The sequence below is a fragment of the Mesoplodon mirus genome (genome assembly GCF_964341445.2).
Source record: "Mesoplodon mirus genome assembly, chromosome: 14".
Lineage (NCBI taxonomy): Eukaryota > Metazoa > Chordata > Mammalia > Artiodactyla > Ziphiidae > Mesoplodon > Mesoplodon mirus.
Genome location: NC_138990.1, coordinates 15,424,264 through 15,542,292, shown reverse-complemented (window position 1 = coordinate 15,542,292; position 118,029 = coordinate 15,424,264). Strand labels below are relative to the sequence as shown.

Genomic DNA, 118,029 nt, shown 5'->3' with positions numbered 1-118,029 from the left:
GGGGAAAGGGGATAAGTTGTTCCTGGAAGAGCAACTAGAAATACAAAAGGCCACTTGTGTCCCACGAGGGTCACTGCTCCAAGGTTCTCATTATCAGTTTTGTTTAAAAGCTATTGCATAGCAAAGGAAACCATTGACAAAAAGAAAAGACAACCTACTGAATGGAAGACAATATTCGCAAACTCTATGACCAATAAGGGATTAATATCCAACATATATAAATAGCTCAAACAACTCAACAACAAAAAAAACAACCTGATTTTAAAATGGGCAGAAGAGCTAAAGAGATATTTTTTCTAAAGAGGAAATGCAGATGGCCAATGGGCCATGTGAAAATCTGCTCAACATCGGTAATCATCAGGGAAATGTAAATCGAAACCACAATGAGATATCACCTCACACCTGTCAGAATGGTATCATCAAAAGAACACAAATAAGAAACATTGGTGAAGATGTGGAGAAAGGAAACTCTCATACACATACATGGTTGACGAAATGTAAATCGGTGCAATCACTATGCAGAACAGTATAGAGGGTTCTCAGAAAACTAAATATAGAACTACCATATGATCCAGCAATTCCACTCCTGGGCATATATCTAAAAAAAAAAAAAAAAAAAAAAATTTCAAAAAGTTAAGGTAGCCCAATGTTCATAGTAGCATTATTTATAATTACCAAGATATGGAATGGAATCAACCTAAGGATCCATCAACAGATGAATGGATAAAGAAGATGGGATATATATATATATACACACACAAGGGAATCCCATTAAGTCATAGAAAAAAAGAATGAAATCTTGCCATTTGCATGAACAGGGATGGACTTAGTGGGCATTATGCTAAGTGAACTGTCAGACAGAGAAAAACAAATACTGTACAATGTCAGTTATATGTGGAATCTAAAAAGTACAACAAACTAGCGAATATAACAAAAAAGAAGCAGACTCACAGATATAGAGAACAAGCTAGAGGTTACCAGTGGGGAGAGGGGAGCAGGGAGGGGCAGGATGGGGGAGGGGAGTAAGAGGTACAAATACTATACATAAAATAAGCTACAGACTCCCTCTTGCAAGAACACCAGAATCACAACTAACTGCTAAACAATCACTGGCAGGAAGACACTGGAACTCACCAAAAAAGACACCCCACATCCAAAGACAAAGGAGAAGCCACAATGAGGTGGTATCAGGGGCGCAATCACAGTAAAATCAAATCCCTTAACTGCTGGGTGGGTGACTCACAGAGTGGCGAACACTTATACCACAGGAGTCCACCCACTGGAGGGAAGGTTCTGAGCCACAAGTCAGGCTTCCCAACCTGGGGGTCCAGCAACGGGAGGAGGAATTCCTAGAGAATCAGACTTTGAAGACTAGCGGGATTTGATTGCAGGACTTCAACAGGACTGGGGGAAACAGAGACTCCACTCCTGGAGGTCACACACAAAGTAGTGTACACATCAGGACCCAGGGGGAAGGAGCAGTGACCCCATAGGAGACTCAACCAGACCTACCTGCTAGTGTTGGAGGGTCTCCTGCAGAGGTGGGGGGTGGCTGTGGCTCACCGTGAGGACAAGGACACTGGCAGCGGAAGTTCTGGGAAGTACTCCTTGGCGTGAGGCCTCCCAGAGTCCACCATTAACCCCACCAAAAAGCCTGGGTAGGCTCCAGTGTTGGGATTCCTCAGGCCAAACAACCAACAGGGAGGGAACCCAGCCCCACGGATCAGCAGTCAAGCGGATTAAAGTTTTACTGAGCTCTGACAAGGAGAGCAACAGCCAGCTCTACCCACCACCAGTCCCTTCTATCAGGAAACTTGCACAAGCCTCTCAGAGGGCTCATCAACCAGAGAGCAGACAGCAGAAGCGAGAAAAACTACAATTCTGCAGCCAGTGAAACAAAAACCACATTCATAGAAAGATAGACAAGATGAAAAGGCAGAGGGCTATGTACCAGATGAAGGAACAAGATAAAGTCCTAGAAAAACAATTAAATGAAGTGGAGATAGGCAACTTTGCAGAAAAAGAATTCAGAATAATGATAGTGAACATGATCCAGGACTTCGGAAAACGAATGGAGGAAGAGATCGAGAAGATGCAAGAAATGTTTTAAAAAGACCTAGAAGAATGAAAGAACAAGCAAACAGAGATGAACAATACAATAACTGAAAAGAAAACTACACTTGAAGGAATCAATAGCAGAATAACTGAGGCAGAAGAACGGAGAAGGGACCTGGAAGACAGAATGGTGGAATTCACTGCTTCGGAACAGAAGAAAGAAAAAAGAATGAAAAGAAGTGAAGACAGCCTAAGAGACCTCTGGCACAACATTAAACGCAACAACATTCGCATTATAGGGGTCCCAGAAGGAGAAGAGAGAGAGAAAGGACCTGAGAAAATATATGAAGAGATTATAGTCGAAAACTTCCCTAACATGGGAAACAAAATAGCCACCCAAGTGCAGGAAGCACAGAGACTCCCATGCAGGATAAACCTAAGGAGAAACAGGGTGAGACACATAGTACTCAAATTGGCAAAAATAAAAGACAAAGAAAAATTACTGAAAGCAGCAACACAAAAACATAAATAACATACAAGGAAACTCCCATAAGGTTAACAGCTGATTTCTCAGCAGAAACTCTACAAGCCAGAAGGGAGTGGAATGATATACTGAAAGTGATGAAAAGGAAGAAACTACAACCAAGATTACTCTAACTGGCAAAGATCTCATTCAGATTCTACAGAGAAATCTAAAGCTTTACAGACAAGGAAAAGCTAAGAGAATTCAGAACCACCAAACCAGCTCTACAACAAAGGCTAAAGGAACTTCTCTAAGTGGGAAACACAGGTGAAGAAAAGGACCTACAAAAACAAACCCAAACAATTAAGAAAATGGTCATAGGAACATACATATCGATAATTATCTTGAACGTGAATGGATTAAATGCTCCAAACAAAAGACACAGCCTTGCTGAATGGATACAGAAACAAGACCCATTATATATGCTGTCTACAAGAGACCCACTTCAGACCTAGGGACACATACAGACTGAAAGTGAGGGGATGGAAAAAGATATTCCATGCAAATGGAAATCAAAAGAAAGCTGGAGTAGCAGTACTCATATCAGATAAAATAGACTTTAAAATAAAGAATGTTACAAGAGACAAGGAAGGACACTACATAATGATCAAGGAAGCAATCCAAGAAGAAGATAGAACAATTAAAAATATATATGTACCCAACATAGGAGCACCTCAATACATAAGGCAACTGCTAACAGCTATAAAAGAGGAAATCGACAGGAACACAGTAATAGTGGGAGAGTTTAACACCTCACTTACACCAATGGACAGAAGATCCAAAATGAAAATAAATAAGGAAACAGAAGCTTTAAATGATACAACAGACATATAGATTTAATTGATATTTATAGGACATTCTATCCAAAAACAGCAGATTACACTTTATTCTCAAGTGCACACGGAACATTCTCCAGGTTATATTACATCTTGGGTCACAAATCAAGCCTCAGTAAATTTAAGAAAACTGAAATCATATCAAGCATCTTTTCTGACCACGACGCTATGAGATTAGAAATGAATTACAGGGAAAAATATGTAAAAAACACAAACACATGGAAGCTAAACAATACGTTACTAAATAACCAAGAGATCACTGAAGAAATCAAAGAGGAAATCAAAAAATACCTAGAGACAAATGACAATGAAAACACGACGATCCAAAACCTATGGGATGCACCAAAAGCTGTTCTAAGAGCGAAGTTTATAGCTGTACAAGCCTACCTCAAGAAACAAGAAAAATCTCAAATAAACAATCTAACCTTACACCTAAGGAATTAGACAAAGAAGAACAAACAAAACCCAAGTTACCAGAAGGAAAGAAATCATAAAGAGCAGAGCAGAAATAAATGAAATAGAAACAAGGAAAACAATAAAAAGATCAATAAAACTAAAAGCTGGTTCTTTGAGAAGATAAACAAAATTGATAAACCATTAGCCAGATTCATCACGAAAAAGAGGGAGAGTACTCAAATAAATAAAATTAGAAATGAAAAAGAAGAAGTTACAACAGACACCACAGAAATACAAAGCATCCTAAGAGACTAATACAAGCAACTCTCTGCCAATAAAATGGACAACCTGGAAAAATGGACAAATTTTAGAAAGGTGAAGACTGAAGCAGGAAGAAATAAAAAATATGAACAGACCAATCACAAGTAATGAAATTGAAACTGTGATTAAACATCTTCCAACAAACAAAAGTCCAGGACCAGATGGCTTCACAGGTGAACTCTATCAAACATTTACAGAAGAGCTAACACCCATCCTTCTCAAACTCCTCCAGAAAACTGCAGAGGAAGGAATACTCCCAAACTCAATCTATGAGGCCACCATCACCCTGATACCCAAACCAGACAAAGATACTACATGAAAAGAGAATTACAGAACAATATCCCTGATGAATATAGATGCAAAAATCCTCAACAAAATACTAGCAAACAGAATCCAACAACACATTAAAGGATCATTCACCATGATCAAGTGGGATTTATCCCAGAGATGCAAGGATTTTTCAATATATGCAAATCAATCAATGTGATAACCATATTAACAAATTGAACAATAAAAACCATATGATCATCTCAATAGATGCAGAAAAAGCTTTTGACAAAATTCAACACAATTTATGATAAAAAACTCTCCAGAAAGTAGGCATAGAGGGAATCTACCTCAACATAATAAAGGCCGTATACAACAAACCCACAGCAAACATCATTCTCAATGGTGAAAAACTGAAAGCATTTCCACTAAGATCAGGAACAAGACAAGGATGTCCACTCTCACCAGTCCCATTCAACATAGTTTGGAAGGCCTAGCCATGGCAATCAGAAAAGAAAAAGAAATAAAAGGAATACAAATCGGAAAAGAAGAAGTAAAACTGTCACTGTTTGCAGATGACATGATACTATATGTAGAAAATCTTAAAGATGCCACCAGAAAACTACTAGAGCTAATCAATGAATTTGGTAAAGTTGCAGGATACAAAATTAATGCACAGAAAACTCTTGCATTCCTACACACTAAGGATGAAAAATCTGAAAGAGAAATGAAGGCAACACTCCCATTTACCATGGCAACAAAAAGAATATAACACCTAGGAATAAATCAACCTAGGGAGACAAAAGACCTGTATGCAGCAAACTATAAGACACAGATGAAGGAAATTAAAGATGATACCAACAGATGGAGAGATATACCATGTTCGTGGCTTGAAAGAATCAGTATTGTAAAAATGACTATACTACCCAAAGCAATCTACAGATTTAATGCAATCCCTATCAAATTACCAATGGCATTTTTTATGGAACTAGAACAAAAAATCTTAATATTTGTATGGAAACACAAAAGACCCTGAATAGACAAAGCAGTCTTGAGGGAAAAAAAAGGAACTGGAGGAATCACATTCCATGACTTCAGACTATACTACAAAGCTACAGTAGTCAAAACAATATGGTACTGGCACAAAAACAGAAATATAGACCAATTGAACAGGATATAAAGCCCAGAGATAAACCCACGCTCCTATGGTCAACTAATCTGTGACCAAGGAGGCAAGGATATACAATGGCGAAAAGACAGTCTCTTCAATAAGTGGTGCTGGGAAAACTGGACAGCTACATGTAAAAGAATAAAATCAGAACACTCCCTAACACCATACACAAAAGTAAACTCAAAATGCATTAGAGACCTAAATGTAAAACCAGACACTACAAATCCCTTAGAGGAAATTATAGGAAGAACACTCTTTGACATAAATCACAGCAAGTTTTCTTTGATCCACCTCCTAGAGTAATGGAAATTAAAACAAAAATAAACAAATGGGATCTAATGAAACTTAAAATCTTTTGCACAGCAAAGGAAACCATAAACAAGATGAAAAGACAACCCTCAGAATGGGATAAAATATTTGCAAATGAATAAAACAACAAAGGATTAATCTCCAAAATATATAAACAGCTCATGTAGCTCAATCCTAAAAAAAACGAACAACCCAATCCAAAAATGGGCAGAAGACCTAAACAGACATTTCTCCAAAGAAGACATAAAGATGGCCAAGAAGCACATGAAAAGCTGCTCAACATCACTAACTATTAGAGAAATGCAAATGAAAACTACAATGCGGTATCAACTCACACTAGTTAGAATGGGCATCATCAGAAAATCTACAAACAACAAATGCTAGAGAGGGTGTGGACAAAAGGGAACCCTCCTGCACTGTTGGAGGGAATGTAAACTGATACAGCCACTATGGAGAACAGTACGGAGGTTCCTTAAAAAATTAAAAATAGAATTACCATGTGACCCAGCAATCCCACTGCTGGGCATATACCCAGGGAAAACCATAATTCAAACAAGACACATGCACTCTAGTGTTCACTGCAGAACTATTTACAATAGCCAGGTCATGGAAGCAACCTAAATGCCCAGTGACAGTCGAATGGATAAAGAAGATGTGATACATATATACAATGGAATATTACACAGCCATAAAAAGGAAAGAAATTGGGTCATTTGTTGAGACGTGGATGAATGTAGAGACTGTCATACAGAGTGAAGTAAGTCAGAAAGAGGAAAACAAATATCGTATATTAACGCATATATGTGGAACCTAGAGAAATGGTAGAGATGAAATGGTTTGCAGGGCAGAAATAGAGACACAGATGTAGAGGACAAACATATAAACAGGAGGGGGGAAAGCAGCAGGTAGTTAGGGGTGTGTGTGATGAATTGGGAGACTGGGATTGACATGTATACACTGATGTGTATAAAACTGGTGACTAATAAGAACCTGCTGTATAAAAAAATAAATTAAATAAAATTCAAAAAAAAGCTACAAGGATATATTGTACAACACAGGGAATATAGCCAACATTTTATAAATGGAGTATAACCTTTAAAAATTGTGAATCACTATATAGTACACCTGTAACTTATATAATATTGTACATCAACTACACTTCAATTTTAAAGAAGAGGAAAAAGTTATAAAACCCATGCTAGGAAGGCTGCAGCCATGGCAGGGTGGGGGAATAAATTGCTTCCTTGTAGAACAACCAGGAAATACAAAAGAAAAGGCCACTTGTATCCCACAGGGTCACTGCTCCGGGGTTCCTGTGATCCCTTTGCTGGCTTCAGCAGCACCCTGCAAACACAGTCTTCCAGCCACCCAAAACCTCTTTCGGTTTCCAAAAGGATGTTCTCTCACCTCCATTTGCAGCGGCTTGTGCCTGGAACACTCTTTCCTCACCTCTTCCATGGCCAAATCTCACTCATTCTACAGGGGACTCAGCTTAGACGTTACTTCCGACAGGAAGACCACCAGACTGACCCCCTCTCAGCTAGGACAGGAGCCACTTCTGGACCACCAGGGCCCCATGGCCTTCCACCATCACTGCAGCAGTTACTATGGGTCTGTGTACCCATGACACACATCTCCAGACTAGGCACATGATCAATACTGGAGGACTGAAATATGTGGAGAAAGAGGTGAGTTGTGGGTGGCCTCGGGACCATGGAGAGAGGGGTGGAGGTCCAGGTTTTGGTCAGCATTTGAAAGAACATTCTAAGAATTCTAGTTCATGAACCAGCCTGGGCTGCCTTGGTAGGTAATGAGCTGCTCATCACGGGAAGTTATGCTAGGAGATGTCAGAAACTGCTTCCCTCATCCCCTGTGCTTCACACCCAGGGAACCTAGGCCAAAGTCAGTCCTCTTTCCAGGTCTTTGTCCAGCGCCCTATGCCCCAAGCTACTCCTGTGCCTTGTATTCCCTCCTCTTGCTCGGAAGGCTGCCCTGGGGAGATTAGGTAGTGGGGAGGCCACAGGGGCTGTTCCCACAGCTTTGGGTAGCCCAGTCCATTCCTCAGAAGCCCTCGGGGGCCGTGACTCTCACTCTGAAAAGGCTCCTGGTACAGGAAAGCCTTAGAATGAGTCCCACCTGGCCTCAACCAACACTACATCCGCCAGGACACTAGGCATCACACAGGGGCCATGTGTGGAGCCTGGGCTAGTCTGTGCTCAGAGCCTTGTGTGCGCCCAGCCCCAGAGGTGCACACCTCACTTGGACTGAAGCCAAAACCCTGCACACTCTGGCCCCACCCGTCCCGCCTGACCCTTGCTCACCCTGCCCAGCTGCACTGGCCTCCCTGTTATGCCTCAGGGCCTTTGCACGAGCTCTTCCCGCCGCCTGGAACACTTTCCCCACCAGGTATCAGCAAGGCTGTTTTCTCTCCTGATGCCCAAAACTCTTCTGTCCCTAGGGGAAAGTCCCTTCACCTGCTCAAAGTCTGTGGCTGAGACCCCCCTGACCCCACAAATCCAAGGCCTGTCCAAGCCCCCTCAGATTGGGGCTTACAGTTCAAGGGAAGGAGCCTGATCAAGGGGCCTCTGACACAGCATCCGGCCCTTCTGCCCCACTTGAACCAACGATTCCAGCCCCAGGGCCAGTCTTCAGGGGAGGGGGTCCCACCTCTTCCCCTGTGAGCAGGGCCCAGGGTCCCCAGAGACCTGCTACAACTGATACACACATACAGTAAGTGCTCAACACGTGTGCGTGGAAGTGAGAAGTGCAGATGGAGAGAGCAAGATGGAAACAGACAGATGTAGACAGAGAACAAAAGACACAGGAAGAAGGAAAGATGCGAGGAGCGGATCTCCACTAACCACACCCCGAAGACACGCCCCACACAACACCCAGACTCCAGCAGACAACTGCCCGAGGCCTGTCAGCACTGACCACCTGCAACACATACTCACCACTAAGTCAGCAGCTGGAACTCCCCAGCAGCCGTCCCAGACCTCAGCTGTCAACTGTGGGGAACAAGGCACCCCAGCAGCCAGACTCCCCAAGCCAAGGACAACCACTGATCCCCCAACAGCCCAGCTCAGGAACAACACATGGCACCAGGGCATGGAACACCCCACACAGGCCCAGCAGCCAGAGCCTTGTACCAGCGCAGCTACTCCAGATCTTTACAGCAACTGCTTACCCACGACAGTCAGACCCCCACGGCAAAGCCGGACTCCCCGGTAACAAGCCTCACCCACCTCTACCGCCAAGCCCAAGAACACCTACCCCTAGAGCCACACAGTGGCCGGACACTCCCTTGCCTCCGAAGCGCTGTCTTCCGTGGCCGGAAGTGGACCCCCCGCCCAGCCAACAATAATATAAGAACAAAGATAACAGAGCCTTTGCGGAGGTGCACGTGGCCTAGGACTGGCACTCAGCAGCAAGCAGGCCGTGGCTGGTGAACAACAGGCACAACCAGCAGCTGATGCATGTGGGCGGCCGGGCCATGGGCCAGAGGACTGGCGGGGGGGGGGGCAGGGCGGTGACACCCACAGAAGAAACAAAGCAACAGGAAGGAGGTCAGAGTCTGGTGATGAGAAAGGGCAAGAGGGGAAGAGGTGGCCCACGGGGAGCAGGTGGCCATGAGGACCAGACGGCTGTGAGAGAGACCCTTCCAAAATGGAGCTCAGCACTGGGGTCTGATGCTCCACGGGGCAGCTGTGCTGGGCACCTGGCCCTGGCCTGTCCCCTGCCCCTTCCCTGGGCAGCAGCCTCCTTCTCCCTCTCGGGGCACTGGTGTCAGAAGAAGCAGAACCCAGGGAGGAGGAGAGGGGAGGGACCCTCAGGGTTGAGAAGCTCAAGGACGGAGTTAAAACAAAAGGGGCAACAGAGACAACAGTGGATAGAGAGATAGGGGCAGAGACAAGGAGACACAGAGAGACACAGAAAGACGCAGAAGGGAGAAGGGTCTTTCTTCTTAAGGGACTTAAGACTATCACAGAGAAATAGAGACGGAGCAGAGAGGGAGAGAGAGTGGGGAAGACACAGCCGGGAAGAGAGGCTGAAACGGGTGCGGGAAGTAATGCTGGACGCCACCCCAAGGACCCCCGCAGCCCCCTGAGAGCCAGTGAGCTCAGCCAGGCCCCGACCTGCACCCAATGCTTCCCCCCAGCTGTGTCACAGTGACTCCCGTGAGACGCATGCGGACTCCAAGCTCCTCAGTGTGGGAGAAAGTCACCAGCACTTCCATAAAGGTGACACCCAGGCCCCACCTGAAGCTCGTAGCTTCGCGGCCGGCACTGACCCCCCCGACACACACACCTGGTGTCTTCCCAGGGACCAGAGGCTGGCTCAGGGGGTCAGCAGAGTGCAAACAGCCCCACCAGGGAGGGCGTGGAGGGCAGAAGACCCTCTGGCCCAGCCACTGGGGACCCATCAAGGAGGCTTCGGGTGGCCAAAGCCACAGCCCCCTACCCCTGGTGGGCAGGAGGAAAGGGAGGCCTTTCTCTCTTTACATCCCAGGACACTCCCCTGCAGGTTTTCTAACTCCTTGACCTGGATTTACCTTCTCTTTCTGGACAAACCACCCAAAGAACCTGAGGCACAGAGAGATTAAGAAACTTCCCCCAGTAACTTACTGATGCTTTAAGGATAAGTTTTCCTTGTGGACATTAGTCAAATGGGGATGAAAATAATTCCATGCAGAGGGAACAGTAGATGCAAAAGCCCAGAAGTGAGAGTCAGCATGAATATGTTTGGGGAACCCTGGAAGAGGATGGAGGGAATTGGTCAGAGCTGCTCGTAGAAAAGACCCTTCAAGCGGTTCTGGAGTGAACGGATTGCAGGGGATGGGACTAGGGGCCTGTGAGACCAGGGAAGAGCCTGGGGTCCTGCTCCAGGCAGAAGATGGACAAAGTGGGGCAGGAGGCCAGAGCCGGGTTTGTGCAGCTGAGCAGTCCTCGCTTGGGGGAACACCGCCACCTGGTGGTACCTATGTGGAACTGCACCCTCTTTCATTGGTTCATTCAACAGTCCTTTATTGCGAGCACATAGGGTTCTCAATGACCATGGAGAGAGGGGTGGAGGTCCAGGTTGTGGTCAGCATTTGAAAGAACATTCTAAGAATTCTAGTTCATGAACCAGCCTGGGCTGCCTTGGTAGGTAATGAGCTGCTCATCACAGGAAGTTATGCAAGGAGATGTCAGAAACTGCTTCCCTCAGCCCCTGTGCTTCACACCCGGGGAGCCTAGGCCAAAGCCAGTCCTCCTTCCAGGTCTTTGTCCAGCGCCCTCCGCCCCGAGCTACTCCCTGTGCCTTGTATTCCCTCCTCTTGCTCCGAAGGCTGCCCAGGGGAGATTGGGGGGTGGGGGGCCACAGGGGCTGTTCCCACAGATTTGGGTACCCCAGTCCATTCCTCAGAAGCCCTCAGGGGCTGTGACTCTCACTCTGAAAAGGTTCCTGGTACAGGAAAGCCTTAGAATGAGTCCCACCTGGGCTCAACCAACACTACATCCGCCAGGGCAGTAGGCCTCACGCAGTGGCCATGTGTGGAGCCTGGGCTAGTCTGTGCTCAGAGACTTGTGCCCAACCCCAGAGGTTCACACCTCACTTGGACTGAAGCCAAAACCCTGCACACTCTGGCCCCACTCCTCCCGCCTGACCTTTGCTCACCCTGCTCAGCTGCACTGGCCTCCTTACTGTGCCTCAGGGCCTTTGCACGAGCTCTTCCCGCCGCCTGGAACACTCTCCCCACCAGGTATCAGCATGCCTGTTTTCTCTCCTGATGCCCACAACTCTTCTGTCCCTAGGGGAAAGTCCCTGCAACTGCCCAAAGTCTGTGGCTGAGACCCCCCTGACCCCACAAATCCAAGGCCTGTCCAAGCCCCCTCAGACTGCGGCTTACAGTTCAAGGGAAGGAGCCTGATCAAGGGGCCTCTGACACAGCATCCAGCCCTTTTGCCCCACTTGAACCAATGATTCCAGCCCCAGGGCCAGTCTTCAGGGGAGGGGGTCCCACCTGCTCCCCTGTGAGCAGGGCCCAGAGCCCCCAGAGACCCGCTACAGCTGATATACACAAACAGTAAGTGCTCAACATGTGTGCATGGAAGTGAGAAGTGCAGATGGAGAGAGCGAGATGGAAAAAGAGAGATGTGGACAGAGAACAAAAGACACAGGAAGAAGGAAAGATGCGGGCAGCTGATCTCCACTAACCACACCCCCAAGACACACCCCACACGACACCCAGACTCCAGCAGACAACTGCCCGAGGTATGTCAGCACTGTCCACCTGCAACACATACTCACCACTGAGTCAGCAGCTGGAACTCCCCAGCAGCCGTCCCAGACCTCAGCTGTCAACTGTGGGGAATAAGTCACCCCAGCAGCCAGACTCCCCAAGCCAAGGACAACTACTGACCCCCCAACAGACCAGCTCAGGAACAACACATGGCACCAGGGCATGGAACACCCCACACAGGCCCAGCAGCCAGAGCCTTGTACCAGCGCAGCGACCCCAGATCTTTACAGCAACTTCTTACCCACGACAGTCAGACCCCACGGCAAAGCTGGACTCCCCGGTAACAAGCCTCACCCACCTCTACCACCAAGCCCAAGAACACCTACCCCTAGAGCCACACAGTGGCCAGACACTCCCTTGCCTCCGAAGCACTGTCTTCCGAGGCCGCAAGTGGACCCCCTGCCCAGCCAACAATAATATAAGGACCAAAGATAACAGAGCCTTTGCGGAGGTGCACGTGGCCTAGGACTGGCACTCAGTTAGCAGCAAGCAGGCCGTGGCTGGTGAACAACAGGCACAACCAGCAGCTGATGCATGTGGGCGGCCGGGCCATGGGCCAGAGGACTGGCGGGGGGGGGGGGCAGGGCGGTGACACCCACAGAAGAAACAAAGCAACAGGAAGGAGGTCAGAGTCTGGTGATGAGAAAGGGCAAGAGGGGAAGAGGTGGCCCACGGGGAGCAGGTGGCCATGAGGACCAGACGGCTGTGAGAGAGACCCTTCCAAAATGGAGCTCAGCACTGGGGTCTGATGCTCCACGGGGCAGCTGTGCTGGGCACCTGGCCCTGGCCTGTCCCCTGCCCCTTCCCTGGGCAGCAGCCTCCTTCTCCCTCTCGGGGCACTGGTGTCAGAAGAAGCAGAACCCAGGGAGGAGGAGAGGGGAGAGACCCTCAGGGTTGAGAAGCCGAAGGATGGGGTCAAAAGGGGCAACAGAGACAACAGTGGATAGAGAGATAGGGGCAGAGACAAGGAGACAGAGAGAGACACATAAAGAGGCAGCAGGGAGAAGGCTCTTTCTTCTTAAGGGACTTAAGACTATCACAGAGAAATAGAGACGGAGCAGAGAGGGAGAGAGAGTGGGGAAGACACAGCCGGGAAGAGCGGCTGAAACGGGCGGGGCAAGTAATGCTGGACGCCACCCCAAGGACCCCCGCAGCCCCCTGAAGGCCAGTGGGCTCAGCCAGGCCCCTACCTGCACACAAGCCTTCCCTCCCGGCTGTGTCGCAGTGAGTCCGGTGAGCCGCATGCGGCCTCCAAGCTCCTCAGTGTGGGAGAAAGTCACCAGCACTTCCATAAAGGTGACACCCAGGCCCCACCTGCAGCTCATAGCTTCCCGGCCGGAACTGACCCCCCGACACACACACCTGGTGTCTTCCCAGGGACCACAGGCTGGCTCAGGGGGTCAGCAGAGTGCAAACAGCCCCACCAGGGAGGGCGCGGAGTGCAGAAGACCCTCTGGCCCAGCCACTGGGGACCCATCAAGGAGGCTTCGGGTGGCCAAAGCCACAGCCCCCTACCCCTGGAGGGCAGGAGGAAGGGGAGGCCTTTCTCTCTTTACATCCCAGGACACTCCCCTGCAGGTTTTCTAACTCCTTGACCTGGATTTACCTTCTCTTTCTGGACAAACCACCCAAAGAAACTGGGGCACAGAGAGATTAAGAAACTTCCCCCAGTAACTTACTCATACTTTAAGGATAAGTTTTCCTTGTGGACATTAGTCAAATGGGGATGAAAATAATTCCATGCAGAGGGAACAGTAGATGCAAAGGCCCAGAGGTGAGAGTCAGCATGAATATGTTTGGGGAACCCTGGAAGAGGATGGAGGGTATTGGTCGGAGCTGCTCGTAGAAAAGACCCTTCAAGCGGTTCTGGAGGGAACGGATTGCAGGGGACGGGACTAGGGGCCTGTGAGACCAGGGAAGAGCCTGGGGTCCTGCTCCAGGCAGAAGATGGACATAGTGGGGCAGGAGGCCAGAGCCGGGTTTGAGCAGCTGAGCGGTCCTCGCTTGGGGAACACCGCCGCCTAGTGGTACCTATGTGGAACTGCACCCTCTTTCATTGGTTCATTCAACAGTCCTTTATTGCGAGCACATAGGGTTCTCAATGTATTTGACCCACAGAACGGATCACATTTAACACCTCCTCCCCATAAAATAATGTTATCTTCAGCAATAATCATAACATGAAACAAATAATAATGATGACCACAAAAGAAATGCAGGCAGCGAAAATGTATTCCCCTTCTGACATAATACTTTATGTAACAAGATAAATAATTATCCAGTAAGTAACACGTGGATTTAATAAAACTGAAATATCTGAAAACAGTACAATTTCGGAAGCCACGAAATTGTACCATTGATGTAATTTTTCCTGCTTTGTTCACTAGTTTTAAAACAATTAGTTAAAAAACAATTTTGCATTTTAATGGTGCTATTCAAAGTCAGTAATACAGTTAGCTTATGAACTAATATGCGCATTTACCAACTCAAAATATATAGCATGGCTTGCAAACTTCACTGTTTTACATTTTAAACACAAAATCTTCAAGTGGCTGCAGAGAATGACAAAATGGAAGGAACTGAGTTTGTGTCTTAATCTTTACCATCACTGTGCTCTGCTTATCTGTTTCGAATCTAAATGCAGGAAGATATCTTCTGGCAGGGCTTGGAGACCCTCAAACAATTCCAAATCATTACAGATTTAGTCTCTAAAGAAACACAGAGCTGAGAGTCTTCGTGTGTCTGGAGTTGACTCTATAACTAGGGGCTCTCTAAACTACTTTCCAGGTAGAATACAAAGTTCATTGAAGAATACGCTAACATGAAACTTACACATGAATTGTTAGAACTCCGAAAGCGGTAAAATCACAGCAAGGTCCGTACCTAATAACCCCAATGTCAATTTCCTGGTTTCGACAACGCACTCACATCACCAAGGTTCTGGGGTCTCCTCTCGGGCGTCACCAGCCTGGGCCTCAAGCCCCCGTCCCCGCACCCCACCCCACAGTGCCACAGAACAGCCCCAGGCTTTCTAGAGCTCCACAAACAAAAAGAAAGAAAATCTACCTTCTCAGAAGCCACAGAAAATCTCCTTGCCTCTCCCTGGCGCTGAGTGCGTTGCATGGCCGCCCTGGAGCCCGCGGCTCTTCGGGGCCGGGCCCAGAGGAGGACGCGTTGCAGGGCATGGGGGCCAACTGCAGCCGAGCAAGGGGGAGCAGGTCCGGAAAAGAAAAGCAGGGGCCTGGCTCCACTTCACCCGACCTGTGCTCCAACACCCCAGTTCCTCATGTGGGGACACCGAAGCAGCACACGCTTGGAGCTCGGTCTTCTCCTGAGCGGGACTGAGCCGGCTCTCGGGGAATCAGGTGATAAGGATTCCCAGCTGAGACTGTCTGGTCCCAGGGAGGAAGTGGAGGCAGCTGAGAAGGGCCCGAATGATAGAATCTCCTGAAGAGACTGTAAAATGCACGGGCTGCGGCGGGATCAGCGTGTATTACACTCTCTCCAGGTGATGAAAACACGCCGCGAACACGGGCAGCACCTGTCTCACGCCATCCGTGAGGCTCGGGGAGCTGAGTGGCCAGCAGGCACGCGGCCCCTTAAGTCCCCACGCTCACCTGCTGCAGCCCCTCACGCTGGTAAAGATGTCCCCAGGGCACAAGGGCGGGAAAGCCAGCCCCCAGGCCCACACAAGAAAAGCTGTATCAAATATTGGAACGCCCGTGTGCGTTGCACCATCAGGCACTTCTCATGGACCCCTTCCGATGACCCAGCCCCTTTCCTGGTCCCCCTGCCCTCACCCCGGAAAGATGAGGAATCTCAGACGAGAGGGAAGCTGCGTTTATTCCAATGATTGGGGTCTTGCCACCTGAGGACTCCGAGAGTCCGCCCTTCTGGGCCCAGAGGAAGAAGGTTCCTTGCTGTAAGCAACGCCCCCTCAGCTCAGGGCCTCCCAGTAGATTCCAGCCCAGGACCACCTTGCCTGGGTCTCGGCCTCCTACCCCAGCCAGAGGGGCCAGGTGACCGGGCAGGGAATACTGGACCAGTGTGGGCCGGAGGCCTGAGCTGTCCCCGTTCTCACAGCCCAGATGGTAGTGGGGGAGAGAAACTGAGCTGGGCTCAGCCAGAATGGAGGTCCTGGAAGGGAGCTGAGGACACAGGAGGAAAAGCTGGGGCGTAGGGGCCGGCAGGCTGGAGCTCAGACACACACAGCCTCGGCCCCCTTTCCGCACGCGGCAGCGTCCGTGGGCTTGCTTGCCAAGCTGTAGTAGTAGGTGCGCATGCGCTGCTCCACGGTCAGGAAGTCTGGACGGTCCTCCCACCTGTGAGGGGTCGGGGAGATCCAGACTGCTGACCACACCCCCAGAACCCAACTTCAGCTGGTGGGTGGACATGCATGGGGCTCAGAAAGCAGTGGGGCTGGCGGGGGGCGGGTATCGGGTAATAGAGGGGTCTCCTGTGTGAGAGGACTACAATTCCGGGGTTGCCGTATCGCCTAGTTGAAGAGCTGACATCCAGGATGGAGGGGAACCATATACTGAGTGCTGACTGGCCAAGACTTAGGGAAGGGAGCTCCCTGAGTGTAGGGGTGACAGCTGTTGACCACGGGGAGCTGGGATGTTGAACGTTGATGTACTGAGCATGTGTATTTGGTCAGGGTATTTGGGTGCTGGGTGCGGACTCACACGGATGCAAGTATGCTGCCCGCCAAGGAGAGGAACACTGCCGTGTGGCAGATGGGTTCAGCTTGTGGAGAGTCAGGGTATTAATGGGATGCGTGTGGAATATCCATGTATTGCGTTGGGGTGTTAGATGCTAGCCTCTTTGGGTATTGGGGTGTTGGTGTATGGTTTCCTGATAGAGGTTGAGTTAATACATGGTGGAGAAGGGATGGGCTGATCATTTCTTATTTATTTATCATAAGTAGGGTGTGTATTTATTGGAGTGCTTGGGTGTTTGGGTGTCAGTGTGAAAGGTGTTGGCCAGTGGAATAATGGATGCTGGGGCAGGAAAGGTATCAAGTATTGGAATGCCCGTGCATTGCAGGATTAGTGTAGGGTAATAGCTTGTTTGGGTGCAGGTTGCCTGTTGTGTGATGGGAAGGGGAGGTATTGTTGGTGTTAGGAGTTGGCGTGTTCAAGCACCGGGCTTCGAGCAGACAGAGGTGGGAGGGCATTGAGTATCTGGGTGCTTTGGTGTTGGCCTGAATGGGTAATTAGGTGTTGAATGTTGGCTGATGGGAAACAGGAATTATATAATGGAGTATTATCGCATGCCCTGAGTATTGGTATCATAGTTTGGGTAACAGTACTGACTTGTCTGAGTGTTGCAGGATCATTTGAGTATTGGCTTGTGGGAGACTGAGGTTTTAGATGCTGGAGCAGTGGGTGTCCACAGGTAGGGTGCTGGGGTGCTGGACCAGTGGAGCATTGTGGGGTCAGTCTGTTGGAGAGTTGAGCATAGATGCAGGGGGAATAAAGGTACCGAGGGTTGGAAAGGCCATGAATTGGGTGAGTCTTTGGGTGGGATGAGTTAGTTGGACTATTGGACACCACGACCTCCTGCCCCAGGCCTGGGTGTCAGTTCAGCCAGGTACCCTCCTGCCCGCTGGCACTCACTTGTAGGTCCAGCAGTCGCTCATGAGTTTGTACATTTCGGGTGGACACTCTGGTGGGCACTCCATCCGCTTGCCCTGCTCGATGAAGGCCATGACCTCGGGGCCCTTCATCTTCTGCTCAAGCCAGAGCCAAGTACACATGTGAGTAACCAGGGCCCCCTCCCCCCCTAGCCCCTCTTCCCACCCAGCTGTCCGCCCGCCTCTGCCCACACCTGCCTTGTAGGGCTTCTGGCCATAGGAGAAGGCTTCCCACATGGTGACCCCGTAGCCCCAGACATCACTGCGGCTGGAGAACTTGCGGAAGTTGATGCACTCAGGCGCGTACCACTTGAGCGGCCACTTCCCCGCCGAGCGAGCCTGGGGGGTGGGAGATGCTGCCGGGACAGGGCTCGGGGACCCTCCACACCACCGCCTCCTCCACCTGGGCACCCCAGGGCCGGGGGCTCACGGTGTAGTAGCTGTCGTCAGCTCCCAGTGCCTTGGAGAGACCAAAGTCGCTGATCTTGGCGTAGTGCCGGTTGACCAGAAGGACGTTGCGGGCCGCCAGGTCACGGTGCACAAAGTTCTTTTCCTCCAGGTACTTCATCCCCATGGACACCTGGTGCAGCAGCTCCGCCACGTTGCTGACGGGGATCTCCTCCCTGGGGTGCAGGGGAAGGCAGGGGCAGCTGGGATGGGACAGCCCAAGTCCCCAAGGGGGCAAAGCCCACTTCTCTGACCCAGCTGAGCCTCTGTTCAACAGGTGCCTATTGGGCACCTGCTGTGTGCCAGGCATGGGGGGGGGACACGGCGTGAGCAAAACAGGCACAAACCTCTGCCCTCATCCAGGCTCGAGGCCTAAATTTCATCCATATACTGGGATTCCCAGACTTAACACATTTACCTGCGTCCTCTGTGTGCCCTCAGGGGGTCTCACGGGCATCTCAAAGATAATAAATAAAGACAAAGCCACGTTCCTGACTGTACAAACACACGCGCGCATGCAACACACACACACGCACACACACACGCTCCTCTCTCTCCATCTTTTCATTTACTCAGAAGCACTGGTCTTGCCCTCAGCTCCTCTTCCTCACACCCAGTATCCAATCCATCAGCAAACCCTGGCAGCCCTGACTTCAAAATCCCTCCAGAATCCCCCTACTTCTCTCCACGTCTGCTTCTGCCACCCTGACCCAGCCGTCATCATGGCCAGCCTGGACCAGAACAGCCACCTCTGCCCTCACCCGGCACGGTCTGTCCTTCCCACACTGGAGTCAGGTCCTGCCCCTCCTCGGCTCACAGCGTCCAGGGCTCCTACCTCACTCAGGGTAAATGTCCAAGTCCTCCCCACGGCCCACAAGGCCCTGCACCATCTACTCCATCACCTCCCTGCCCACGTCAGCTCCCCGCTCCCCTGCACTCACTCTGCTTCAGCCTCGGGGCCCTACTCACAGTTCCTCTACCACACCAGGCGCCTCAGGACCTTTGCACCGGCTGTGCCCTCTGTCTGGGCCACTCTTCCCCCAGAGCTGCACTTGGCTGCCTCACCTTCTCACTTCTCACCTCCTACCCTGACACTCCCAACCCCCCTTTCCATAGTACTTACCTTCCAACATAGTCTATACTTTATGGTATTATAATGATTATTTAAAGCCTCTCTTTCCCAACCAAAATACAGGGCAGAGAACTTTGTCTCTTTCTTTGCTGATAATCCCAAGTGCTGGTAATGGTCCCTGTCACAGAGAAATTGCCCAGTAAACACCCATGGGATAACTGAGTACATGAGCTGGGACCCGTGAAGGCACGCACTCCAGCAAGAGCTCGGGTTCAAGGTCATGTGCCTCTGCGAGTGTAAAATATCGTGTCGTGAGGGTAAGAGTTTGAGGCACGAGGGGACACAAATGAAACCAATTTCTTTGGATTCGAAATGGGCCAATTTTTTCTCTATAGGGCCTGAGAGTAAATATTTCAGCCTTTGCAGGACACATATGGTCTCTGCCACACAGTCCTCTTTGTTTTTTTCATAGACCTTTAAAAATGCGAAATCAGGCTGTACAAAACAAGCCTGGCTGCAGTTTTCCAACCCCGCTTTACGTCAAACGCCATCAACCATCGGCAACTTCCCGTGCGTCATGAATTGGCCGAGAGAACAGAGGTGGCAGTTGTGACAGAGGTAACACTTACAAAGCTCCTATAGGCAACGCCAGGCACCGTTCTGAGCACTTTCTATTGATAGACATCAACTCATTTGACCCTCACAAGAGCCCCTGGACATAAATACTGTGCATCGCCGTGGTACAAATGAGGAAACTGAGGCACAGAAGAATTAAGAAACCCACCTGGGGTCACACCAGTTAGTGGCAGAGCCAAAAGTCAAACCTGGGGTCAGATCTGTCATGGGCGTGAGTGTGGGCAGCAGCTGTAAGTGTGTCTATAAATGCGGGGAAATGAGTGTGGAACACACCCGTGGGTGGACAGGATCATTCCCCCCCACCCCCAGCCCCAAACACCTGGCCGGCCCAGAGGCTCACTTCTTCCCAAGCAGGAACTTGTGCAGCGGCCCGCCGCCCGCCATCTCCATCACCAGCATGAGGGCCTCGGCCTGGCAGACGCCGATGAGCCGCACGATGTAGGGGTTGTCCAGCTGGTGCATGATCTGCGCCTCCTGCATCATCTCGTCCTTGTCCGCCTTCTCCGTACTCTGTTTCAACACCTTGATGGCCACGTCGATCTGCTTCCTGCCGTGACGCACGGAGGGACACGCGTGAGCTGGCCTGGGCCTGCCCTGGCCCCCTCACCCCCACCCGACCTGCCTCTCCTCTCCCTGGACTTGTGTAGTAGATGCTGCGGTTTGCCGCCCAGTCCTCCCTGCAGCTCACAGCTCACAGCCAAGACCCTCCCAGGAACTGCCCCTCGCTGAGAAGAACCAGCTCAAAGTGTCACCCTGCCCAGGGGCAGCCTGTACCAAGTGACCAGCCTGTATCCAATGACCAGCTGATGGAGTGGACAAGGGGGACTCTGTTGCATCTGCAGCTCAGCCCAGCTTCTCCCTGCCCCAGACGTGCCCCTCTCACTCCCTCTCGGGTGCCGCCCTGGGCTCCCCCAGGTAACCCCGCCTAGCAGGCAATTTCCAGTCCCAGCGTCTGTTTCCCAGGCAACCTGAAGTCACATCCTGGCTCCAACCCCCAAGGCCTTGGGAGGCAGCGCCCCCTCTGCCCCTCCCACAGTGGTTCCCCAGCCAAGGCTGGGCAGCCTACTTGCGCATGCGGTAGACGCCCTGGCGAACGGAGCCAAAGTTGCCGCAGCCAAGTTCTATGTCAGCCATGAGGAGGTTCTCGCGCTTCAGGAAGAGCTTCTTGTTTTTGAGCTCCTCGGGGTCGCTGTAGGGGCTCTCGTAAACGCTGGTGTCCATGGGCATCGATCGCGGCTTCTCTGAGGATGCTAGGCATGCTGGGCACACACACAGGCGTGTGCTCCCAAGTCAGGAGCGGGGAGAGGGATGGGGGCTGAGCAGGGCAGGGCAGCCTCAGTGCCCCCCAGACACGTGTGCCACAAGGCACATGGTGCACCATCCAGAGCATGCATGGGCACACGGGCACACGTGTGTGTTCATGTGCGTGTGTGCATTTGTGTGCGCTCCTGGTCCCATCTGTGGGTGAGCTGGGAAGCCATGTCCTAAAGGAGTCTAATGTGCACATATAACCATGTGTGCACTGGCTAGAGTGTGCACACACATGTGCCCCTGTGTGTTCACACATAACACCCACATACACTCTCACCCATGTCTCGGTGTGTGATGGAGGTCCAAAGGCGTGTCTGCACAAGTAACCAATATAGTGCCAGCTGAAGCATGCACACCTATGGGTGTGCGTGCACTGACACGTATGCACCCGTGTCACGCCTGCCCAGGTCTACGTATGCACCACGCAGCCATGTGTACAAGGGCTCCAGATGAGCCTCTCTGTGCACAGGCAACCGTGTATGTTCTCTGCACACACGTGCACAGGCTTACATCCACACACGAAACACACGAGCATCTGCGACAGTGCGTTTTAGGGACCTGGGCTCTGGAGCCTGCCTCCTTGGGTTCAAACCCCAGCTCCACCACTGCCTAGCTGCGGGACATGACAGTTCCCGGCCCTCCTTTCTCTTCTGTAAAATGAGAATAATTACCATGACCGCCTCATGTGGCTTGTCGGGAGGATTCAGCAAAGCTCATACACCCAGTGAGCTTGGAGAACGACTGGCAGATAGTAGGTGCTTAACAGATGTGTGTCTGTACCCGGGGTGGCCCAGGCACGGCCAGGTCTACTCCCCTGCATGTCAGCATGCCCCCGGGCACATGCTCACAGGCGGGCATGATGCATGTGCCCACGTGGATACCTGCAGGCACAGTGCATGCACAGGGCAACCAGGCCCACTGCCACAGGTCAGGCCTGGCCCACGTCCCTCCCCTGACACACCCCAGGGCCCAGCCAGGACCCTGCTCTTGGTCTGACATGAACCCCTACATACCTCCATCTCTGCCGACTCACCTGGTTCGGGGGTGTATCCATCTGAATTGAGCGTGTCGATCCGTCTCTGAGGCTAAAGTTATGGGGTCAGCAAGGGTCAGCAGGGCCAGAGCTGGGGGCACCCAGCCCCTCTCATGAGACCCACATCCTCTGAGGACTCCCAGAGATGGTGCTGGGGGTACCCTCTTCTGGTCCACGGCAGCCCCACTCTCCCCCCATCTCCTGCCCAGAGCCCCACCCTGGGAACAGGACCCATTGCCCACCCAGCTCCATCCCCAAGGCCCCAAGTCTACAGTGCTGCTGACTTACCTGGGTGAACGTGGATGGGTGGGCGGGGAGTGTGGGAGCAGCGGCCTCTGGGGGAGCAGAAGGGACAGTGAGGGGGTGGGGGCTGGGGTCTCCCGCTCACCCCTGCCCCCTGCTGCCCCGCTCACCTGAGCTGGCGCTGTTGTTGGGACAGGCCTCCTTTAGGCAGTAGATGAGCCCGTCAGCCTTCAGCTTCAGGTACTCCACCAGCTGCAGGGAGGAGCGTCAGGGCCGGGGCTCCCCTCCTCCCCAGGAGCCTGAGCACCCCGCCGCAGCCTCTCCCCACAACAGGGTGTGTGGGCGGCCTACCTGCCAGAGCGTGTCAAACTTGGTCCCCTCGGGAATGCAGTACTTGCCCGCCTTGTCCTGGCTGATGAGGTAGTGGTACACAGTCTTCCCGTAGATCAGAGACAGCGCATAGGTGCCCTGCTCCTTCCGGGGTCTCAGCCTGGCGGGAGACAGAGGGGGTGTCACCCCTACAACCACATGGGCCCCCTCCCCCGTGGTGCCCTCCTACTTAGGCCCCAGTTCCCACACACACGCCCTATGGGCTCTGTACCCCAGAGCCTCATGGAGAAGTGGCAGGGGCTGCGGGAGCTGAGGTCAGGCCCCACTCAACCTCCAGACCTACTGGTAACAGGCCGTGCTCGGGGCTGGCAGAGGGGGCGCTGGGGTGAGCAGAGAGGAGAATGGCCATGTTCACAGTCGTCCAAGGGCAGGCATGTGGCCATCCACAGGGGAATACTGGGCCACCCACGGTGGACATTCAGCCCTGCATGGCCTGATACTCAGCCACCCACAGCTGCACACTTGGCCATTCAGGGGGGAACACCTGGCCGTACACTGGGGGATACCTGGTCCTCCATGGCTGAATACCAGGCCACCCATGGCTGGACACTTTTCCACAGGTGTGGGGCGGGGAGACACTTGGCGATTCATGGAGGGATATTTTTTCATCTATGGTGGGCACAGAGCCACTCACGGGGGACACACAGACTTAAGACCATTCTCTTGGGGAGACAAAGCTGTTTCTATACGTAGAGTAATAAAGGTAAGTGCAAGTCCATGGCTAGATCACAGGGCACCTTCGTACACATCAGAACAAGTCACCTTGCCATCACAAGAGACCCACCAGTTATCATAACAGATGACCTTTAACAGAATGAAACCCTTGATTGTCCTCTTCTGGAAATTTGCCAAAACAAATAAATCTTCCATGTCTATCAATCAGAATTAAGCCCCTAAAAGATGGTGCCTTCATGCAGTAAGAACCTGTCCAACCACACACACACATGCACACACACACATACACACACACAGACCAATTTAGGGCCACCTGCACCCTCCCATCCCATTGTAAAACTAGTCAGCATCTCCCACAAAATAGTTTTGTCTTGAGTTCCTGGCACAAGTTCCTATTCCAGGGTTAAGTGTAGATTTTTAATGGAGGAGGGAGGGGCAACTGTTTCTGGAGGTGGTCTCAGGCTCTGTGGACACTGTAGACAACAGACCAATAATCTAGGGGATTGAACTAAGTTACACAAGAGCTGGCTGGGAGCGCACAGCAGGAAATAGCCATGGGATGACCCACAGGTGGGCACCATCAGAGTGTAAACTCTCAGGCTTGGGCCCTGCCCATGGATATTAATTCACTGGACAAATATTTACTAAGTGTTGACCATATGTCGGGCACTATTCTAAGGGCAGGAGTACAGTGGTGAACAAGACAGACATGAGCCCACCTTGCAACCCTTCCTTAGGCCAAAGAGACAGAGAAATGTCCCTTAAATCTCCATGGCAAAACATGAGTGAGGGATGGAGGGGTGGCTGTGAATATCCCATCCATTGCCAGACAGCAAGTTCCCCAAAGAACAATGCAGTGAAGGCTGACATAGTGACCAGGGCAGCCTACCTGGACACGTGGAGAGATAGGAAACAGGGTGGGGAGCAACAGGGGAGCACCAAAGGCAAGGAAGAGAATCCCACAACAAACTAAGAAATGCAAATGTCCCACAGAAAGGAAGGAGCTTCCATAACTAGACTGGTGGGCTGGCCTGGAGGTGATTGTCTCTAACTACTAGTTCTCTTCTTTTGAGAAGTGAAAATACTTCATAAGGTCAAAACCTTAAGTTTTGAACTGACAACAAAAACTCAGTGCCCAGAGGGCAGACAGCAGAAGCAAGAAGAACTACAATTCTGCATCCTGTGGAAAGAAAACCACATTTACAGAAAGACAGGGAAAATGAAAAGGCAGAGGACTTTGTACCAGATGAAGGAACAAGACAAAACACCAAAAAACAACTAAATGAAGTGGAGATAGGCAACCTTTCAGAAAAAGAATTCAGAATAATGATAGTGAAGATGATCCAGAACCTCAGAAAAAGAATGGAGGCAGGGCTTCCCTGGTGGCGCAGTGGTTGAGAGTCCGCCTGCCAATGCAGGGGACGTGGGTTCATGCCCCGGTCCTGGAGGATTCCACATGCCGTGGAGCGGCTGGGCCTGTGAGCCATGGCCACTGAGCCAGCACGTCCAAAGGCTGTGTTCCACAATGGGAGAGGCCACGGCAGTGAGAGGCCCGTGTACCGCAAAAAAAAAACAAGAATGGAGGCAAAGATCGAGAAGATGCAAGAAATGTTTAACAAAGACCTAGAAGAATTAAAGAACAAACAAACAGAGATGAACAATACAATAACTGAAAAGAAAACTATACTACAAGGAATCAATAGCAGAATAACTGAGGCAGAAGAATGGATAAGTGACCTGGAAGGCAGAATGGTGGAATTCACTGCCATGGAACAGAATAAAGAAAAAAGAATAAAAAGAAATAAAGATAGCCTAAGAGACCTCTGGGACAACATTAAATGCAACAACATTTGCATTATAGGGGTCCCAGAAGGAGAAGAGAGAGAGAAAGGACCCGAGAAAATATTTGAAGAGATTATAGTCAAAAACTTTTCTAACATGGGAAACGAAATAGCCACCCAAGTCCAGGAAGTGCAGAGAGTCCCAGGCAGGATAAACCCAAGGAGAAACATAACGAGACAGATAGCAATCGAACTGACAAAAATTAAAGACAAAGAAAAATTATTGAAAGCAACAAGGGAAAAATGACAAATAACATACAAGGGAACTCCCATAAGGTTAACAGCTCATTTCTCAGCAGAAACTCTACAAGCCAGAAGAGGGTGGCACAATACATTTAAATTGATGAAAGGCAAGAACCTACAACCAAGATTACTCTAACTGGCAAGGATCTCATTCAGATTCGACGGAGAAATCAAAACCTTTACAGACAAGCAAAAACTAAGAGAATTGAGCACCACCAAACCAGCGCCACAACAAATGCTAAAGGAACTTCTCTAAGTGGGAAACACAAGAGAAGAAAAGGACCTACAAAAACAAACCCATAACAATTAAGAAAACGGTAACAGAAACATACATATCAATAATTACCTTATATGTGAATGGATTAAATGCTCCAACCAAAAGACAAAGGCTCACTGAATGGATACAAAAAACAAGACCCATATATATGCTGTCTACAAGTGACCCACTTCAGACCCAGGAACACATACAGACTGAAAGTGAGGGGGTGGAAAAAGATATTCCATGCAAATGAAAATCAAAAGAAAGCTGGAGTACCAATACTCATATAGAAAAAGTAACCCTTAAAATAAAGAATGTTATAAGAGACAAGGAAAGACACTACATAATGATCAAGGGATCAATCCAGGAAGAAGATATAACAATTATAAATATATATGCACCCAAATAGGAGCACCTCAATACATAAGGCAACTGTTAAGAGCTATGAAAGAGGAAATCGACAGTAACATAATAATAGTGGGGTATTTTAACACCTCACATCAATGGACAGATCATCCAGACAGAAAATTAATAAGGAAACAAAAGCCTTAAATGACATAATAGACGAGATAGATTTAAGTGATATTTATAGGACATTCCATCCAAAAACAGCAGATTGCACTTTCTTCTCAAGTGCACACGGAACATTCTCCAGGATAGATCACATCTTGGGTCACAAACCAAGCCTCGGTAAATTTAAGAAAATTGAAATCACATCAAGCATCTTTTCTGACCACAACACGATGAGATTAGAAATCAATGACAGGGAAAAAAACGTAAAAAACACAAACACATAGAGGCTAAATAATACGTTACTAAATAACCAAGAGATAACTCAAGATATCAAAGAGGAAATAAAAAAATACCTAGACACAAATTACAATGAAAACACGATGATCCAAAACCTATGGGATGCATAGCAATTCTAAGCAATTCTAAGAGGGAAGTTTATTGCAATACAAGCCTATCTCAAGAAACAAGAACGATCTCAAATAAACAATCTAACCTTACACCTAAAGGAACTAGAGAAAGGAGAACAAACAAAACCCAAAGTTAGCAGAAGGAAAGAAATCATAAATATCAGAGCAGAAATAAGTGAAATAGAAACAAAGAAAACAATAGCAAAGATCAGTAAAACTAAAAGATAGTTCTTTGAGAAGATAAACAAAATTGATAAACCTTTAGCCAGACTCATCAAGAAAAAGAGGGAGGGGGGCCTCCCTGGTGGCGCAGTGGTTGAGAGTCCGCCTGCCGATGCAGGGGATACGGGTTCGTGCCCCGGTCTGGGAGGATCCCATATGCCGCGGAGCGGCTGGGCCCGTGAGCCATGGCCGCTGGGCCTGCGCATCCGGAGCCTGTGCTCCTCAGCGGGGGAGGCCACAACAGTGAGAGGCCCGCATACCGCAAAAAAAAAAAAAAAAAAAAAGAAAAAGAGGGAGAGGACTCAAATCAATAAAATTAGAAATGAAAAAGGAGAAGTTACAACAGACACTGCAGAAATACAAAGCATCCTAAGAGACTACTACAAGCAATTCTATGCCAATAAAATGGACAACCTGGAAGAAATGGACAAATTCTTAGAAAGGTGTAAACTTCCAAAACTGAAGCAGGAAGAAATAGAAAATATGAACAGACCAATCAAGTAATGAAATTCAAACTGTGATTAAAAATCTTCCAATAAAAAAAAAATCCAAGACCAGATGACTTCACAGGTGAATTCTATCAAACCTTTAGAGAAGAGCTAACCCCCATCCTTCTCAAACTCTTCCAAAAAATTGCAGAGGAAGAAACACTCCCAAATTCATTCTATGAAGTCACCATCACCTTGATACCAAAACCAGACAAAGTACTACAAAAAAAGAAAATTAAAGACCAATATCACTGATGAATACAGATACAAAAACCCTGAACAAAATACTAGCAAACAGAATGCACCAACACTTTAAAAGAATCGTATACCATGATCAAGTGGGATTTATCCCAGGGATGCAAGGATTCTTCAATACATGCAAATCAATCAATGTGATACACCATATTAACAAATTGAAGAATAAAAACCATATGATCATCTCAATAGATGCAGAAAAAGCTTTTGACAAAATTCAACACCCATTTATGATAAAAACTCTCCAGAAAGTGGGCATAGAGGGAACCTATCTCAACATAATGAAGGCCATATATGACAAACCCACAGCAAACATCATTCTCAAAGGTGAAAAACTGAAAGCATTTCTGCTAAGATCGGGAACAGGTCAAGGATGTCCACTCTCACTGCTATTATTCAACATAGTTTTGGAAGTCCTAGCCACAGTAATCAGAGAAGAAAAAGAAATAAAAGGAATACAAATTGGAAAAGAAGAAGTAAAACTGTCACTGTTTGCAGATGACATGATACTATACATAGAGAATCCTAAAGATGCCACCAGGAAACTACTAGAGCTAAACAATGAATTTGGTAAGGTTGCAGGATACAAAATTAATGCACAGAAATCTCTTGCATTCCTATACACTAACAACGAAAGATCAGAAAGAGAATTTAAGGAAACAATCCCATTCACCACTGCAACAAAAAGAATAAAATACCTAGGAATAAACCTACCTAAGGAGGTAAAAGACCTGTACTCAGAAAGCTATAAGACACTGATGAAAGAAATCAAAGATGACACAAACAGATGGCGAGATATACCATGTTCTTGGATTGGAAGAATCAATATTGTGAAAATGACTATACTACCCAAAGCAACCTACAGATTCAATGCAATCCCTATCAAATTACCAGTGGCATTTTTTACAGAACTAGAAGAAAAAATCTTAAAATCTGTATGGAGACACAAAAGACCCCGAATAGCCAAAGCAGCCTTGAGGGGAAAAAACGGAGCTGGAGGAATCAGACTCCCTGACTTCTGACTATACTACAAAGCTACAGTAATCAAGACAATATGGTACTGGCACAAAACCGGAAATATACATCAATGGAACAGGATAGAAAGCCCAGAGATAAAGCCACGCACCTATGGTCAACTAATCTATGACAAAGGAGGCAAGGATATACAATGGCAAAAAGACTGTCTCTTCAATAAGTGGTGCTGGGAAAACTGGTCAGCTACATGGAAAAGAATGAAATTAGAACACCCCCTAACACCATACACAAAAATAAACTCAAAATTGATTGGAGACCTAAATGTAAGACTGGACACCATAAAACTCTTAGAGGAAAACATAGGAAGAACACTCTTTGACATAAATCACAGCAAGATTTTTTTTTGATCCACCTCCTAGAGTAATAGAAATAAAAACGAAAATAAACAAATGGGACCTAATGAAACTTAAAAGCTTTTGCAAAGCAAAGGAAACTACAAACAAGACAAAAAGACAACCCTCAGAATGGGAGAAAATATTTTCAAATGAATCAATAGCAAAGGATTAATCTCCAAAATATATAAACAGCTCATGCGGCTCAATATTAAAAAAAACAAACAACCTAATCACAAAATGGTCAGAAGACCTAAATAGACAGTTCTCCAAAGAAGACATACAGATGGCCAAGAAGCACATGAAAAGCTGCTCAACATCACTTATTATTAGAGAAATGTAAATCAAAACTACAATAAGGTAACACCTCACACCAGTTAGAATGGGCTAATCAGAAAAGCTACTAACAACAAATGCTGGAGAGGGTGTGGAGAAAAGGGAACCCTCTTGCACTGTTGGTGGGAATGTAAACTGATACAGCCACTATGGAGAACAGTATGGAGTTTCCTTAAAAAACTAAAAATAGAATTACCATATGACCCAGCAATCCCACTCCTGGGCATATACCCAGAGAAAACCATAATTCAAAAAGACACATGCACCCCAATGCTCAATGCAGCACTATTTCTAATAGCCAAGTCATGGAAGCAACCTAAATGCCCATCGACAGACGAATGCATAAAGAAGATGTGGTACATATATACAGTGGAATATTACTCAGCCATAAAAAGAACGAACTTGGGTCATTTATAGAGACGTGGATGGACCTAGAGACTGTCATACAGAGTGAAGTAAGTCAGAAAGAGAAAAACAAATATCATGTATTAACACATATATGTGGAACCTAGAAAAATCGTACAGATGAACCAGTTTTCAGGGCAGAAATAGAGACACAGATGTAGAGGACAAACGTATGGACACCAAGGGGGGAAAGTGGTGGTGGGGGTGGGGGTGGGATGAATTGGGAGATTGGGATTGACATGTATACACTAATATGTATAAAATAGATAACTAATAAGAAGCTGCTGTATAAAAAATAAGTAAATAAAATTCAAAAATTCAAAAAAACAAAAAATAAAAAAACTCAATGCTCAGCCGCTCACCAGCAAACGTGTGTGGAATATTGAAAAAAAACAGCACAATATTAGACCTTTCTTCCCATCAATAAGTGGAATCTAGTTCTATATCTCCTGAATCAGGGATTGACCATGTGACTTGCTTTGGTCAATAAGACATTAGCAGGGCTTCCCTGGTGGCGCAGTGGTTGAGAGTTGGCCTGCCGATGCAGGGGACACAGGTTCGTTCCCCAGTCCGGGAGGATTCCCACATGCCGCGGAGCGGCTGGGCCCGTGAGCCATGGCCGCTGAGCCTGCACATCCGGAGCCTGTGCTCCGCAACGGGAGAGGCCACAACAGTGAGAGGCCCACCTACCACACACAAAAAAAAGACATTAGCAAACAGGACACAAGGAGAGGCTGGAAAAGTGGTTGACACTGGGGCTTGCCTGCCCTTTCTTGCTTCTCCTAGCAGCCCTGCAACGACCACACTAGCCTGCTGGAGAAGCCCTATGAAGGAGAACCAAGGCATCCCAGGCTGCCATTTGCCAGACATGTGAGTGAGGCCATCCCAGACCATCAAGACCCAGCCAATCCTTCAGCTGACTGCGGCCACACGAGTGAGCTCAAAAGAAACCAGCTGAATAACCACCCAGCTGAACTAAGCCCAAATAGCCAAACCATTGAATCAAGGGTGAATAAATGAATGTTATTTTAAGATACAACAGTTTAGGGTGGTTTGTTACACAGCAAAGGCTAACTGATACACTGTCTTTGGAAAGAGACATGTGAGTTCACAAAAGAGCAGCCACCAATCCCACGTAGGCAAAGACTACTATACTGGTGTGGTCATCATATATATTTCAATGTCACAAATTCTACTTTATTTACCAAAAAACCACCAGGTGGTGGCAGTTCTTCATCCTTGGAGTTCAAGCCTGAACTTAAACAAGAGGTACAGGCTAAGAAATCAACTTGTATCTCCACTTTTTTTTTTTTTTTGGCTATGCCATGAGACTTGCGGGATCTTAATTCCCCAACCAGGGATCAAACCTGTGCCCCCTGCAATGGAAGCATGCAGTCCTAACCACTGGACTGCCAGGGAATTCCCTGCACTTTAAAAATAATATATAGAACCTGATAACAGTAAAAAAAATAAGAGCTACCATTTATTAAGATACTGGTTCTAAATTCTCCACATATTTGTCATTTAATCTTCACAGCATTCTCCACAAGATACCTACCTTGTCCTATTATTATCCACATTTTGCAGAGGAGGAAGCTGAGGCTCAAGAACGCTACACCTCTTGCCTAAACTGCACAGTTGATTATGGGTAAAGCCAGGATGCAAATCCATTTCTGACTCTCCAATTAATTGCTACATGGGACTGACACCCAGCCCAGCCACAGCAAGTTGCTTCTTCTCCGTGTGCCTCAGTTTCCTCACATGTAAAGTGAAAAAACAGAACTAACTCAGACTTTAGGGCTCCAAAGATGAGGTTCAGGATCAACCATGATCTCATATAACTGTAGGCATAATCTTTGGGGTAAAAATGTTTTGGGGATTGTGAGAAGGGTTCAGCTTCACTAAAATTCCCAAAGGGGTCAGTGATCCATTAAGAAACAATTAACAATATGTTCTTGAAGGCCCTTTCCAGGGTTCAGGTGTCTTTTCAAGTTGAATCAACCAGTCCCACAGATGCTACAATTATGCAGAAAGGAAGCGAGCTTTGACAGCAAACAGCATTAGGTATAATTCCATCCATTCATCAGCAGCTCTGAGCAGTGGTCACTGGTAAGCATTCCAGGCCACGGTGGTGTGTCTTTCTATCACACCCGCACCCTTACCACAGAACTAGACAAGTCCTGGGCTTGTCCCAGGCATCATGATGCATCAGGGATGTTCCTTCACCCCTGCCCCATGAGAGGTTCTGCGCCTACAGCTTTGACCTTCAGCCCCTAACTACCCACAGACTGAGAAAGCAGTTATTGACAACAGGAACCACAAGAAAAATCTACTTCTGTCAGAAGCATGCCCTGCCTAATTTTCCAGGAGTCTGGTTCATGGTGGTGGCTTCTGGTCTCTTGACATTTTCCTGCATGAGCCACTGTCCCTCATATAATGTCACTGCTCCAACTGCTTCTGAACCCCAGCATCAGCCCCAGTCTCTACACTGTACCCAGATCCTAGCTCCCTCAGCCTCAGCCTTCTGTGGCCAATGCTGGTCCTACCCACCTCTGAGACTTCAAGCCACCTCGATATCCAAAGCACCTACAGCCGCTGGCCCTGCTTCTCCAGAGATTCCTCTTATCCCAACAGACTGGTTAACTCCAAGCCTGTTATAAACTCTGCTGTGTTAATGGAGAAAGTTTGCAAACTTTTCCTTTGGGCAGTGGAATTCTTTGTCAAGCAACATCTTCCATAGACACTTAAGATATGAAACACGTCAAAGCTGAGCTGGGGGGACTTCTCTGGTGGCGCAGTGATTAAGAATTCTCCTGCCAATGCAGGGGACATGGGTTCAAGCCCTGGTCCAGGAAGATCCCACATGCTGCAGAGCAACTAAGCCCACGCTCCACAACTACTGAGCCTGCGCTCTAGAGCCCGTACGCCACAACTACTGGAGCCCGTGTGCCACAACTACTGAAGCCCACGCACCTAGAGCCCATGCTCCACAACCAGAGAAGCCACCACAATGAGAAGCCCGTGCACCACAAGGAAGAGTAGCCCCTGCTCGCCACAACTAGAGAAGCCCACATGCAGCAATAAAGACCCAACACAGCCAAAAATTAATTAATTAATTAATTTAAAAAAAAAGCTGAGTTGGGATGGGGCTCAGAATCCCCCCCCGCTCCACCCTCTACTCACTTCTTCCACCCCCTCCCCCCAGAATCTTTTGATACTGTCGGGGGCCTTAGGGAATCTGGGAGAAAGTTTTAAACCATTGGAATGGTAGAATCATTATCTCTATGAGTATGTGTGTTTGTGTGAGGTAGGAAGGAGAGATGGGGGAAGGGAGGGGTGGGGAGGAAAGAAAAACCAAGACAAAAGAGAGGCAAAGACTGTGAGGTGATGAAAGGCTGAATTGGGGACATGAGATGAAACCAGAGAAGGGAACCTAGATTGTAAAAAGAAAGAAAAATGAAATTACATGTTATAAAGGAAAAAGCAGCTACAAGGAGAAAGAATTGGCTGCACCAACAGGAAAGTTGGAGGACACTCCTTCGTTGTGTCCAGCTTGGGGAGAGCCCCTGGACACTCAGGTACCTGGGGTAACTTGTGCAAGAGCAAGTGAGATGTGAACGTGGGGAGATGTGTGACCAATGGTCGAAAAGGTCTTGGTGAGCATCACGCTTGAGGGGGGGGAGCGTGCAGCATCCTGATGAAGCAGGTAACAAACATCTGGACAAGTACCAGCCATCACTAGGTTCTAGAAGGTGGAGCCCTCTAGAAGGACCAGATGCAGGCTCTGCCTTCAAGTTCCTAGTCCAAAAGGAAAGATGCCCCAAATGCCCACATTTGAGATGCGCATCACCCTCATTATGGCCTCCTTGTTCTAATCCTCTGATAGACTGTTTGTAAAACTGGCTGCCTCAATTCCTCTCCCTTGGGTAGTCCCTGCCCCACAGTGACTCTGGTCTGAGCCAAGTGGCTTGCTTTGGCCAAGAGGACATCAGTAACGTTACACAAGCAGAGGCTTGAAAAGTGCTTGTGTATTGTAACTTGCCTTCTCTGACTGTCCTTGGGAACCCTGCAACCACCACCATGTGAACAAGTCCAGGCTAGCCTGCTCGATGATGACAGCACTGCAGCCTACTCATCCCTATCGCCCAGGTGATGCTGAGCCAATAGCCAGAGCCATGGTTATCCCAATCTATTCAGTCCCGGCCCAGCTGACCTAAACCAGAAGGACTACTCAGCTGACTCACAGAATCATGAGAAGTAACAAACTGTTGTTTTGAGTCAGTAAGTCTTGGGACAGCTTGTTACACAGCAAAAGCTAACTGATACAAATGCAAAGTTGAGTTTCCCTCTTAGAGAAAACAGACCTATCTTAATTTGTTCACAAGCCGTCCTTGCAGCTGAGTATTATCTGTAACATGCAATTACAGCCTAAATTTACAGCCTAAGTCTGTTAGGCAGGGTGAAAAAAAAATTATTTTATCAGCTGACAGTACAGCCTTGTAGAGGGACCTGCATCTTGTGGGAGACCTGCAGGTAATCTGGTACACATGCTCAAACCTCACATGGGTGGGAGAAGTCAAGGGAAAGGGGTCAGTTCCTCCAAGTGGGATGGCCCCAGGAGAGGGAACAGCCCGGCGGGGAGGTGGGTGAGAGCAAGGATTCAGCCAGGCAGGATCTCAGGCCAAGAAGCAACCATGAGAAGGGAGACCCTTGAGAATTAACATCTCAAGGGGAGGATGCTAGACTTCCTGAGGTCACAGGAAAGAGACAGGCACCAAGTTTCTCCATATCTCAAGGCCTGAGTGGCCTCAGCTGACATCTGGATAACATCTGCTATACAACGAACCCATGTCCAGACCAGAAAGCAGCAGCCCCAGCAGGGGGCTTTAGACGGACCCTTTCATAATAACAAACTCACGAACAGCCACATGGTTCAGCTGTGGCTCATGCTCAGGCAGAGATACGCACATTCACCCACTTAGAATAACACTTAGTGCATTTTTACTATATGCCAGGTACTATACTATTGCTTTACACATATTAATTCCTGCGATCCCATAAGAGACCCTTGGGTAGGTACTACCACCATCCACAGTGCAGTTAGAGGGAGTTGCTTCAACGCTCTCCCAGCGCTCCTACCTCACTCAGGGTCAAAGCCAAAGTCACCTCCCTGCCTTCTCCCCCTCCCACTCCAGTCCTCACTTACTGAGCTCCAAGCACACTGGCCTCCTTGCTGCTTCTGGAACGTGCCAAGAACCTCCTCCTGGTCTGTGTTCTTGCCAGGAACACCTTCTCCCAGAGAGCTCACAGCCCACTTCTCACCTCCTTCGGTTCTTTACGCAGAAGCCACCCGATCGGAGAGGCCTTTTCTGGCCACCTAAGCTCAACGTGGAGGCCCCCTCCCCAGCTCCACATACGGCACTTGCCACCGTCTGACATACTCTATGTTTTCGCGATTCATCCGTCCTCAACGCCCGGAACAGTGCACGTGGTAACTGTTCAACAAATATTTGGTGAATGCAGAGAGGAAATCCAAGTAGGCAGCTCCGATACCTGCCCAGCGTTCCCAGCTGGTAAGTAGCAGACGCTGGATTCCAACCCAAGCCGCCCAACTCTGAAGTCCTCACCACTGCTGCCCCTTTCGCATATCACGTCCCTGCGCACATTCAGAAAAGCACTACCCACTCACACTTGTGAGCGCAGGCACACCCCTCACCGCCCACCTGCACACTGAGGTCTGCCCCAGCCTCACCGCCCCACAGCCCCAGGTTCCAAGCCCCACATACAGGAACTTGCCGTCCGTCTGTGAGCCTGAGTAGAGTTTGCGCTCCGCCTCCTCGCGCGTCAGGCTGCTGTGGTACCAGGGCATCCGCTCGTGAGCCGTCGTGGCAATGAGCTTCTCCACCTGAGGGGCCTGGCTGATGATGGCCTGCTCCAGGGCCTCGCCCTAGGGAAGAACGGGAGAGTGGAGACCTGTGTCTCGCGGCCACAGGACACCTCTTCCGTCTCCTGGACCCTCCCAATTGCCTCTTCCACATGAGACACGCCGCCCACCCAAGGGCACCTAGGGGGTGAGTCATTTAGGCTGTTAAGGAAAGCCACGCCCCCTCATCTCTATGGTCCCGCCCCGAGCCATCCAGGCCCCGTCCATCCAGGGCCACGGCCCAGGCCCCGCCTTCTAGCCGGCCCCAAGCTCATCTCCAGCTTGAAGATCTGACACTGGTAATCGCGCCCCGTGGTGCACTGCATGTTGTCGAAGACCACAACCCACCGCCCCTGCCGGCCAACCTACCCCAGAGCACCGCCCCCACCATCCTCTCAGGCCCCTCCCCCAGCCCAAGCCTCGCCTCCTCTGGACTCAGCGTGACCTCCACCTAGCCATCTGCCTCGGACAAGCACCATAGCATCGCTCAGGCCCCTGCCTCCGAGGCCTCCTCCCAGGCCCGCCCCCAGTCAGGCCCCAACCCTCCAGCATCTAAAACGGGCGCAGCACAACATAATACAGGCTGGCGAAGACCACCACTCTCCCCCAGTTCCATTGCTCCCTCGGCCCCAAGAGCCCGCCCTTCCCGGCTCCGCCTTCCCAAGGCCCGCCCCTCCGGCCCCGCCCTCCCAAGACCCGCCCCTTCGGCCCCGCGCTCTCACCTCTAGTTTCCAAGTCTGGCGCACGTAGTCGCGCACCATGGCATCGCGTAGGCTGTCGAAGACCCCGGGCTGCGGCTCGAACCCCGACGGCCGGTTGCACGGCTTGCGCAGGTTGCAGGGCAGCCCGTCGGGGTCGCGCGAATAGAACTCGCAGAGCTCAGCGGGGCCGCAGTGCGCTTTTCCGCCCGCAATAGCGTAGGTGCCGTTGAGCTGGCGCTCGATGGGGAAGTGGTGGAAGCGCACGTCGTGCACGAGCGAGAGCACATAGCCGCCCAGAGAGCGCAGGCACTGGCGCAGCAGGAAGAGCCCGTCGGCCATGCCTGCCAGCTTCAGGTGCTCCTCGGCCTCGGCGCGCGAGATGCTGCCGTAGAAGAAGGGCAGGTGCGCCGCGGGGTCCGGCATCGCCGCCGCTGCCCTGAGCAGGGTGCGGGCCCCTGCGCCTCTTCAGACTCTGCGGGTTCAGAGCGGGATTGGGGGCACGTCAGGGCCTCGGTTTCCCTTCCTGAACCCGTCCATTGTACCCAGAGATAGTAGGAGAGAGCCCGCATTAAAGGGCATCCGTGCGGCACAGCTGAGTGTGCTGATCGTGCAGAGCCTGATGTGTGCCGGAGTCAACTTGGAAAGGAGGCTCAGCCTAGGGGACTCAGACTGGGGAGTCCCAAACCAGCCTTTGACTTCTCAGACCTAGTACGGAGCGCCCCACTCGCCACCACACAACAGCACCTGTAACCAGTCATCCACCTCCCAAACACGTGTTGAATTCTTACTGTGTTTCAGGCTGGAGATATGGGTGAATAAGAGACATGGTCCCTGCCCTCCTGAAGATAACAGTCTGAGGGAGAGGGGATGCAATAAACAAGGATAGACAAAAATAATTACAGATTGAGGTCAGTGTTCTAAAGGAAATAAATAGAGTGAGATCAAGAGGGAAGAAGCCACTGTAGCTGGGATGGTCACATTCTTTGCGGAGGTAGCATTTGAGCTGAGATCCGAAGGAAAAGGAGGAGCCCACTTCTCAAAAAGCATGGAGGGGGGCTTCCCTGGTGGCGCAGTGGTTGAGGGTCCGTCTGCCGATGCGGGGGTCGCAGGTTCGTGCCCCGGTCCAGGAGGATCCCGCGTGCCGCGGGGCGGCTGGGCCCGTGGGCCGTGGCCACTGGGCCTGCACGTCCGGGGCCTGTGCTCCGCAGCGGGAGGGGCCGCAGCGGTGAGGGGCCCGCGTACCACACACACACAAAAAAAGCATGGAGAGGAGCACATCAGGCAGAAGGAACAGCAAGTGCCAGGGCCCGGAAGCTGGAACAACTTTGCTCATTAAAGGACCTTGACTCCATTAGCCTTCCCGACTCTTTCCTCTGACCCTTTCCCAGCAACCTTAGAAATTCCCCTTAGCCCTGCCCCCTCTGCCTCCATGAACGAGTGTCTAGAAAGCATAAACTAATCTGAATATCCATTAATAGGGGACTGGTTAAATACATTAGGATTTAACTCCAATGTGAACTGTGATACAGTCATTAAACAAAATGAGGTTTGGAAAGTATGACCCTATATGGGGGGGAAGATATCTAACCTGAAATTATCCACCTTCAACTTTCTAGGGTGATGGTGATGTCCAATATCTTGAGAAGTGTTGTGTTACACAGGTGTCTGAATTGCTCAAAATTCAGAGAATGTAAAAGTAAATTAATGTGAAAATGAAAAAAAAAATTCAGAGAATGTACCAACTTGAGTTGTTCATTTTATTGTATTTGGGCCCCTCAGTAAAAAAAAAAAAAGAACCATAAAATATTGAACCCTGGTCAACGATCTGCGTGCAGAAATATCTAGGTGTGATGGGTAGTGATGACTGTAATTCACTTTGAAAGGCATCCAAAAAATAATATTGATGGATGGATGGATAAGCAGATTGATAAAGCTGAGTCTTGCTATTCGCAGTATTTCTATAAAGTATTGAATTAGGAAGTACTGAGCCATTGCTTCTAGAAGAAATCCAGTGTTAGGTTCCTTGAAGCCTCTGGTCACAATATTTTCATCAACCGATCAGTACATAACCTTGTTTTATGTACTTCTGTTTAAAGACAACTTAACATAATTATATTGTTGATTCATTAACATTGAGCTCTTGGCCAGCAGCTCTATAACTATAAGCTTAGCCAACACATACTTTTTCTGTGAGGCACAGCCCAGCCTTCTTGCACTTAGGAACACTAGACAGCACCTCAGCACTGTCCTTGGGGGCCATTTAAACTGAAATCACCGACGAAAAGCACAAAAATGTGGCACTAAATAGACTGTGAGAAAGAGACTTATTTACAGTATGAGCTGAATGGAGAAAGCAAAGCATCACCTTGCTCAGCCTCGCAGAACCAGCACGTCGGTTGACTCAAATTTCACACCACTCTGCACACGCCCTCCAATGACCGCAAAAGCGCAGCGAGCATTGGTTTTGGGGGTTACAAATAAATTTTAGCAAGTAGGCGAACTGGCAGATATGGAATCCAATAATAATGAGGATTAACTGTATGTGATAAAGCAAATATAGCAAAATGTCCATTGTAGAATCTAGGGGGTGGATAATTTGTACAACTAATTGTTCCCGTTTTCTGTATATTTGTAAGTTTTTAGATAATGTTGAAAAAAAAATATTTCCCCTTAACAGTTTCTGGTCGTTTCTCTACTGAGATGGGCCCACTTAAGGCCACCCAGGCATAGTTTTGCATTCAAGGAAGTGTCCTTGGGTACCCTTCTTACTTAAGCAATTGTAAGCAGGGGGTGCAAAGCAAGCTTTTGTGGATTGAGAAAGGCTGCCTTTCCCTGGGCGTTCAGGAACATGCAAGGATGGGCACTGGGGCCAAGAGGAAGATACTAGAGCAGGAAACAGGTGAGGTCTGAATCAGCGCAGCTGGAGGAGGGGCCGTAATCTGCGTTCTAACCAGATAGCGTCTGATGCTGGGGTTGGGAGAGCCAGGGCTGTGGGGGTCTTGGATGTCACGATAGTTACAGGCAGGTGATTAATTGGGGACCTGGAGATGCAGGTCACCATCCCAGAAGAGTGTTTTAAAAGAGTCAGAAGGGCTCCTAGGTATTCATCCTAGAGAAATGGAAACTTACGTTCACACAAACACCTGCACAGGAATGTTTATAGCAGCTCTGTTCACGACTGCCCAAATGTAGGAACAACTCAAATGTTTCCCAACAGATGAATAGATAAAGTGTGGTATATCCCCGCAGTGAGACACTACTCAGCCTGAAATGGAAGGAAATGCTGATACACACATTAATGACTCTCATAGGCGTCAGGTTAAGTGAAAGGGGCCAGACTCAGAAGTCTACAAACCATATGATTCCATTCAAAACTGTAGAACAGGGTGTGGAGAAAAGGGAACCTTCTTGCACTGTTGGTGGGAATGTAAATTGATACAGCCACTATGGAGAACAGTACGGAGGTTCCTTAAAAAAACGAAAAACAGAACTACCATATGACCCAGCAATCCCACTCCTGGGCATATACCCAGAGAAAACCATAATTCAAAAAGACACATGCATCCCAATGTTCATTGCAGCACTATTTACAATAGCCAGGTCATGGAAGCAAACTAAATGGCCATTGACAGACAAGTGGATAAAGAAGATGCAATGGAATATTACTCAGCCATAAAAAGGAACGAAATTGGGTCATTTGTAGAGATGTGGATGGTCCTAGAGACTGTCATACAGAGTGAAGTAAGTCAGAAGGAGAAAAGCAAATACCGTATATTAACACATATATGTGGAATCTAGAAAAATGGTACAGATGAACCAGTTTGCAGGGCAGAAATAGAGACACAGATGTAGAGAACGAACGTATGGACACCAAGGGGGGAAAGCGGGGGAGGGGGCAGTGGTGGTGGGATGAACTGGGAGATCGGGATTGACATGTATACACTAATATGTATAAAATAGATAATAAGAACCTGCTGTATACATAAATAAATAAATAACGTAAGAGGGATAAAAACAAAACGAAACAAAAAACTGCAGGGCCATGCAGTGGCTGCCGGAAGCGGCAGGCCCGGTGGGGAGCAGGGGTGACGGGATGTGGATGCACTGCAAAGGGGTATGAGGGAATTCAGGGCAATAGCCTATACCTTGACTGAGATCGCAGTGTCTCAGCTGTATGCATGTGTCAAATCTCACAGAATGTTTCACTAAAAGGGGTGAATTTTACTGTATGTAAATGATACCTTAATTTTTTTTTAATTAAAAGGGGAGAAAGGGAGCTGGAAGGTATAGACACACCAGGCACTACAAATATTAACTGAAATAGGAAAGAGAGAGCTGCCTGCACCCCTGCCTCACTTCCTTGATTCCCTCTGTCTCATCCAGCCTCACAGGCTGCTCCCCTCACCTCCACCAGGTTGCCCTCCAGCTGCAGGGAGCACGATATCACCACCTGATGGGCACCAGGCAAGCACTTCATGCCCTCTTCCAGGCTGGGTCCCCTGCGTGATGGACACTGTGACCCACCCCCACACTCTTGGGTCCTTTGCCAACCCCCTGGCTTGCCGCCTTCCCCTCTGACGGTTCCTGCTCTCTCTCCTTCTCCAACCCCCGTCCACTACTTGGGCCATCCCGTCTGTGGCTACCCATGTTGCCACTCCCACTTGTCTCATCCAGATCTCTCCCCTGAGGTCGGTTTGTGCTGCCATCACCTCCTTTGATCTCCACCTGCTGTGTCTATTAATAAAACCTGGCAGTTGTTCAGTTGGCCCTGCGTTTCCGGGGCTTGTCTCCGAGGTGCCGCCAGTAGTTATTGGACCGTCTGAAGACCGTCGCTGGATCTCGAGCTAAAAATCTGTATTCTAATCTGAACTGTGTGAAGCAGGGTTAGCTGGCTGGTGATATTCCTACTTGAAGGACATCATGTTTTCCAAACTAGCACGTTTGCAGACTGTTGCTGTCCTCCGTGGAGTTCATTCTTCAGTGGCTTCTGCTACATCTGTTGCAACTAAAAAAACAGTCCAAGGCCCTCCATCCTCTGACTACATCTTTGAACGGGAATCTAAATATGGTGCCCACAACTACCACCCTTTACCTGTGGCCCTGGAGAGAGGGAAAGGTATTTATGTTTGGGATTTAGAAGGCAGAAAATATTTTGACTTTCTGAGTGCCTACAGTGCTGTCAACCAAGGCCATTGTCATCCAAAGATTGTGAATGCTTTGAAAAGTCAGGCGGACAAATTGACCTTAACATCCAGGGCCTTCTACAACAACGTGCTCGGTGAATACGAGGAGTATGTTACTAAACTTTTCAACTACCACAAAGTTCTTCCTATGAATACAGGAGTGGAGGCTGGAGAGACTGCTTGCAAACTTGCTCGTAGATGGGGATATACTGTGAAGGGGATCCCGAAATACAAAGCAAAGATTGTGTTCGCAGCTGGAAACTTTTGGGGTAGAACATTGTCTGCTATCTCCAGTTCCACAGACCCAACCAGTTACGATGGTTTTGGACCATTTATGCCAGGTTTCGAAATCATTCCATATAATGATCTGCCTGCTCTTGAGCGTGCACTTCAGGACCCAAACGTTGCCGCGTTCATGGTGGAACCAATTCAGGGTGAAGCAGGCGTTGTTGTTCCAGATCCAGGCTACCTTGTGGGCGTGCGCGAGCTCTGCACCCAGCACCAGGTTCTGTTTATTGCTGATGAAATACAGACAGGATTGGCCAGAACTGGTAGATGGCTGGCCATTGACCATGAAAACGTCAGACCTGATCTGGTCCTTCTAGGAAAGGCACTTTCTGGTGGTTTATACCCTGTATCCGCAGTGTTGTGTGACGATGAAATAATGCTGACCATTAAACCAGGGGAACATGGTTCAACGTATGGTGGCAATCCACTAGGCTGCCGAGTGGCCATCGCGGCCCTGGAGGTTTTGGAAGAAGAAAACCTTGCTGAAAATGCAGAGAAAATGGGTATCATCTTGAGAAATGAACTCATGAAGCTACCTTCTGATATTGTAACGGCTGTAAGAGGAAAAGGATTATTAAATGCTATTGTTATTAGAGAAACCAAAGATTATGATGCCTGGAAGGTGTGCCTGCGACTTCGAGATAATGGACTTCTGGCCAAGCCAACCCACGGTGATATCATCAGGTTTGCACCTCCACTTGTGATCAAGGAGGATGAGGTTCTGGAGGCCGTGGAAATCATTAACAAGACCATCTTGTCTTTCTGAGGGTGACAGTTTTCAGTGGTGCCTGGGAGCCAGCTGGAGACAGGCAGTTCATAAAGCTCTGAGTTTCTGCACTTAATGCAGGCATATTCCACTCCCCCATGTTAAGGGCTTCTTAAAAAATATATGTTTTTCAGTTCATACATAATAGAATGACATTTATAAACGTGCAGTTTGCTGTGTAACATAACTAAGAGAATGTCCTGGCATCTTATTTTCGATTAAGTGTGTGTGTGTGTGTGTGTGTGTGTGTGTGCGCTTTCTAAGGTGAGATGCATCTCTCTATATAGACAGCCTTTTAATCAAGCCCCTCAGCATAATTTATATATGTTTTAATAATTTCCTTGCTGGTATAAATTGTATTTGAAAAAGTTATAGGAGAGTATTGCATAGGAGATTAGCTTAACCTCATAAAGTTGAGTCATAGTCATTGAATCTTAGGAAGGATGAGTGGTTAAGCTTATATAAAATACTAGATTTAAGCAAACTCCATATTGGCTAGCACCAAGATGTATTCTATGGATGTCATTACTTTGAATTAAGAATTATTGTTTAACATTCCTAGATTATGGTTTATGTTTTAAGTGTTTGATATAATTTGTAAAAAGTGTTTATTTTCAGTGTTTCTTTAAATTTAAAATAAAGCTCATATTTAAAATGTCAAAAAATAAAAAAAAAAAAAAAAAAAAAAAAAAAAAAAACCTGAGATCCAGATCTAACTCACAAGGTGACTGTGGTCGGCTGAACCCCACAGTCTGTTTCCCACATGAGCTGAAGCTCTGGGATCTGCAAGTTGCTTTTAGGCGATTCTTCCCCACGGCCTCCCTTGCTCAAAAACCTGCTGTGGCTCCCTCCTGCCTACATAATTGAATCAAACTAAATTCCTCGGCCCTCCCTCTGCTCCAGCCAGGCTGCACTATCAGCCTTCCTTCAAATTCACTTCCATGCTTTAATCCATGCAGTGTGCTCCACCGGATATACCCTCCCCACTTCTCTCCGCTCCCCCAGTCCAGCCAGCCCTGCCTGGCAGACTCACGGCCCTGCTCCCCACAGGGTATCAAGACCTAAGACAAGGCAGCGAAGAGAGGGTTTGTCCAGGGACCACGGGGAGGGGTGGGGGTAGTGAAGCTGGTCTCTGGGGCAGGAAGCTGTGGCAGGAAACTGTCAACAACACAGTTTGAGAAGCTCCACCCTGTGGTGGCCACAGGTGCAGCCTGGGTAGCCGGAGGCAGATTAGTGCAGAAGCGGGAGTGGGGAGAGGCTGGCCCTTGAGACCCAGTCCAGGGCCAGAAGCCATGATTGGCCATCTCGGACCTGAGTCCAAGGTGTCCCAGAGGCAGAAGCCTTCCCCGTGCATTCTCAGCTTTATCCCCACTTCCCTGTCCCTTTGCCAATAACAACAGTAATAGCAACAGCTTTCAGAGGAGCCTGGCCGGTCTGCAGCCTCCTGGAGGAGCAGATGCTTCTGTCCTGAGCCATGTCCCTGCAGGCTGCACGGCTTTCCTCAGAGACATGCCCACCATGAGACTTCCCCACCCCACTCCTGCCTCGGCTGACCCCCTCCATCCTCCCCTTGAGCTTGCGAGGTCCTCGTGAGTTCAGAGATGCTCATCTGGCCTTCCCATGGTTTGCAGCTCCACAGAGAGACCACGGGACCCCAGCCTCGTTCTCACAGCCCAGGCCCTGGGGAAAGGGGAGGAAAGTTTGATCCTTGGCTAGAGGGATCTGCCTGAAATTCCACCCTTCAAGCATCCTTTTTGGGGACAAGCAGGGTTAAATTATACTGTTCCAGACACAGAGGACGCCCCAAACATACTTTGAAGGAAAAAATGGGTCAAGAGATCAACTACATTTACAAAAGCTGTGGAAAGCATATTTGCATATTAAAGGTTCTGAGAAGACCTGCCACGAAAGGACAACGCTTTTTAGCTTTGTTTAAGCCCCACGCCTAAGTAGCAGGGCCTGGAAGTGCCGCTGTTCCACAGAACAGACTCAGCATCCAAAGCCCCAGTGAAATGTCTACCATGAGACACCAGAGGGAAGACTGAGGCAGTCAGGCTGCCAACAGAATGAGACGATCCAACTGGACTTGGCAGGTCTGGAGGCCCCAGGTGCCACCCACAGCCAGACATCGTGTCCCCACCCAAGGAATGGGGGTGCAGCCCCTCACTGCCCATGCCTCCTCTCGAGACCCCAAGTCCCCACTAAAGCCACCCTTCCTGCTCCCCAGTCCACAGGCCACCAACAGAGGCAGCACAGACATTTGTCAGCTAACAAAATGCCATCTTGGTTACGTTCCAAGTCACAAAGACAGCAGTTAGCACTGTGCCATGGATGGCAACAGGCTCCTTATCTTGTTCCTGACACCAGGGCGTCAGATCTGATCATGGAATCATGGATCTACTGGGTAGTAGCAGTGTGGTCCTGGGCAGGGAGTCATGCTCGCCAGACCCATCTGGAACACAGCACCAGTGAAGGTACCCAGCGCTGCGGGGCTGCGGGGATTCCGTGAGATAAGGCTCACCGAGCGCTGAGCATGGAGCCTGGCCCACCCTTGTCCTAGCCCGTCCTTCTCTGCTCGCAGCCCTCCGGGACTCCCACGTCACTCAAGGTTAAAGCCCAGGTTCTTACAGCGGCCTTGCCCAGTCTGCCCCATCACTTCCTTGCCTTCAGTTACTCCCCACCAGCCACACGGGCCTCCTTATGTTACTTGTTCAGAGCACTGGAACAAATCAGGCCTGGTCCAACCTCAGGGCCTTTGCACTGGCTGTTCCCTGTGCCTGAACACACTTCCCCCAACACCCCTCACTTCATTCGGGTCTCTGTGTAAATGTCACCTCCTCCTCCAAGAGGCCTTCCCTGACCTCCCTCTCTAAAATCGCCTCCCCTTCTCTCTCTATCCCTGACCCAGCGTTACTGCTCTTTACCACTGAAAATGTGATGTACTGTCAACTTGTTGCCACAGGATCTTTGTCCCCTGCTAGAATGTAAGCACGGTGAGAGTGGATATGGTCTCGTTCCCCTGCCTGTACCAGCCAGGCACATCGTAGGTGCCCCATAAATGTTCGTGGTGGGCAGAGGCTATTGATCCTGGGTACCTGGGAAGGTATGCAGCCCACTGTGGTAGGTGGAGACCCCTCCGCGGGTCCTTGGAATTTGGCAGCCTGATGAGGGATGAGGGGCTGTGGGGGCCTCTCTAGGAGAGAAGAGTGAATGGAGGACCTAGCGGCTTCCTCCACTAACCAGTGGTGGGAGAGGAGAGGACCAATCGGACCAATCGGAGGAGGTTTCACACAGGCTGTTCCCTCTGCCTGGAACAGCGCACACACCCTTCTCCAGGCCATATGCATCAGGCCCCCCTCAGCTGTCCCTTCCACCCAGAGTGTTCCATGGTTTCCCCCCTCCCTCCCCAGCTGAGTCAGGCACCTCCTCTGTTCTCCCAGGGCCCCGTCCTCCCGCATCACAGCCCTGGTGGCTGGTGGCCATGTATGATCACTGGCTGTTTGCTCCACTGTCTCTGACCAGCATGAGCTCCCCAAGGCAGAGCCTATGCCTGGCTTGTTTTCACGATAGCCCCTGCTTCCTCCCGACAAATATTTGTCAAGCAGGCAACAATAACAATAGCCTCTGTACCGAAGACTTTACGACACCTCTTCCGAGCATTATCCATTTAATCTAATCCTCACCGCAACTCCATCAAGTGGGAACTGTTATCCCCATTCCTCAGCTAAAGAAACTGAGGCTCAGAGAGGTTAATGTCATGTTCAGAATCATGTAGCCTGTGAGTGGCAGTCAGGATTTGAACTCAGGTCTCTCTGACCAGCAGCCAGCACTAGCCACTCTAGTGCGTGGCCATTAGGAGAATGGAATCCACGGCTCTGACCTGGGTCCCCAAGGGCTCCCACGCCTGCCTGGTCCAGGTGTCGCTGCACTTTGAGCTGCCTTCAACTGTCAGGGCAAAGAGTGCTGGCCTGTTGGGGGTTGGAAGCAGGTCCTCAGGCCTCAAACAGACTCTATCTGTTGACCAACTGACTGAATAATGCCACGAGATCAGTCCCCACTGCCACCACTCCCCGGCGATTTCAATCTCTGCTGCTGGGGTTCTAAGGGTTGTGTAACCTCTGCAAGGAGCTATCCCTCTCTGGGTGCCAGGCTCTGTGTAAAAGGAGATGGGAAAAGACTTAGGGGACAGAAAACGTGGGATGAGTCAGGAGGACAGAGCCTGACAGTGGGGACCGCATGGTGCTATCCGTGCATTGTAGGGTGTTTAGCAGCATCCCTGGCCTCTGTCTTACTAGAGGCCAGTAACACCCTCTGAGTCACAAGCAAAAATGTCTCCAGATGGCACTGAATGTCCCCAGCAGGCATGGGGGAGGCAAAACTGGCTCCAGTTAAGAAGCACGTCCTTAACGCTATGCTTTGGGGTCCGGCGGGGAGCAGCCAGCATGGAGAGGTCTGGTTGCTGCAGCTCCCAGGAGAGTCTCCGGGCGCTATAAGGCCGCCCAGAGCTAGTGATCATAATTAGGACTTTAGCAATACGCTTATACAGCACCTATTGTGTGCCAGGCACTCTAGAGAAATTCACTCACCCAATCCTCGAGAAAAGGCTGTGTGTAGAGGTTTTGTGGATTTGGCACCTGAAGACACAGAGAAGGAGGAAATTGCCCAAGGTCACACGGCACACACAGTAGGTGGCAGAGCCAGGCCTCAAATCGGTCTCCTGGCTCCAGAGTGTACACGAAACACCATCCAGCTGGGCCGCCTGCCTGCCCAGCGTCCCTGCCAGGGCTGTGTGGCGAGGCTGGAGGACAGGCGACAACAGGAAAAAGCAGCTCTGCACTGGCAGGGGAAGAGCCCTCGCAGGTGACACCCAAGGACCTTCCATCACAGGAGTCCTCGACCCTAATCTCTCAGCAAAGCTTTATTAAGCACCTACTGTGTGCTTGCTGCCCTGGCTAAGACAAGAGTAACAAAGCTCATCTTGAGCCGTTCACCACGTGAACCCCTGTTCCTTTCTGCCAAGACCCTTTCCTGCTTGGGACACCTTTCCCAACCTCTCACCCAACAGTCAGGAGCCAAGCACCTACTAGTTGCCAACATTTGCATCTGCATTGAACAGATGGGCAAAGTGAGATTCAGAGAGGCCAAGCAACTTGCCAAGGACACACAGTGGTTGAGCAAGATTCGAGCTGTTTCCTTCTTCACATCTCTGTTTCCCCTTTAACCTGAGCTCCCCCTACAAATGGCTGGAGCCTGTCCTGGGTCCCCTCATGGATCATCCAGCATTTTGATGTTCAAGTTCACAGCCCTGTTGAGCCACCCTCATATTCACGGGCCTGGGGGACAGAGCCCATGTTTGCTTTCTCTGGAGTTTTCTCTGCTTCCTGAAGTCAAAGTTGCTGCACTGACGGGGCCCTGCAGGAGGCTAGGGACTGAGCAGGCACCTCTGTGGCCCCTGGATATAGGCGTCCACTACCACTCGGCGGGCCCTCTGGAGGGAGACCTCCTTCCCTCAGGGTGGCCACAGGTCGTGTATGCTTCCTTTCCCAGCTGGATGTCACCCACCACAGTCCTACAGCCCTTCTGGTACCCGTGTCCTCCTGACTCTGTCATCCTTCACCAGACCCAGGCCACCCCTGGGTGCTGCTCCATCCGGGATGACTTACCTGGGGATGTGCTGACGGGTGTGGAGGCACAGGCCACCTGCAAGGTCTCTGGTCCCAAAGCCGACAGACAGCTGGTTCTAGATGAAGAACTGGGGTCCGAGAAACTAACTTGGGCTTCTCTGCAGCCCGAGCCCCCAGCCTGAAGCCACCACCGGCTAACCACCCACTCACACACCCTGGCAAGGGGTAAGGAGATCATACCCCACCAGGGTCTCTCACTCGGGGTGGAGGGGGTGGGGAATCTGAGTCACCCTCTGCCGGCTGCCCCAGAAGCCCCTGCGGTGGCCGTGCTGGCAAGAAAGAGGCAGGAGGCCGGAGGCCAGCCACTCACCTGGCCACCCCAGCGGAGCACAGCGGCCAAGCTGGGCAGGGACTGGCCCGGAAGGCCTGATGTGCTCTTGGAGGCGCCTTTCTCTGAAACTCAGCTTATTTCCTTGATGCGAAGACAGGAAAGGGGGCTGTGTTTGAAGTTTACGTCAAAGTCACAAAGTGCTGTGTTCAAGGAAAATCGCAGGCCACGTGCTCCAGGGAGGGCAGAGGGCACTTCCGGGGCCAAGCAGAGCCTGCCCAGCAGTTGGGGGGGGGGGCGAGCTGCAGGCAGGGGTTATGCTAGAATGATGATCCCAACAGCATCCCCCAAACCTGGAGAGGGTAAGGGAGGGGAGCTGTGTGCCGGAATGGGGGGGGTAGTGGCCGTGGGAGGGGGATCCCCAGGACTCACTGGAAACTGGAATGCCCCCACTTGCCCTTCCCAAGGGGCCATGGACCCGGGGCCTGTCCCTGGCTGAATTGCTCATATGAGTGATTTATTTATTCCACAGACAGATTAAAGCCGGAGAGACGAGAAACCTCCTAAGTAGGTCCACACCGCAAAGGTCAGAGCACCTCCTGTGTGCCAGACATCAGGTCAACAACGACAGTCCTGTCCCTGCCCTCAGATGGTTCACAGTCTAGACGAGGGGCCAGCTGGGTCGCCAGGGAGACCAGGGCTGGGAAGGCAGAAGTCTGGACCCTGTGTATACACAGAGGAGCCCGACGCAGCCTGGGGGTGTCAGGGACGGCTTCTAAGAAGGATCGGTCGTGTTGTCAAGACACAGAGATGTGTCCCCCAGCACGCACCCGATCCCAGCCCGGCCCCGTGCACTGCACCTGGCTGCGGCACACACTGCACCTGACCACCTCCTGCGCTGCTCACAGCCTCTTCTTCAGCCTCTTCCCCTCCTCACTCACCCACCCTCTGACCACTTGGCCACGTCTCACATCTGCTCCCTCGGCGGCCCACGGAGCTGTCGGGCTGCAAGGCCGGGCCTGTCCTGGCATCCACTCCACCCCATCTACCCCCGGTGCCCTGAGGCTTTGGGGGCTCTCTCACCCATACTTCCTTGCCCTCTTGGACACGTGGGGACCTCTTCAGTGGCTCGTCACCCGTGGGGCCTTGGGGACCTACATGGGCTATCCTAGGCCCACTGTTGAGACCCCAAAAATCTTTCTTCTCTTGCACCTGCGCCCTGGGGGAAGTGGGTTCAGCTCCCCAACTGGCCTGGCGTTTCCTTCATGCTTTACCCCAGGGCTCCTTTCCTGGGGCCCTCTCCCCCAGCCTCTACTACCCCCCAGTTCCCTAAATCCCCCCTCCTACTCAGGAAATCTTTTTTCTAAGCTCCAGGCTGGGTATTTTCCCCCTACCTAGATTTCTCCCAAAACTGTTTTCGTTAGAAGACTTCCCTTTCCCCACAGACATCGTGAAATTCAGGATGCAGAATAAAATCTTTGTTTCCATACTGGATGCTCCTTTCCTGGGGTAATGAGAGAAGAATGCCCCAGCAAACCGAAGAGGAGAGAAATCACAGCATCAGAACCACATAATCTACAATTATAAGAGCAGCACTTACTGAGCACTTACTACGTGCCACACAATGTTGTAAGCGGTTTACAGTTCAACCCATTGAGTCCATTTTCCAGATAAGGTAAGTGAAGCCCAGAGAGATTAAACAACCGACTCCAAGTGGGCAGGCATGATGGGAGCAGGGCAGTCTGGCCCCATAGCCCAGGCCATGGTGGACATGGGAGGAGGAAAGCTTGATTGCAAAATAGCTCCCTGTGGGGCCGGCCTCCCAGAGAGCTGGAAGCTGAGCAGGCCGCCTGTGGGGTGCCCGAGCGGGAGCAGCATTTGGGGCTTGCTGTCTCTGGGGTCTTCAGGCCTGAGAAAGGGGCTCCCAGCCTCTGCAAGGCACTGGCTCAGCAACACTCTAACCCACTTCCACCTCAGAGACCACGTCCTCAGGGGCCCAGGCCAGCTGGGTGCTCAGACAGTTCTGAGATTGGCCTGCAGATAACGCCATGTGTTTTGCCAAAGTGGAGGGTGGTGGATGCGTCTTTTGAATGTGCAAACGAAAGACAGCGGATGGAACTGTGGTCTGGGAAAGTTGCGGTGCGTTTGCCCAGCGTGGGTCTGGGTAAATATTCACTCTAGACATGCAAAAAGCCTCGGAAGAATTTGATCACTCACACTCACACCCCCGGGCCCTTGCCCAGCTGGTCTCCGCCTGAACTCTCTTTCCTCACCTCTTCTCCTCCATTTGACTCTTCTTCCTCCTCCAGGTCTCTGATTAAATGCAGCTTCCTCCGGGAAGCCTTCCCCCTCCTCAGACTGGGTGGTGGGACTCTGTGCTGGTTTCACCTGCCCTTGAGCCGGCCAGATTTGGTTCCACAGCCAAAAAGACGCCAGGCCACTGCAGGGGTAACACCCAGCAGGTGGGCCCTGGGGTGGAGGTTTCAGGCTGCCAGAGAAGACTCACATCTCAGCACAGTGATGCCCCCAGGGCCCCTACTGAATTCCCTCCCACCTGGGTGTCTTCAACCATGCAGCACCTGCCTTTCCTCTGGGTGGTCAGACAACGTGACATTTATCTCCTTGCTGTTCTTGTCTGGTTCTTCCACTTAGAGCTGAGGGACCTTGAGCAAGTTACTTGACCTCTCTGTGCCTTAGTTTCCTCATTCAGGAAATGAGGATGACAATGGTACCCACCTCATGAGCATTAAAGCAGATGCTCCGGGCTTCCCTGGTGGCGCAAGTGGTTGAGAGTCCGCCTGCCGATGCAGGGGACACGGGTTCGTGCCCCAGTCTGGGAGGATCCCACATGCCGCAGAGCGGCTGCGCCCGTGAGCCATGGCCGCTGAGCCTGCGCGTCTGGAGCCTGTGCGCCGCAACGGGAGAGGCCACAACAGTGAGAAGCCCGCGTGCCGCAAAAAAAAAAAAAAAAAAAAAAAAAAAGCAGATGCTCCATTATCGCCATCATCATCATCATCACCACCACCATCATCTCTCCATTTCCCCGATTTCCATAGTGTGCTACTGACTGCACGTCCAAGGGCAGGAACAGGATTTCCTTGCGCCCTCCAGGGCTAGCTCTTGAGTACAGCATCCTTCCAAGAGCAATTTAGGATTCTAAGGGTAGAAAGTGACACACACACCCCCCACCACAAAAAAAAGAAAATTAATCCAACCTGGCTTAAGTCAGAAGAGAGTCAATTTGCTATAGCAGCCATATGCTGTGCCCTCCTCTGAGGGTCACCAAACGGACTGCTCTTCTTAAACACCCAAACCGCCATGACAATGTCATCTCTTCAGATAGGCCTTTGGGGGCTCCCCATTTATTCAACACTGAGTACCTACTCTATGCCACACTCTGTTCTAGGCACTATGGAGCTGCTGTCAACAACACAGATGAAAATCCCTTCTCTTGTGGAGCTGACATTCTAGTGGGGGAGACAGAGAAGTAACAAAATAATCAAGTATTCTATAGAGTATATCAGGCGGCTCCAAGTCTGAGTGAAATAAATCAGGAAAGTGTAGAAGAGGTTCATAGGTGTGTGAATTTGAACAGAGGGGTCAGGGCAGGCCTCACTGAGGGGATAACCTGTGAGTCGAGACTTGAAGGAGGTACAGGAGGGAGCCATGGAGATATTGGGGGAACAGCATTTCAAGCAGAGGGGTCGGCAGGTACAAAGGCCCTGGGGCAAGACTGGACCTCTGTGAGGTGGGGATTGTCTTGTTCCTGGCTGCATCCCCAGCAACTAGAGTGGCGGTTGGCACACAATGGAGTTTAACAAATATAGCATGATGGATGAAAAGCTCAGGGATGGGCTTCAGGAACAACTTACTCAAGGCTCAAATGATGGCCTCAGGGTTGTTACCTCCTCTATCTGTTGACTTTATTCTCAGATAACTTTTCTCCCCGGGGTCCAAGGTAACAACACAGCTTCAAATCCCACTCGGGAGAAAACATCTATTTCTCAGTATTCCCAGCAAAAGCTCCATCACAGCTCATTGGCTGAGTGGATCACATGTCCATCCCTTACCAAGTCCCTGAAACCAGTGGATTGGATGTGAGAGTGGCCTAGGACCCAGTCACAAAGCCCATCCACACCACACTGAGACCGGGGAGAAGAACCCAAAGGGAAGTTGGAGGCTATGGCTGGAAGGATGCTGGACAGGTAAAAAGCCACAGTTGTGCAGAACAATCATAACAGCCAAGATTTATTTATTCACTTATATTGAGCACTCCAGCTAATGTGCATTTAATGCTCACAACAGCCACATGAAGCAGGTTAGCCCCGTTTTACAGATACAGAAACTGAGGCCAAGAGGAAACTGAAGCTTGAGATTTCACAGCTAGTCAGTGGCAGAGCCTGAGGTCTGCTGGCTCAAAGGGAGCCCAGAGCCTCCACAAGGCTCAGCCCTGAAATCTCCTGTGCTGTGTGGTGGCCACCCTTCACCACGCCAGGGCCAGGCTGGCTGGACCAACCACTGAGCTGGAGGTGGAAGCCCTGAGCAAACTGGGAACACAAAGGAAGCTACCTCTTTGATAGAGAAAGAGGGAGAGACCCACTCAGGGCAGGCTCCCAGTGGGCCCATGGGGCTGGGGAGGCCGCTGGTGGAGGCTAGAGGCACATGACCCCAACTTGTTTCTCAAATGGAAGCTGAGGTAGGGGTAGGAGGCCAGTGGGAGGGTGGGCTGCCTCTCAGGTCTGGGGTCCTGAGAGGTCTGGATGAGGATGGAATGAGGACAGGCGTACAACCTGTCAGGAACTCAAGGAAGAACCTGGTATTTATGGTGTGCCTGCTGTATACCCGAGCCCTGACAGCCACACCTCCTTCCAAGCTCAGGAGGACACCAGCAGCCTGCTGTCGGGAAGCTGATCCACGTGCTCTCCTCGGCATCCCCAGCACCCAGCCCAGCACAGTGCCTGGCACACAGCAAGAGCTCAAAAAATGTTTGCTGAATGAACCACCCAACAGCCCCGCAAAGGAGGTAAATTCTTACCCCCATTGCCAAGATGAGGAAACTGAGGCTCAGACAAGTATTGGGGTCCAGCTGGGCCCAGCTTCCCTGGGGAGCATGCCTGGGAAATGCTGTAGCGGTGAAGTCTGGAGCAGATGGATCTCAGGTGGAAATGGCTGGCCAGGCACTCGGAGACCCATGGGGCAGCTGCCCCCCTGGGGTAACCAGGGCCCTGCTTTCACAGAACCTTTGCTCTTCCCCTCTCTAGCCTCAGTTTCCTTGTCTATGAAAGGGGAATGATCATGCCCACCCCATGACTGAAGGGGGTAGATCAGATCACAGAGGCCAAGGGCAGGGCCCTGCTATCTCCCAGCAGAGCTCTGGGAGGGCGTGTGAGTCGGGATGTATTTGCCCCCAGGGCACTGTGTCTGGGACAGGGAGGTGCCCACTAAGCGCTGGCCTGAGTGGGGACCAGTGCTCAGTAAATAACACTGCTGCTGCTGCTGCCGATGCCGACTAGGGAGAGCCCCTCCCCCAGCCCTCTGCCACACTCGCTGTCTCCCCGCGCTTCTTTCCCAGTCCCCTCCTTCTTTTTCTTTTTCTTTTTCTTTTTTTTTTTTTTTTGCGGTACGGGGGCCTCTCACTGTTGTGGCCTCTCCCGTTGCGGAGCACAGGCTCCGGACGCGCAGGCTCAGCGGCCATGGCTCACGGGCCCAGTCGCTCCACGGCATGTGGGATCTTCCCGGACCGGGGCACGAACCCGTGTCCCCTGCATCGGCAGGCGGACTCTCAACCACTGCGCCACCAGGGAAGCCCCCCCTCCTTCTTTATTCCTTCCCCCTCCTTGCTCCCACCCCCTCCTCCATCCCAGTCTTCCCCCTCCATCACCCCATTTCTCTACTCTCCCTCCTACACCCCCTTATTGCTTTTTCCTCCCCCACCCACCCCCCTCTTTATTTTTCCTCCCTTCCCCACCCACCTGCTTTATTCCTCCTGAGCCCTCCTCTTTCCCAACACATCGTGTCAGCCCCCCCTTCCTCTCTCATCCCTGCCCTCCACCTTATTCCACCCCTTCCCCCTCCAGCACCTTATTCTCTCACCCCCTCCCACCCAATTCTTCTCCTCTCCACCCCCAACCCCACCCCCTGGGCGCTAGGCCTGGCTGGCAGGGGGTTTTGACAGAAGGCTCTCAGGAAGTGCCTTCCCCTCACCTCCTTCCATGGTCCCTCCCTCCCTGGTGGTGAGGGCTTCTGGGGGGCTGCCGAGTGATACTGCCCAGACCAGCATACGACGGGCCCAGGGCTCCCCACCAGCTGTCCCCAGGAAACTGCAAACCTGCCAGCCACAAACCACAGGGTCTGCCCCACCACTGTGCACTTCCCTTGATGCCCTAAACACAATCCCCCACTCTTCACCTCCTCAATCTCCAGCGCCCCTCCAGCCGAATCCTACGTGCCCTCAAGGCTCAAGTGTCAGAGACAGTTCATATGGCCATGTATTTGTTTCCTAGGACTGCCACAATAAGTTACCACCAACTGGGTGGTTTAAAACAACAAAAATTTACCATCACATTCTGGAGGCCGCACGTCTGAAATCAAGGTGTTATCAGGGCCCCAGGAGGTCTGGAGGCTCTAGGGGAAAAATACTTTACCTCTTCCAGCTTCTGGGGGCTGTCAGCAATCCTTGGCTTCCTCAGCTGTGCCCACATGACTCCAATCTCTACCTCTGTCTTCTCTGCGTGTCTATTCCTCTTCTGTCTCTTATGACACTTGTCCTTGGATTTAGGACCCACCCAGGTGATCCAGATTACCTCATTTTAATATCCTTAATAACATCTGTAAAGACCCTTTTTCCAAAGAAGGTAACAGGGTCTAGGGATTTGGATGTGGACATATCTTTTTAGGGGCCACCATTCAAATGTACTCAGACTATGTCCAAGCTAGAGCTATGTTAACTCAAAGGGAGATAGAGCAGCTATTAAAATTTCAGTTCAAAAGATATAGAGAACAAACTAATGTTTACCAATGGGAAGAGGGGGGAGGGGCAATATAGAGGTGGGGGTGTGGCACATACAGTGGGCACTGAACTACATTGAATTCAGTCTTTCTTTTCTTTCTTTCTTTTTCCTGAAGAAACATCTTCCATCCCTAAAAACAAAGGCGGAAATGATTTACTCTCTGTAAATTGGTTAATATATGTAAAGTGCTGGGCCTAGTGTCTGATCCACAGAGATGTAGTCATTATTACCCCGTGACAGGGCATTTTATGCAAGTCCTTTCAGGTTGACTCTGTTACTTGCCCTTTACAACTCTGCAATGTAGGCAAGGCAAACCTTAGGCTGCCCATCTTGTAGAAGAGGAAACTGAGGCCCACAGAGGGGAGATGAGTTGAGGTCTCCCAAGAGTGGCCCAAGGTTCATCCAGTTACATTATAATGCCTCTCTGTGGAGAGGAAGCCCAAGGCAGGGCTGGGATAAGACAGATTTCTGAAAGAGGTGTCACAAGTGGGATTTGGGGGTAGACTAGCTTTTTAGAAATGCTAGGCAAAACATTCTCTGACGTAAATCGTACCAATGTTTTCTTAGGTCAGTCTCCAAAAGCAATAGAAATAAAAACAAAATAAACAGGACCTATTAGGACCTAATCAAATTTACAAGCTTTTGCACAGCAAAGGAAGCCAAAAACACAATGAAAAGACAACCTACAGAATGGGAGAAAATATTTGCAAATGATGTGACCGACAAGGGCTTAATTTCCAAAATATATAAGCAGCTCATACAACTCAACAACAACAAAAACAAACAACCCAATCAAAAAATAGGCAGAAGGGGCTTCCCTGGTGGCGCAGTGGTTGAGAGTCCGCCTGCCAATGCTGGGGACGCAGGTTCGTGCCCCGGTCTGGGAAGATCCCACATGCCGCGAAGCGGCTGGGCCCGTGGGCCATGGCTGCTGAGCCTGCGCGTCCGGAGCCTGTGCTCCGCAACGGGAGAGGCCACAACAGTGAGAGGCCCGCATACCGAAAAAAAAAAAAAAATAGGCAGAAGACCTAAACAGACATTTCTCCAAAGAAGAAATACAGGTGGCCAATAGGCACATGAAAAGATGCTCAACATTGCTGATTATTAGAGAAATGCAAATCAAAACTATAATGAGGTACCACCTCACACCAGTCAGAATGGCCATCATGAAAAAGTCTACAAATAACAAATGCTGGAATGGGTATGGAGAAAAGGGAACCCTCCTACACTGTTGGTGGGAATGTAAGTTGGTGTAGCCACTATGGAAAACAGCATGGAGGTTCCTCAGAAAACTAAAAATAGAATTACCATATGATCTAGTAATCCCACTCCTGAGCATATAACCAGACAAAATTACCATTCAAAATGATACATGTACCCCTATGTTCATAGCAGCACTATTCACAATAGCCAAGACATGGAAATAATCTAAATGTCCATAGACAGATGAATGGATAAAGAAGATGTGGTACATATATACAATGGAATACTGCTGAGCCATAAAAAAGAACAAAATAATGCCATTTGCTGCAACATGGATGGACCTAGAGATTATCATACTAAGTGAAGTAAGTCAGAAAGAGAAAGACAAATACCATATGATATCACTTATATGTGGAATCTAAAATATGACACAATTGAACATATCCATGAAACAGAAACAGAATTACGGACATAGAGAACAGTCTGGTGGTTGCCAAGGGGGAGGGGGTTGGGGGAGGGATGCAATGGGAGGCTGGGGTTAGCAGATGTAAGCTTTTATATATAGAATGGATAAACAACAAGGTTCTACTGTAGAGCACAGAGAACTATATTCAATATCCTATGATAAACCATACTGGAAAAGAATATTAAAATATATATATATGTATAACTGAATCACTTTGCTGTACAGCAGAAATTAACATAACATTGTAAATTAACTATACTTCAATGAAAAATATGGATCGAGAGTTTACACACATAACAGGGTCTCAGTAAGTGTAGCTTATTAAGGTGGAGGATGGGTCCCAGGCTGAAGCCGGGAAGGTGACCCAAGAGACTTGTTGAGACCCAGGAAAGGAGTGTGGAGGCTGGCAGATAGCAGGAGGCCTGGGTCCTCTCCAGCCAGGGGGAGTACGAGCCTGGGCGGGCATCTTGGCCTGCAAGATGTCTACCCCTGGGGAAACTGTAGATGTTTCCTATAACAAGAGCAAGAGCCCCCAACAACATCCTTGTGCCAGAGGACATTCTCCCTCAGGGAGGGGTGGACACCAGCCATGCCCTTACGTCCCGGCCACGCCCCTGGTCCCTGGACCATGCCCTCCCTGACGCACCCCTCCCGGGTTCTCCATCTGCGCTCCAGTCCACCCGTTGTTGGCAGGTCCAGCACGGTGTGCCCTCGGCCCTCGCGAGGCCACCTCCTCCCTAGAGCCCCGTTCCCTCCCCGGCTAACACGCCCCACCCAGAACCCCTTCAAGTCAAGCCCTCACTTGGGCCCTCAGGCCATGCCCCTCACGGGTGTCTTCGGCCAGGTCCCCCCACCCCTTGATTCGGACCCTTTGCTTAGGCCACACCTCTTCTTTGAATCTCTGACCTCAGATCTCGCTCTCATCCTCGCCCTTCCTAGTGCAGCTGAGACGCCCCCGCCAGCGTGCTCGTGGCTGGGCTCCCCCACTGCCCCTTCTGCATCCCCTGACTGGCACCACAAGAGAGTGTGCATCCTCTTCAGGTCGAGGCGAGAAGGCATGAATCAGACCTGGAGCACGTGGACCTGAGGGGCCACTGTGGCCGCATGTGTGGTGGAACACATCCTCCCCCAGCCTCAGGACCCTCCCTCCCGGGGGGCGGGGCAGCGTCCTTCTCTCTGGACCCTGCCTTCCAGGGTAGGGGCGAGAGTTGCCTGAGCTGCAATGGCTACTCTCTTGGGCCTGCAACACCAACATGAGTACCCCCCTTCTCCCCTTTCTCCTCTGGACCCCAGCCCTCAGACCCTTGGCCCCTTTAGCCATGGGGACAGAGAGGCATAAACCGACTACCAAAGGGCCTCAGCCAGCTGCCTGCCATGTCCTCAGAAACCTGCGAGGGCCATGCCTGCTGATTCGAGTATCTTTGGTTGCCTCATGTATTTTGATATTGTCTGTATATTGGGGGTTCAATTCATATCTGTTCAATGAATGGCTGAGAAAACAAAGCACTGCTTTAATAAATGAATCCATTGTGTGTCAAGTCAGTCTTTGGGGAAATGTGCTAAGTCTCCTGTACTAGTCATTAATGCCATTACCATTATGAGCATTCTGTGGTCAAAATTTTCTTCATCCATTCAAAGTTGAGAGGAAAAGGTAAACATTTGCAGGGTGCACCTCACAGCCAGAAATCCAACTGCCTCTCCATGGAGTCCGGATGGAGAATCGCCTCGCATCACAGCTTTGGGTGCTGGTTGGCTGGCCCCATCACCTGGCTTAGACACTGGAATGTAACTTCAACTGTTCCTGTTTTCCGGCATGTTTTCTGGTCTTCTTTTCTTGAGACTTTTGCCACCAAGTCTTTCCATTCATTATAAAAATATTGTAGGCCATGTTTGCTGGAGGAGATCTAAAACAAAACACAGAGGAACTGTACTGCACAACTAAATGTGTAGCAATTCCTACCGGCTACTCCGTGGGAGGAAATAGAGGCTGATGTTTCTGAGGGGTGAGGACTCTATGTACTTCCCATCAGGAAGGCTTGTCATGTGTGAAATTCATTTTGCCTCGGGGCACCACAGAGTCTCTGGGAAAATCCTTTCCCGCCACATTCTCGTAACTAATGTAGGTTCTCCACAGCTTTGATTCGTCTCTGTGGGATGGAACCAGTCTTCACCACTTCACCCCGCCCCACTGCACCACACAGCTTGCAGGATCTTAGTTCCCTGACCAGGGGTCGAACCCGGGCCCTGCGCAGTGAGAGTGCGGAGTCCTAACCACTGGACCGCCAGGGAATTCCCCTTCACCACTTTTGATACCTCTGAGAGACACGGAAGGGAAATGGTGGATCCAATGGATAAGCCCCAGTCAGAACTGTGAAGCGGGTCAAACTTATTTCCAAGAGGTCTTTAAATCTTCTCTAACTTCTGCCATATTCAGGGTTCCCCTTTTGCTTCAGGGGACCCACTTCTCTCTCCCTGCTCTCCCAGAAAGCTGGGTGGGAGGCGATGGTGGCTGGCCAGAATGGGTTACCTGTCCCGGGAGCCTGGCATTTCCAAGGACACTTTTAGGGAAAGCAATACAACTCTTGTGGGGAAATTTAAATCTGCAGAGTTTGGCGGGGATGGGCTGGGGGGGTGGACACTCCACCTCTCATCACACACCACGGCCCCCTTTCTCTGTGGACAGGCTGAGGACCCAACACAGTGCTGGGCAGGACGTGAGGGGCCTTGGAGAGCTGCTTTTCCCCGTGATCAGGAACGTGGGTCCCAAGGGATACAAACCAAGGCACATAATTTCGAGGTGCAATTACTGCAAATGCATAATCTTGTAAACCCTTTGCTTTCTAGTGCCTGCTCCTGGTTAGAGCCACTGTGCTTGAGCCCTCTCACCAGGGGGAGAGTTGAAGTACTTAACAAGTGGTACAGACATACACTGACTACTGAAAATGGCCACTGCTGGAGCAGGGCCCTGGAGGCCCTCTCACCGCACCCCTCCGCCCCTCCGCACCAGCCATTAACCCTTCACTTGCTGGGTCACGGGGAAGACTGGGAAGTCTGGGGAGGTCCTGGGAAGGGGCTGTTCACCAACCAACAGAGGCATCTTTCAATATTCTAACCATCGGCGTGGCTGTAGCAGTGTGAACGAGCTAAACATCGGCCTCCTCTCCTCTCCTCCACAGCCTCATCCTGCCCCACACACTTGGAGCTATACTTTGCCTTTCTTTTCGACATCCATATTCCTGTTTTCCAATCTTCCAGCCAGAGACTGTACCACCTCCTCTTTCAGCGGCCCTCAGTATGGGAAGAGGTATGGCCTCACCTACGGTGGCCTTCAGAGGCAAGGATGGCCCAAACCAGGAAACCCCGAACCCAGCTGCGCATCACAACCACAAGGCAGTGTCTGAAAACCAATGGCCTGGGTGATCCGCACGTCTAGGAAGCACGTCAGCTGATGCTGACGCACAACCAGGCTCAGAGGTCCCCACTGTCCTCCTCAATCCAGAGTCAGAGGAAATTCTGGGGCAACGTTGGTACAAAAACCTGTGAGTTCTTGGAAGGAAGGCGGGCGCTAAGAGCTACTCACAACGGCTGTTTCTTCCTGATGTACGTGACCAACGCCAGCAGCAGCAACACTGTGGCCGTGAGGATTCCTGCCACCGAGACAGCGGCGATGCTGATGTCCCTCTGCAGAAAGTGCAGAAGCTGTGCGCGTGGCATACTCCTGCTTGGAACATCTAAATGAGAAGACACACGGCCAAGTAAACAGAGCGACGACCCTGTATGCCTTTGTAGGGACAACCGGTTGGTTCTGCTTGGAGCCAGAATGAAAACCTTAGCATCTTAGCTGCTGGTTCCACAAGTCCTCTTGGGGAATAAACTGGCTGTGTTTAGGAAAGGATATTCATAACCTTTGATGGTGGAGGTGAGACGCTGAGGGTATGAGCCGGCAAACAGCAAAGCAACCAGTTTGGAGGAGGTGAGGAGAGGAATAGAGGAGAGTGAAGATGGAGGGGGAGACGGGGCCACTACAGGAGGTGAAAAGTCCCGTTACAATGGCTTTTAAGAAAAATGGAATTACCCAACACAGCCATAAATAAATCTAAAAAAAGAAAAATGGAGTCAACAGCCATAAAAAAGAGTGAAATAATGCCATTTGCAGCAACACAGATGGACCTAGAGACTGTCATACTAAGTGAAGTAGGTCAGACAAAGACAAATATCATATGATATCGCTTATACATGGAATCTAAAAAAACGATGCAAATGAACTTATTTACAAAACAGAAACAGACTCACATAGAAAACACATTTATGGTTACCAAAGGGGAAATGGGGGAAGGGAAAAATCAAGAGTTTGGAATTAGTAGATACAAACTACCATATATAAAACAGATAAACAACAAGGTGCTACTGTATAGCACAGGGAACTATATTCAATATCCTGTAATAAACCATAATGAAAAAGAATCTGAAAAAGAATATACATGTGTGTGTGTGTGTGTGTGTGTGTGTGTGTGTGTGTGTGTGTATGTATAGGTATATTCTGAATCACTTTACTGTATACCAGAAACTAACACAATATTGTAAATCAACTATACTTCAATAAAAAAAAAATGGAGTCAAGTATTCAGTCTGAAGCTTTCACAGGGCAGTGATACAAACCTCTTCTCTGCTGTCCCTCATCCCTCCTCCCGCCCCCCAGCTCCAGGTAATTCTGCCATATACATTATCTGCCTCGGGTGTATAGGTTTGGGGGAATTTCAAGACATAAGGCAAACATGATGCCAAGATGATCCCAAGCTTTTTCAACCCTTTAGGGACTTGTAGAAACCTTGAGGGTAGATTTGGAATGCCACTACATGTGGGCTTGGGAATACTGTACAAGGCAATCTTAGCTAGATCTCAAAGGAAGGAGTCCTCAGCTGACACTGGGGACTCAGAGCTTCTGTTACCCCATTTGTAATGTGACCCAAAAAAGATAAAGGAATCAGGGAAATGGGGCACAGAGGTACAATGATAGGAATCAGATGTGGAGAGCTGCTGAGGGGAGCCTAGTGATGCAGGCGGGACATACTGGCCAAGGGCCTTCTTGGGTTATGGGGAGAAAACTGAGGCATGTCCAACTTCCTACCTTCATCGATGCTATGTCAAGAGGCAGCAGAATCAAGCAACTTTAAGGGCTCTGTTGGAATAATTCAGCATTTAATTTCTTAGAGTTAGGAAGTGACAACCAGGCATAATTCTGTTAGTGGGTAGCTACATGGAGGGAGTGTCCTGGACTTGGTACCAGCACGTTCCCATGATGGCAAGTTTCTACTCACTCTGAATGGGCCCAGCCTCAAGTAATCCAAGGATGAAGATCAAGGACTAGGTTAACCTTTGGCATTTAATCCCTCCTGTTTGGTAGAAAGCATCAGTGCTCAGTAATGTCAAGGCCTGTGATGCTGCTGCCCATGTTATGGATGACCCTGGCTTGTAGAAACAACATCAAAGCAGCATCTTTGGGCTTCCCTGGTGGCGCAGTGGTTGAGAGTCCGCCTGCCGATGCAGGGGACGCGGATTCGTGCCCCAGTCCGGGAAGATCCCACATGCCGCAGAGCAACTAGGCCCGTGAGCCATGGCCGCTGAGTCTGCGCATCCGGAGCCTGTGCTCCACAACGGGAGAGGCCACGACAGTGAGAGGCCCACGTACCACAAAAAAAAATAAATAAATAAAATAAAATAAAAATAAAAACACCCAGCAGCTGTGATTAGTTCTGTTTTCATGATGAAAGTAACTGCCTCTAGAGTCAAAGTGAGGAGTTAGGATTTTGGAGAAAGGTCCCAATGGACATCAGTGTTTTGTTTTCGTTTCTTTGTTTAACCTAACAAATTCCTGGGTAGACTGAGGCTGTGGTTCTCACCCTGGAGTGTGCTTCAGAATCACCAGGAGGCCTTGTTAAAACACAGATCGCTGGGCTCCACCACAGAGTTTCTGATTCAGGAAGTCTAGGGTGTGGGGTCTGAGAATGTGCATTTCTCATTTTCCCTGAGTGATGCTTCCACTGATAATCAGGGAGCACCCTTACACGGCTCAGCCAGAACCTTTCAAATAGTTGCTGAGCCTCTCCGACCCCAGTCTCAACTAGTATAAAATAGAAATAATAAGACCTACCTCACTGATAACATAATGTTCATGAAAACAATTCAGAAACCACAAAATACTATAAAAAAATGTTTCTTGAGGTATGTGGCCAAGATGGCAGAGTGGGAAGACCCTGAGCTCATCTCCTCCCAGGGTCACACCAAAGTCACGACTGTTTCCAGGACAACTGTCTATGAGAATGACCTGAAGACTAGTAGAAAAGACTTCCCACAACTAAAGCTATAAAGAAGGAACCACAGCGAGACAGGGTATAGCCAGTACCCACTCCCCAGGCAAGGTGACCCACAAACAGGAGGATAATCACAACTGTAGAGGTTCTCCCCAAAGAGCAAGGGGTCCAAACCCCACATCAGGATCCCCAGGCCCGGGCTCCTGCACTGGGAGGACAAGTCACCGGAATGCCTGGCTTTGAAGGCCAGCGGGGGTTGCCTACGGAAGAGCTAAAGAGCTGTAGGAAACAGACTCTCTTCTTAAAGGACACATGCAAAATCTCACACACTCCGAGCCCCAGCACAGAGGCAATAATTTGAAAGGACACTGGTCATACCCACTTGCTGATCTTGGAGAGGCTCCCAGAGAGGAAGGAGGCAACTGGGAACATAGATGTTGGCAGCAGCCATTTTGGGGATCTTGTCCTACCACAACGACTCTGGGGCTGGCAAGCACCATTTTGGAGTCCTCCCTCTAGTCTGTTAGCGCCGGGGTCTGCCTGCCCACCAACGGGCTGGCAGCAGTCCCAGGACCCCCCCAGGCTGTGCAGCCAGCCACACCGGGCCCCAGCCCCACCAACACCAGCAGGCACAAGGCAGGGCCTGGCAGCCAACCAAGTCAGGGGCCAACTTCACCTACCAGCACATCCACAGCAGCCAGCCCTGCCACAACAAAAGAGCCCACCTGGGCACATAGCTCAAGTGACCAGAGAGGAATGTGCTGCTGGGCCCCATGGGAAGTCTCATACACAAGGCCACATCTCTAAGATGGGGAAACATAACTAACCTACTCAATACTTAGAAATAAACAGAGAGAATTAGGTAGAACACGGAGACAAATGAGTATGTTTCAAATGAAGGAATAAGACAAAACCCCCAAAGAAGAACTAACTGAAGTATAGATAAGCAACCTACCTCATAAAGAGTTTAAGGTAATGATCATAAAGATGCTCAACAAACTCAGGAGAAAAATGGAGGAATACAATAAGAAGTTTAAGAAAGAGTTTAAAAATATAAAGAAGAACCAAACAAAGCTGAAGAATGCAATAACTGAAACAAAAAATACGCTAGAAGGAATCAACAGTAAATTAGGTGATACACAGGAATGGATCCACAAACTGGAAGACAGAGGAGTGGAAATCACCCAAGCTGAACATAAAAAAGGAAAAAGAATTTTTTTAAATGAGGATAGTTTAAGAGACCTCTGGGACAACATCAAGCATACTAACATTCACATTGCAGAGGTCCCAGAAAGAGAAGAGTGAAATAAAGGGTCAGAGAACTTATTTGAAGAAATAATAGTTGAAACTTCGCTAACCTGGGAAAGGAAACAGACATCCAGATACAGAAAGCACAGAGTCCCAAACAAGATGAACCCAAAAAGGTCTACACCGAGACATAATTAAAATAGCAAAAATTAAAGATAAAGACTATACTCCAGGGACTTACCTGGTGGTCCAGTGGTTAAGAATCTGCCTCCCAATGCAGGGGATGTGGGTTCGATCCCTGGTCGGGGAACTAAGATCCCACATGCCATGGGGCAACTAAGCCCGTGCGCCATAACTACTGAGCACATGGGCCACAACTAGAGAGCCTGTGCACCGCAACTACTGAGCCCATGCACTCTGGAGCCTGCACACTGCAACTAGAGAGAAGCCCACCTGGCGCAGTGAGGAGCCCACACGCCGCAATGGAAGATCCCGCATGCTGCAACTAAGACCCGATGCAGCCAAAAATAAAATTTAAATAAATATTTTTTTAAAGACTCCAATAAAAATTTAAAGAAAAAGAAAAAGAAAAAAAATAATAAAGATCAAGAGAGGATCCTAAAAGCAGCAAGGGAAAAGCAACTTGCTATGCACAAGGAAACTCCCATAAGATTATCAGCTGACATTTCAGCAGAAACTTTGCAGACCAGAGGGAGTGGGCATGATATGTTCAAAGTGGTGCAAGGAAAAAACCTACAACCATGAATACTCTACCCCACAAAGCTATCATTCAGATTTGAGGGAGAGATAAAGAGTTTTACAGACACGCAAAAGCTAAAAGAGTTACCACTGAACCAGCTTTACAAGAAAATTTAAAAGGACATCTCTAAGTGGAAAAAAAAAGACCACAACTGGAAATATGAAAATTACAAAAGGAAAAAGCTCATTGGTAAAAGCAAATATACAGTAAGGTAGTGGACCAAAAGACAAAAGCAGTAAAATCATCTACCTCCACGATAAGTAGTTGAGGGATACACAAAACAAAAAGATATAAAATATGATGTTAACAACATTAAATATGGTGGGGGTGCAGGAGTGGAAATGCAGGATTATTAGAATGCATTCGAACTTAAGAGACCATCAACTTAAAATAATCATATATAGGGAATTCCCTGGTGGTCCAGTGGTTAGGACTCAGCGTTTCCACTGCAGGGGGCATGGGTTTGATCCCTGGTCGGGGAACTAAGATCCCACAAGCCACACAGCATGGCCAAAAAAAATCATATATATATTACATAATATATGTTACAATAAATTTAAGAAGATTGAAATCATATCAAACATCTTTTCTGACCATAATGATAGGAAAAATCAACTACAAGAAAAAAACTGCCAAAAATATAAACATAAAAATTGCCAAAAATACACCCAACATGCACATAAACAACAAATAAGTCACTTTAGAAATTAAAGAGGAAATCAAAAAATACCCAGAGACAAATGAAAATGGAAACACAATGATCCAAAATCAATGGGATGCAGCAAAAGCAGTTCTAAGAGGGAAGTTTATAGCAACATTAGCCTACCTCAGTAAACAAGAAAAATCTCAAATAAACAATCTAAACTTACACCTAAAGGAATTAGAAGAAGAACAAAAAATACCCAAAGTTAGTAGAATAAAAGAAATAATAAAGATCAGAACAGAAATAAATGAAATAGAGACTTAAAAAGCAATAAAAAAAGATTAATGAAATTAAGAGCTCATTCTTTGAAAACATAAACAAAATCGATAAACCATTAGCCAGACTCATCAAGAGAAAAAGAGAGGGCCCAAATAAATAAAATCAGAAACGAATTAGAAGTTACACTTGACACCACAGAAACACAAAGGATTATAAGAGATTACTATGAATAATTATATGCCAATAAAATGGACAACCTAGAAGAAATGGATAAATTCCTAGAAACATATAATCTCCCAAGACTGAATCAGGAAGAAAAAGAAAATCTGAACAGAACAGTTACCAGTAATAAAATTGAATAAGTAATTAAAAAAAAAAAAAAAACTCCCAACAAGCAAAAGTTCAGGACCAGATGGCTTCACAGGTGAATTTGACCAAATATTTAAAGAAGAGCTAATCCTATCCTTCTCAAATTTTGCCAAAAAATTGCAGAGGAAGGAATGCTTCTGAACCCATCTATGATACCAGTATCACCCTGATACGAAAACCAGATAGAGACACCACAAAAAAGGAAATTCAGTGATGAACATAGATGCGAAAATCCTCAACAAAATTAGCAAGCTGAATACAACAATATATTAAATGGATCATACACCATGATCGAGTGGGATTTGTTCCAGAGATACAACAATGGTTCAATATCTGCATAAATCAATCAATGTGATACAGCACATTAACAAATTGAAGAATAAATACCATATGATCCTCTCAATAGATGCAGAAATACCTTTTGACAAAATTCAACATCTCAACAAAGTGGGTGTAGAGGGAACATACCTCAACATAATAAAGGCCATATATGACAAGCCCACAGTTAACATAATACTCCATGGTGAAAAGCTGAAAGAATTTCCTCAAAGATCAGGAACAAGACAAGGATGCTTACTCTGTCCATTTTTATTCAACACAGTATTGGAAGTCCTAGCCAGAGAAATCAGACAAGAAAAAGAAATAAGAGGAATTCAAATTGGAAAGGAAGAAGTAAAGCTGTCACTGTTTGCAGATGACATGATACTATACATAGAAAATCCTACACACACACCCCCCCAAAACTATTAAAATTAATAAATGAATGCATAAAGTTGCAGAATACAAAATTAATATAGAGAAATCTGTTGCATTTTGTACAGTAACAAAGAACTATCAGAAAGTGAATTACAAAAACAATCCCATTTACAAATGCTTTAAAAAGAATAAAATACCTAGAAACAAATCTTACCAAGGAGGTAAAAGACTATACTTGGACAACTACAAGACTTTGATGAAAGAAACTGAAGACAACATAAACAAATGGAAAGATATACCATGCAGTCTACAGATTCACTGCAATCCCTATCAAAATATCAATGGCATTTTTCACAGAACTAGAACAAATAATTCTAAAATTTGTATGGAAAAAAAGAATGAAATATTGCCATTTGCAGCAAATGGATGGACCTAGAGATTATCATAATGAGTGAAGTAAGCCAGACAGAGAAAGACAAATATTATATTATATCACTTCGATGTGGAATAGAAAAAACAATACAAATGAGCTTATTTACAAAACAGAAACAGACTCACAGACATAGAAAACAAACTTATGGTTACCAAAGGGGAAAAAGGTGGAGGAGGGATAAATTAGGAGTATGGGATTAACAGATACACACCACTATATGTAAAATAGATAAACAACAAGGATTTACTGTATAGTACAGGGAACTATATTCAATACCTTGTAATAACCTATAATGTAAAAGAACCAAGAAAAAAAAAGTATATATATATATATATATAAAACTGTATCACTTTGCTGTACACCTGAAACTAATACAATATTGTACATCAACTATACTTCAATCAATCAATCAATCAATGAAATGAGGAAAAAATAAAATAAAATTTGTATGAAAACACAAAAGACCCTGAACAGCCAAAACAATCTTGAGAAAGAAGAACAAAGCTGGAGTATCATGCTCCCTCATTTCAAACTATACTGCAAAGCTACAGTACTGGCATAAAAACAGACACAAAGACAAATGGAACAGAACAGAGAACCCCTAAATAAACCCATGCACTTATGGTCAATCTATGACAAAGGAGGCAAAAATATACAATGGAGAAAAGACAGCCTCTTTTTTTAAATAAATTCATTTATTTTATTTATTTTTGGCTGCTTTGGGTCTTCATTGCTGTGCACAGGCTTTCTCTAGTTGTGGTGAGCGGGGGCTACTCTTCGTTGCGGTGCAGGGGTTTCTCCTTGCGGTGGCTTCTCTTGTTGTGGAACATGGGCTCTAAGAGCACGGGTTTCAGTAGTTGTGGCACGCAGGCTCAGTAGTTGTGGCTCGCGGGCTCTAGAGTGCAGGCTCAGTAGTTGTGGTGCATGGGCTTAGTTGCTCTGCGGCATGTGGGATCTTCCCAGACTGGGGCTCAAACCCATGTCCCCTGCATTGGCAGGCGGATTCTTAACCACTGCGCCACCAGGGAAGCCCAAGACAGCCTCTTTAATAAATTGTGTTGGAAAAACTGGACAGTGACACATGCAAAAGAATCAAACTGGACTACTTTCTCACTCCATGAACAAAAATAAACTCAAAACAGATTAAAGACTTAAATATAAGACCTAAAACCATAAAACTCCTAGAAGAAAAAATAGGCAGTTAGCTCTTTGACACCAGTCTCAGCTATATGCCTCCTCAGGCAAGGGAAGCAAAAGCAAAAGCAAACAAATGAGACCTAATCAAACTAAAAAGCTTTTGCAGGGCTTTCCTGGTGGCGCAGTGGTTGAGAGTCCACCTGCCAATGCAGGGGACACGGGTTCGTGCCCCGGTCTGGGAAGATCCCGCATGCTGCGGAGTGGCTGGGCCCATGAGCCATGGCTGCTGAGCCTGTGTGTCCGGAGCCTGTGCTCCGCAGTGGGAGAGGCCACAGCAGTGGGAGGCCCACGTATTGCAAAAAAAAAAAAAAAGCTTTTGCACAGCAAAGGAAACTATCCACAAAATGAAAAAGCCACTTACTGAATGGGAGAAGACATTTTCAAATAACATATCTGATAAGGGGTTAATATCCAAAATATACAAAGAACATATACACCTCAATATCAAACAAACAACCTGATTTTAAAATAAGCAGAAGACCTGGATAAACATTTTTTCCAAAGAGGACAGGCAGATGGCCAACAGACACAAGAAAGGATTCTCAACAGCACTAAACATCAGGGAAATGAAAATCAAAACCATGATATCACCTCACATCTGTCAGAATGGCTATTACCAAAAAGACAAGAGATAACAACTGTTGGCAGGGATATGGAGAAAAGGGAACACTTGAACACTGTTGGTGGAAATGTAAATTGGTGCAGCCACTATGGAAACAGTATGGAGATTCCTCAAAAAATTTAAAATGGAACTATCATATGATACAGCAATTCCACTTCTGGATATTTTTCCAAATAAAACAGCAACACTAATTTGAAAAGATATATGCACCCCTATGTTCACCGCAGCATTATTTACAATAGCCAAGATATGGAAGCAACAGAAATGTCCATCAATAGAGGAATGGGACTTCCCTGGTGGTCCAGTGATTAAGACCCTGTGCTTCCAATGCAGGAGGTGCAGGTTTGGTCCCTGGTCGGAGAACTAAGATTCCACATGCTGTGGGGTGCGGCCAAAATCAAAAACAAGAACAAAATAGAGGAATGGATAAAGAAGATGTCATATATATATTTTATACACACATACACACACACACACACACACACACAATGGAGTCTTACTCAGCCATAAAAAAGAATGAAGTCTTGCCATTTGTGATTACATGGATGGACCTAGAGAGTATTAGGCTAAGTGAAATAAGTCAGAGAGAGAAAGACAAATACTGTATGATTTTACTTACATGTGGAATCTAAAAAATGAAGCAAATGAAGAAACATAACAAAACAGAAACAGACTCATAAATACAGAGAACAAATTGGTGGTTGCCTGAGGGGAGGAGGCGTGGGAGGATGAGTGAAATAGATGAGGGAGATTAAGAGGAACAAACTTCTAGTTATAAAATAAATATGTCACGAAATAAATATGTCACGGGTATGTAATGTACTGCATAGGGAATATAGTCAATAATATTGTAATAACTTTGTATGGTGACAGATAGTAACTAAACTTACTAGGGTGATCATTTCGTAATGTATAAAAATATTGAACCACTATGTTGTACACCTGAAACTAATATAATATTTTAAGTCAATTATACTTCAATTTTAAAAAGAATGTTTCTTGAATTGCAAGGGCAATACAGGAGATTAAATACACTGAAATATTCATTTATGGGTAGAGGGACCACAGAATGGCTTAGTAGAAACAGACAGGGTTGAAAAACTGCAGCTAATTCTGCAGCTCTGGGGTGAGTTTGGTGAATCTGTCTAGGAAGTATGTGATAACAGCCTCACATTTCTGGAAAAAGAAATAAATTTATTTTTTATTCAACTTGTCTTAGAAAAAGAGAGAAAACTCTCAGCTTAAAATGACTCATAATTACTTGACTTTGGAAGTGCCAGCTTGTCAAATCAGGGTCAAGGAATTAACAACCACAGACAGAAAACTCTGGATAACACAGAGTTAATCTACTAAGGGGTTGTGTTTGCCTTGCTCTTTCATAGAGTTTTTAAAAAAAAGATAGACTTGCCACTTGAATGCAAATTTTTACATTCCTTGTCTCTGTAGCACAAAAACAAAAACTAGAATCAGGAGTCACTATATATACTTATCATCAGTATGGTCATAAGTTCTCATTTACCTAAAGATCTTTGGAGAGTTTGGAAGATGTTTTTCACATGTGGTGGGTTGTGATTTTGGTCCTTTGTTGGATTATTTTCTGTGGGGAAAAAAATAAGCACAATTACCAAGTTTTGCCAAATACAGTCAATCTCCAAACTTTATTTCAACTTTAGAAAGCCACTAACTATGAGAAAGTAGCAGTCCGTTACAAGAGCGAGTACAAGGAGCAAATCCCCCATGCATTTCCATCATGTGGACTCAATCCAAGCTGTCAACCAGTAACACCTTGGGCCTGGTAAAGTCATCTTAAATGAGCCCAGAACCAAGAAATTTTGGCTTTGTGCTCAAGGAGAAGTTGAAGTTTTACATCTTCATAATTTCTTTGGGTGTTGTTTGTTTGTTTTGCTCTCAGGAGACTCTAGCGTTGAGATGCGCCTTTGGTTATATGTTAACAGCACTTTATTGCTACACTGTTAACTGAGGGCTAGATTCCCTTCAGTGGAGCTATGATCATTATGACCTTGAACTCTCCGCAGGCCTGGGCACACTTTTTCCAAGACACTTCATTTCCAAAAAGGATAATTTCCTCACCCCTCTTCCTAGCCGGCCCTCTGCCTTCTAACCATTAATTCTGGTTTTTTGAAAGGTCACTACTGCTCAGGAAGAGGTACAGGCAGGGTGGTCTGGGATTTCCTGGTCCCCACAGAGTAGTCTCAGAGCAGCTCCTGGTCTCTGAAGAGGGGCCTGGTCAGCCTGCTTTTCTTGTACGGTGTCACCTTCACCACGGTATGCAGGGCCTCCTCAGGCCCCTTCTTTGTTCACCTACTCAAAACACCTTATCAAGCAGACCTGCCTCTCTTTGAATCTCCCAAAGCTCCATGCAAGTATAACCTAAAGCACTCTTAACATACTTTCAATTTTAGCATGTTTATGTCCAATAATTATTAATGAGACTGACTCTCTTACTAGCTGTGAGCTCTTGGAAGACAAGAATGCCCCGTTTAGCTCTCCAGTTCCTGGCACAGTGCCTACCACAGAGAAGGAGAGCAACAGCTGGTCTTGAGTAAGGGAAGGAATCTTTTTTTTTTTTTTTGCCATACGCGGGCCTCTCACTGTTGTGGCCTCTCTCGTAGCGGAGCACAGGCTCCGGACGCGCAGGCTCAGCGGCCATGGCTCACGGGCCCAGCCGCTCCGCGGCATGTGGGATCTTCCCGGACCAGGGCACGAACCCGTGTCCCCTGCATCGGCAGGTGGACTCTCAACCACTGCGCCACCAGGGAAGCCCAAGGGAAGGAATCTTAAAGAACCTTGACTGCAACCTCATGAAAGACTGAGCCAGAACCACCAGCTAGGCCTGTCTGGGTGGCCAAGATTGCAGTAGTTTGAAGGCTGAAAGGCACTGGAGGGTCTGCTTCCTAGCTGGCTCACAAGCTGTTGGCAGAAGGCCTCACCTCCTCATTGGCTGTAGGCAGGAGGGCTCAGCTCCCCATTACAGGGGCCTCCCCTTAGGACGGCTGGAGTGTCCTCACATGGCAGCTGACATTCCTCTGAGTGAGCAGTTAACCGAAGAGACAGCCAGCCGGAAACCATAAGGTCTTTTACGACCTAATCTATGAAGTGGTACATCATCACTTCTGCCATATTCTATTTATTAGAAGCAAATCACCAAGTCCAGCCCACAGTCAAGGGCACAAGGATGAAGCTCCATCGTTCAAAGAGAGGGGTATCAAAGAATTTGTGGAGATATTTTAAAACCACAGTAGGAATGAAATTCCAAGGAAGACAGTTGAACAAAAAGGAAACATTCACTTGTGTCCATGTGAACATGAGGATTTTAATCAGCTACCTCTGCTTTGGTGCAAGAATTGTGGATGGAGAGAAGTGATACCCTTACAGAGGCATCTACGCTCTGAAGGAAGCCTGGACCTGGGTATGCAACCTGTACCATTAAGCAGAGACCCCTGAAGGACTTCCAAGATATAAGTTTAGCCACATGAAATTGGAGATCTTTGACCATTTTTGACCTACAAAAACAGTAAGATCAAATGAGTCAACCTAACAGTATAGTCCCAAGGGAGGATTTCTAGTCTACATATTTCTTCTAATTTTGAGGCTCCTAGAAACCCAGCATCATGGATTATCAAGATAAGTGTGATGATCAATTTGTAATGTGATCCTTTGTTAACAACGAAAAAATGGAATTGGCCTCAAGCCACATTTAGATCGCTCACTGCATACCTTAAAGATCTGGGAAGACAGAGGAAAATAAATCCATTTTGTGCTTAGGAAGTGGTCAAGTATCGAGTAAAGCTCCGAGAAGGGAGAAAAAGCCATAAGGCTGATGACCAAAGGACACTTTTCGAGAAGGTGATGTCATTTTTGGGAACATGCAAAAGTCCTAGAGAAATCTACCAACATGGCCAGTTGGGACATGCCACAAAGTCTGAGAGGGAATGGTATACTTCTTCCAGGGGACCAAGCTCAGTGGGGTACCAGGGACTCCAGGCCCCCTCCAGTGTCATAACCAGAAGGGGAGGGGGACAGGAGTGCTCACTGTCAGCATCTGTATTTGACAGTTCTTTCATACAGCAACTACTTGAAAGGCAAATGCTACCCTCCCTGCTCTCCACTGGCAACATTTCGAGCACAGGTGGAGCCCACTCAGCAGAAGACAGAAGGAGGTCTTGCCCTGGGTGCACTGGGCATCTGGTCTAGTGAGAAAATCTAAGGACCAGTCATAAGCAACTGCAAATTATTGTTCAGTGTGGTGTCTGTGAAACCCTTTCTGCCTAAAAGTTCTTCCAGGTGTCCTTAAAAGGGATACAAATTATGCAAGTGTAACTGGTGTGTCTTACAGGCATCCTGCATTCAAACAGCGGCACTGTCTCCTACTAGCTGCTTGACCTCCGGCAAGTTACTTAACTTCAGTATCTACGTATGGAAAATGGGGGCATAATAATAATGGTGCTACACACATAGGACTGCTGTGGGCATTAAATAATGTAGTTGAAAAACTCCTTTGGTACTCAGTGCTCAGTGTACATTAATTTTATCATTATAACAGTGATTATTATGTTTTCAGAATGTACCACTCACTCATTCATTCACATATTTATTCCTTTAGCAAATCTTATTCAGCTCCTACCTTCTATCAGACCCTAACTCCTCAGCCCCGGGGAAAGACAGTCTAGTGAATGCAACAGTTATTTTTATGATTTGTCTTATGGTCATTTCAGCATGTGTACTAGAAGGATGATTACCCGTAAATTTAAAGGGGGAAATAGACAGTCCTAAATACAATAAGGCATTAAGTAGAATATAATGTATGCAAAGAAAAGATGGAGGTTATAAATTAATTCTGATGTTAAAAGGACAAACATTTTGTCCTGGTTCCTATGAAGGAAAATAGCAGTTCCTTATTTGAAAGCAGTTAACAGAAGGAATTGCTTTACAAATCAAAAGACCAAGCTAGAGAGTAAGCTGTGTGTCCCCCAAGTAGATCATTCAATTACATTTAAACAATGAACAATTGTGTTTATTATTCAGGGTGTCCTAGCACTATAATGTGCACTCCTGGACAGGCCACACCTAACATTTGCAGGGACTAGCGCAAGAGTACAGATGGAGACACACCCATCATATGTATCAATATTTAAAGGTTCTAGGGCTTCCCTGGTGGCGCAGTGGTTGAGAGGCCGCCTGCCTATGCAGGGGACGCGGGTTCGTGCCCCGGTCCGGGAAGATGCCACATGCTGCGGAGCGGCTGGGCCCGTGAGCCGTGGCCGCTGAGCCTGCGCGTCCAGAGCCTGTGCTCCGCAACGGGAGAGGCCACAACAGTGAGAGGCCCGCATACTGCCAAAAAAAATAATAAAATAAAATAAAATAAAAGTTCTAAACTGTGACTTGGTCTGCATTCCCACACAAGGACTTGCAGCCCACTGCTTCCTTGGTAGCTAAAGGAACCCCACTTCCCAGGATACACTGAAGCAGGACAGAAGCTGGAACCAGGCCCAAGACTCCTGAATAGTGACTGGACACACCAAATCTCCCTATGATCAAGTGGGATTTATTCTAGGAATGCAAGGTTTGTTCAATATTAGGAAATCCATTAATATCATATACAATACTAGTAGACTTAAGGGAAAAATTAAATAATATGAATAGTTACAAAGATCCTGACAAAATTCAACACCCATACCTGTTTTTAAAAACACACAAGAGGGCTTCCCTGGTGGCGCAGTGGTTGAGAGTCTGCCTGCCGATGCAGGAGACATGGGTTCGTGCCCCGATCTGGGAGGATCCCGCATGCTGCGGAGCGGCTGGGCCCGTGAGCCATGGCCGCTGGGCCTGCGCGTCCGGAGCCTGTGCTCCCCAACGGGAGAGGCCGCGGCGGTGAGAGGCCCGCGTACCGCCAAAAAAAAAAAAAAAAAAAAAAAAACACAAGCAGGGTTTCCCTGGTGGCGCAGTGGTTAAGAATCTGCCTGCCAATGCAGGGGACACCGGTTTGAGCCCTGGTCCAGGAGTATCCCACATGCCACGGAGCAGCTAAGCCCGTGCACCACAACTACTGAGCCTGCACTCTAGAGCCTGCGAGCCACAACTACTGAGCCCATGTGCCACAACTACTGAGCCCATGTGCCACAACTACTGAAGCCCGCGCACCTAGAGCCTGTGCTCTGCAACAAGAGAAGCTACCGCAATGAGAAGCCTGTGCACCACAACAAAGAGTAGCCCCCGCTCACCGCAACTAGAGAAAGCCCACGCACAGCAACAAACACCCAACGCAGCCAAAAATAAATTAATTAAATAAATTATTTTTTAATGCAAGCAAAGAGAAAGTGACACATACATTCTCAAAATGTGAATATATGTACTCATATGTATATATGTATGTATGTATGCATTTATGTGTGTGTATATGTATGTACCTTAGTCATCTTAGTTCTATAACCAGCGTCTAAATCAGGAAACACTAAAGGCATTTCCTCTAAGAGCAGGAACAAGGCAGGATGCCCACTGCATCTCCACTAGTACTCAAGATTGTCCTAGAGGTATTAGCATAGACGATTAGACATGATAAAGAAATCAGCAGCACAATAATTGGTAAAGCAAAACTATTTCTATTTTCAGATGATATAATGGCATAACCTAGAATTGCATGAGGTGGTTGAATATGAAATTAATATACAGAAGTCAATTGCCTTTCTATTCCAAAACACTAATTAGGTAGAGGATATAATGGTAGGGAAACCCCCCTTTACAATGACACAGAAGCTTAAATTACTTAGGGATAAACTTAAGATATGTGCAAAATCTACATGAGGAAAACTTTTTTTTTTTTTTTTTTCTTTTTGCGGTATGCGGGCCTCTCACTGTTGTGGCCTCTCCCGTTGCGGAGCACAGGCTCCGGATGCGCAGGCCCAGCGGCCATGGCTCACGGGCCCAGCTGCTCCGCGGCATATGGGATCCTCCCAGACCGGGGCACGAACCCGTATCCCCTGCATCGGCAGGCGGACTCTCAACCACTGCGCCACCAGGGAGGCCCATGAGGAAAACTTTAACACACACTGAAAGAGCTCAAAGTAAACTTAAAGAAATTGGAAAGACCTCCCCTTTTCTAGGATAGGTTTGACTTACTATCCATTTCCCCAAAGTGAAATTGCATTATAAATTGAAAGCAGTGCCAATAAAAACACCAACAGGCTTCTAATCAAGTTAGACAAGTTAATACTAAAGTTCATGGGGAAAACAAACATGCAAAAATAACCAGGAAAACACTGAAAAAACAAAAACTGCCAAAAGGGGACTAGTCCTGCAAGACATGAAAGCATACTGTCTCAGCCTCTGTAATTAACACAGTGTAGTACTGTCATGTTCAGAGACCAATAGACCAGTGTTTAGGCTAGAAAGCCCAGAAGTAGACCCAGTACTTATGGGAATTTAGTATATGATAAAAGGGGCTTCCCGGGTCACTGGAGCAAAGATGGACTTTTTAATAAATGGTGTTGGGACAAATGGGTAGCCATTTCACAGAAAAATGGGATGATGTGGACTGTGTTGATGAAGCCATTCTAGCCCATGTGTGGTCCTCAGCACAAAAGCATCCTCTCACTTCTCCCAGTGGAGACCCAGGCACCAAAGAGATGCCCAACTATATTTAATTTATGATTATCATGCAATTTACAGAAGGAAATGTGTTGTGTAAATTCAGGGATACTAGAAGTATTCATTTTAAAGAGACTTCTGTGGTAAATTGATCTCTGAAAACCATCTCAGCCAGGGGCTCCAAACACCAGGCGCTGGTATCTGGCCGACTGTATCCAAGTCACTCAGAGAATATGCAAAGATGTGCAGAACCTGGACTCCGCTTCTAGAGATTCTTGGTGGGTTCCGAGAATAAGGATTTTTAATAAGCTCTTTCCATTCCACATCCTCTTCCCCGTGGCTGATGCACAGTTGGGCTTGGGAACCACTGACCTAGTTCCTATTCCTGCACCCAGGAAAGACCACATATCCACCAACTCAGACAGTGATATATTTGGCCTTTTTGTTTTGTTTTGTTTTTTGGCCATACCGCACGGCTTTCAGGATCTTAGTTCCCCTACCAGGGATCAAACTCGTGCCCCCTGCAGTGGAAGCACTGAGTCGTAACCACTGGATGGCCAGGGAATTCCCTATTTTTCTTTTTAAATTTTTACATCTGTCTAGGGAAGAAATGATGCATGGGATTCTAGTGCCTCATCCTGAGGAACTGGTACTCTTCAGAGCCCATTTGCTTCCATCATAATCGGATCTGAGATGAGCCTTTGCTTTGATGGAGAGAGCGCCTCTGGGGTACCACTTCCAGAAAGTGCTCACTAGCCCCGTCCCCCAGGGGTTGGGGAGAGACTTCACTGTTCAGTTTGGGAGAGGGATTCAGGTGCCTGTTACTGGCTCCTTTCTCTTTGCCTCTGTCTCTCTGTCTCTATCCCTCTGCAGACAGCAAACGTTTTGATCTGCTCCTCTATGCTGTGAATTTTACAAAAGCAAACTCTCACGGAGGGGGTTTGGAGAAGGCAAGGGTATCCTAAACCTTACCAGTGACTGGAGCACTCTTCCTAATTCCAGGTGAAGCACCCACGTTAGCCAGCCAAGTATTCCTGGAGAGAATGGTCTGAGCTCCATCTGCTGGACCCTCAGCTTAGTCTCACATTTGGTTCTGAACTCAGGCAAGAGGAAGAAGAGGTATCACTTATTGACCCCTAGCTCCAATTTTATCTATTTGCATTTACTATTATTGGAAATTCTGTCCATGCTGCCAAGGAAAAATTCTGATTCAGAATTCCCATCAACATTGGCTCCTGTGATGATAAAACACATGAAAACAAATTGAAAAATTTTTATCAGTACACCCTTACAAGCCCCTTGGGCCCATATTTTCAGTGTTTTTTAAATTCTTTTTCATTATGGTTTATCCCAGGATATTGAGTAGAGTTCCCTGTGCTCTACGGTAGGACCTTGTTGTTTATCCATCCTATATATACTAGTTTGCATCTGCTAATCCCAAACTCCCAATCCAGTGTTGAAATGCTAACATAGAATTCAACTTGTACTTGGAAATGTGTGTTTGAAAGTTTATATGTTATTGTAGAGAGAAGCACCAGCTGATTGCTGATTGCAGAGGCTGGAGCCCAGGCAGATGCTGTGGGAAAGGAACCTCAGGAATTGGAATTCACATCTGTATGCAATAGTCCAACAAGTTCTCACTCCTCTGCTACCCAGGCACTAAGGTGCACTGCTGGCAATTTCTGATTCCCATTTCTATCCTTATGACCTGTGATCGAATACCTGCCTTAATTCTCAAAGTGTTACTTAAAACATAATAATGATATGAAGCTGCTTTAAAGGGAAGAGTGTGTTCATCACTTTTGTTATTTCTACGGCTGGGCCTAGGGCAAGTGATTTTTTTTGTCCTTGGTCTTATCCGTGGAATGAGGTACTAAAGACTGCACCAGCTCTCACCCAGGGCTGAGATTAGCCTCAAAGCAGGTCACGCACGTGGAAGTATAAAGCGTGTTGGGCGGAAAGTTATTACACCACTCAGGGCTCCCGGTGTAAGGAACGGTAAACACCATTTGCAATTCCAGTCCCTGTCCTCTGAATAGCCTCCAGAGAGTAAGAACCTGTCGGACACATGAAGTTAAGGGACTTCCCTAAAATAGAAGGATAGTTACACTTTCATCTTGGAGGTTATAGAGAGGATTTCAGACAACTCTTTCCTTCATATCTCTATTTGTCTTTGCTGCACAAGTAGCTGTTTTAAAGAACGGTAAAATGATAGCTTAGTACCTATAATACAGTACATAGGCCTATAGAAAAATGTGCACTTAAAGAGCTTTAAAGACATATACTTGCTTTCTTTTGTGTCTCTCTTTGTAATTGATTTGCCTGCTGTTCTTCTTGTTTCTTCTAGAATTTCATCTCAAGTGAAGTAAATAAAGGCATATTAATACCAGCAGTGGAGATCTGATGTTTTTCCCTGTAAAGCAGTCTATAAATACAGTGAATAAATAATACAAACTCAATGAATGTGTGAAATTACACTCTAAAATTCCTTCTCTTGGGAAGGGAAATTCTAATAACATAAATCATTTCTGAAAAATTTTGATTCCACAAGATGTCTGGGGCAGTAAACATTGCCCACTAAAGATATGTAGCTAGGAACTTTGTCCCAAATCTCATGATATGTAGTGTCATCATTTTCCTTCTTATTTGTGCTGTCATTCTGACCCATCTCTGAGACTTTCCCCAGGATGGCCCATAAATATGGGTGAAGGCCGGAGGATAAACATAAAGCAAAACAGAGTTTTAGTCAGAAAGCTTTGTTTATAAACTGTTCCTAATTTTTCATGATTACAGTTTTTGCACTATATTAATTTCTTCTTCCCTTTTAAAGTTTTCAGTCTTCTACTATTCCCTGGGGACAGTAGTTTTGTTTGTGCTTCTAGGTTTACTTTGAAAAGCAACAGAAAGTCATCATCACAAATTCCATTCATTTTGTGTATATTCTGAGTCCTTTTTCAAAGGTTGTTGGTATATTGGTGGGTGGTCTACTCACCTGATGGAATAAATGCTGAACAATAAGGACACAAAAAGCTTAACCATTACTTCACTCATTCAAGATGATGAGTTCTCACATCCCCTTCCTTGATGAATGCATTGACCTACAAGTTCCTGAACTGCTGCTCAGAGAGAACTTGGCAAGTTTATCAGTGGCCCACCAATGCCAAGGCCAACACTGGCCCGGCACTGGGTGGGTCAGTAGGCCTAGGGGGGTGATGGGATCCTTCTAAACCCTGCACCAGCCACGCAACTTCAGATGCAGCCACTCCCCTTCCACACCTGTGGGGCTGGATTCAGAGACACAGGGCACCTGCCAAGAAGAGAAAGGTGTTCTCATTCCTAGATGGGAATTCCTGAAAGCATGGATAGCGGGACTGCAAGAGCTATCTGCATCCATTCATTCATTCAGTTATGGTCACTGACCACCAATCAGTCAGCCAGACAGTACCGAGTTATTGAAGCCTCTTTTGTTTTTTGCGGTACGCGGGTCTCTCACTGCTATGGCCCCTCCCGTTGCGGAGCACAGGCTCCGGATGCGCAGGCTCAGCAGCCATGGCTCACGGGCCCAGCCGCTCCGCAGCATGTGGGATCTTCCCAGACCAGGGCAAAAACCCCTGTCCCCTGCATTGTCAGGCGGACTCTCAACCACTGCACCACCAGGGAAGCCCTCCAGTACACATTTGAACACTGCATGATCTTGGGCAGTGAAGTTCTGCGGGATTTGGTTTTCTCATCTGAAACTGGAGGGAAAGATGCCGACTACAGGAGGGCTATGAGGAGGGGGGACAGAATTCGCTGATGTGACATGGAGACTGAAAGTGCTCTCCCCTCATCCTGTCTCAGTGCTACTATCTATGATGAATGACAGTAAACAGCGCTGGTTCCAAGCAAGGTCATGCTCAGCCCTCAGCTGGGGAAGGAACAGAGACAGATGGACACACAGCTCAGGGGCTTTTCAACAAAAACTCTCCTCTCCACAGGCAATGAGGCCAATGAGCAGTGACTGACCATTCTGGAAATGTGATGCTTTCTTGTTTGGGAAGAAAGGAAACAATACTGCATACTCTGCACTAATCCCCACTGTGGGTCTATATTTGGGAGGGGCTCGGGGACCTGAGGTCATCCCGACATGACTGGTTTGATAAGCACAAGGAATTCCTGATGTTGTCATTGAGGAATGAGATGGGAAAAAAAATGAAGGTGCAAACACAGGTGAACCGGCTTCGCAATCTCCCCTAGGACGGCATGGATGGATGTTAAGACTTCTGCTGACCTGCATGTGGCTACATCAAGGATATGAATTAATTGTGCTAAAAGATGGTAGTGACCTGTGGAGATTTTGAGTTATATTATCAGGCTTTTCTTTTTGGAGGTCATGATGTCTGTGACACATTTTCCTAATTCAAGGTCAAGGCCAGGCCTTTTCTCTGGCCCCTGGGGAGTGGGCAAACCCATCAGGGAGGAGAAACTTGTCCCTTAAAGAAGGTGTTTCAGGCCACAGCACCCACCTATTCTGAGTTCCACAGAGTATTCATTGTCTCCAAGGATCTGAACTTTTAACTCAAAACCAAGACAACACTAGTTTCCTCAGTCTGCATAGACATTGAGTAATCTGTGCACATGGCAGGTTTCAATTCTACAGGAAAATTGCTAATTAGGTGGTTAACGGTGCATGGATATGATGGCTTTTTTGGTAAATGAAAGAAACAAGTTCTCTCTTGCTGAGATGTTAGTGAATCATTAAGAATCAATACAGTGGAAGTGTATGTAAGCCCATGCAGTAAAATACTTGTTCACGAAAACCCTTTGGTTTTTAAAGTGCCCTGACAAGAGGAGTTACTGTCTCCCCTTTTCTTGATGTCACCCCTGACTGACTGCAAATGTACCTACTGTCCTTCATGACACATGACACTGTTTTGTGATATTGGTCTGCTTAATTTTTGGAAAATAATACTGTAGCTTTTCTCCACAGACCCAATTTCTTTACATTGAGAGAATGTCCCAGAATGTGGTCAACCAATTAGTTTAGTAAATAGCAAAAGCGCTTCCAAATGCAGTAAGATCCTAAACAGTAGAGCATGGAAATCTAATGTTCACTTTGAAAAAGTTATGTTCATAAGATGTTCATAACAGCGTTATTCAGATAGCCAAATGGTGGAAACAACCCAAATGCCCATCAACTGATAAATGGATTAACAAAATGTGGTAAATCCACACAATGGAATATCATTCAGCCATAAAAAGGAATGAATTCCTGAGGCATGCTACAACGTGGATGAACCCTGTTAGACGTGTTAAATGAAAGAAACCTGTCACAAAAGACCATAGAGTGTGTGATTCCATATATGAAACGTCCAGAATAGACAAATCCATAGAACAGACAGTAGGTTAGTGGTTGCCAGGGGCTGTGGGAAAAGGTGGATGGGGAGTGACAGGAAGTGAGTGTGACATTACTTTTGGGGGTGATGAAAATGTTCTAAAATTAGATAGTGGTGGCTCACAACGCTGTGAATATACACTTTTAAAGGGTGTATTTTATGTTATGTGACTAATATATCAAACTGTTATTTAAAATATAGTGTGTGGGGCTTCCCTAGTGGCACAGTGGTTGAGAGTCTGCCTGCCAATGCAGGGGACACGGGTTTGTGCCCCGGTCCGAGAGGATCCCACATGCTGCAGAGTGGCTGGGCCCGTGAGCCATGGCCGCTGAGCCTGCGCGTCCGGAGCCTGTGCTCCACAGCAGGAGAGGCCACAACAGTGAGAGGCCCACGTACCGCAAAAAAAAAAAAAAAAAAAAATATATATATATATATATATAGTGTGTGTGTATATGAGAGAGTAGATTAAACATGATTGGCCTGATTAACACACAGAGGTTCATTATACTAGTCTCTCTCTTTTTGCATATGTTTGAAAATTTTTATAATGAAAAGTGAAGATGTGCATGTGTGCTACCCGACCATGGAGCTCTGGATTTTGAGAAAGGTGTAAAGTTGGGGAAAACGTTAAACTTCTTCCTTCTGAGCAAGGAATCCCTAGAGTAATCTGGGGAGGTAAAGCAGGAGTTCCTGTGAACACAGGAGTTCTTTAGGGGCCTGCTACCAACGAGATTTCAAACAATGCTGAGGGATAATAAAACCAAAGCAGTGGCAGTTAAGCTAGCTTCAAACTCAAGATGCACAAGCACCCATCTTTTGATCCCCGCTGCCCACGCCTCTACTTTCCCCCCATCTCAGCAACAAATCAGTCCTTCTACTTGTTCAGGCCAAAATCCAGACTACATAACAGACTCCTGTCTTTCTCTCTCACCACACATCCAGTCCACAAGCAAATCCTCTCAGGTCAATTTTCACACACATCCCAGAACCTGGCTAAGCTTGCCCACCTCTACTGCCCCAACAGAAACCAACCAGCACCATCCTTATTTCACTGCTGCTGAAATAAGAGGCCACTGTTGAATGGCAATGAGTCCCCTTACCAAAATCTTCACCACCTCCTCTCCCACTTACCCCTCTTTTCCCTTCTATCTGCTCACATCACCAGAAGAGGAGAATAAGGGATGCTTTGCAACCTGAGTATACCATAGGGCTCTTATGTAATCTACTAAGTGCCTTTAAGTGATCATCAGACTTTCTCTACTGTGATTCTCTTATTTCTAGGCAGATTTGTTGAGGTATGGCAGGAAAACGTTGTAAAAAGTTAACAAACAAACAAACAAACAAACAAAGTTAATAAACAGAAATCTCAATTAAATAACGTTGAGAGACCAGAAGGGGGAGCTCCTACTCCCAGAGCCCAACAGGAAGAAAAAACACTCCTCTTCATTCCTGGCAAGGGCTCAGCCAATGAAAAGCCATGGACTCTTTGTTTACTATAGACTCCCCCAACTTCCTTTTCCCCTCTATAAAGGAGTTCTCCCTCTCTTGCTATGTGGGGACTTGCACATAGCACACAATGGTTGCAGATCCCAAATTGCAATTCTCTGCAGACCCCAAATAAACCTTTTTTTTTTTTTCCTGGGGAAATAACTGACAGTCTACTTGTTTTAGGTCAACAATATCTATATTTACACAGTCATCCAAGTATGGAGGGGGAATCAATAAACTTTTTCTGTAAAGAGCCAGATAGAAAATACTTTAGGCTTTGCAGGCTATGTATGTCTCTGTCACATATTTTTCTTTGTTTGTTGTTGTTTTTACAACCTTTTAAAAATGTAAAAACCACTGAAAAAAATCAATGAAACCAAAAGTTAGTTCTTTGAGAAAATCAGTAAAATATATAAACCTCTAGCCAGACTGGTCAGGAAAACAAGACAGAGGACACATATTAACAATATCAGGAATGAGAACATAGACATTACTAGAGATAGTACAGATTAAAAGGAAAATAAGTGTATATTATTAACAACTTTTTTCCAATAGGTTCAACAAATTAGATTAAATGGACAGATTCCTTGACACAAACTAACAGAGTTTACTAAAGAAGAAATAAATAACCTGAATAGCTCTATAAAAAATAAATTGCTTTCCTTTTAAAAAGAAATCAGCTCCATATTAAAGGAATTGAATTTTTGGATAAAAACCTTCCCACAAAGAAAACTCAAAGCCCAGATGGCTTCACTTGTTAACTCTATCAATAAGGAAGAAACATCATCAATTCTACACAAACTCTTCTAAAAAATTGAAGTTGAAAGAGTACTTTCCAATTCATTCTATGAGACCAGCATTATCCTGATAACAAGCCAGATAAAGATATTACAGGAAAAGAAAAGTATAGGCCAGTATCTTTCATAAACATAGACGTAAGAATTCTTAACAAACTTTTAGCAAATTGAATCCAACAATATTTTTTAAAGGATAATATATCATAACTAAATGACATTTATTCCAGGAATGTAAAACTGATTGAACATTCCAAAATAAATCAGTGTAATTCATCATGTTAATACAAAAATCATATGCTCATCACAACAGATGATCAGAAAAAGCATTTGACAAAATCACACAACCATTCAGGATAAAACTCCCATTAACTAGAAAACAAAGGGAATTTTCTCAATTTGATAAAGAGTAGTTATATTCTTTGTCGGGGGCTTACCTGCTGGCGCAGTGGTTAAGAATCTGCCTGCCACTGCAAGGGACAGAGGTTCGAGCCCTGGCCCAGGAAGATCCCACATGCCATGGAGCAACTAAGCCCATGCGCCACAACTACTGAGCCTGAGCTCTAGAGCCAGCAAGCCACAACTACTGAAGCCCGCACGCCTAGAGCCCGTGCTCCACAACAAGAGAAGCCATGAGAATGAGAAGCCCGCGCACCGCAATAAAGAATAACCCCTGCTCACCTCAACTGGAGAAAGCCTGCACACAGCAATGAAGACTCAACACAACCAAAAATAAATAAATAAATAAATAATTTTTAAAATTTTTCATTTATTTATTTTTTTGCGGTACGCGGGCCTCTCACTGTTGTGGCCTCTCCTGTTGCGGAGCACAGGCTCCGGACGCGCAGGCTCAGCGGCCATGACTCACGGGCCCAGCCGCTGCGCGGCATGTGGGATCTTCCCAGACCGGGGCACGAACCCGTGTCCCCTGCATCGGCAGGCGGACTCTCAACCACTGCGCCACCAGGGAAACCCTAAATTTATTTTTTTTTTAAGTAATATATCGGGACATCCCTGGTGGTCCAATGGTTAGGACTCTGCACTTCCACTGCAGGGGGCACAGTTTCCATCCTTGGTTGAGGAACAAAGATCCCACAAGCTGCCCAGCACAGCCAAAAAAAAAAAAGGGATATATCATAAAGACAGACATATAGACCAATGGAATAGAATAGACAGCCCAGAAATAAGCCCCCACATATATATGGTCAAGTGATTTTTGTCAAGGATGTTGAAACCTTTCAGCAGGGAAAGGTAAATCCTTTCAACAAATGGTGCTGGGAAAACTGGACATCCACATGCAAAAGAATGAAATTGGACTGTTACCTAACCTCATATACAAAAATTAACTCAAATGGGTCAAAGACTTAAATATAAGAGCTAAAACTACAAAACTCTTAGAATAAAACATAGGGCAAAGCTTCAGGATATTGAATTTGGCGATGATATCTCAGATACAACACCAAAGGCACAGGCAACGAAAGAAAAAAATAGGGAAATTAGATTTCATGAAAATTTTTAACTTTTGTGTGTCAAAAGACATTATTAACAGAGTAAAAAGGCAACCCATAGAAAATATTTGCAAACCACATATTTGATAAGGGATTAATATCCAAAATATAGAGAACTCCTAAAACTCAGCAAAAAACCCAATTCAAAAATGGGTAAAGGGGACTTTTCTGGTGGTGCAGTGGTTAAGAATCCGCCTGCCAACGCAGGGGACACGGGTTCGAGCCCTGGTCCGGGAAGATCCCACATGCCACCGAGCAACTAAGCCAGTGCGCCACAATACTGAGCCTGCGCTCTAGAGCCCGCGAGCCACCACTACTGAAGCCCATGCACCTAAAGCCCATGCTCCTCAACAAGAGAAACCACAGCAATGAGAAGCCCACGCACCACAATAAAAAGCAGCCTCTGCTCACTGCAACTAGAGAAAGCCCGCACGCAGCAACGAAGACCCAACACAGCCAAAAATTTTTTAAAAAGGGGGTAAAGGACTTGAATAGACATTTATCCAAAGAAGATATACAAACAGCCAATAAGCAAATGAAAAGATATGCAACATCATGAATCACTAGAGAAATGCAAATCAAACCTATGATGAGCTACCACCTCATACCAATTAGGATGGCTACAATCCAAAACAAAAACAAAAACAGAAACTAACCAGTGTGGTGAGGCTGTGGAGAAACTGGAACCCTTGTGCACTGTTGTTGGGAATGAAAAATGATGCATCCACTATGGAAAACAGTATGGCTGTTCTTCAAACAATTAAAAATAGAATTATAATATGATCCAGCAATCCCATATCTGGTTATATATCCCAGAGAACTGAAAGCAGAGTCTCAAAGAGGTATTTATACACCAATGTTCACAGCAGTGTTATTTACAATAGCTAAAATGTGGAAGCAATCCAAGAATTTATCAGTAGATGAATGGATAAGCAAAATGTGGTATATACATACAATGGGATATAATTCAGCTGTAAAAAGGAAGGAAATTCTGTCACATGGGGAATGGGAAGTTACTGTTTAATGAGTATAGAGTTTCAGTTTTATAAGGTAAAAAAGCTTCTGGAGATGGATGGTGGTAATGGTTGCACAACATTATGAATGTATTTAATACCACTGAACTGTACGCTTAAAAATGGGTTAAGAAAAAGAATCTAAAAAAGAGTGGATATACATATGACCCAGCAATCCCAATACTGGGCATATACCCGGAGAAAACCATAATTCAAAAAGACACATGCACCCCAATGTTCATAGCAGCACTATTTACAATAGCCAGGACATGGAAACAACGTTAAGTGTCCGTCAACAGAGGAATGGATAGAGAAGATGTGGTACATATATAGAATGGAATATTATTCAGCCATTAAAAGGAACAAAATTGGGTCATTTGTAGAGATGTGGATGGACCTAGAGAGTGTCATACAGAGTGAAGTAAGTCAGAAAGAAAAACAAATATCGTATATTAACACATATATGTGGAATCTAGAAAAAATGGTATAGATGATCTTATTTGCAAAGCAGAGAGACACAGAACAAGTTAAAAACAACAAAATTTCAAAGTTTACATTGTAAAAAGAATTTGCCCTTCATTTCCCCGCATTTACGGTGGCCTCTTTCCCAAATTAAAGAGTCTTGAAGGTGCCTCATACACTGTTCAGAGCCATTCACACAGAACATTCTGGACACTGTGACTGGCTTTCTTTGCTTTGACTTAGCCATATGTCCTGATGTATTTCATATCAGATTATGTAGAACTCCTTCATTATCTTAAACAATTGCACGTTGACCCATTTTATGAATGCATAGACACCAAATACAAATGAACACCTACCTATGATTCTATTTGCATAAAATTCCAAAATAGTCAAAACTAACCTGTGGTGACTGGTAGAATGCAGGATAGTGGTCACCTCGGAGGAGGAATAGGGCAGTGAACGAGAGGGGTGGGAGGCTTCCAGGGAGCTGGTCATGCTCTGATTCTTAAACTCAGTGATGGTTATACGGGCGTGTCCGCATGTTAATAATTCATTGAAATGTACACTTATGATTTCTGCACTCTTCTGTATGATGTCGTGCTTCAATTTTACCGAATTTAATCTCATATTCTAGTGGGAAAGTTATACAGAGCGGCAAATAACTATGGCTCAGTTTGGTCAATGAATTGACCCCAACGCGGCTGGAGGCTGACCGCAAGCTAATCCCAGCTGCTGCCAGCTGGATAACCTTGGGCAAGTTACACACGCGTGAGCCTCCTCGGTTCCTAAATCTGTAAAATGGGAATAATAATACCTGATACAGTTATTGCAAGGGTGTAATATAGTAATCTATGTAAAGTGGGTAGGAGTGCTCCGCAAGCACATAGCAGGTGTCCCATTCACTCCAGCTACCGTTACCACGAAACTGTAATTTTTACAAGGAAAAGGATCTTCCTCAGTGTTCAATAAAGAAATGCTTTGGGTGGAATATCCACCGCCGGTCTCCTCGGGGACGGCGAGCTCACGAAGAAGCGTGGTCGGAGGTGCTGGAGTTAGGGAAAGCAGTCTCCCTGGACAGGCGAACTCACAGCCCACCGTTCTCTGACCGCGTCCTCCTTAAGCGCGGGGCAATGACGTCATCCCCCGCGCGGTGCAGCCTACCTTGGAAGCTCCCCAGAGGTTCCTCCGGGCCGTCTCCATTGGCTGGCCAGGACCGGCGGCCCCGCCCCTTTGCCCGCCGCGGGACCAGCGGGCCCGCCGTCAATCTGCCCAGGTGGGAGCGGTGATTGGTCGCGGGGCCCGCCCCCCAGAAAACGCCGGGCTCGTGTAGGCTGCGCACTCGGGGGTGGGAGGGGCGCGGTACCGCGTCAGGAGACGCTGCCGTCCGGGTCAGCGCGCCAGGCCGTTGTTGGTCACTCCTGCAGCCCGCCTGCTGGGCAGGGCCGGCCCGGCCCGGCCATGGAATCCTACGACATCATCGCCAACCAGCCCGTGGTCATCGACAACGTGAGGCTCGGCAGCCGGGGGGAGGGCGCACGCGGCAGTGCACGCGGGGACCCCCGACAGACTCGGCTGGTCCCTCTAGCTCACTGCCCGCCCGCCACCCCTGCCGCCCGTCCCCACCTGGCCCTATAGTTGGGGCCACGGGGCCAGCCCCCCGCTGGCGCGGCCGAACCCCAGCCCGAGCCCTCCCTGAGCCGGGCGGGGAGGTCCGGAGAAGAGGGGGGTCCCATCGTTCTGGCGGCCCTTGGTCAGCATCCGGAGAGGTGGGGTGACAGTGTCGGGCGGCCCGGCCGAGGCACCCCGGACCTTTCTCAGTTGAGAGTGGGGTTACTGGGCAGGTTTCGACCCCAGCCCCTTTACCTCTTCTCAGGCTGTGGCTCTGGCTGCCCTCTTGCACACTGCTGGCCCCATCTTCTGGAGAGGCTTGGCTTGGGGACCTCTACAACAGCTCTTTCCAAGTGCTGCACCCCCAGGCAGCACTACCAGAGTGGGCAGGCCCTACTGCGCCCTTTTGCTGGGACTGGGGAAAATGCAAGTTAAGCTGTGCCCACCCCATAGCCGCCACCACCTGGCTGGCCACTTGGCTACTTTGACCCTCTCTTGAAGTGCTCCACGAGCCAAGCAGAAGTTCCACAGCCGGCAGGGCAGTGGAGAGAATTCAGGACTACTCTTCCCAGGACCCACAGAAGTTTGGGAACATTGTTTGCAAAGCTCAGAGGAAAGTTGCCTGGCTTCATTGTGGTTTGTCCTTCAGCACTGGGGCTCAGCATGTTTTCTGGTCCACGGGAAGAAAGTGAAGGGCGGGGATCTGTGGATCTGCCCCGAGCTGGGTATCTGCCTCTGGTGTGTGGGCCTTGGAGTTTTTGATAATGACTCACTTCCCTTTCTGGGATCTGTCCCTGAACAGCTGTCTTTTTTGGAGTACCCATGTAAGTGCCCTGAGTCACAGCAGGGGCTAGAGCTGGGCTTGGAGGATGCTCTCCATCAGGCTACAGGAAAGATCAGGCCAGTTCCTTGCTGGGCGGGCTAATCCACAAGTTAATGAGCTTAGAGGGCAACCTGTTTGGTCCCTCTGGGCTTCCAGCCCCTCCTCTGTAACTTGGGGATGTTTATTTCTGCTCTGCAGACCCCAAGGGTTGTGATGGAAGTCTGTGGGAAGAGGGGTTGAGATGCTCATTCCTGCAGTGAGTGGGAGGTTTCTAGATGCCAGGTTCCCTTTAAGATATTCTAAGTCCAGCTTCCTTGCTGGAGCAGTGGCAAGACCAAGCTGTCCTCCTGTAGTCTCCGGAGAAGCCACTTGAGGAGAGGTGCCAGTTGTCCCAGTGAACCCAGGGATCTTCCCCAGCGGGTCCTGTATGTGGCCCGTGGTTGCTGAGGGGAGGGGGCCAGGGAGTGTTGAAAAAAGCTTATGGGTTGCTTCTACCTGGGTTTTGGGAGTAGCTTGTGCTGCTATGGAGTCCTCCTGCCTGGAGCTGACCTTGGAGTGTGCAGATGAGGATGTACTTCGTGTTTTCTCTATCTCCACACTAGTGACATTTTGGCCTGGATAATTCTTGGTTATGTGGGGCTGTCCTGTGCCTTTTAAGATGTATAACAGCATCCTTGGCCTCCACCTAGAAGCCAGTGGCAGCCCCCGCTCCCCAGTCTCCAAACATTGTCAAATTTGGGGGAGGGGATGCAAAATCGCTCCCGGTTTTGAACCACTGGTGTACCTGTAAATGGCCTTGCCCTCTTGGCAGGATCTCAGGCTGCCCCCCCGGGCTGCCATGGTGGAGCAGCAGCCCTCTCCATGGCAGGGCACTGCCTTCATCTGGAGGTGAATGTTGGGAGCTAAACATTGTTTTTCTTTGCAGGGTTCGGGGGTGATCAAGGCTGGCTTTGCAGGAGACCAGATTCCCAAATACTGTTTCCCAAACTAGTAAGTGTTGCTCAGGCGGCATCCCTGACCCTTCGGTTTGCTTCCGCAGAGAACGGGGTCCTGTGTCACAGCTCTCTTTGAGGCCAACTCTTGTCCCCACCTGTAGGGAAAACTCCAGATTTGTGAAGCTGTTGCTCTTAAGGGCGCTGGAAGGAGAAGACATGTGCTCTGGGCTTCCCCCTCCTCTTTGGAGGCTGATTTTGGTCCCTCTTTTAGCCAGGAAGGAGGAGAAGCCATCAGCACTCCCCTCGGGACAAGGTGTGGTAGCAGCAGCAAGAATAAAAGAGAGACATCTCCAGGGGGGAGACCTAGACTCAGAGGAAACAGCGGGGGGTGAATGCCACCCTTCCTCCCGGGAAATGTGTTCTTCAGGGCCCATTTATTTTCACACTCTAGAAAATATTTTGTTCAGTCAAGGAGGGCCTTTGCCTGAATGGTGCCAGTGGTGGCAGAGGTAAGGGGGAGGTGAAACCTGGAGAAAGCCTGGAGTGCTCCGGCCACTGTAGCCCATCGGGAAGTTTTCCCTCGGCCGTGTCTCGTCTCAAATCCTGGAGGTTTTAGGGTTTAGTGGCCCAAGCCGGGGTGGGGGAGTCCTAAGGCCCCTGAAGTGGCTGGCTGTATCAAGACAGAGCCAGCCTAGAGCATCCAGTGGGGCCTCAGCTTTCCTTTCTGAACTCAACGTTGAACGTAATTAAAGGTTCCTCTTGATGTGCAGGGAACTTGGGTCCGATTTTGGAATGGTAGCCCATCCACTCTGCCAAGAACTGCGTGTCTGTTCTGGAAGCCGTGGCAGCGGGAAGGGGCAGGACTGACGGAGTGAGAGAGGGGTGTACGAGGGAGCCACAGCCCCGTTTCCTGGGGCCACCCCGCCTTGGCCTGCCCTCCTGAAATCAAGAGCGTGGGCTGAGTCATCGTGGCTACAGAAGCTGACCCTCTGCCAGGGCTGACATTACAGAGCTCTCGGCCGTCTCTGGGAGGGCTGGTGGGAAATGGAAGTAACACCTCACCTTCTGACCCTGAGTCTTCTGTCCTGCCAAGGCCTGCTCTGTAGTCCCGTGGCCCGTAGGCCTAGGTTCTGACCTTTGCCCCGTGGCCACCTCCTGATGCTTTGAGTACAGTTACCCTCTTGACCATTGGAGTTGGACTTTGGTCTTCCTGGACTGGGCTCAGCTGTGCCCCCTGCCCACCTCCCTGACCTCTCCTGTCTTCGCAGTGTCGGGCGCCCCAAACACATGCGGGTGATGGCTGGAGCCCTGGAAGGGGACCTCTTCATCGGACCAAAAGCAGAGGTAATACCTATGGAGCCTGCCTTTTTCTGGGTTTGGGGTCCTCATTGTCCCAGGAGCCTTGACTGGTGATCAGAGCTGTACCGCCAGAGAGGGCCCTGGGAGTCTGTTCTCTGAGGCCATCTGCTGGGTGCCCTCCTGGCTCCAGGATCCAGGCTGCAGCTCAGCGGTCCTGCACCATGGTCCCTTTGCTCTGTGTGATGGGGCCATGGTTCCCGTATAGGGCAGCAGAATTAGACCTCTTCAAGCCCTGTCTTTTCGAAACTACAAAGGAAAGAACTGGTTAAAAAGTGACTTAAAAGTCTGAATCACTGGGACTTGATGACCTGAGTGAGAGGGCCAGCTCTTGTGCTCCAGCTGGGGAGACACCTAGAGGCTGCACGGCCAGATGAGGCCCTTGGGAGGAGGAGTGAATGGGGGTGAGGGTGGCAGGGATAACAGGCAAGTGCAGTTTAGGCACCTGGGGTGTCTACGGTGCGGGGTGCCGAGGGCTCGGGGTGCAGATAACGGGGCTCTCTCGAGGTGGGGTCAGGAGGAGCCGCGGCTGTGGGTGAGAGGCCGAGTGGTGCTGGGCAGGAAGGGGCACGTTCGGGGGGAAGTTGAAGGGCAGGTCCGTGCGAGAGGCGTGAGCACTGGCTGAAGAGCCGGGAGGAGAGGTAGCTCACGGCATCCAGCTGTGCCCGGAAGGCGCAGCGGCAGCACGTGACCGCAGGAGGGGACCAAGTAGGATCGGGCTGCGTGGAGGCTCCTGGCGCTGAAGTGGTGGGGATGGAGGTCAGGCTGTGCTGGCAGTGAGTGTAGAGGACGAAGGGCTGTGGAGGGAGGGGGGGGACTGCAGGGTGGGAGGGAGCACGCTGCCACCCTCTCTGGTCCTGGCCTTGGAGACTGGCTGGGCTCTGAGAGCCTGAGAAGCAGTTGGACAGATGAACCTGTGCTGGGTTCAGGACCTGTCACAGGGCATGGGGACGCCCGGCGAGCGGATGGAGGGGCAGCTCCAGGCGCGCGGGGAGCAGTTGCTGGGTGAATGTCTGGTGCCACAGCTGGCCTCCCCCCTCCGCAGGAGCACCGGGGGCTGCTGGCCATCCGCTACCCCATGGAGCACGGCGTGGTGCGGGACTGGAATGACATGGAGCGCATCTGGCAGTACGTCTACTCCAAGGACCAGCTGCAGACCTTCTCCGAGGAGGTGGGGCAGGGGCCCCTCCCGCCGGGGGGCCCGGTTCTCCCTGCGGTGTCCTCTCCCTGCCTGCGGCGTCCCAGCCAGGCTTCCACGTTTCCTCTGGCTTTGTCAGGGCTTGCCGCCTCTGTGTTGCGTGGGCCTGGGTCCACACAGTCGGTGGCTGCCGAGCAGGATTTTCCAGGGAGGGCTGGATCTTTGGAAGAGTAAAACTACTGGCAGATGATGGGCCTGTGCCGTCGGGAGGGATGGCAGGCCGCAGCTTCACGTGCTCACAGGGGCGGGTGGCTCTCTGGAAGGATCGTTGCAGCGCCAGCACGCTGTCTTTGCACCTGCCGGCAACTCTGCCGTCTCTTGCAGCATCCTGTTCTTCTCACGGAAGCTCCGCTCAACCCATGTAAGAACCGGGAGAAGGCGGCAGAGGTGTTCTTCGAGACCTTCAACGTGCCAGCCCTGTTCATCTCCATGCAGGCCGTGCTTAGCCTGTGAGTGCTCCCTAAGCCCTGCGTCCCCTCCATCTCCGTCCTCCCTGGGGGCAGCCTCCTGCTCGGGATGACCAGGCGTCTGACTTCCCTGTAGAAACAGCCCCCTGATGACCGTCCCTTTAGGGAGTCCCACGGGTCCCTTTTTCAGACCAGATGATGCACATGTCCCGGGGTCCCTTCCAGGGGTGAGGAGGTCCCCATGCCTCAGTGGCTGAGGTGAAGGGATGCTGACCTGGTGACAGGTATGCAACAGGACGCACGACGGGAGTCGTTCTGGACTCAGGGGATGGGGTCACTCACGCCGTCCCCATCTACGAGGGCTTTGCCATGCCACACTCCATTATGCGGGTGGACATTGCCGGCCGCGACGTCTCCCGCTACCTCCGGCTGCAGCTGCGCAAGGAGGGGGTTGACTTTCACACCTCGGCTGAGTTTGAGGTTGTCCGGACCATCAAAGAGGTGACGCAGGGCAGAAGGTGGGGAACGGGGCGGGGGGTGGTCGGACCCGGCATAAGGTTGAGCCCTGGGTGCGGGTGTCCCGGTTGCCGCCTCCTGAGGGCTGTGTCCCCACCCACTGCAGCGGGCCTGCTACCTGTCCCTCAGCCCGCAGAAGGATGAGGCTCTGGAGACAGAGAAGGTGCAGTACACCTTGCCAGACGGCAGCACCCTCGACGTAAGTTGCCAGGCCGGCCCCGGGCGGGGGTGGGAGTGATGCCAGGACCTGGAGGAGGAGGAGGAGGCCTGTCTGCCTCAATCTTGTGTTCCCAAGGTGGGGCCAGCGCGGTTCCGGGCCCCCGAGCTGCTGTTCCAGCCAGACCTGATAGGGGATGAGAGTGAGGGGCTCCACGAGGTGCTGGCCTTCGCCATCCACAAGTCTGACATGGACCTTCGCCGGACGCTGTTCGCCAACATCGTGCTCTCCGGTGGCTCCACACTTTTCAAAGGTACCACAGTTGGGAGGTGGTAGTATGACTTGGAGGCCAAGGGCAGCTGGACCCTCAGGCTGCAGCCCACTTCCTAGAAGCCTGGGAGATGGCCCATTTTCTGTTGGTTTTTTGGGTGCTCAGTTTTTGTTTTTGTTTTTGTTTTTTTTAAGAGAAAGATTTAAAATTTAATTTTGTTTACTTTGTAAAAAGGTGATAAGTTTAACGAGGTCTAAAATGTATTAGATGAAGTCCGCCTTCTCCCATTGTCCTGGTCACCCAGTTCCCTCACCACAGGAGTTGTTAGTTTCTCAGGTAACACCTGTACGTGAATAAGCACTCCCTTTTTACACAGACCTTAGCATACTCTGAAGCTCCACGCCATGTATTTTTGACTTTGCACCACATCCAGAAGATCTTTCCTAGAGTGTAAGTTCTCTTATCTGGCCGTATGGGATGGATGTGCCATTTAACCATTAACCTGCAGATGGCCTTGGGGATGGTGAAATTCTTTCTGATCACAAAGATGCTCCAATGGTTGACCTCATACACTGTTATTTCACGTGATGAGAATATACCTAAAAGAAAAATCCTAGGACCAGAATTGCTGAGTAAGAGGGTGCGTATGGGCATTTGTTACCTGGTAGATATCACCAGAGTTTCCCTCCTGAGAGGCTGTGCCACTTTCGCCCCCATCAGTTATGAACGAGAGTCCCCCGGCGCCGTCCCGACACTGTGTGTGACGTTTGCCCATCTGCTGGGTAGAAGTGGCAGGCGTGTTCTCCTGACTCGTCGTTCGCCTTTGACTTTGCTTCTGGCGGTTTTGGCTCCAGAGCAGCGGGGGAGGGAGAGTGCAGGGGTCAGGCAGAGCTGAGTGACTTGGGGTTCTATCTCATGCTGCCTTCCTGAGCAAGGAAGCTGGGCCCACCCGTAGGCATGCTGCTGGATCTTTTATGCCTTTGGGGTGGCTTGCCCTTACCCTTCATCCTGGCAAGAATGACTAGAACAAGCGTGGCAGCAGCTGGGGCTGGGGCACCAGAGGTTGGATGCGGGGGAGCTAGTGGTAAAGGGTCGGATGTGGACCCCCCAGTTGAGCCAGCCTTGTGTTCACAGGCTTTGGCGACCGATTACTAAGTGAAGTAAAGAAGCTTGCCCCCAAAGACGTCAAAATCAAGGTGAGGTTATGGGGAGTCTCCATGGGGCATGGGGGTGCTGGGCAACCTTGACCCGGGGAGGAAAGAGCAAGAACCACCCTCAGGTGCCCTCTGCCTTCCAGGCCCAGCCCAGCCCTCCTGCTCCCCCTGCTGCCAGCTGAGGCACTAGCTGCCTGGCCTCGGGCACTGGGAGAAAGGCCCCCCCCTGCCCGAGGCTGGGACAGGGGCTTCTGTGCGGGGATGGGGCAGTCACGTTGCCGCTTGCTCCCTCTAGATCTCGGCCCCTCAGGAACGGCTGTACTCCACGTGGATCGGGTGAGGCAGGGCTCCCGGGGAGGGCTCTGGGAGGAGACCACTGTGCCCTGGACACTTCTCCCCGGGTTGGCCCAGGCCAGGTGGAGGTGGGTGGGTTTCCCTCCCGGGTAAGGGAAGTGGAGCTCTGGGCGCCCAGGGAGGGCGGTTGGCTCAGCCCTCAGGTGCACAGGACTGCTCTCCCTCCCTCCTCACAGTGGCTCCATCCTGGCCTCGCTGGACACTTTTAAGAAGATGTGGGTATCCAAAAAGGAATATGAAGAGGATGGCTCCCGGGCTATTCATCGTAAAACCTTCTAGTGCCCGAGGAGGAAGGTGTAGCGTTGGGAAGACGGGAGGAAAGGGGAGCCAGAGTCCTTAACCCTTTCTGGTCCGGTTCACGTACTAGGCCTCGGGGCCCCCTGCATGCCCTGAACCCCGGCAAGTGGTGCGACAGTGCTTCCCTGCAGCCCTCCTCACACACACACACACGCGCACACGCACACAGTAACATTAGCTGCATGGATGGGAGGCTTGAGCTGGAAGATAGGAATTGCGGGGCCCAGCTTTGGGCGGTTCTGGGTGTCCCCCTTGGCAGAACCAATTAGGCCCATGGCTCTCTGCTGCCCCAAGCTCCAAGGCCAGACACCCAAATATCCCCATTTTCTCCGACAGGGCCAGAGTGCCTGGATGCCTGTGTAACTAGCCTTGGGGAGTGGGGTGGAGGAGGAGGCAGCCAGCAGCTCCCCGCCGCTGTGTCACTGCTTCTCACGCCACCTCCTCTTCCTGACCCGACAGAGTAGCCCGGAGGGCCACACCTAGGCATCCCTGACGCTTTCACACTCTGTTCTCCCATCTTTCTGGATGGGTGCCTTGGTGTAGACTGAGTTCGTGTCAGTCTTCCGTCCCCCATAAGGGGTCTGGACCGGGGTCCGACCCCTCGGAGCCAGAGCAGAGGATGCACTGGGTTTGGGCGGCCGCAGCGTGTTGCGTTCTCTCCTTCAGAGCACTTCATTGACTTGCTGCTTCCTGTCCTTTACACCAGTACCTGGGACAGGAAGGGGGAACGGTCTTCATTTGTTGAAGGGAAGCCACTTAATCACAAGTCAGACCTAGTGGGGGTGAGGAGGGCACACTTCCTCCTCCCACCTCTCCCACAAAAGAGGTCTTCATTTACCTTGTGGCCAGGACCCCCATCTCCCTCTCCCACAAATGTACAATAATTTAACACAGTTGCCTGAAAAAAATTTTTTTGTAAATCATTATAGTAATAATTATGGACAAGGCCCAGTGTGTGGCTCTGTTTGCTTGTGGTTCTTTGCGCTGTTGTTTGCTCATCCATCCCTGAGGACCAAAGCAGCACGGCACCGGCTCTAGCTCAGAAGCCTGAGATTTCAGTGGTTGGCGGGGCAACGTGGCACACGAGGCCCCAGGAGGCTGGGCTCTCAACCTGGTGGCGGAGTTCCCCAGCCTCTTCACACGCTTGCTGCAGTCTGCCAGGAGAAGCAGAGAACAGGCTGCCTTCCTCCCCGTTATTCTTGGATGGGGCCTTGTGGCAGGCGGGGCTGGGGCTTGGTGCATCCACGCCCTCACCTGTTCTGTTAGAGCACCTCTGCTGCCCGGCTCAGATGTAGCTGAGGCCAATAGACCAACCCTGGTCCAGGATCCAAGTTCAGCCAAGTCAGGAAGTGGGGTGATGGGAGAGATGTAGAAGGCTGTATCGATGAGCTGGGCTCTGAGAATAAGCTGAGCAGCAAGGAGAGGCAGGGCAGTGGAGGGAGAGGGAGCAGTGAGAAGTGAGTTCAGAGCGTCTACCCTCTCCTTCCTCATCAAGTACTGACGTCAAGAACACCTACAGTATGTCCAGGAGGTGCCTTGTGTTTGGAGCCAGTGGTAAACAAGACATATCTTTGCCCCTAAAAACATACAGATCAGGGGAAAAAGATAAACAGGGCATTTCAGTACAGAGCTGGGGGGCCAAGAGGAGGGGCATCTAAGCCAGCAGGTGGGGCAGGCGGACTTGCACAGGTGCAGGAGGGGTTAGCCAGGTAAAGAGGGGGTGTTCCTGGGAGAGGTAAGAGTTCAAGGACATGCCTGGGACCGGTGGGGCTAGAAAAAAAGGACATGGACCCAAGTGAGGCCAAGGCGCAGGGCAGCGTGAGTGGTCTCTGGCTATAATGTGAGGTAAACCAGAGGGGTAAGTTGGGGCCAGCATGTAGGGGGCCTTGAGAGGGTTTTAGCTGTGTCTTGAGTGATGGGCAGTCAGTCAGGGGCGAGTGGTTATCACAGCTGTGTGTTGAAGGCCATGGACTTGGTGGAGCTGAGGGAGGGCCCAGGACTCGAGATCAGGCAGGAGGGGAGAGGTCACTGAGTCAGGCCTGTCTTCAGAGAACATTTTGTGAGGCTTTGTGGTCACAGCGTGCCTGTCCCCAAGGGGGAAACAGAATTAACAGAGAAACCTTTGTTTGGGGTTCTGTTTATGGTACCACTTTTCTCCCAACCACACAGGCTTAGAGCCTTGTCACTTTGTGTTCTCCCTCCTCTTACCTTCCCCACATTCTGTCAGTTGCCAGGTTCTGTTGGTTCTGTAGTGCCTTTCCCACCTGGTTTCTTTTTCACGGTAGCCACCGCCACCACCCTAGCTCATGACCACAGCTCCATCCTCCCCACCCAATCCATTTGCCCTTGGATCTAAAGCCCAGATAGCCTTGGTTCTGGTACTTCCTAATCCAAAATGTCAGGCAGTTCTCCACTGCTTGGTGAAATAAAACTGAATTGATGTGAAATTGCTGGTGAAATTACCCTCATGAGCTATGCATTGTTGCGTTTAATTCTGGCCCTTTGGAGTCTTGTTCCTTCCCTGTGTTAGGCTTAGGCATCATCATGCCCTGATTTGCCTGCCAGCCTCTACTTATCGTCTTCTCTCTGCTGGGAATGACTTTCCCTAATGTCTGTCAAAATCCCATCCTTTAAGGCCGAGCAACACTCTCCCTACTCCCTCTCCTGCAGGGATGGTGTGGTTACAGAGCTCTAGCCCTGCTGGGTTTCTCACTGTTGGAGAAAAGCTACAGATGAGAAGGTGATAAGGCTAGAATGAACCCTGTGGTGTTGGATGGGGATTGGAGGTAGTATGAATTCATGGCTTTTATTATACATACAGAAAGATACTGAAGTAAATGGGTTAGAATATATGTGTGTGTATTTCTTAGCCCTGTCTGCTCAGAGGGCCTAGAGACAATGACACCCCAGTGGCAATAAGCACATTGGTTACCTGGGGCAGAGAAAGTATAAAATGAGCCTAGCCTAGAATATCTTGCGGTACTGTAAAGGAGGAAAGTGCTCAAAAAAGAAGAGGGCCTGTCTAAAGGACTCGGGAAACGACTTGCAGGAGCACCCAGTGGTCAAATATGTATTATACTGGATTATAAGTCAGAATAAAATAGTCATGAGTCCAGTCTGAGATCAATCATGGGGCAGAAGGGACAGTTCTTACTTGTAGAATTCCAATTAATGAATGTAGAAGGAATAACAGAAAAAGAAAATCACTGTTAGGCAAACATCACAGTTATCAATGCTGCAGGCAAAAATGGATGCAAAAACTAGTAAGCAAAAAATAAGGACATTTGCGCTGTCTCAAAGTATCTCCCCATGAGGTACTTACTAATTAAAAAAGGAAAAATAGTAACCTTACAGTGGAGAAACCCAGTAGATATCATCTTAACCAAATGATCAAAGTTTACATCCCCGGTAATAAGTGACTATCTTGACGTGATGCATTAAAAGATGGCAATGTTACCTGTGTATTCTTGGATAACCTCCACCTAACCAGGAGCAAACAGCAGGCAAACCCAAACTGAGGGCATTCTATAAATCAGTGGACCAGCTATCTTGTTCAAAAGGGACAGATTATAAAGACAAAGACTGAGGAACTGTCACAGGTTTGAGGAGACCAAGGAGGTATGACAATGAAATGCAACATGAGATTCTGATCAGAAAAGGACCTTACTGAAAAAGCCGGCAAAATCAGTTAATAGTACTGTATCAATGTGAATTTCCTGGTTTCAGTCACTGTACTATGTGTTAATGTCATAGGTTAATGTTAGCAGAAACTGGTGAAAGGTAAACAGGAACTCTGTACTACTTTTGCAACTTTTCTATAGGTCTAAAATTATTTCAAAATAAAAACTTAGAGGGGAAAAGCTCAGGCTTGAGCTAAATGGTCTGGATTCACAATCCTGCCACCACAACTAACTAGCTGTGTAATCTGGAGCTGTTCCTAGGTTTCCGCATCTCTAATATGGGGGTGATAATAATAGCACCTACTTCACGGCTTTAACAGCCTGCAACGTTTTGTGCCAGAGAATAAAAGAAGTGCTACAAGAATGATAGGGACATGTCAAAAGGCCACAGGAGCCTGCTTGAAGAAGCTTCCACTGGTCAAATTTGGAATAAATTAAACATCAAAAAATAATGAGTTATGAATTATAATTCACTGAATACAATGTGAAAGCATAAGTCTATACTGATATAAATTAATTGAAAGTTCAATGAGGAACAGGGTATTGACATCTCAAAGTATTGCCCTGTAAGATACTTAATAATAATTAAGGGGTGGTGGGGACTTCCCTGGTGGCGCACTGGTTAAGAATCCACCTGCCAATGCAGGGGACACGGGCTCGAGCCCTGGTCCAGGAAGATCCCACATGCCGCAAAGCAACTAAGCCCGTGTGCCATAGCTACTGAGCCCTCACGCCTAGAGCCCGTGCTCCCAACAAGAGAAGCCAGCACATTGAGAAGCCCACGCACCGCAACAAAGAGTAGCCCCCGCTCACCGCAAAGAAAGCCCGTGCGCAGCAACAAAGACCCAACACAGACATAAATAAATAAATAAATATAAAAAAAAAATTAAGGGGTGGGAATTCTCTGGTGGTCCAGTAGTTAGGACTCTGCGCTTTCACTGCTGAGGGCGAAGGTTCAATCCCTAGTCAGGGAACTAAGATCCCGCAAGTCGCATGGCACGGCCAAAAAACTAAAATTAAATCTAAAATTAAATTTAAAATAATAATAATAATTAAGGGGCAACTATACAGTGAAGAAACCTGCCAGACATTAATCAAGTGACCAAAGTGAACACCTCATCAGCAATTGGACAAATCGACGTCATGTGCCCACTGAGAAGCGTCCAGCATCACCTCTGTTACTCCTGCCCAAGATGCATAACCTGAATCCAATCACGAGGAAACATCAGACAAACCTAAGTTCTTGGTGTAATTTTCAAAGGTGTCAATGTCACAGGAATCAAGGAAAGGCTGAAGAACTGTTCCAGAATGGAGAAGGCTAAAGGGACCTAACAACTAAAGGTAACAGGAAATGGATTCTTTGCTATAAAGGACGTTATTGGAACATTTAGCAAAACTTGAATAGGGTCTGAGGATTAAATGGTAGAAATGTACAAGTTGTAATTTCCTGATTTTGATAGTCACATTGCAGGTATAGGAGAGAATGTCTTTGTAGGAAATGCACACTAACCTGTGATGGGGCATCAGATAGCAACTTGCTCAAGTGGTTCCAGAAAAAAAGATCTTTGTACTTTCAGGTTGTTTAATAAATACCATTAGAGAGATACCTGTATTCTTGCCTAGTGAGGAGAGACAGGATCCAATTTCTAAGCTGCTAAATGGCTAGATGGAGCCCATTTCTACCCACAAGCAAAGGTCTGGTGCTCCTAGTGAAGGGTGTTACATTTCCTCTTTGCCCCTAGGGCTCCCAGTTACCAACAGGCAAGAAAAAGAGCTCTTCATGCTTTTGTGCTTTTGTGGCGAGCCTGAGGTAGAGGTTCTCTGCCTTGGCGGCATGTTGAAAGCACCTGGGGAACTTTAAATAATGCCTGGGTCTCACCCCCAGAGACTCTGCTTCAGTGGTCTGGGTGTGAGCCGGGTATGGGGAACAAAAATATACCCAGGTGATTCTAATGTGCAGCGAAATTTGAGACCCACTAACCCAGGAGACAGGACTTGAATTTACTGATCTATTGATGCCATTAAAGCGTTACAGTTCTACAGACGTCTGACATGGGTCTCACTGCACTGAAATCAATGTGGTAGCAGAGCTGTGTTTCTTTCTGGAGACTGGGGGAGAATCATTTCCTTGCTTTTCCCAGTATCTAGAGGTTAACTGCATTCCTTGGCCTGTGATCCCCTTTCTCCATCTTTAAACCAGTAACGTTGCATCTCTCTGACCATTCTTCCAGTCATGTCCCCCTGACTCTCATTCTTCTGCCACCCTTGTGATTATTGGGCCCACCTGGATAATCCAGGTTACTCTCCCTAGTTTAAGGTTAGCAACCTTAATTCTGTCTGCAATCTTAATAACCTTTTACCGTTCGACCTAACGTATTCACAGGTTCTGGGGTTAGGACACGGACATCTTCGGGGGACCATTATTCTGCCACCACAGTCTGGAAATATATGGAGATTTTTCTTTCTTAGGGGAAAACTGGTTAAAATTTTTAAAAGAGAAAAGCAAGGGGGTATCTAAGGCAATCTACAGATTCAATGCAATCCCTATCAAAATACCAGTGGCATTTTTCACAGAACTAGAAGAAATAATTCCAGAGTTTGTATGGAACCACAAAAGACCCTGATAGCCAAAGCAATCTTGAGAAAGAAGAAGATGGAGGTATCATGCTCCCTGTTTTTAATCTATACTTCAAAGCTACAGCAATCAATACAGTATGGCACTGGCACAAAAACAGACACATAGGTCAATGAAACAGATTTGTATCAAAAAAACAAAAAGTCTGCCTACTGAATGGGAGAAGATATCTACAAATAATATATCCAATAAGGGTTAATATCCAAAATAGATGAAGAACTCATACAACTCAAAATCAAAAAAACAAACAACTTAATGAAAAAATGGACAGAGGACCTGAATAGGTATTTCCCCAAACACGTATAGATGGCCAACAGACTCATGAAAAGATGCTCAACATCACTAATCATCAGAGAAGTGCAAATCAAAACCACAATGAGATAACATCTCACACCTATCAGAACGGCTATCAGCAAAAAGGCAACAAATAACTAATTTGGCAAGGATGTGGAGAAAAGGAAACCCTTGTGCACTATTGGTGAGAATGTATATTGGTGCAGCCACTACGGAAAACAGTATGGAATTTTCTCATAAAATCAAAATTAGAACTGCCATATGATCCAGCAATTTCACTTCTGGGTATTTACCCAAAGAAAAAAACTATTTCAAAAAGATATGTGCATACCAATGTTCATTTCAGCATTATTTATAACAGCTAAGATATAGAAGCAACCTAAGTGTCCAGCAATAGATGAATATATACATATATGCAATGGAATATTACTCCACCATAAAAAAGAATGAAGTATTGCCATTTGTGACAACATGGGTGGACCTGGAGGGTATTATGCTCAGTGAAATAAGTCAAACAGAGAAAGACAAAAACTGTATGATCTCACTTACATGTGGAATCTAAAAAACAAAATGAAAATAGACTCACAGATACAGAGAACAGGGGAGGGGGCTAGGAGCAAAATAGGTGAAGGGAATCAAGAGGTACAAACCTCCAGTTGTAAAATAAATACGCCATGGGGATGTAATATATAGCATAAAGAATACGGTCAATAATAGTTTAATAACTTTGTATGGGGACAGATGGTTACTAGACTTATCATGGTGATCATTTCATAATGTAGTACAACTGAAACATAATATTGTAATATATTTCCATTTTAAAAGTTAAAAAATAATAAAGATGCAAGGTGGGCTTGGAGATGAGGGAGGAAGCAGACAGAATAAATAATGATGTGAGGAGTCAAAAGTCCACTCTAAGCAGAGTTTTGACTGGAAAGGGAGACGGTGAAAAAGGAAAGAGGATGCAGGAAGTGGGCCAGACAAGAGGGCTTGAGGGTAGCACTAAACCAGTCTTCCTGACTGGGAAACTCTTGTTTATAACAGCATTTAAGGTGGGAGTGGTAGGTGGCTATTTAGGTGTCCCCTTCCCAGAGAATGGCCCTGCATGGCAGATAAATGCTTGGACATTTCCTGGAAATGAGATGACAGCCAGGAAAGGAAGCAGTAGCTTTATACCTTTAAGAGGAGGTAAGGCAAGATGAAGGAAAGAGGGCTTCCCTGGTGGCACAGTGGTTGAAAATCCGCCTGCCAATGCAGGAGACATGGGTTCGAGCCCTGGTCCAGGAAGATCCCACATGCTGCGGAGCAACTAAGTCCGTGCACCACTACTGAGCCTGCGCTCTAGAGACCGTGAGCCACAACTACTGAGCCTGCACGCCTAGAGCCCATGTTCCACAAAAGAAGTCACCGTAGTGAGAAGCCCGCGCACCACAACAGAGAGTAGCCCCCGCTCACCACAACTAGAGAAAGCCCATGCACAGTAACTAAGACCCGATGCAGCCAAAAGTAAACAAATTTAAATTTAAAAAAAAAGATGAAGGAAAGGGCTTTTCTCTCCCATCAATTCAACTTACAGATCTAGTTTGGATCAATTTTGTGGCAATAGTGACCAAAGCCACCTCTATGGCAAATCCCAGAACAAAATATGTACTATTTCCATTTTACAGATAAAACAGCTTTTGAGAAATTAATTGTCCAAGGTGTCACAGGTATAAAGGGACTGAATCGGGCTTTTGTTTCTCTCAACTTTTTTTTTTTTTTGGTTTATTATTATGATAAAGTTCAAACATACACAAAAGTAGAAAAACAACCCCTCTTGTACCTGGCTACAATGGATCAGTCATACCCCAAACTACTCTCTTCCTTCTTGTTTTAAAGCTTATCTCAGACATATTTCACCCCTAAGTACCTCAGTATATATTGCTAAAGCATAAAAAAAAAACTAACTCCTTTAACATGTCTAAAATTTAATAAGTCCCTAAATACCAAATATCTGAATTTTTTCTCTACAGTTGATTTTTTCAAATCAAGATCCAAACAAGGTCCACGCACTGCTCTTGGTTGGTATCTTCCTCATGTTTCACTTGAGAAGTACTCATACCTGTTTTTTTTCTCCTTGCAACTTATTTGAAGAAACTGGCTGCTGGTTTCTGGAATTGTCCCATATTCTAGATTTTGCTGATGGCATCCCCATGAACTATGCTTTGAACCTGGGTCCTTTAAGACTTCAAAGCCAAAACTCTCTCCACAAGGCCACTCTGTCTTTACAATAATGTGAGGACCTACTATCTGCCAGGCTCTTTTTATATATGTTATTCCTGCTCTTTTTATATATATTATTCCTAACACTTCACAAGGTTTTTTTTTTTTTTTTTTAAGATGTAACCCACCCTCAGAGAGCAGGCCCCCAGTGACAAAGATAGACGATGGAGCCAGTATTACAAGTCCAGTCAGCCTGACTCCACAGCCCATTTTCCCCATGCCAGGTGGTAGCTACAACTGCATTGGGGAACTGGCAGTCTCGGTGTACAAAAGCAAGTGGATGGCAAGCTAGTATTAACAGATAGCTATTCCTGACATAATCATCCATTCCTTCCCAAAAAACACAGGAAAGAAATAAGACCAGCCAGTTATGGGAGGAGGAGCCAATGTAATGGCTAGTCTTTATTGGAAAGAAGAAACTTTACATCACATTTTGAGTGAGTTAGTGCAGGGGCTCAGTGTGCCAGCTGGTGGGGCACCAGCTTGTAATGGGTTCCACAGCTAGGGCATCGCTGGGCCTCGCCTTTATGCAGCCAGAACCAGATGACAGCACTGTTGTCTTCTTCACCTGAAAGAAAAAGGTGGCTGAAGGCCATCCAGCCTAGAAGAGGGGACTTTTTCAACGTTAACCTCTTTTCCTCAGACACCTCTGAGACACAGAGTTATGGCTGACACCTTAAGAGAGCAGTTCAAGCTCTCCCCATTTTTCAGATGAAGAAACTGAGGCCAAGTTTACCTGTGAGTAAGCTGATCTCTTATCAGAGTCACCATAGGTTCTCACAGTTCCCTGCCTATGCAGAACCCCAAAGCTGGGTGCATCCTGGTATGTACCCCTAGTGCCTAACATGGTGTGTGGCAAAGAGAAAGTACAATAAATATTTTCTAGATGAATACTCCTTCATGCTGCCTCTCCAGTGAGCCAGTATTATTGATGTTCCAGGCCTCTTGACGGTTAAGGATGCCCTACTCGGGCAGAGAGGCCTGAGGGCCAAGACCCTTAGAACAACTTATTTCCACACACATCTTCTTTATAAACCTAGACTCACACACAACAACAGAGGTGCAGCAGCTGATAGACATCCTGTATATTAAACAAATATTAAGTTAAACAAATATTAAACAAATGGATAAGAAAATAGTGGTGAGGTACTTACAGATGCAGCCCACTATCCGCTTATCGGTGATGGAGGGGACTAAATTAGGGTCTTCCTTGGTACCTGAGGCTGCCTTTGGGGCGAGCATATTGTACGGGTCCTGAAAAACAAATGAAGGGTCCATTATGCCAAATGACCCCTACCCTCTAGGGGCCAGCAGTACTGTTCCCACAAGCCAGGTTTCCTGGATGAAAGGCTCCCAGAGAGGAGGCCGCTCTGACTCCATCCACGGCCATGAGCTCCCGAGAAGGCACAAGGTTCTCCTCACCAGTCCCTTGCGGGCAGCCAGCATGACCTCCCTCTCCAGCCCAGTGGCCTGTTCATCATCAGTAGGAACACCACCTAAAGGAAAATACGTGAATTATGATGTCGCCTGAAAAGATCAAGAAGGAAAATGCACATATGGACATCTCTGCATACTTCTAGTGGGTCCACAAGCTCCTAGAGGCTACCCATACCCACTGTCCCCTAAGGACCAAAGTCACGATACCCAAAAGTGGTACACGGGGTGATCCTTTCTTCCTTCGACCATGGAAGCCCATTTTCCGGCATTTTTTCTAAAACCAGGTCAACCAGAATCCTAGTGGAGTGCATCGGCCTTGAGGCGGGCGCGGGCCTGAAGGACGGCTTAGCCCCTCCACGTCCCGGATGCAACCCCTGCCCACCAAGGTCACCCGGCGTCTCCGTTTAGGATTTTTTCGCAGAGGGGTCAGTATGGTGGTCAGTAGCAGCGGCGGCCGAGAACAACGGGGAGACGCCCGCGGAGTCTGAGGTTCCCGGGTCCGTAGGGGCGGTCACTGGGGCCCGGAGAAGCTGAACGGCCTCAACCCCCCGCTCCTTGCTGCCTTAACACCACCCCGGGAGGGCAACGGCGCGGGTCCCCGGCGCTCCCGGCAGGCCAAGTACCTCCAGACGCCATAGAGCGCACCACGGAGACTCCACTGGGACCGCGGGCCCTCAGGGCCTGCGCGGCCAGCGCCCCAGCTCCGCGCAGTAACCTTGAAGCCATCATGCCAGCTACAAACACCAGCACTTCCGGGAGCAGGCTCCGGAGACAGAAGGGACTTCCGGGGGAGGGCTTCTTTCCCCTCCGTGTCCACCTTCCGCTTCCTTCCGGCCTGGAGCCCGCCCCACTCACCTGACTCGGCCGGGGGGCGGGGCCTCGGAAAAGGCTGCGCATGCGTAGCACTGCTTCATTGCGTCCGCCGTGCAGCCGGGCAGGCGTGGAGGCGGTCAGGGTCTCAATTGTATGTAGGCTTCTGGCGGCCCTGCCGTTTACTAACGCTGGAATTGGGTGCAACTCTTTTTGCGTCTGTGGGCCTCAGGGTCCTCGTCCGTGGAACGGGTCAACCACACTGGAGTTCCTGTGCTTCTTGCATGATAGTGGTGCTCAGGCAGCGTGGAGGCAGCTGATGGCAGACGTGAAGCCAGTGCCTGTCAGGATACTTGCTGCACGCCAAACTGTCCAGATTTACGAGTGGACTCCCAAAGGCCACTGTGTTAGTTGTGATGCATGCTAATTGTGATGCTGGTTCTCCTGGCAGTGTGTGAGCCACTGCAAACTTGTGGCCCAGCCTACAAGAACTTGGGCAGGACCTGCCCGCAGTCCTAGCGTCAGTTTCCTGTTACAGTGGTTTTGAGGTGATGAGGTCCAGGCCTGAGGCGAGGCTGGGGAGGGGGAGGAAGGTAGGGCCAGATTGTGGGCCCTTCCCAGGACCAAAGACCTTGGTGATGTGGGGTAAAGGGGTGGCTACTGGGAGGCTGTTAACTCAGAAGAGGTTAAGGGAGGGGAAGCAGGAAGCGGAGTTGCTAATGGAAGATGGAGTCCCAGAACGTACTGGGACGGGAGTTCTGCGTTTAAAACTGAATACATCTTCCGTAGCTCCCCCATTGCCCACAAGCTAAGATGTGCAAGTTTCTTAGGGTGGGCTTTGTAAACACTGCTTGCCATGGGCTCCTAGGACCTAGTTCCCATTGTCAGTATAGCCCTGTCACAGTCTGGCTGCATGTAGTATCGGTTTCCCTACCGGATAGAAAACCCCTTCAGAGCAGGAATTATGCTCTATTCACCTTTGAATTCTCAGTGCCTTGCAGAGGCCCGGCATATAATAGGATCAAGTAAATTTTAGTAAATTTGTTTTTTGGAGAGAATATACAGAATCAGTTTTGTAGGGCTTCTCCTGGCCCAATGAGGTCAATTTGAGGTAAATTGGGGAGGGTTGAAGTCCCAGGTGTTCCCACCTGTCCCGTGGGGGTTATATTTTCAAAAGGACCTGGTGGAGCATTTCTTCACATGAGCACAGCTGGTCTTCGTGGGTGCCCCTCCATCAAGAAAAAAAAAAAAAATCATCTCTAAGGCCAAAGATGTCTTGATCCTCTTTAAAGGTGTGTTTTGCTTTGAATGGCTTCTGCTGTTACTCCCTTCTTCCTTACCTCCACTGCACCCCTTCCAAATTAAATTGGAAAAAAATTCCCTTAAGTCCTAGGAATGTTCCCCAAGAATCTATAGTTGATTTGTACCTATGGTTAGATGTTTAATGCTGGGGGAAAAAAAGCGTTGGTCTGGAAAATAGGTGTTCTGGGATGGAACCCCACCAGCCAACTCAGCAAGTCACTTTTTGTTTTGGCCACCATTTCCACATCAGTAAAATTATGATTAGACTAGTATTTCCCAAAGTATATCCCATGGACTCCTGGTCTCTGGATATGCTCTCAGTAAAAAGGTCTTGGTCAAGATAGGAAAGTTCTGCATTTGATAACCACCCTTTTGGAGATGAAGACACTAGCATGTTAAAGACTGATGAGGACTGCAGCAGAGAATGCTGTTTAATTTTCCCATCATAATTGAGCACTGTTTGCCAAGAATCACCTGCTAACCCAACTCTCAGCGGACCAGGGAGAAATTCTGTTCTGATGTGTTATGGTTCCCTCCTGCCTGACCATAAGATGGTTTATTCCAGGCTATAAAATGGAAATAGAGTTGAGGCTTGTTTCTCCCTCTCACAGTAGGCTTGCCTAATCATAGGATGTTTTTTGCAGGTGGATAGAGAAGATGTGATATATATATAGATACATAGATAGATACACACACACATATACATACAACGGAATATGACTCAGCCATAAAAAAAGAATGAAATTTTGCCACTTGCAGCAACATAGATGGACTTGGAGGGAGGGCATCATGCTAAGTGAAACAAGTCAGACAGACTGTATGATATCACTTACATGTGGAATCTAAAAAATACAGCCAACTAGTGAATATAACAAAAGAGAAGCAGACTCACAGATATAGAGAGCAAGCTAGTGCTTACCAGTGGGGTGGGGGAAGGAGGGAGGAGCAAGATAGGGGGAGGGGATTAAGAGGTACAAACTATTATGTTTTTATATAATAACATGTAAGGATATATTGTACAACATGGGGACCATAGCCAATATTTTATAATAACTATAAATGGAGTATAACCTTTAAAAATTGTGAATCACTATATTGTACACCTGTAACTTATAAAATATTGTATAGCAACTATACTTCAATAAAAAAATTTAAATCATTAATGAGTATTTTTTTAAAAACTCTATTCGGTACATTCATAGTTGCTTGTATTTACCTAAAGGAACTCTGGAAGGATACATAGGAAACCAGTACAAGTAGTTACCTCTGTGTCCATGTTGGGTGGGGGAGGGAACTGGGCCCTTGAGGACGGGGTGGAGCGAGACTGTTCCCTGCAGGCCTCTTATACCATTTGGGGGTCTTGTTTTAACTGTGTGAATGTATTATCTATTCAGAAATGAAATAAACATTTTTTAAATTGGCTATTCATATTATTTTGGGAGATTGTTTAATTGATTTGCAGAGACTCAATGTTAGGGAAGTTATATCAATTCCTTTCCATGGGCCAAGGCTGGTCACTATTCAAGAGTGAATCAAATGTGGCTTCTGCCTTGAATCTATCACGAGTGATTGGAAGAGGGGAGGTTGTGCTTCACTTGGGCCAAGTTCACACAAGCTTGAAGGAATGGGGTCAAAAAAGGACTTAATCCGCATTTCTGTTGCCAGAAAGAGCAGCTCTGACTGGATCACAGAGGCCCCACCTCTTACAAAAGCAGATGTAGGATCAGTTTTTAATTATAACAAGGGGTGAGGGAGACAGTTGCCGCGTGAGGCCTGGCCCCATCTGCAGCATTCAGGGACAGCTCGGAGCCCCGGCGCCCCCTAAGGGGGGCTGAGGATCATGTGACCCAGGGCCTGAACCTCTGGCAGGCTGCTGGGGGCCAGGACCCTTCTGGTGGAAAAGCCAGGTCAGAACAAACTGAATGTTTTCGTGCAGATGCTGCAAATCCAAAATGGGTCACCTGGCGCTGTGTCAGCATGGGGCCTGGCTGGGGCTGGGGCTCAGAGGGATCCGAGGGGGCTTCTTATTTACAGTGTGTGTGTGTGTGTGTGTGTGTGAAATGAAAGCAGTCTGGTGAACCAGGGGGCAGTACAGGACACCTCACACAGGAGAAAGGTGAATTGCCACCCTTCCTCCTCCTCCCAGGACCCTTCTCTCGCCCACTGATCCCCCTGCCCAGCCCCGTAGAGCTCTGTTTATTCTTTCAGGGAGGAGCCTGAGCCCCACCTGGGAAGTCCTAGTATTCCTCTCTTCCTCTACATCCACCTCTTCCTTCCCTCTCCTTCCCCCTCCTTCCCCCTCCCTCTGGGCCAAGGTCTGTTGTTCCCAAGTCAGTTGGGTCCCCACTGCACTGCACGGAAGAGGTTAGAAGAGGACCGTTTGCAGAGGGTGCACAGGGTTTAGGGAGCCCCAGGGGATGGTGAGGACCGGGGACGGCCATAGTGGGATGCTCTGACCACCTGGGCCAGGCAGTGCTGGCACGTGGTGACCACTGTAGCAGCAGGAGGCGCTGTGCCCGGGCCAGAGCCTGGCGGGGGCAGGAAGGGCCCCTGCTTCCCCAACCTCTCTCTCCTCCCACCCTCCTCGCTGCCTGGCTGGCAACCAGAGGGCAAGGGAGTCCCTGGATGTGGGCCATGGAGGTTAGTGCCCCCCAAGCAGAGAGAGCAGGGAGAGGGGTGGAGGGTGGACCTGGGGGACCAGGCAGGAAGTGACCAGCATGATTCTCCGGCTGGGACAATCCCTGCTCAGATGGCTCAACCACACTATCACCAACATTTTCAGCTCCTTGCTCCCTTGCCCACTGATCTCAACACTAAATTTACTCAACCATGTTTTTTCTGCGTTCCTGCTTCCAAGGTGCGTAGCACGGCTGGAGAACGTCACACACTAGGCTCGTGACTGTTGCCCTTGGCTGAGCCATTGTTATTGGGAGCTTGGCAGTTCTTTTGCTCACTGTTCTTTCTTTCTTTCTTTTTACTGATTTATTTTTGGCTGTGTTGGGTCTTTGTTGCTGCGCGCGGGCTTCTCATTGCCGTGGCTTCTTTCACCGTGGAGCACAGTGCTCTAGGCACGCGGGCTTCAGTAGTTGTGGCACGTGCGCTCAGTAGTTGTGGCGCGCAGGCTCAGTAGTTGTGGCTCACGGGCTTCGTTGCTCCGTGACATGTGGGATCTTCCCGGACCGGGGCTCGAACCCGTGTCCCCTGCATTGGCAGGTGGAGTCTTAACCACTGCACCACCAGGGAAGCCCTTGCTCACTGTTCCTAAGCCCTAGCCCTACCCACCTGTATTTTACTCAGCCTCCCTTCCCTCCTCTTCCTCTTTGACCCTCCTCTTCCCCTCCCCTCCTTCCTTCTCTCTGGACTTGGAGGAGCTGGGTCTCCCCTCCCCAGGGCTGCTCCTTCACCTGCTGGGCTCTTCCTCCTCCCCCTGCGTCAGGCACCTTCTCTTGGCCTTCACGCATGCTGAGACATGAGTCTTTCCTCCGCACAGCGCCTCTCTGTCCTCAGTATGTCTTCTCGTTCCAGACTTCTCGCAAGAGTTGCTCCCTCCCTGAGTCTACATCTTCAGCAGCCACTTACACGTGGTCTCACCCAGCCGGCCTTCTGACCACACTGTGCCCCGAACTTCTGTCCTCCTATTTGCCAACCCCCAGACTCCTTTTACAACCTCGTTTTCTTAGATACCTTCCCAATGTGAACCGCCTCCTCCTTGCCTCCCCAAAACTAGACTTCAAGGCTGCCTTTCAGTCTCTCTTCTTGGCTCTTCTCCCTCTGCTGGAGGCTGGATCTCAGCTGCCATTTCCTTGACTCAAGCCCCAGCAGAGCCCTCTTCCCTCTCCCAGCCCACTCTCTCCAACTAAGTTGCCCACCCCCGCCGGCACCTCGTGGTTCTTTAGGGACTGCATGCAATCAAGTTATCCAAACTCACCATCTTTCCCCTCCAAGCGTCCTCCACCTCTTCCTCCCTGTCCACCTCTTCCCTGCTTACAAACCTTCAGTGACTCCCCCTCTCCTAGAGAATGAAGACCAAATACCCTGACAAGTCTTTAAATCCTGCCTCTGCTGCCCTTGCCCTTGGCTTTCCAACCACAACTTATTCTTTGCTGTTTTACCAAAGGTCTCTCTGCTTTTTCCCTTTAGGGATTTTAGGACCAGTCCTGACACCTGCCTCCCAGGGTGGAGAGTTATTTGTTCTCCCATTGTGTTTTCTCATAGCACTTTACACAAATCTAAGGAGCTGGGTTTGAATCCAGTGTCTTCTTTTTTAGCTCTGTGACCTTGGCCAAGTAGCTTAATCTCTCTGAATCTCTGTAAAATAGTAACCTGTAACCTCAGTCCAGAAATAACCCTACACATTAATGGTCAATTGATTTTCAACAAGGGTGCAAAGACAATGGGGGAAAGAATCGTTTTTTCCACAAATAGGAAATGTCCAGAATAGGCAAATTCGTAGAGACAGAAAGTAGATTAGTGGTTGCCAGGAGCTGGGGGAAAAGGGGAATGGGAGTGATTGCTAATGGGTTCTGATTTTTCTTTTGAGAATGTTCTGGAATTAGTGAGAATGATGGCCAAACCTAGTGCATATACTAGAAACCACTTTAAAAGGATGACTTATGGTATATGAATTATATCTCAATTTTTAGAAATCAAGCCCCCCCAAAAAAGAAAGAAAGGTCCACTTCACAGGGTAGTTGTGAGGGTCAAATATGAGGCAGCATGTGGGAAATGGCTGTGTTGCCTTCGATGCTGAGAGAGTGGCTGTGTATCCACCTTTCTCTCCTACTAGAGTATGAGCTCCCCCTGGGAGGACCTGCTGAACCACATTCATCTTGTTCCTCTCCTTATCCAAGTACCTAGCATGGAGTCCAGCATGGAGTAAGTATTCAACAAATCCAAGTTGTTTCCATAAAAGACAGCTATACTGCTTTTATTTTTTAAATTTTATTTATTTATTTATTTTGGGGGGTGCTGTGCTGTGCGGCATGCAGGATCTTAGTACCCTGACCAGGAATTGAACCGCTCCCCCTGCAGTGGAAGCGCGGAGTCTTAACCGCTGGACTGCCAGGGAAGTCCCCACATGTTTTATTTTTTTGGTACGCTGCTTTTTTTTTTTTTTTTTTTTTTCCAGTACGCGGACCTCTCACAGTTGTGGCCTCTCCCGTTGCAGAGCACAGGCTCCAGACGTGCAGGTTCAGTGGCCATGACTCATGGGCCCAGCCGCTCCACGGGATGTGGGATCTTCCCGGACCGGAGCATGTACCTGTGTCCCCTGCATCGGCTGGCGGACTCTCAACCACTGCGCCACCAGGGAAGCCCCTTGGTACGCTGCTTTTGTAAGCCAATGAGAACACGTTATAGGAAAGCACACATGCATGTGAATGCATTCAAAAACTAAGTTCATGAATCCACAGGGTTATTGGGGCAATTCATCTGAACTGGACACTTGTCCAGCTCAGAGTAAGCAGAAGATTCAAAGAAGGAGCTTCCAAAACGTTCTCCTCCCAGAATTACATCAGAGAGCCTGAGCTCAAATCATCCTCTAAATACAGGTCTAAAGAATTAAAAAAACAAACAAAAAAAACACAGGAAAGTGACACGCCAAGGATAGCCCATGGTATATCCCCTTTATCCAGTCCTCATCCTTGAATCTCAGTTCTGTCCCAGGAAGGAGTGTTTGAATCCCAAAAAGGCTCTGGGCCTGTCAGTGGAGTCTTGCACGGAGTCACCCTCACTGGTCTTTGTTTTGATATTATATGCTTCACCTACAGGAATAACTTTGTATTAGACCTCACCTCCTGAATTCTCTGTGGACTCTTAAAATCGACCTGGTTTCCAGCTGAGCTCACTTTGGGTCCCCTCATTCAGTTCATGGAATCTGTCCTCTGTGCTGACACATTGGGGTTCCCCTCCTGTCAGTGTGTGGTTCTTCCTCAGCAATAGTCGCCAGGGTGGCCCCTCTTGGGGCCTAGCCACCGACTCCCATGTGTAGTCTTGTTACTACCTTTTTTGGGACTCCCAGTTCCCAGCTCCTCCCATCTCTGTTTGGCCCCTGTTCCTTCAGTACTGAATTGGATCCTGCTGAGGAAACCCCTTAGCCTGGCCCTTGAAGTCCTCATCAAGCTGGCTGTCACCTATGAGTCCTGTAATGCCGCACTGGTAAGTGACATTCCAGTCCTCAAATGTACCATTTGCATTCATGTCTTTGCACATTCCTCGCATGCTTTTTCCTCCTTTTGAAAATAAGTTGTCAATTCCAACTCAAACTTCAAGACTGTGGGGCTACAGTTGCCTGTGAGGTCATCAGACTCCCCCCACCCCTCACTGGCAGGGTGTCATCCCACTCCTGTGTGCTCCAGAAGCATCAGGCACACCTCCATTATGGGGTTGATTACATTGCAGGGTAATTATCTTTTTGCATGTGGTTTGCACCTAGGCAGCTAAGGCATGGTAGGTGCTCAGGGTTTGTTGAATGATTACAGAATGGACGAACGCTTTACACAGGACAATTGTTGAGCTGTCTTTTGCTGTACCTGGTTGTTGAAAACTTTGTTCATTTTGTTATATAATATCCTTGTATAAAATCCCACATGAGAAATGACTTCTGGAATGGAAAATAAGGAAAAAATTTTATTTCCTCCTACCTCAGAGACTCTATATTATATAGAGAAGCATGTAACCCTTCATGTTTCCCCCCTCTTTTTCTTGCTTCCAAGAAACTCAGAGACAGATTTAATATTCATTCACATAATCACATTAGCGCTGTTGGCCAAAATTTGGGTCTTCTTCCTCATTGTGGTTTTGATTTTTTATCTTTTCTCTATTAACTCTTGAAATCAGTGTAGTGTGGAGGAAGAGGTATAGACTATGGAGTCAGAGAAACATGGATTTAGATGGTCTCAGTAACTAGCAGCTGTGCAACTTGGGCAACTTTCTTAACCTCTCCGAACCTCCAATTTCCCTTTTGTAGGGCCGTTTAAAAGGGTTAAATTACAACTCATATTGCGTATGCAGCACCTTCTAGGTGATCAATAAATGATAATTACATGAAGTAGAAGTCATGGATGAATAAAATAATTGAAAGTGTCACTCCAGGCTGGCTTTTGGAAGAATAAGCAGCTGCTCACATGGCATGACTTGGGAAGGAGCAAGGCCAGATCCCCTGAATCAGTCCCATCACTAGGGCGTGTTCAGAGGACCCTTTGGAACACAGTTCTTTAACTAGGCTAAGAGATCAAGTCACTGGGAGTGGGCACGCATAGCAGGTGGTCCCCTGGAGCAGGGCCTGAGGGAACAGAGATCCCAGGAAGAGGAGATGGAGGAGTGGGAGGAGGGGGAGGGAGGGGACAACGGGGCAGGTCCTCAGCTGCCCATGGCCAGGCCCTGCAGGGGTCTCTCCTGTAGTCCCTGAGCTACCCGAAGCAACCCTGTTGGCCAAACCTCCTTTTCTCTCTCCAGGGTCCTCTGGGTAGAATACAGAGGGCCTCAAGGACACAGACCCTGAACACAAGCAAAGAAGTAGGACAACAGGTCTCCAAAGTGAAGGCAAAACCCTGAGAGATGTGGGGAAAGACAGGTCAGTAGCAAGGAGAGCCCTGGGGTTAAATGCTGGCTCTCATAACCCCGTGTGTGGCCCTGGGCCAGGCAGGTGGCCTCCAAGCCTCAGTTTCTTCATCTGAAGAATGAGGGTAGCAGTAATGCCCTCTAGCCTGCTGTGAAGAGGGAAAATTGGGGGAAGCATTTATACACTGAAAAGAATTATTCTTGTGTAGGTTATTTTCAATTTTGCCTGTCTCTTTATCTTAAACTTTGAAATGATGCTCATTAAAATGGATCTAACCTATATATGTTTAAAACATTTAAAACAGCAAGAGTTCTCAAAAAAACAGTAAGGAGTTCAGATGGGATCCGTTCAACCTCTGCATTATCCCTTTTGACAACTGGAAGTCAGATGAATTAATTGGCCTGAACTTCTAGAGGTGATGATCAAAGGAAGTCAAAGCAGCAATGTTGCTGGGAAGGCCTCCCAGCACAGCAGGGCTGCTGCCTTCCCACCCATTACATCCTGGCCCCAGAAGAGGGGGCTCGCTCACAGTATGGGCTTAGCCAGAGTTCCAGCAGCAGCTCTCCACCATCCTGCCTGAAAAACCACACAAGAGGATGATTAGTTATTCATGATGCCTAATTAAAAATCAGTTCTCCAGAAAAAAAAAAAAAAATCAGTTCTCCAGAAGAGTAGGATGTGGGTTTTAACTGATGGCAGGACTGGCCGAGGACAAAGAGGAATACTGTGTAAATG

The 118,029-nt window shown here is 48.3% G+C and overlaps 4 protein-coding genes and 1 long non-coding RNA gene across 5 annotated transcripts; 2 read left to right on the top strand and 3 right to left on the bottom strand.

Moving 5' to 3' along the window:
- Window positions 1-16,231: 16,231 nt before the first annotated feature.
- ZAP70 (zeta chain of T cell receptor associated protein kinase 70) lies at window positions 16,232-48,654 on the bottom strand. Its single transcript, XM_082642188.1, has 13 exons — window positions 48,464-48,654; window positions 36,585-37,035; window positions 35,726-35,886; window positions 22,890-23,028; window positions 22,709-22,790; window positions 22,584-22,630; window positions 22,296-22,347; window positions 21,018-21,210; window positions 20,292-20,498; window positions 18,227-18,419; window positions 17,995-18,135; window positions 17,780-17,892; window positions 16,232-16,483 (listed from the first exon to the last, which is right to left on the bottom strand). Exons 2-13 carry the CDS (start codon window positions 36,984-36,986, stop codon window positions 16,360-16,362), a joined length of 1,854 nt encoding a protein of 617 aa, XP_082498314.1. The 5' UTR covers window positions 36,987-37,035; window positions 48,464-48,654; the 3' UTR covers window positions 16,232-16,359.
- On the top strand, window positions 41,364-43,462 carry LOC309815169 (ornithine aminotransferase, mitochondrial). Its single transcript, XM_082641768.1, has one exon. It carries the CDS (start codon window positions 41,484-41,486, stop codon window positions 42,798-42,800), a length of 1,317 nt encoding a protein of 438 aa, XP_082497894.1. The 5' UTR covers window positions 41,364-41,483; the 3' UTR covers window positions 42,801-43,462.
- Window positions 48,655-51,577: 2,923 nt separating the features above from the next.
- Window positions 51,578-89,283, bottom strand: LOC309815308. Its single transcript, XR_014295840.1, has 3 exons — window positions 88,638-89,283; window positions 71,509-71,586; window positions 51,578-51,908 (listed from the first exon to the last, which is right to left on the bottom strand). It is a non-coding gene; the product is annotated as an uncharacterized lncRNA (long non-coding RNA).
- Window positions 89,284-89,572: 289 nt separating this feature from the next.
- Window positions 89,573-98,271, top strand: ACTR1B (actin related protein 1B). The gene is made up of 11 exons (XM_082643081.1): window positions 89,573-89,743; window positions 91,594-91,658; window positions 92,872-92,947; window positions 94,005-94,130; window positions 94,482-94,606; window positions 94,849-95,065; window positions 95,187-95,279; window positions 95,376-95,550; window positions 96,643-96,704; window positions 96,958-96,998; window positions 97,193-98,271. The coding sequence occupies exons 1-11, from the start codon at window positions 89,696-89,698 to the stop codon at window positions 97,293-97,295; spliced, it is 1,131 nt and encodes a 376-aa protein (XP_082499207.1). The 5' UTR covers window positions 89,573-89,695; the 3' UTR covers window positions 97,296-98,271.
- Window positions 98,272-106,552: 8,281 nt separating this feature from the next.
- Window positions 106,553-108,400, bottom strand: COX5B (cytochrome c oxidase subunit 5B). The gene is made up of 4 exons (XM_082642631.1): window positions 108,245-108,400; window positions 107,607-107,680; window positions 107,339-107,438; window positions 106,553-106,752 (listed from the first exon to the last, which is right to left on the bottom strand). The coding sequence occupies exons 1-4, from the start codon at window positions 108,348-108,350 to the stop codon at window positions 106,640-106,642; spliced, it is 393 nt and encodes a 130-aa protein (XP_082498757.1). The 5' UTR covers window positions 108,351-108,400; the 3' UTR covers window positions 106,553-106,639.
- Between the last annotated feature and the right edge of the window lie 9,629 nt (window positions 108,401-118,029).

Bases quoted from the DNA above. Each gene is read 5' to 3' on its own strand.
- ZAP70 (XM_082642188.1), bottom strand. From the start codon at position 36,986: ATGCCGGACCCCGCGGCGCACCTGCCCTTCTTCTACGGCAGCATCTCG. The intron at 22,631-22,708 runs GTGAGCGGGGCA...CTGCTCCCCCAG, and splicing joins CAACAACAGCGCCAGCTCAG to AGGCCGCTGCTCCCACACTC. The intron at 18,420-20,291 runs GTGAGCCTCTGG...CCTGCACCCCAG, and splicing joins AAGTTCCTGCTTGGGAAGAA to GGAGGAGATCCCCGTCAGCA.
- LOC309815169 (XM_082641768.1), top strand. From the start codon at position 41,484: ATGTTTTCCAAACTAGCACGTTTGCAGACTGTTGCTGTCCTCCGTGGA.
- ACTR1B (XM_082643081.1), top strand. From the start codon at position 89,696: ATGGAATCCTACGACATCATCGCCAACCAGCCCGTGGTCATCGACAAC. The intron at 95,280-95,375 runs GTAAGTTGCCAG...TGTGTTCCCAAG, and splicing joins CAGACGGCAGCACCCTCGAC to GTGGGGCCAGCGCGGTTCCG. The intron at 95,551-96,642 runs GTACCACAGTTG...TTGTGTTCACAG, and splicing joins TGGCTCCACACTTTTCAAAG to GCTTTGGCGACCGATTACTA.
- COX5B (XM_082642631.1), bottom strand. From the start codon at position 108,350: ATGATGGCTTCAAGGTTACTGCGCGGAGCTGGGGCGCTGGCCGCGCAG. The intron at 107,681-108,244 runs GTACTTGGCCTG...ATTTTCCTTTAG, and splicing joins GCGCTCTATGGCGTCTGGAG to GTGGTGTTCCTACTGATGAT. The intron at 107,439-107,606 runs GTGAGGAGAACC...TTTGTTTTTCAG, and splicing joins TGGCTGCCCGCAAGGGACTG to GACCCGTACAATATGCTCGC.